This window comes from Falco biarmicus, chromosome 3 (assembly GCF_023638135.1).
Source record: "Falco biarmicus isolate bFalBia1 chromosome 3, bFalBia1.pri, whole genome shotgun sequence".
NCBI classification, from domain to species: domain Eukaryota; kingdom Metazoa; phylum Chordata; class Aves; order Falconiformes; family Falconidae; genus Falco; species Falco biarmicus.
In genome coordinates this window covers 17,405,017-17,526,912 of record NC_079290.1, presented here as the reverse complement: position 1 = coordinate 17,526,912, position 121,896 = coordinate 17,405,017, and the positions used below count along the sequence as shown (strand labels likewise).

The 121,896-nt window shown below is 43.1% G+C and overlaps 3 long non-coding RNA genes across 3 annotated transcripts; 2 read left to right on the top strand and 1 right to left on the bottom strand.

Annotated features, from left to right (window-relative positions):
- Positions 1–5,780: 5,780 nt before the first annotated feature.
- LOC130146920 (uncharacterized) lies at positions 5,781–59,729 on the top strand. The gene is made up of 3 exons (XR_008821046.1): positions 5,781–6,682; positions 18,691–18,809; positions 58,893–59,729. It is a non-coding gene; the product is annotated as an uncharacterized LOC130146920 (long non-coding RNA).
- Positions 16,972–24,295, bottom strand: LOC130146919 (uncharacterized). The gene is made up of 3 exons (XR_008821045.1): positions 24,136–24,295; positions 17,786–17,895; positions 16,972–17,651 (listed from the first exon to the last, which is right to left on the bottom strand). It is a non-coding gene; the product is annotated as an uncharacterized LOC130146919 (long non-coding RNA).
- A 78-nt stretch (positions 59,730–59,807) lies between the features above and the next one.
- On the top strand, positions 59,808–75,318 carry LOC130146878 (uncharacterized). Its single transcript, XR_008821038.1, has 3 exons — positions 59,808–61,997; positions 72,333–72,424; positions 73,351–75,318. It is a non-coding gene; the product is annotated as an uncharacterized LOC130146878 (long non-coding RNA).
- Positions 75,319–121,896: the final 46,578 nt, after the last annotated feature.

Below are 121,896 nucleotides of genomic sequence, written 5' to 3'. Positions count from 1 at the left end.
TTACAGTGGGACATTTATTTTTGTTCTGAATAAAAAAAATAGTTACCCTCTAACAAAAAGTTTTCAGGTCATAGTTGACTCTCAGGCTATGTCCATATTAGTATATTAAGCAGCACGCATTCCTGGGCCCTGATACACAATCATCTGTGCTATTGAATAGTTAAAACGTTCCATTATGCAGTGCTGGCTGGTGTTAACTAGCAGGCTTCCAAACAATTCCCAGGCACTGTTGTTTGGGAGTCAATACAGGGTATTCAGCTGCCAATGAGCAGGTTGGATATGGCTACCCTGTTTTGATGGGTGAGGGAATTTAACTGTACGGTCATGCTGTTCCATGCCAGTTGGCCTCAGGGCCAGAAATAGTCCCAAGCACATTTATTTTACCAGTACAGACATAGCCTTTGGTTGTGACCACTTATTTAAGTGTGTGTAAACAGGTAATTAGGATTGCACAATTGTTGCTTGGATTTTGTATGCCAGATCTTTAAAAGAGGATGGGTGCTCAGCACCCAATGTGCACCTTTTTTTAAAAAAAAAAAAAAACAAAACCAAGAAGCAGTAATTGTGTGTAATAAACACTTGAAAACCTGGCTCCAGGGGTCTGTGTAAGGCTGGCAGAATTCAATAGGAGTAAGGAGTTGAGTTTGCCATTTCCATGGCAGTTTGGGTTGGGGCTTTTTGTTTGTTTGGTTTATCTTTATTGTAGTTTCTGAAATTTGTGGCTTATTGTGGCTGGCCAGATGGATGTGAGAGTAAAGAAAACTGGCTACTCAACATTTTTCAGAGAAAAAATTGCCAAGCTAGAAAGTGGAATCCTTGAGAGTCCAGGAGGGAAAAAGAACAGGAATAGTTAAAAATGGAAGCCTGGGGCTATGGGAGCATCATGAGCTCTGGCTGCTGGAGAGCTGGTCCACAGCACTAGAATCATGGCAGCAAGTGATTTAAACTGATTATTTAAATAGTGTTAATTAGAAACTTAGTTCTTTTCCACTGAGGATCAAAATAGAATGTTTTTCTATTATGAAAATACATATTTTTCATATTTCTACAGCTTTTTACATTACTTACTGCCCTTTAATTCATATTAGTTTAATAGCAAGGAATATTTCAAATGCAACTTGATGTGTTTTAACATGTTGTCTCTTGATCAGCCTGGTTACTTGGGGACTGCATTCCTCAAACTCTTTCCTGCTGTGCTGGTCATTCAGCACAATCCCAGGACTAGGATAAATCCTGGATTACAGTGAGTTTCTGTCAGACTCGTGACCCTGCTTGTAGATGCAGACATTCCAGTTGGGCCTTTGAGCCCTCCTATTGGGAATCACAGCGTTAGAATACAATTTTTAGTTCCAGTTGGCTCTAGTTTAGGTGTGCAGATGAGGTTGAGGGTTTTCTGATCCAGTTTATTTGTTTGCAAAGTGAATATAATGCTAGTTAATTAATCCTGGAAAAGAATTTTATTCTGTACATAGATCCTTTTATTCCCTCCTTGTAGGATTTCAGAACCTCTTGAAAATGTCACAAATAGTTCGCAGAGGTCACTTTATCTCCTGCTGAAGTACAGCCAGCTTTGGAACGATCTGTGGCAAATATTTAACATTCCAGAACAACAATTTAGGCTAGGAAGTGGAAAGGAAAGCCTTGTTCAATTGAAACTAGAGGGAGATTTCAGATAGGCGTGATGTAAGTACCTTATTTGTGCTTTGATTAATTACAGCTACCTCCCTGAGGTAGTCATAAGCTTGGTCACCTTTTATAAACAGTCATAAGAGGAAAGGAACTATAGAAAGGGGATTTCAGAATCATCCTTTGCAAACACTATCAGATAAGAAGGCAGTGTTTTGGGTTTTATTTTCAAAACATCCCATGTGTAAATGAGTAATGCAACGTTCAACCTCTTGAGCAAGTGGCCATGTACATAACAAGCTGTTTACTCAAGATACTTCCATCAAACACAATCAGGTTGCCTAACTAAGTTTGCAAGCAAATGTTACAAGACCTCCATTGCAACAGGTACTGACTGCAAAGGCCTCGCACAAAAGTCTAAGAAAGGATTAAAGCTAAATATGCCATGGATAGATAGTGAACATTGATGTACAGAAATGTTATCTCTGGGAAAACAGGACTGGTGACAGACGGACTGCTGGAAAATAAAGCCTGACAGGGAGCCAGCTAGTGTAATACTGGAGGGAAAACCTGCCAGTCAGGGGAAAGGTGAGAGAGGGAAAAGGTTTAGTGGGACATTTTGCCCTTTTCTGTGACTGATTAGATCCTTCACAGCACAAAGCCTGGAGCAGTTTGATTTGATTTGACTGCTCAAGGCAGTCTGGCCTGGAAGTACACGTTCTGCAAGAGCATGCACAATTTACTTTTAAAACTACATCTGATAAATGAAAGTCATGATATAATATACCAGTTTATCTCAAGAAAGCCATAAAGCAGAGCGGTAATCAGGAAAAGATTCATAACAAAATGCCAGGATGTAGATATATTATACTGAAACCAATTACTCTCCAGTAATGGAAGTCTAAGATACCTGCATATTAAACTTCTTGGTCTTGCCAGGTTTTGGAACAGGAGCTGTCAATTTCTGCTAGTCAGACATAATTTTCCAATTGCTGACACTTTAAGTAGAACATTTTGAAAATGTTAGTCAAATTTGCCTGTGCATTAGTAGGTCTATGTCCCCTGTCTTCTGCCAGACAGGAAAACCAACCCGTGCATCAGAGACTTGGAGCTGCGACGAAAGTCTCACAGGCCTGGCCAGTCCTGAGGTTCCAGTTCGAAGCTCTGACACATCCCCCTGCATCATTTCCCTCTAGACTCTTCCATGAAGTAGGCATCCCTAGGCCAATATTAAGATTGGCTATAAAATGGGGAACAGAGGAGAGGAGAAGGAAGAGGTGGAAGGATGGCAACTCTCCAAATCCTGGAAAACTCTGGAAAAAGTATCAAACAAACTGCTTGCAAGCCCAAGAGATGGGCAGCAGTCAACATGGATTTCTTAAAAGCAAGTAATATAAAACAGATCTTTCCTTTTATAGTAGGGTAAAAGGTTTAGCAGATGGGGACAAGGTAAGAGTCTTCCATCTTGATGTTTATCTTGATGTAGTCCCACATGACAGGCAAACACACTGTAGAATAAATCACTATGTAATGGCTAGAAAAATGGCTTGTGTTTGGAAAGCACAGTTAGTTTAACTACGAGTTAATCACCATCAGTATGGAAAACTGTAGCTGGTGGAGTTCTGTAAGGGTCTTCCCTGGGTCACCCTCTTCTGTAACAACCTGGGTGATGACAAAGCTGTATGTATGCTAGAAACCGTGGTCAGAATTAAAAAATTTAGGGTCAAGTTGCAGAAATGGGCTGAAAAAGGAAAAGTTCAGTGGTGCAGGTGCAAAATGCTACATGAGAGCAGGAATAGAGTAACTAGACCAGTTTGGGACAGGGAGCAATTGTTTAGCTGGCAGTTCTCTTTCGAGAAGACTCTAGGGTTATAGTAGATCACATGCTGAACATGAATCAGCTGTGTCATGGGATTGCAAAAAAGACAGACATTGTATTGGGTTCTGGTAAGAGGAATGCAGCTTGTGAGACAGATGAAGTCATCCTTCTGCTCTACTTATCATTGGGAAGGCCTTGGCTGGGTTATTATGTTGAGTCTGGGGCACTTCAGTAAAGATGTGGGTCAACTGGGGAGAGCCCAGAGGGGGGAAACAGGAATGATCAGAGTTCTGGAAAGAGTTACTTTGTCATGGTGAGACAGAAGAAATTGCGGTCAGCTTAGAGAAAACTGTAGGAGAACACAACAGCATTCTCCAAGTACAAAAGAGTACTTAATCTTTTTTAAATGTATAGTGCACTGTAAGAGTGGCTTAAATTGCATTAGAGAAGATTCAGATTAGCCACTGGAAAAAAAACAAACCCAAAACCAACCACCTTAATAATCAAAGATAATGAAAAACTAGAATCAATAGCAGAGCTTGAAGGACAAGCTAGGCAAACATAACAGGAATTACATAGGTATAGTTCATTGTTATTAAAGGATCTTGTTTGGAAAAAAGAAGGACGATTAGAGATTCTTCCCCTTCAGTTTACTTGAGAAGTTGGACAGCATATTTTAGGTAACGCTGTATCACAGCATCACATCGTAGCTGAGGTTGGAGGGCGCCTCTAGAGATGGCCTAGCTCAGCCCACTGCTCAAAGTGGGAGCAACTAGAGGTGGTGGCTCAGTGCCATGTCCAGTCATGTTTTAAATATCTCCAGGGATTTAGACTTCACAATGTCTCTGTGCAACCTGCTCCAGTGTTTGACCACCCTCATATTCATATTTTTTTAATTTAATGGAATTTGCTGCATTTTAATTTGTGCCCACTGCCTCCTGTTATGTCACTGAGTGCCACTGAGAAAAGTTTGGCTCCATCTTCTTAACTCCCCCATCAGGTGGTTATTCACATGGATGAGGTGCCCCTGAGCCTTCTCTTCTCCAGGCTGAACAATCCCAGTTCTCTCAGCCTCTCCTCATATGACAGATGCTCCAATCCCTTAGTCAACCTCATGACCTGTCTCTGGATTCACTTCAGTATGGCTAGTGCACCCAACACTGGGCATAATGTTCCAGATATGTCTCACTAGGGTTGAACAGTGGGGTAGGATCAACTCTTGATGACAGTCCATCATCCAGGTCATCAGTGAAGTTCTTGGAGTATTGGCCCCATTATCAAGCCCTGGGGTAGACCACTAAATGACTGGCCTCCAGCTGGATTTGTGTCAGTGACCACAACCTTTTAAACTCGGCAATTTAGCCAGTTGTCAGCCCACTTCACTATCTGTTATCTAGCCTGTACTTCATAGGTTCATCTATGAGGATTTTATGGGAGACACTGTCAAGAGCCTTGCTAAAGTCGAGATAAACAACATCCATTACTCTCATCCACCAAGCCAGGTATCTCATTGTAGAGGTCTGTTGGGTTGGTTAAGCACAATTTCCCCTTCACAAATCCACGCTGAATACTGCTAGCCACCTTCTTGCCTTCATATGTTTGGCAACGGTTTCCAGAATTATTTGCACCATCACCTTCCCAGGGACTGAAGTGAGGCTCACTAGGTTGTAGCTCCCCAGTTCCTCTATCTTGTCCTTGTTGAAGACAGCAGTAACATTTGCTTTATTCCAGTCCACAGGAGCCTCCCTGATCACTATGACCTTTCAAAGACAGCTAAAAGAGGCTTCACAGTGACATTGGCCACTTACCTCAGCACTTGTGGGTGCATACCATCAGGTCTCATGGACTTCTGTATGTTCACTTTAAATTCCCTAACTTGGTCCTCACCTACCAATGAGGTAAGTATTCCATGCTCCAGACTTTCCTGCTGATCTCAGGTCCCTGGGATTCCTGAAGGCAGGTCTTACCAGTAAAGAGTGAGGTGAGGAGGACATGAAGTATCTTGGCTCTTTCCATGCTCTTTTCACCAGGTCTCCCACCCCATTCAGCACCACACCTACATTTTCCTTAGTCTTCCTTTTGCTGCTGATATACCTATAGAAACCCTGAAGTCCAGGTTGTGGTCCTTTTCGCCCTGCTCCCTCCTTTCAGGATCCTTTCCTCTACCACCTTATGGTCCCTGCAGTCAAGACTGCCCCTGACCTTCATATCCCAGATCAGTCTTTCCTAGTTTGTAAGCATGAAGTCTGTCACTGAATAAAGGTGTGTCAGTGTGTGGGGAAGAAAAAAATTGCCAGGTGGGAAGTTCAGTAATCAGATTAATTTCCTGACTGTGGTCTGAAAAAAAATAGAGAATTAGGGTATGGATCTCTTTATTTTCAGCCCATCTGTCTATCACACACATCTGCCACTGCATCAGAACAGGAGTTACCTCTGGATTCATTTTTCTGTCTGGCAGAAAAGCAGCTAAGGGTTGGGCAGGCGTCTGTGTTAGGCTTTTGAGTCCAGTCCACTACAGTCAATTTGACTCACCTTTCCCAAAATCCTCTATCCATCTGGACCAGGCAAAGAGAATTATTAGAAACTTCTGTTGGGGCTATGAAGGGAGATAAGGTGTCTGGTGAAGTGGTGAGGATGGGGATTGGAAAAGGCATGAGTAAGGGAGAAAAGGCAAAAAGAAGGTAAAAAGAAAAAAAAAAAAGCTGGACAAGAAAATTTTCCTGTGTGTAGAACATTACCCTGGGATCCCGAAGGCTGATTCAAGTCATCCCTCCAGCACTGACCTAGAATATACCTTCAGTTAAGTCCTGTAATTTCTTTGGGTTGTTCTACCCCCTGTCTCCAGCTGCAGAAGGTTGAAGGCAGGAGAGGAAAGAGGAAGGGTCTGGACGAGGAAGATCTGTCTGTGCCTCCATGCCACTAAGCCTGTGCACAGTAGTCACGCGTCTCCCATCACGTAAGGTTTGCAGTTATGCAGCTGTGTAGCTCTCTTCCCTGTCTGCCTCAACCAGATGTGTAAGCTTGTCTTGCTGTAGGAGCATTTCCTCATTCTTGTAATGAGCTTGTGACCTCAGGCCCCAGCTATCTTCTGGCTGAGCATTAGATTTCCACTGCAGAAGACCAGGTTTGGTCCATCTTCTCCATGCCTGGGAATGGTCTGAGTTCAATGCCGTGGTGGCCCTTCTTTTCCTGGCTTAGCAGAGAGGGAGGATCTTTGGGAGGCTGGAAATGAATGAGGTGAGTTAAAGGATATGGAGGTGACTCTGTCAGGGAAATACAATCGGTTGGTTTGTTTTTCCTGTTTCCAGGGAAATATTTTCTTTTCTCCTAGGGCAGATAGGAGAGGTTATTCCTCTGCACTGATAGCTGCACTTTACGTGAACTTGTCCAGTGTTTGTGATGGCTGCTCTGAGGTGTAGTCACAGGAATGGGAAGAAAAAAAAAAAAAAAAAAGACAGAATTCTCTTGTTCTGCAGATAAAACATGTAAAAGAAACCTGAATGAGATGTAAGGGAGAGGAGGATGGGCAAAATTATCACACTCCATAGTGAAATGGCACAGCCCCAAGAAGGGATATGGCTTACACTTACACAAACAGGCATCACCTTTTGCCCTTGCTTGAAGTGACTCAGCTGCAAATATCATCCGCAATTGATTGTTGCCCTGGAAAAACAAATGATTCAAACTTTGTAGAAGGGCACATGCAAGGCACTGGAGCCTGGCAACAGGACACAAGAGAGATCAGCAGCCTGCTTGCAAAAGATGTCTTTCTAAAGAGCACAACAGCCTTTGAAGCACACTTTAAGACACAGATTAGCACTACAGGCAGGTGGATAAAACCTGGCTCTCCCCAAAGTTAATGAAAGTATTGCCACTGGCTAACTTCCTGAGGAACAGGCTGGGAACTGTACTGCAGCCTCTAAACTGGGATTACATGCACTGCACCAGTGCTTGCTGGCCTTGGCATGTGAATAAACAGCAGGAACAAGCTTCTATGCAATGAGCAATGGAGAAATATTTACCTCCCTGAAAAGTCAATATTTTAGCACAAACACGATTGGGAGAGTTTATGAAGGTATTTTGTTTGTAAGCAAACTTCAAAGCTTTTTATGAGTTAGTTTTTTAGCTACTATTATTTACATTTTTTAATGGTGAAACAGTTCCCAGAAGACTGAATGAGGTGAGTTTATGGCTCCAGTGAACTGAAGGAGTGACACACAGCACTTCAGTGCCAGCTGTGCAGTGGGAGTGAGAGTGCTAGGATGCTGGGCCAAGCTGTTTCCCAAGGAGATGTTCAAAGTGATGTCCTCAGCTTGGGTTTCTGGCTCCTGCTAAGTGATGTGATGTGCAAATACCCTGCAGATTAAAGACAGCTATCCAGTGCTCCCCACTTCTGAAAACTGTGCAGACTGACTCAAAGTTTAGTTGACTGTTTTTTTTAATCCAGTCCGATCCAAGTCCTTCAGGGTATTCCTATAAGAGAATACTTTTTGGTGCCCAGAGAGCTATTTTAAGGTTCCCAATCTTTCTGTCAAACAAATGGAGGGACTCAAGAAGGGTCACCTTGGACACAGAAGAAATGAGGCCAGGCCACCCAACTTTAGTAGAAAGTGTCCCTACAGCTGAGAGAGACATCACCCTAAGCTCTCCATAGCCCCCGAGTTTACACAGTAATTCAGCATTATTACCTCTTTCCATTGACAGTACAGGGAGCTGAGGTAACCGGTTTCCCAGCTTAGCAAAGTACCAAAAGCTGGGTGATGAAGTGGCTAACCCGATGCTACTTGGCAAGCCAAAGGATGGAGTCTTATCCCCCAGCCTTCTTTGTGCCTTGCTGTTCAGACTCCCTGCTTACCTCTGTAAAACTGCTTAGAGACAAACATTAAGTGCTTCTCCCTCTGACTTCCTTACCCAAACCTCTCACTTTAGTCTTGAAATGCTGTAAGAAAATGGATCCAGACATGTGCTTTGAACAAAGCCTTGTGGCTCTAAATAGACAGTTTAAATAAAAGATGAGGTGCAAAACTGAAAGGTCATGGAAAGATCATTAACCATGCAGAACTGTAGAGTCTGCAGTTTTTCTCCTACCTCACAAATTATTTGCTTCCTGCTAGATGACTTTAAGCATAAATGTGATATTAGTATGGCCTTCCTGAGCACCTCTGTCCCATAGATTCCAGAGGAAAAAAAATATGCTGTGATTTGCATTGCTTTACTGCATACAAAAAGAAGATCTATTCCTCACATGTAGTGCTTCAGAGCTGCACCACTTAAAATTGTCCTGATAACTGTCTAAGCAAATCCCAGCTGTACAGCTGTTGCTGCTGCTGTTGCTATACCCTGCCCTGTGGATGGCTAACATGACAAAGAAGCCAGGGTTTCCTGGAGTATCTCAGTGGTTAGGATGCTGGCAGATGACTCAGGCACAGAGGGGTTTAATTTTGCTTCTATTCAGTGACCTTGCATAAATCATTTCCCACCCTCTGAAAGTGCTTTGAAAATGATGGCTGACAAGTGGTATATAAGAGCTTGTGTTTTAGCAGGGCCTGGTAGTCATTTCAACACAGCCATTTTGTAATCAGGGAGACAATGGTTTATACTGGTGCCAATGTATTTCATTAGGGCCCTCCAGTACTATGTGGTTCCCAGTGGTACAGCTCACTGCTGTGCCATGAACACCTCAGCTCTCTTTCCTACTGCCCTGAGCTCCCCATCCCTGTGTTGCTTGGTGAGAGTGATGACTCCAGCTTTAAAGGAAAACTAATATGGTTGGTGGGCAAGCACAGTTTTTGATTTCCCTGATTAAAGGAAAATGTGCAGCATGGGAGGATGGCAGACAGTTAGAGAAAGGGAGTATGAAGATGGATTTCAGGTGAAAGCTTTCTGACAATGAGATTTGAAGCAAGAAGCTCATGCAACAAGGACCCAAACCACATGGAAATTCCAGGCTTGCTTCCGAGTGTTGAATCAGTGGGAACCCTTCTTGGGAGCAGAGTGGGAAGAAGCAGTTGACACTCAGAGGAGTCCCTGTGTGTTGGGCAATGGATGTCTCAGTGAATGTCTACTCCTTACCTGAGCTTTCCTGTGTGCAGAGAAAACCCAGTATCTTGTACTTTCTTCAGCTGCCTCAGGTTTTGATAACTTCTGGACACTTATTGCCATGAACTGGGTGTCCATGATTGTATTCTGGGAAAAAGAGAGCTCTGTCGGGTTATTACATTGAGAATCAGGTGGGGGACAAGAAAGATTTAATCTTTCCTTTCTGTCACTTCATCTCACATGTGGCAGTATTTTCACATTAAACTGTCCAGATGTTTCTTAATCTGAATCCCTCCCTGTCACCCTTCCTGTTCTTCTTGGTCTTCTCTTTTTTCTTCTGCAATCCTGAGGCTATGGTGTTTGGGTTTTTTTGAAGACTTGTTCAGATGAAGGGGCTTGCTTGCAGAAGTCTGGTTGTAGATAGAAAAACATGACCTCTGAATGATTGTGTCTGTACGGCACCGTTGTATTGAGTGCTAGCTGACTACAGAAAACACGGATCATTAATTACCAATTGAATGCTGCTCTCTGTTCTAGAAGAAAGGGCAGTTTTCAAGTAGAAAGCTGTCTATATGCAAATCACCACCTCTGTTGGAATTAGAGACCAGATTGAATGGGTAGAGGGGACATCTCTCTGAAGGACATCTCCCTCTCAGTGTCAGGAGACACAGAGAGCTGAGTAAGAAGAATGTTGACCTGCTACATCTGTTGTCTCTGTTCTGTGAAGAATAAGCAAATAGGCGTTTTGGAGCTAAGTTACACCAATGTCCTTACCTAACACCATGTTGCATCACATTGCTAGAAAGGACAGGAAACACTAGAAAAGAGACTTTTTTCCCATGTCCTACCTACCTCTTTCACACCTGAATGCTCTCTGCTATTGCTCATTGTTTTAGACAGGTTCCTGAGATCCGTGGGCTATGCTTTTTGCACTGCTGCCTAAGCATGCACTCTGAAAGGCTGTGATCTAATCTTGTAAATTGTTCTGAAACACTACTCGTGTGAAAGGTGCCCAGCCTGACATGATGGCCCTAAGAATCTCTTTTCAGTGTTTGCATTTCAGCTCAATGCTCTGCCCTGACTGCATCTCTCTGAGTGCTCCTTTTCATAACACCTAGGGAGGCCTAACAGGTATATCAGGGTTACAGGTGAAGGATCTTCTAATGTGTTGAGTATATGTGCTTGATTGCTATATTCTTGTTTTTCTACAAAACCTGTGTGTCTCTTTGCATCGTCTACCATGTAGCCCTGAAGAAGGAACTATTGGCTCAGTGAGGTACGAGTTGTATTTAACCTACTGGGAAGCCAACACTTCTTTTGCTTGTGCTGAGCACCTTGAGCTTTGACATCCCATTTCTATGCCAGGATGAAGAATTACGACGGATCCCAGGATGAGAAAGCAAAGAAAAGATCCGGCAGCCTCAGCAGGACTGCAGTGAGATTCAAGCAGATGTTAGATCATTGACACCTGCTGTGATAAGGGACCCAAATCTGGCTTATGTACCACATATTATTGTACAAGTTGACCCAGGTACATCCACTTGTTTTTCAATTCTATGTTGTATGCCTGCCTTGCTGCAACTGCGAGCAGTACTCCTTCAGGCTTGACTTCTATAAAGCAGTTTGCCATTTGGGTTTCCTTCACTGTGCATGACAAACTTTATGGCAAGAACTTTCTGAAGGCCTGCATTAGAGCTTCTACACACACAAGTGATATTCCACCCCAGTCCCAGCAAATGGGCATTTTGAGACAGTGCAGTCCAAAAGCCTTGTTTTCTGGTGTGCTAAATGCACAGAGAACTACCAAGTTCAGCTAGACTTCAGATGACCTGGTAAGAAACCAGGAACAACTCCAGCCCAGTATGCAGTGTTGAGACTGAACTTTCACACCAGTGTAACTCCATGGATATGTAACAGCACAGATTTGAGCTAATATGGGAGTGAACAAGAATCCAGAGTTCTTGTGACAAAGGTGCCCCTGTCCTGATGGCCTGGGCCTGTGGGCTACCCTGTGTATTCCTCACGTTAGGGAGCAGCTCTTGCACCAAACAACACCCATGGGTTCAACGGGTCTAGCAGCAGTTGTAGTTTTTTTGCCAATATAGGAAAAGGGCTCATCATTTGGCCCTACAGATTCTACTCTGCAAGTTTTTTAAGGGTAGCTGTGAATACTGAAAAAAGCCCTTGTCCCTTTGCAGACCCCCAGGTCTCTTCTCTGTCTATGTTTGCAGTTGTGGGGTGGAAATGTAGGGCTTGGGTCAGGAAAGCCCCCAAGGCATGGGGAACAAGGGTCCCGTGTGCGGACCGGGGCTCAGTGGATGAGTTCTGGCAGCTTGCTTATGTGTGAAAGGGCTAAACCCCACAAGCTTATGTGTGCTCTGAGCCATCCTTCAAGTCATCCTCATCAGGGTGCTGCTGAGCTGACACGTGCTAGGCTGCAAGCACAGCAAAAAGTACATGGCTGGGCCCAGACACAAACGGAGAAAGAATTGGAGAAATAATTGGACAGCACTGGTAGAAAATGGGTGGAAAATCCTATGTTCCTTCATACCTTCCAGCCATGCCTTAGCTGCTCAGTTTAAAAGTAAAGGAAAATATCAGCTTGGCAAAATAAAAAAAGTCTCTACCGATTTGTCTCCCTTTTTTTGCTGAGTTTGCACATTTCACTTCTACAGGGGGAATAACAGCTGCAATCTTTCCTCATCACAATTGCAAAGAAATGATCATCCCCTTTCGCTGCATTTCCTAACTCCCCCAGTTCCTCTTTCAGGTTTATGCCTTTTCTGTATGAAGTTCTCTTGGCGGCGTGGAAATTAATTGAGATGAGTGTGACTAAGAGGGGAAGACCCAATAATGTCAGGATTTCAGTAGTAGCTCCTGAGTTGCGTAAGTACTATTTTTACAGCGATTGCAGACAATCTCATGAATCATTGCAAGTGTACACAGCTAAACACAGGCTGTTTCTTCCCAAAGGCTGGGCCTGAGTGGTTGAGGCTTGTACATCCACAGTGCAGGGGTGCTAATAATAACCACTGCATTTACACAGCACTGTGATCTGGTGTCACTCACGAACATGATGGGGCCTGATCTACAGAGGTGTAACACAGCGCTCACTGAAACAAATCTCCTGCAAACAAATACCAATTCCTGTAGCCTCCTTGGACTTCCTGCAAATACCTCACTCCCGCAGACCATCAAAAATTTCTCTGCCAGGAGTCCAGAGGCAAAAACATGTCCAAATCCTCACCTACTGTATTACTCCTTTCCTTCCTTTGTCTGTACATTATTTCAGTGTCTTCCCTTTGCCTTTGAGGCCAGCTGTAACCCTCAAAGGCCCCTATTTGAGGCAACTTCTGTACTCCGCATACCGTCTGTCCAATTTTTCTGCAGAGACATTTGAACTTTCTTCCATCTGCATGTCTTGCCATCTGTAACAGGAACTTCTTCCTGAGCTGAGGTCATTGTTCAGTGCCCATCTGTGGAATTATGAGCCTAGGTTGCTTCTTTGGAGAGAATTATAAAAGAAAAAGACAGAGAAAGAGCTACCCTCTTCACTACATGACAGCATTAATCCTTGTTAAATTCCTCTGTAATCTTTATTTCTATTGCTGCTTGCTTGCCTCTGCTCTGCACTCTTTTTTTACTTCTTTCAATCTGAGGAAGAGGAAAGTTTCATCCTGGTGTGCTTTTTCATTGACACTGACCTTCAGATGGCATATATAATTTTGGGAGAGGCAATATTAATCAGAGCGGCTGCATGAGTATCTCTAATGCTTCATGGAGAAGGCTTCCTGTGCTTCCAGTCTCGGCTCCTCTTGGGCCTCTTGTTCCTGTGGCCGCATTACATTACCCTTACTTACCGCACTGTAGTCTCCGTTCTGTCTACACTGACAGGATGCATCATGGCAATTTGATGACTGCAGTGCATTACGGAGACGGACTCCAGCCAGGGAGTCTAGCTCATGCAGCAAGAAGCAGGCGTGAGGCTAGTAAATGATGGAGACTGGGAAGCAGAAATTTCATTAGCTGGGACAGACAAGTACAGAGACAGATGAGAGACTCACTTTCATGCAAAGGCTATGCTTGGTTCCTTTCGTATTACTGTAAGAGCTGTGCAGGCACTAATGGGGTCAGGGAACCATAAAATACAGGGTCAGAAGAGACTGTGTGTCCGGCTGAGAGGTGGGAAACAGTGACTCAGTGGTGAGGGACAGAGGAATGTCATTCTTGTGCCATTTATATGGCTGCTAGACCATAGCTCAGGAGATGAGATTGCTTGGAGTCAGTTTTACAACGTCGCTGACCTCCAGGCATTTGTGAAGCATAAGGGTGTATGCTCAGAACATTGCAGATTGAGAACGTGTTTCCATCGAGATGCATATTTACAGTTTGCTGTTGCTCTTAAACCGGATCGGTTTCCTGTTTTTCATCTGGCAGTTCTGCCTTTGGATGGCCAAGTGTGCTGCTCCTCTTTCACTGCCCATTTGCCTTTGTGCTGAAGAGCAGCAGAAGGACACACTCTGAAGATCCTTAAATCTAAAGGTTAAAGTAGGTTGCAAATTGCTCCTCCTAACCCTGTTATTAGGATTAACAGAGAGAGTTACCCATAAATCATGACATTGTTGGTTCTTTTTTCCTACAGAAGATGTATAGCTGTATTTACAGAGTTTAAGAGGTTGTGAAGTCACTGCAGGCGTGCTTCCCCAGCCAGAAGCAAAAGATGCTTGAATGTAAATTGGAGTAGGATATTTTATTGCTAATAATGCATCTATTTGTAAAAACACTGTACAACAACATTGTAAAATATTCTGCTTTTAAGAAGCACATGCATAGCCACAGGGAACATGAAGTATTTTATATCTAGGTATGAGGTAGAAATACGGTAACAATGCAATAGAGATGTGCATGTATGTTTACTACAATATGTAACTGTACCAGTCTCAAAGCATTGGAAGTGTGATTAAAACATGGGCTTCTGGGTTAAAGGGCTGGGGCTCTGAGACTATCTGGGCATTGATATGTATTGATACAGTGTCTGATATGATATGTACACTCAATAAAATTTCCCCAGCTGTGAGCCTTCCACTCGCCTCTGACCATCTGCACATTTGCTTGAATTGCTCTCATTTCTGTAATTCTGAAGAAACCTCAAGATTTTAAATTCCATGAAAAGGGAGGTTGCAAGCCTCCCCTCCAACTCTTTTTTCTGTGCCTTGCTGTGTCTGAAAGCTGGGCCATACGTTACATAAAGGCTGCTGAGTAATAGGATGGAAAAACTTGGATGTTTTTTAGTGCTTTTTAGAAATAAGTGTCTCAAATGCCCAGTGAATAAATTTCTTGAACTTGCTGCTCTAACGAATCCCCAAAATACTAAAGATGGTGAAGATGTGAGGAAAACTAAACCTTAATTCTAATGTGCATCAACATTCAGGGCATATTCCTTCTTGGATCCCTGATAAATTAGCTAGTTAGCTACCCTTTATCTTAATCTTACCTAATAGGAATTATAGCAGCCTGGGCCCTGTAGGGACTGAGGATTTGTGGTAGGAGCTACACAAGGACAAAACTGTGGAAACCAAAGACACAGCAAAGTAATTAAAAGTAATCTGCTCCCATTCCTTCTCCAAAGCAGCCAACCCATGGCACAGCCTGGGAAGGAGAGGCAAGTGGCCTGTGCCTGAGAGGGGCTGGCTGAAGATGAAGCTGGGCGCTCCTGGGGGGAGATGGCAGCCTGCGGGCCCCAAGGGTTTCTACACTGGAGCTGGGCCAGTTCACCAGGATTAAAACCTTGATACCTTCAAAATGGTGTCAGGGGGTCACTGAGGAGTGGAGGCCACTGGTGCCTGTTCCCGGGGCGAGTGGGGTGCTGCTGCAGAGCGGGGCGGGTGCCGGTGGGGAGGGAGAGCTGTCTGGCATGGCGGGTGAATCACCCACACTCGCCCTTTGTTGTCCCACCTGGCCGCCGGCCAAGGCACTCAGCCATTTTCTCTGAGGTGATCCAACGAGATTGCAGTGCAAGGAGGGCAGGCCACCTGCCAGGAGCCGGAGATTTCTTTTTCTGTAAATGCTGGTCCTGGTTCCACTCCCAAGGGCAGGTGGCCACTTGGCCCCGCGGCTGTGTCACCACCCCACACGTGCCATCAGCACAGAGGGCCTGTCAAGTCTTGTGGGCCTGGTGCTGCCGGCCATCCTGGCCCTTGCCTTGCATCTGTGGCCTGTGCTGGCAGCAGGGTCCGATGGGGGGGGGCCAGCTGGCCCAAGCCTCAGCCCCAAAGCTGAGGAGGGTGCTGGCTGATGATTCCCACTGCCGCCATCCATCTTTTGGCCCAGCAATGCCCACTCCCTCCAAGCCTTAGCCCTCAGTACACCTCTCCTTCATTGCCTGTTGCGTCCTGGGGCTCCAGAAAGTGCCCAGTTATAGAGCTGGGGTTGCAGTCGTGTCCATCTGACCCTGGAAACATTTACCACTGTCCTTTCTCCCTGAAAATATGCAAACAATAACCCATACTGCAATCCAATCTGCTTCTCTCATCAAGATAGCTGCACATCCCAGCTCTTATTAATCACACCGCCCGCAGCCATTCGCCTAGGTGGCTGCTGTGTACACAGAGGGTGAGCTCCCTCCTCCTCCTCCCCATACCACTCGCACTGATGTCACGCTGGGCTGCTCCTGCACGCAGTGAAGTGCCTGCCTTGATGCACGGAAGGACTCTCAGCACCTGATGAAAGCACCCAGGGATTTGCTGGCTTTGTATGGCCCCTGTGTACTGCTCAAGGCAGAGACCCAGGCAGGCTGCCAACCATTCTGTCATGATCGTGCTGTGTTGCCTGCTGAGGAAATTGAAATTCAGCAAGAAAGCAGAGGTACAAGGCTGCAAACACTGGAGGACACACACAACCTCACGAGGTGAAGCCCAGTGCATTGCAATGCAGATTGGGTGGGAGAATTTGCCCTGTATCTTGCTCTAGTTTTTCACCCCAAACTATAAACACTTAAGGTGAATATTTCATTCTTCTGCAGTGAATGTGTTACAGACCAGATGCTCCCAGCGATGCACCATGATGCCTTTGGTGGGACAGGTGGGCACCAGGGGGGTCTGTGCTTCACATTGCACAGGGTGATGTTTTCTCCCTTATATGTCTTGTTGACATAAAAATGCTTTGGGGATGTTGAGAAGAGAAAAAACTCTTTGCTTACATGACCCACAGTTACATTCTGTTTGCTGGGAAAACAATTTTTTCTTACTGGATGAAATCCATCTGCATGCCAAGGTGCAAGGGAGCATCTCACCATTTTGCTGAGCTGGCACCAAGAGGTGAATGACCTACTTGGTGAATATAAAAAAAAGGCTTTCTAAAATGCTGCTTATTGAGCTGTGGGACAGAATTTCTCTGAATTTAAGGTGAGCCTGTGGTACTGAAGATGTCAGGGACAATGATAGATAGATAGAAGTTCACAAAGTGAGAAAAAGCACAAGAGACAGTCATTTAATTTAATGTGTTTAATTTGTGGTGTGACAATGTATTTCATTACCCACAGACATAGTCCACATAGGTTAGAAATGCCCTGAGGACAAGATAAATCAGAACAGTGCTTGCTTAAATGTCATCTGTGGGGACATCCACAAAGTGAGGCAAATGGTAATTCCTGGGGAATGCAGCAAAAAGAAAAGTGTAAATTTCTCAAATACTGAGTGGTTTCTTAGTATCACTTCTCAACTGGTATCACTACTGTTAAGACAGCAAGGCACGAAGGTTAGTGGAGCAAACTTCAGTGGAAGACAACATTGAAATGCCTTGAGTCAGTGCTGAAAAGTTCATTTGTCCTTATTGATGTGCACTGCCAGGACTCTGCTGTGGTGTGCTCTACCATACCTCCTCCTACTTGAATGTGAAATAGTAGGTTTCAACAAGCAGCTTCTTTCTTCATGGGACATTGCTGCATTTCAGCTGCTTTATATCACTATGTACTCTGGAATTTCTGAAATGTGCTGGGGGACAGGTGATGACTGCTTGGAGCTGATTATGGATGGGCAGGAAGAGAGCCGCTCTTTATGTTCAGCTTAGCTTCTGGGACACTTCTGGGTATGGGGAAGTAGCAGGCTTGCCTTTTTCCTGAAGGGCCCTTACAAGCATCAAGCAGCAGGTCGCCTTCCCATGACACATCCTAAGACAGGTTACAACAGGGTTTGTTGGTTATGTCACACATGTGATGTGGTGTGGTAACACAGCGTGACAGCAAGATGAAATGCAAGACCCTGTGTCAAAGAGCTTGCTTTCAAAACGCACCCTGCTCCTTACCATCCCATGGTGCAAAAACCTTTTCACTCAGATGTCACATGCTCGCTTGTTGGTCTGCCCCACTGTTAGGATTGAAACTCTAAAGCTTGTTTGCCATGGCTGAGCAGGAGCTGAGGAGAGATCAAAAAGGCATATGGAGAAGACACTGTGGTTTTGCTATTCCCCTCCTCTCCTACACTTGTGTTACTTTAAGAAGAAAAGAAGTGCATTAGCAGCTCTGAATATGTTGCTGAGCATTTCTGAACACTCTGCTGGTCCCAATGCTGTTGCTCCAAATTCACTGAATTTTTACAGGAAACACAGGTCAAAGTCTAGTGCTTATGAAAAAAATGCTCCTAAGTCCCCCAGGGAGTATAGCACAAGTTATTTTCACCGTGCTGCTCGATGGCCCTCAGCTCTGTCCTGGAGGTATTTACCTGTGTGGGCAGGACTGTGGTGTTAATTATAATGCCCCAGGAAATAAGGTAATTGTATAATATGTTAAGGAATAGTACCCCTCAACCCAATAACCACTTTCCATTTCTTCTTGTTACCTTTTCCAGGCAGGATCCAGCACTTAACATTTGTGTCTAAAGTACAGAATATAATGATACCTTGAACTAATTGTCCTGCCTGACTACATGCATTTATATCCATGCATGTAATGGGTATAATAGTTTATTTACTTGTTTCTAATGACCTCATTTGCAGTCAGCTCCATTGCTTGCAAGGGTGATGTATGGAGACAACAATATCAATATTGCTTCTACATAAACATAGGCAGTGCTGAAAGTTTCTGAGCTGCTGTAAGTAGTACACCTATGGTCCTCATGATCTGGAAGGATGCAGATAGGCTTGAAGAAAGACTTAAATGTCTAATTGCTAACTTAGACCCTCAAAATATCTCTCTCATTTTTCATTTCTAGGCCCTGCCGTTTCTGCCAGGAATGTCTTCATTGCTTCATTACTTCTACATTTGCATCTCTGGATAACTTGATGGAGAAAGCAGGTCATGGTTTGATTCTTCGTTAATGATATTCACAAGGTAGGTGTACTTCTACCTGTCTTGCTGTGATGGTCCAATCTGACTCTGAAAACAGCATATGACACCAAATCCCCTCATTTCTGGAGAGGATGAGAGGCTTGGGGAGCACTTACAGCATGTGGGAGGCCAGGGCTCAGATCTGGTTTTGGCTGGTGATAGAGCACTGGGTTATGCATGCAAGTCCATGTCTGTTGGGACTTTGTGAATCATTATGAATGCCTCTGGATGGTGGGCTTCTGTTTTACATTAAAAAATATTATTTGGAGCAGGGACTGGAACGTGACTTTCCCAGATGTTGGTATTGGGCTCTTAGTATACCAGCCACTTAATTACAGTCATGATGAATTCACAGAACAACTTCAGCATTGGAGTCTCACCCGTAGAGAAGAGCAAGCCCAGACATTAAACAAACTAATCTACTACAAATTAGGAGGTACATCAAGCTAGCACGCAATAGGTTTTCACCAACAAAGCTCTGGCAGTCCCTAACATCTCTGCTTCTAGGCATGTCTGCTTTGTTTCTGCTTCAATTTTGCTTTGAGTAGAGGAGGGCCTACACCCCTACATGATCCACAGTCTCTCCTGCTTGTATTTGTCACCTAGGGCCTGAGCCAAAAGGCATCCCAGAGCACACATATCAGAACTTCCACCTAAAAGCTGCGTTCAGATATTCCTGTGGTTAAGATACTCAGACAGAATGTGGGACACATGGCCTCCATCCCTTTCTCTACCGAGGAGGTCTGAACCCACATCTCCCAGGTGGCTGTCCCAGTCAGCAGGTTATAAGATGTCTCAGGGTTGGACATTCTCCATCCTGTTGCCGTGTATGGTCCCTGAAGAATGGGGTATGTGTCTCTCGTGCCAGGGAGAGAGCCCCACTCCACAAGCAGTGGCCAGGGCACTGCCTGGAAGAAGGCTGAGGTTCCTGTGCCACTGTATTGTATGAGATCTCCCTGTTCTGGGAGGATGTGGACAAATTGCCTGGGCTGGATGTGAGTGTGGAGTAGGGCCTGACACATGGTGGCAGTGCAAAGCTGGCTCTGTGGCAGAGGGAGTCCCAGGCTGGGTGGGCTGCAAGGCTGGCGGTGGTGGGCTCCATGGACAGCTGCCCCTCTGGAGAAGACCTTGGCACACAGCTGCCTCAGGGCTGGAGATCATCTAGGAAGGATGGACTCTCAGGGAAGCCAAAGTAAGAGTGCAGGTGCCCTGGCGATGGCCAGGCTTCCTCAAGCCAACCTTTTAATAAGAGGGACTGGAATAAGAGGGTGGACCAAATTCCTGATGCACAGATTAGACTTGCTGATTTTCTTCTTTGTAAGCATACAGAGGACTTTCAGGTGTCTTGCTCCTGTTTTCCCATCAAACAGAAAAGTATGTGTGACTCCACATGCCTAAAGGCCTCTTGAGAGATCTCAAAGGTGACTAAGGAGGTTAATTTTACTTTCCTAGAGCCAGTTGTGGGTGGGAGGTCACACTGTAGTTTTACTTAATTAGCCACGAGGACCTCCAAGCTAACTGAGAAAAGTCATCAGAAGTCCTAAAGAGAGAATTCATCTGGGAAATGCACTGTGAAAGCACTTGTGTGATGTGGGCAATAAATGACCTTTTTGAGAGCAGGTGACATTGGTCTTTCTGCTACAGGGTCTGGCCTTTTCATGCTAAGGATACTTGGGAGCCACAGTCACCAGAGAGAAGCTGGGACATTTCACTGCTGTGACTTTCTGGGAAGATGCAGTCAGAACTGTCTAGGTGGGCAGTTAAGCTCTCTGTTTTCTGACAAAAGAGATAAGTAGGATGCTATATTTGCTGAAGAAGCAATTTCAGAATGTGTTGATTATAATGTGGGGTAGAGTGGTAGGGTAGTCCAAATCTTCGGTCAGGTTTGGTTACGGATGTCAAAAGCTTGTACAGAAGAAGGCTTATTTGGGAATATCTTAAACTTGGTGGGATGGAGGAATAAGGACTGGTGGTTTTTTTACACAAGACAGGGCTGAAAATAATAAAAATTAAATCTATGTAAAACTTTCTTGTTTGCCTTTTGAGTGGAAAAAGCTTATACTCCAGTATAACCACCAGGTTCTTTAACCACCAGGGAATCTGAGAAAATAACGAATTAGCAGCATGACAGAAGGTGGGTTGCTTTTTTAAAATGGGCTCAGTTTCTGCCTGACATGTAGGAAAATCCAAACCGAAATAGAAAGCTTCTGTGCTAGTGTGCCTGAGATTAGATGTTATGATATCAGTTCTGTAAGATGCGGAAATATGAAGGGAAATCTAGATCTAAACCAGAGTATATTAATCCCAGTGATGTCTGTAGTGGGAGAATCCATCATACTCTGACCTTTTCAAATCCTCTGAGACAATGGTCTCCCAGGAAACTTCCCCAAAATGCTCCCACCAGCACATTTCACAGTGGCCACTGACCAGCTACTAGGTATGTCCTTGGGAAAGTAGGGTTTTACGCTAGATTAAATCTGGCAGACTAAAGCTCCAGTCCTCTAAATTGCCTAATCCTCTCCATTTTACAATCTGAACAGGAAAACCAGAAATCTATGAAAACCAAGAGAAAAGCATCAACTGTATATTTTAAACCATAGCAGTATCTGGTTATCAGTTTTACAGTGGCTTGGATTTGACCTCCATGCAGAGAATTAGCTTCAACAGGCACCATTTGCATGGGTTTATTTTAGTCTGTATAATTTTATTATTCCTCCAACTATTGCAATCAAGGACATTAGCATAGAGGGAACACTTTGAAGAGGTTATTACTGAACATTCATAGTTTGCTTAAATCCTTAAAGCTACATGATCTTTCTCATGTAGCCATAGAGAGAACACTTTCATGAGTTTGGAGGCTTTTTCTTCTGGCTGTTTTTCATTTCCAAGGAAACAAATAAGAATTACTTTGAAGAGCTGATTAGCCTATGAGCTAATTTATGGATTTTTCATAGTCTAGTTCTTTTGAGCCTCTTTGCATGGAACTGATTTTTGTTTGGAGTAAGACTGTAGATTTTAGTCAATACAGACAGGACTTTTAAAGTAGCTTAGCACTGGCTGCAGTGTTCTCCTCAAGTTTAATGGGAAATTTGCTGCTAATTTTAATGAAAACAACAGCAAGAGATCTTGAAAATCTGATTTTTCCTGCTTGCTGAACCCTGTGTGCTCACATAGGAGATTTATTTAAAGATCTTTTTATGTAAGAACAGACCTTGTTTCAGCAACAGTAAGTTGGTACTAGGAGATCTGATGACAAAATCTAGGCAAGGATATTCAGGGAAAATGCTTTGCACCGAGCAGAGGGGAGAGGGAAGGGCGGTGGTGAGGCAATGCAGAAGTGCCCAAGGGCTCTTGTATGCGATGTGTCACAGCCTCTGCTCATGGTGCATTTCACAGGATTCTCAAATTTGCCACTCTGAGATATATTTGACTACACAGCATCTTTGAAAGACAGCTTGGACCAGACTTCCTATAAAATGCATTTGGAGAAAGCTTACTGGTGTTGTCTAGTGAATGTTGTACATACACTGGTGCAGCATTACTCTGGCACATGGGGGCTTTAAATGCAAGGCCATCCCATTCCTCTTGACCCAAAAATCTCAGAAATCTGAATCCAAGAACTATAACTGTATGATTAGGTGGCTTTCTTTAATTCTTTTGTCATCGTTGTTGCTGTTTCTTTTTTTGTTTTAATGAGAAAAGGCTAGCTTTGGAGCTTCACTCCAGGAACAACTCCTGACTAACAATCCTGGGAGCACGCAGGTGTGCCTTTCTGACATGAAATCAGGCATAAATGTCTCATTTTAAACATCTCACATTCAGTTCATTTCTGCTGAACATAGAGTTTCACCCATTAAAATCTCACCTGGGTCCCTGGCTCACTGCCTTGCCTTTGAGAACTTATTGCCTCCATGTTCAGCGTGTGAACATGGGGCTGTCCAAAAATAATTTTTCCCACCCAAATAATTACAAGAATCTGAACCTTAGAGGATATTTTAGACTTCCCCTTCCCTCCCTTTCCCCCCTGTTCCTTTCTTGTGGATACTAGCAAAGAAAACCATCAAGGACCCATTAGAGCAGAAAATCTGCACTGTTCTTTGTTCTTGATGTCTTGAGCCTTGTCATTTTAGTTTGATTGCTGTATGTAGAATATAGTAATCTAGAAAACTGTGTGTATAGCTCAGAGGCTGTGAGAAAAACAGTGACTGACCCACTGAAGGGCCATAAATGTGACTGCCACTGACACACTGGAAGGCCTTAAATAATTTGGTCCCCACTTTCTCATCTGAAAAATAGGGAAACTAATTATTTACTGACCTTGCAGGTCTGATGCAAGATGACCCTCTCCACTGTGCTCTATTCAGATAAAGCACTGTGGTCTGGCTGGCAGCTTGCTGCCTCATTGCAGCCCCAGGGTACTTTTACCCTCTTTTTCTCCTCTTGCATGTGGACAATTCTTTAAGGCTCTGACACAGGAGCTGCTGCTACTCTTTATTCCGGTGGCAGCATTTTGCCCTGCTGGCAATGATATTAGCTTTTTCATTTCGTTTATATTAACAGGCCCGGGAGAGGGAGTTTGTGTTCGCTTGCCTGACTAAAGGTAAGACAAAGGATCTGAAGTCTGTAAATGCTGAGGACCTCAAAAAATAAGAGAAAAGGGGAGAATAAATGCATGATTTTTAAGATGACAAAATGTGGTGCAAAGGAAACATCCTCCATGGTTTTTGATTCCCTTAATTATCCTGGTACATTGGAACCACAAACTATAATACAGAGAGTGAAGCAAAGTCAGCCAAACAGATAAATTGATGTTATGAATCCAGGACAGGATATGTCTGATTTTCCTTTGTAACTTAACTGATAGGGTTTTTTCTATTTATGGCTGAGCCGTTCCGTGATCTTACAGGAAATTGCTTCCTGTACATGCCATTCTTAATAGATTTTTAAATTCATGGCTGCTCTAGGAAAGTGGATTATAATACAACAGATTATGCATTTTTCCCCAGCTTTTAAGGAGCAGCCTTAATGATGGTTATTGTTGATGAGGGCATTACAGAGCATTCGTGTAGCAACCACCTTGAATAGCTTAGTGTTGAAAGCTTTAATTTTCCATTTAATAATAGTGAAACTAGTTAATACTAATTTTATACAATCACTTCCTAAGCTTCTTAGAAAGCATGCAGTCATGGATTTAGTCTGTGCCATGGGGGAATGCCATACATCATGAGGCTCAGAAAAACCCAGAGTTATTAGAGCTATGTGTAATATTTTACATCCCGCCTCAGATCCACTTTGTGAGGCCTCTGATTCATGGGCAATGATGACTTACCCGGAGATGGCTGCAATGATTCCTGCCGCCGGCTGTCTGCCCCACCTCTCTCTCGGAAGTTTTCATTTGCACTGTGAAGGTGGCTCAGCTGTTTGGGAGGCAGCTGTTGAGCCAGCATGGTTTGCAGACCAGTAATATTAACAGAAAAACTGGCACTGGCTTTGGCTCTCCTTAATACACCAAGATGTAATTTGCAGTAGTTCAATTACGTCCACACCAGCAGCTGAGCTGTCTCGAAGCAAGGGCAGGGCTTGGAGGCGAAGATGGGAACCCCTACAGCCATCTTCTGCCATCCCTATTCATCAGCCAGATACCCAGATCTGGGTTGGGGTTTGTAAACATGCATGGCGGTTCCTACATACATTTAAGCAAATCTTTTCTCACACAAACTTTCTACCTCACCTCACGAGACCCTGCAAGGGTCTATGGTGTCTTTGAATCCCATGGGGATTTCCATGGGGAGGAGGCAGTTCTGCCTCTGGGACAAGGACCCCTGTGGAGGGCTGGGGCCTTGGGAGGGATGAAATACGCTTTCTTGCACAGGGCTGGTGCAGGACCAAAGCCCTACATGTGTTTTGCTGAAACCTGCTTTTGAGGTTTCTGTGGTAACTTCTTCAAAAGCAAATGTCAGAGGGTAATATTGGGTTGGGGATTTCACAATTCACTCTTACCTAAGATGCCCAGCCAAGGGGCAGAGTCAATACTGTGTTATTTAACCAGCTTATGCGGGACATACCAGCCTGTTACTGGTTCACAGGAAAGCCTCCCCCTCCTGTGACTGTCTCATTGCGAGTGCCAATAATCAACACCCAAGACTGCCTTGCTGCTGAAAATCACTCACATTTTTTCCCCACAAGTCACTCACGGACTGACGATCTTTTGTGAACAGCTTGTGCTTTCTGCCTGTGTTTGGTCTCAACAGCAGGACAGAGCATTGCATTTGCCATCCAGTCAGACAATAACTCACAGCTGCTTTTAGAAAAAAAGGGGGGGAAAAGAGGAACAAAGCCCAGTTTTGAGGGCTTCAACAGCTCCTGCTTGTTATTGGAGCTTCGACAGCTCCTGTCCTTTTCATCTCTTCAGGTGTCATTGAGGGAGATTTTTTTAGAAGTGTGGTTGATGTCATAATTGTGTCCTTCAGAGCAAGGACTGAAAATTGTTTATGTGGGAGAACAGGACAGGGTCCTGCTTGGTTTTGGCAACAGTCCTGTCAGCCCCAATTACTGCCCTCCCCAGTGCATAGTCTGTTAGAGGGGCAGCAACCTCCTCCCATGGACGTGGAACCCACCTGAGACCCCCAGTGTCTCTGGACAGGGGCAGATCAGAGGAAGGAGGAGAGAGAGGTTCAGGGATAGGATGCCTAAGTCATTGGGTTGGGCTGAGAGAGGATGTGCAAGGAGAGAGGGGTGACTGGCAGAATAATAAAGCAGGGCTTTTCTGGGGCTGGTTGCTGAGAGTGGTGGGGGCTGCTCTAGTGTCAAGGCTGGGACTCAGGGAGATGTGGGGATGGAAAGAATGCAGTGGGAGGTTTAAATCATGGAGACTGTGAGGTGACAGCCATGACACTGAAACATGACAAGCAGGGGGTGCCTAGAGTCTAAGACACCCTATCTCAGGCTGTGTTTAAATTTCCTATGGGGACCCTTGCTTCTTCCCACAGGCTCAACTCTCCTTGGCTTCGAAGCAGGATGCACACAAAGCCTACCAAAAAGTTCCCATCCCTTTTTTTTTTCCTCCCCTGCAGGAAGCAGAGCAGCCCTGGTTGCATATTCAGTAGTAATTTACATGGTTTTGGTTAGTTACACAAGATATGTGGAGTTTCTCTTCCCCTAACTTGAATGTCTTGCACAACTAGCCAGCATAGTGTGAATTGTCAGTGTGAATTGTCAGCCCTACAATCAGGACTACCAACTGCAGTTTGCCCTGACAAAGGACACAGCAGAAACACAGGGGGGGTTGAGAACAGGCAACAAAAATAATTAAGCACGGACAGACTTCCCTCAGGAAGAAACTGAAAAGAATAGGAATACTTTGTTAGAGAGCAGATGACTAAGAGCTATACAAATTAATGAATGGAATAGAGAAAGTCGGGGGGGTGTTGGTGTTTACCCTCTTGAGCTATAAAAGAACAAGGCAACGCTCAATTAAAGGGGAAGCAAAAAGTATCAGGTGACAAAACCCACTTTGCTTAGCATGGGATTGAGTTGCGTTTGAGGAGTCTGTCTCACCACAGAGCATGGATGAAGCCTCGAGGACTGCACAGCTTGTAGGCACTTAGGCTGATGAATCCCACAGTGTTGGTTTTTTTAAGGAAATACTTGTTTACAGGGAAAATGAGGGTAAAAATAGGAGATGGTATGTGTTTGAAAGCATTAAGATTTCTTTTCCTAACTGCTGGTTTCATGAATTCAGAGTAAAAATGTCCTTTGTGGATAAATATATAATTTTTGAGCATCTTTACTACAACAGAGTGCATTTTATTGGTTCTGGCAGTCCTCCTCTGTTACTGTCTGACAGATATATGGTCATTTAAGATGATATTTTACTTTGTGCTAATTTCCTGCTATTAGCCTCTTAGTATGGGATGTCTGATTATTGGTGCCTTTGCTTAATTGATGTGTTATATTGTGCTTAGATCCATAGGCTGAAACTGGAGCTATACTGGATACTTCAGATATATGGGAATGCCCTTTCCCAGTGATCTAAAATGGTACCCAAAACTCATCTGTAATATTGGGTCACAGCAATCTTAGGTGTAGCAGGCAATATTCAGGCTTTCTCCTACCGGAATCATAGAACTTGAATTCTTTTAGGTGTTCTACAGATTCTTGCACAAACATGATCTGATGCCTAAAGGCTCCAATTAGGAAAAGGAATACAAAATGAGCTGCTCACCTTATTGAGATGATGCTCACCTACCAGAGTAAATATGGGTGAGGTAGAAACAAGCTGATTACTAACTACATGGGAAGATAAAGGACTTGGCAGAACTGGACTAGTGCCCAAACCAGCCTCAGTAATGAGAGAGGGTAGGTTTTCATTGCTTGTGTAGTGGTCACATACTGACATATAATCACCACAGAAACTCACTGTGTGCTTGCAGGGCTCCGGGACAGTTCTTCTGGGACTAGAGGTCATGCCCCGAGCAGGTTACAAGTGGCGTCCTGACTCAACAGATACTAAACTGTTTGAATTAATATTTAGAGTCATGAGAATGTCAGAAACAGAGTTTTCCCTGTCAGAAACACAGGGAAGTGTTTGAGAACTGCTGTGTGAAGAGCTTTCCCCTGTAAGATGTTGCATACCTGGCATACCTGTCCTAGCAAAGTCAATGAAGACATACCTGTGCACTGAGTTAAGCGTGCGCTTGAGTGCCTTGCAGGGTCAATGCCAGCACACATAACAGAGTCAAGTCTTGGGCAGTTTCTGGTGCTTCTTCCCCTGTCGTGGTTTAACCCTAGCTGACAACTAAGCCCTACACAGCTGCTCGCTCACTCTCCTCTGCTGGGATGGGGGAGAGAATCAGAAGAGTCAAAGTGAGAAAACTTGTGGGCAGAGTATACAGACAGTTTAACAGGTAAAGCAAAAGCCGTGCCACAGGCAAAGCAAAACAAGGAATTCATTCAATACTTCCCACTGACAGGCAAGTGTTCAGCCACCCTCAGGAAAGCAGGGCTCCGCCATGTGTAATGGTTAGTTGGGAAGACAAACGTCATCGCTCAATGTCACTCCCTTCCTTCTCCTTCCCCCAGCTTTATATGCTGAGCATGATGTCCTATGGTCTGGAATATCCCTTTGGTCAGTTGGGGTCAGCTGTCCTGGCTGTGTCCCCTCCCAGCTTCTTGTGCCCCCCCCCAGCCTGGTCAGTGGTGGAGTGGTGTGAGAAGCAGAAAAGCCCTTGGCACTGTGTAAGCGCTGCTCAGCAGTACCCAAAACATCCCTGTGATCAACACTGTTTCCAGCACAAATCTGAGACATAGTCCCCCATACCAGCTGCTATGAAGAAAATTAACTCTATCCCACCCAAACCCAGCACATCCTACCCATCCCACCCTCTCACCCCTACTCCCTGCCCCATTTAAAACTCATTGGAACTTCAGATTCAGTGAAGGAAAACAATATTGAAAAATGTTCTAAGTGATCTTCCAATAGACATGAATAACCAATAGCAGACTTTGCAGCGGTCTGGACATTTCACACAGTTTAGAAGATTATAAAGCAGGAAACTGTTGTATAACCTGCAATGTTCTGACATTAGTAGAAGGTGAAGAGCGAGGTAGGAATGCCAGGGATAGATTCTCTCACTACACATTCGGTGGTACAATGAAAGTGATATTTGGCCTAAAGAATCTAAGGACACTATTTTCAGAGCAGCTGCCTGAATTTTCAAATGTGCTAAGTGGCTTGACTTTCAGAGACACTGATCCTAATGGTTGTATCTAGAAGGTAGGGAATGTTTTGTAATTTTTAGGGTCAGAAGGGACAGACAGATGATCTCATCTAGTTACCTGAAATGGGCCATACCATTTACCTTAGTAATTCTTTGAGCTGAAGGAATTATTCTCCTTTGTGTAAGCAAACACAGCTGAGCTCACCAATACACACTAGTTTTTCAGTTCGTTAATGTCTACAGTCAACAGGACTGATTTTCTTGATGGTAAAATTAAAAACCAGGAGGTAGTTCTTGTCTGATGTTTCTCTCCGCAGTGCATACAGGCAATGCTCAGTTTCACCATGTTTTATTAATAGGATACTTTTTCGGTTTCAAGGCTAAAAGTCCTTCATGTAAACTCTTCCTGCCTTTTTACTTCCTGTGGCCTCTGTGCCCAGCTGTCCATGTCCTACCCCTATTGTAAAGCTCATGAAAAACCAGTCAACTCAAAAGACTGGTGATCTTTGAACTTTGCCTTAACTGAAACCAGAAGTGAGCATGCTGGGAAACGGTTGTGAGAAGCAAGTGAAAGGGATCTAGAAAGTTCAGTTGTATCAGAAGTCTACAAACAAGATTTCTTCAGTCAATAATTGATGAGAAGGTTACTTTTGGGGGGAAGGACAGAGACTTGGTGAATTATATTATTTTCTACAGTTGTAGGCAAATCATGCCACTTAATTAATCCTTCAAAAACACATGTCCTTTTCTGTGTATTTTCACGCCCATACTCAGCTGAGCACCAACCTTGTTTGTTGATCTACTATTGCTTCTAAGTGCTGCTGCTGTGTGTCTCATATGATAGTTCCAAAATTACTTTCATATTATTAGAATTTTGGGTCCCTGCAATTTTGTAAGACATCTACTTGAATCAGAACCCTTGCCATGAAACTGAAAGAAGAGTCCACTGTGCTGACTAGAGGAAAAAAAATCCTACAGGATTGTGAGATTTATTCCTCCTGGTTGCAAAATTAGTGTCCCTTTGATGATTTTTGTTATCTCATGTAGCATACCCGGCACACATCTCAGAAATCTGACATAACAAAGACTTTAACATGTACCTGGATTTAGATGCCAGTCCAAATTTTGTCAGTACAAACAATGATCACAAACAGATGCATATCCTAGGATTTTCTGGGATATATTTTTTGAATGCTTGAAGTTCACAGCATGTTTCCAATCTTCTGCTGTGTGCTTAAAAATCAGGACTTACCAGTAAAAGAAGAAGTAGGTATTTTATTCGCAAAATGTGTTGCGGGTCTTGTAACAAAAAGAACTCCATCAGTTTTGAAAAACATGTTCAATGCAGAATCTTTAGATTCACCTTGTGTTTGGTTATCTGCCTTGTCACATCCCTGTTCATGGGTCATGAAGATCTAGGTTCTGCCTAAAATTTAGTTCTTTTTCTCCACTTGTGCTCATTGCATTGCGGTGTAGCTACTCCAGGAGTCAAACTGTGTTGGGTTTTTTTTGTGTGGATGCTTCAGGATTACGTTATAATTTAAAATCTTTGTCCATTAGTAATCTGAATATCCCATTCCAATTTAACTCTTGAAAGTATCAGCCACACAGTACAAAGGCAGGTGTGATGATCTGCGCTTCAGTTTATTCAGACTGATAAGCCTGTGTGAAAGCACTTGAGTTGAGCAGCATGAACACAAGCACCGGAATGGGAAAAGAGTTGTGATGGCCTTGATTCTAGCTTCAAGGTTTAGTCTCTAGTGTGTGTGACTAAGCCATCATTGGGTGTGTGACGCAGAGTACGTGAATGTGTGTCACAGGGAAGACATCTAAGGCTGACCTAGTCAATGTTGAATCTTTTGCATTAAGTCAACGGGAAAAAGAAATCGGGGTGAAATTGCTTCTGACTCCCCATATGATGAGCCTGAGGTGATTAGAACAGACTTTGGCATTTAACTTTTGGAGAATGAAGTGAAGGTGGAGGAATCCCACCCACTGGGACTAGCTGCTTGTCATGCAAACCTGACTCACGGATGTAGCAGGGTCAGCACTGTCACATTTGCTGAAAATGAAGATGCTGTATTACATTCTGAGGATTTTGCTTATCTGGAAAATTTCTCAGAGCTGTAGTAACTTATTGCAGCCCACAGTAACAAACTGCTGTTTTCTGAGGAAATCTGAGCTTGTGCAATTCACTTCTAACAGAAAGTGTATTCAAGGTTGAGACAGTGCAGACTTACCATACACCCACAAAGCCTCTCTTGCGGGCTGCTGAGTGTTAAAAGATGCTTGTTAACTTCTTTGTTTTCTGGGCATCTCTTGTAAATGGAATGATGAGGGCTTCACAAAATCATCTGTCTTGACAGTATACAGACCTCCTTGAAATCCAGCTATTGCTGTGGCTGCATTCATATCAGAACTGGAAAATCAAGACACACAAATGAAATGGTAGAAATGATTTCTAGCCTTTTGATATTGCTCCAAAGCTGAAAGATGTTTCAGCCCAAGGATCATGTTTTAGCGTATCATTAGTACCTGACTCCTTTAAATTCTTCTGGGTGGGCAGTTGCATCATGTAAGCATAAAACTCCCCAGTTTATATCAGGCTTCTTTTAGCTAGGTAAGAGTTGATGCTAATGAGAAGAAGTCTTTCTCTAGAAGAATTCAGTCTAACCAAAGCAAGGCATGGCAGAACTGGTGGAGGGAAATGAATTCCCATGCAGATCAAGGTCAGGCAGTAAGTCTGTGTCAGAGCCAGGACCAGAACCAAGTTCTTAGCATACTGGATCAGGCTGTTCTCAGCTTCTCCTGTCAGCTGGTGGGCTGGAAAGGAGTTTGAAAGAGGTTTTCAAATGGAGAAAAGAACACTTACCTGCTTCATTGACTTTACCAATAGAGGTTCTTGAGAGAGTGTTTTCTCTAACAAGCAAAGTACTTTCATCAACAGCAGTGGAAAAGGGAAAAAGAAAGCACTTACAACATTTTCAGCCTAGTGCTGAGGATGTTACGGTTTCAAAGCATGTGTAAGTAGAAAGCACAAGATGCCAATGCTTGTGCTCACCAGCAAGTTTCTCGCAGAATCAGCTGACTCTGCAGTTTCTGATGGCAAGTGTTGCAATGGTCAGAGAATGTTTCATTTCTCTGTGAAATACCTCTGAGGCACTTTGGGCTAACTCCTTATGTGATCACAGACACCATATCACCTAACTTTCAGGCACCCTGCTGTCTCGTGGCCTCGCCAGCCCCGGGTTAGGCACTCAAGACTTCCTTCCTGTGCAAAGCTGGGGCAGCAGCAAACCTCTAGCACAGGATTTAGCTCTTGTTTGCCAGGTAGGAAAACTCAACAGTAGGGCCTCTTAAATGGGGTGCCTTCCTCCAGAACAGTCCCGATACAGATTGCATGTGATAAAAATCTCTTCCGCTGTTAGACCTTGCCAGCACGACCCTTTCCCACTAAGGAGAGGGACAAGTCTTTTCACTGGTACCAGGGTATTCAGAGCTAGGTCTTTCATTTGGGAGAAAAGACAACTGTTTTCTAGTTCTTCCACCTCTTGAGTTGTTGGAAAAGGGAATAAATCTAGATATCCGTCATTCTAAGGGCAGTCACCTAGGTATGAATTAAAATGAGGTGGTGATAGACATAAAATTGACTTCTCACCAGTCGTCTTCTATACAAGGACCAGCCATAAAATTGTGCCCATGTAGAGAGTATACCTAGAATATACATATTGGTTTGGGATCTTGGAGACAAGTGGGAGAATATCTAGGTTCAATCCTGCCCAGACAGGATTTGGGCATTAGTTAAGATGCTATCAAAAAGTTTGATAGTGTCAGAAGCAAGAGGTTGCTTCTGGCATGAACTTGGTTGCCTGCAGCTCTAGATGTCAGCTGAGCAGGCTTTTTGCAGATCTCAGTGATAATAAGATACCTTCTGAAGCCCTGCTGAAAGTAGGCCTTTTTTGAGTCACACCCTCCTTGTCCAGTCTTGCCACTATTTTAGTTCACTTTGCAAATAATAAGTCTGATCTGATACTAGCAAACTCTGAAGGACAGAATGTTAATGTCCCAATCTGAGCATAAATAATTCCCTTCACTAAAGTTTCAAAGGCTGTAGAATTTTTTTCTACAACATTAGCTAAAGGCTAAAACTGTATTTCAAAGCCTGATGGACTAATTATAACATGATGCTCTTTTAATGGAGAAAAGTAGTTCTACACGTGGCAGGACAACTGTCTCCTCTGTACTGAGATCTATTTCTTTTCACAAGACAGAAATATGCTGGAGTGGATAAGTGATAAGCACTCTGAACTTTTTGTTTACTTCAGAAGTATAGTGTATCTATGGGCAAAATCTTCTGACTGCAAAGTTTTTGAGGGATCGGGAAAAAGCCTGAGCCCTGTTTTCTTCCTTTTTGGGTAAGAAAGCTGACTTATGTGTATAGAAGTATACTGTGCACTGTTGTCCTCCAAGGGAACAGACAATTTTCTTCCCATTGTCCTCTACCTTGCACAAGCCTTTATGGCGATGCAGAAAGGACGGACTATCCTTTATTTGTGACAACATGATATCCTATCTCTGTGGTGCACAGCTGTAAACAGTAGCACCTTGTCCATAGCAACAGAAGGCTGGACAGTCCATGTGGAGTGAATTGGAGCTGGAGAAATGAACCTTTACTCCATAAGAAGGTATTAAATGTAGGGTGCAATAGGAAGGAAACTGGTAGAAGAATGCAATCTTTGGAGAAATTAATGGCCCACCTGCCTTACAAGTGAACAGTTCTGAAAAATGGAGTAGTATTTCAGCCAGGGTGTTGCCTCCCATCCCTGCTATTGCAGGATAACATCAGTCTGTGGTCCTCTAGTAGCTGAAAGCTGAGTGTGAATTCAAGAGCTTGAAAACTAGACAGGGTGTCTAATGGGTCAATAAATACAGAAGAAGTGTCAGACCCCTTAGATACATCACAGGTTAGCAAATGTACTGTGGGCTGTCCCTGTGGGATGAAGTACCTGTCCCAGTAGGTGTGATGTTAGTCAAAATGGAAGAAGAAAAACACAGCCTCTGCAACAAAACATACAGGAACTGCTGATCTAGGTATGATTTCGGACTATTCACTAATTGAGATTTACAGTATCAAGTAGTGGTACTCTTGAGAGACAACACTGAAACATCTGCTCTAGCCTGGCCCACTGAGGCTGGGGTCATGGAGGTGCTGGAAACATTTTTCCTGCAAAGAGCTAGTCCAGCCAGTTTTTCAACTGAAAGAGTAAGACCTATCAAACTCATGTTCCATTACCCAAGCCCTTCAGCTGATGGAAGCACTAGGATATTCTGGGGAGATTGCTGGTCACCATTTCATACATAGCTTCTTGTCCAATTAATACACCTTTTCATTAACCACACAAACAAAACTCTATACTTGTGGGAATAAATATGCAAATGCAATCTGTCCACAAGAAAGCTCTCATTCTATTTCCCTCTCCTTTTTTTTTTTGGAAAAACAAAGCAAGAAATCTTCTATTCCTTGCAGTCCTAACTCTAGCATTCAGCTGATTTGATGCAGTTACTCCTGATTTACATCCATTTGAGTGAGTAAGGAGTCAGGCCCTGGTTGAGAAATACGTATTTCTACAGCACCACATTACAAGAGCCCTTAATTCCCTGATCCTCACCCTGGAATGCAAGGAAGACTTGAAGTTTGGCAGAGGTTGTAGCCAGATGCAGTGTGCTTCTAGGTTCACACCCTCTCTAATTATTACTCTTTAAAAAATAATAATAAAATGCAAATAACTTACACCTGGTAAAGCTGGAAAGGCGAAGAAAAGCAGTAAAGAACCCAAAGGTTGTGGGAGTGTTGTTATTATTATTATTTTTAATCAGATGAATACACACCTGCCTAAAAGTTCCTCAAACATTGTCTGCTATTGCTTTGGTATCCCCTGTTAATACATTGAGGTAATGTCCTTTGGTTGTGTTACTTAATTGAACAGATGATGGGGGGTGGAGGAAGCTATGCGGGGAAACATGCTAGAGATAGAAGACAAGAATTCCCACCCACGCAGTAGGCATGTACTGTAATAATGGAATAATTATGTGCAGTTGTTTATAGCTGTCTTCCCCTAGCATCGGTGCCTTGGGCTAGGAGTGAAGCAGGATGGGTCCTGCAATCAGTTTTCACAATCATGTTTTTGCTGCGATTTGTCTTTTATTCCCCATTAGAAAGCAGAGCATGTCTAGAGCAAATGCAGTGGCTTCAGCCCTTCAGCATACTGCAAATTTGCTCAGATTTGGGGAGGGAGGGATGTTCATGAGTGACTGGTTTGGATTTGTCTCATGACCTGTGGATCCGGAACTCTGTAATGATGGTTCTCACTCTATGCTCCCAGTCTGTCCAGAGTCGCTCAGAGCTGGATCAGTCTTGGCCTGAGACATTTGCCAGCTTTTCAGATGACAAATGCTGGGCTGTGGATAGAAACCAAAGCCAGATGGCTTTGTGTGGTGGAGACAGCTAAGTAACTGTTACTGCAATGGGCTGTATGGTGGGGATCCATTCTTGGTGTTTTTGAAGCAGGTTAGAAATTGTTCTTGTGGATTCTTTGTGATGTTTGTTAATAAAATTAATCAAGTCCTGGGTTTTGCATTTCATCATGCACTCTCAAAGTGCTGATGGTAAAATGCTGATGATTTTCCTTCTGCTGCCTCTCTAAATTTATTAGAGGATGCTGTAGGCTTCATGCAGCTGCCATTTTGTGTTCAGTTCAGCTGCAGTCTGCCACAGATGTATACACAGAATTTCATTTCCATGGGCACTTAGGAAAATATTTCCAGACAAGTGGAGTATCCACATGATGAACTTTATCTTTCTCTTGCAAAAGCCTGCATACCATGCCCATGTAGTCAAGAAGAGAAATGGGAAGTTTTCATAGAATGACTGCAGGGAGGTCAATAAACAGATGTTGGACCGGGAAACAACCGGAGAACTCCCAAGGTAATTTTTGTCATGATAGTCATACCTGCTGCATTGGATCTGTCACACAGGTTGTGAGTTTTGGCAGCAAATGGCTTATTTCGTATGCATTTGTGCAGCATGTGACATTATAAGGGTCTTGATTTGAGATGTAGTGAATATAGCTATATCTTGGAAACTCAGAGCAGCCTGCAGATATTAACTAACGAAATATGTCCACCCCATTTACTTGTAGAGTAGACCAGAATGCGTACATTAAGCTGGCTTTGGAAATGCCTTGGAAATTCAATAGAGCTGTTATTTAAGGGGTCAGAGATGTAATAGTCATGAAGTGACAATGGCCAATATACGAGGCAGCTGTTAACATCACCTCACATATGCAGCAGACATATCCCTTTCCTGAGGATGTTACAAGCTGGAGCGCTATTTTAATCAGCTAAAACTGTTGAGAGGAATGTAGAAAAGCATGATTTTGTTATCAAAACTGTTCTAAACAAGCTGGAATGAAAAATCAGCTTTGCCACAGGGGAAAAAAAAAAAAAGTTGTCATAGATCTTATTTAAAAAACAGTTTTGGAATATAAGATATCTAATGGTTTAAACAGTCCTGGTGCCAATGACTTGGCTTTGGAAGGTGGTTTCTGGAGAGATGGGGCAATGGAAACCTTTCAGAACTCCAGGTAGATGCTAGCCACTGTTATGGGCATACCTGTTCCTGGAGTGCTGCTCGAGTCGAGTAGCAGGAATGAACACAGCAATGACTATGTCAGTCACATTGATTCCCACTGGGGATTTTGATGGAATGAGTGCACTTCTGTGCAACACTGATTTCACTTAATCAGCCCTTTCTCATGGGCAGCCCTTATGCTGAAATGCAATTGCTATGCCTCATAGTTCTCTCCCACAGACCCCATCATGGTTAGGGTCATATGGTCATTAGCAGTGGTCTTCTTTGCTTCCTATTCCCACAGCAAATGTAGGAAGTTACCTAAAGCAAATGGGTGAATCAAGAATAAATAGCAAGGTGTGGTGGGCTAACAGAGATTTAGGAACTAGCATTTCTCTGTTTGACTTACTATCAATGATTTACCATGGAGCCTTGGGTAAGTCACTTCATACTTCTATGACTCAAGTTTCTGCCTCTGAAACAACTGTCTGCTGATCTCACTGGAGTAGTTTTAAAGCTTAATTTACTTATATTTTATAGCACTTTGAAGATGTGAACTACACCATATTATGGGAAACATTGGGAGTCATAAAACAAAGAGTCAGTGTTGCAAGAGGAGGTATGATAATGAAGTCTAAAGTCAGAGACTTAATGCCTCAGTTCTTTGCTGAATCAAAGCCTAAGACCGTGAGTTCTTTGAAACAGACTCTCCTCAATTAGAGGCCTGCTCAGAGCTGAACATAATAGGGCTATGACATAGCTGGGGCCTCTGAGCCCTTCTGTAATAAATGATTAGGAACATAAGCTTAAAGATGGCACCAGCTGTAGGACTGCTACAGGTCTCTGTAGGGTCTATCTCTTTTTCTCACGGCTCTTAGGTTTTTTTATTATCTTCAAATCTCTGTACCTTACTGCTTGTTCCATTCTCCAGGTCATTAAAGCATTGTTCGTGCTATAAATAAAGAAGATGAAATTACAGGGTACTTATATGCACGCTAGCTCGGAAGCTGAATGGGCATGAAAGGGCTTCCTGGGTTTCTTCCAATTCAAAATGTTATTGAGTTACTATGTAATCAGATAAATGAGTTGTTAATCAAAGTGATGTCAGCTTGGGACATACTATAGAAAAATGATTCCGTTGTAATCAGAACGGTATAATTAAGCAATGAGGCATGACAGGGCTTGAATTATAGCACGATAATTTTCACCTCAGTGCTACTGATGAGGGCCGTGGCTGTCTGCCATCCAAGTACCCGACTATGTCTTGCTGCACAACAACCCCAGTACCGAAACATCTGAGGCAAACTGGAGTAAAAATTATTCTTTCATCTTAACCGCCTCCCCCCCCCTTCTCCAGGGTGAAACATTTCTGTGATCAGCTGGGTCAGGCTGAGCCCAGTGCATCTGGGAACGAGCTTGACTATGTGTCTGTCTGCTATTAGAATATTTATGGCATGAATGCATTTCGCTTAACATGAGTTTAACGTGACAGCGGAGTATGAGATCCTTCACAGGGCCAATGATTTGATCCATAGTCACTATTAATTTTAAGCAAAATGCTTAACGTTACAGAAGAAGCCTGCAAAAATATTCCCTACCAAACTGTGTTTAGAGTTTCCTAGATTTAAGCCCCCTTCTCTACGTCTGAGAAATTAAAATGAGGAATTAGCTCAGATATTCACAGTTCTCTCCTCCCCTCCACTTGAGATAGAGAGAAAATTGGATAGACTTAAAGAAAGAGCACTGAGGAAGCATCAGAATAACATGGGCTTTGGCAACCTCTTCCATGAACAGGGGAGAGGGCATCTTGTGAATTAAAATGATTTCATATGGAGCGGTGACCAAATCCTGTAGTCATAGCTTGGGCAAAGCTCCTTCTGAAAGCACTGTGCATTTGGTCTGAGTCAGCAGCTGAAAGTTTGTTCCAGAGACTAAGTCTGGAGGTGAAAATGCTGGGGCTGAAAAGTTCCCCTTTCTAATGGAGGGTAAAAATGTCACATAAGAAAAATAAAAACGTGCCACCTCATTTTTCCCCATCAAGTGCTGGCTTTGCTGAAGGGGTGGGAAATATTATGCAATTTACCCTTTCCCTCAACGAACTCTCTCCCATCACGTCACTGTCAACCTTGCTCTGCATGGGCATTGCTCACACTGCTGCTTTAGGAGTGAGATTTACTGGTGAGCTGATGTACTGCGCTGTTGGCCACCTGGGCAGCACTTCCATGGTCTGCTTGTGGTTTGTGATACCTGGGGCTGCAGAAAAAAAGGTTATACCAAAATAAAGCATTTTTTCACCTTCTCCAGACTCTCTTCCAAAGTGTCCCCTGTGATGGTAGTGCATGCAGCTTTGCTGGCACCTTTGTCTTCCTGAAGGTGGAGCTGGGCTCGTCTGCCCCAGTGCTGGCAGGTATGGGCAGCCCAGCACAGATGCCCTCTGTCCCGGGACAGAGAAGGGCAGCACTGGGCTCCTGCAGCTGCTCGGCACACCTGCACCAGACAGTTTGGCTCAGGTCTTCTGTGTGATGGCTGCAAAAGCATTTATGAACGCCAGTCAAGATTAGTGAAGCACATCATTCTCCTAGCGTTGCCTCTGTTGCAAAAATTATGTGCTCTTGGCAATCCTGTCAGGAAACTCTGTTCCTGAGGCTAAATGCATGCAAAGCAAAGCTTCCCTTCTGACAAACAAAATAAAAATATCCTGATCTTGGCTGCAGTAGCAAAAATGCTCCTGGCCTATTAAAATTATGTCATTGAAAGAAGTGTCTCTGTGTCTGCTGGTGTATCTGTAAATCAGTTCAAGTGAATGGTCCTTTGAAACTCATTTCAGCTGATATATATGCTCTTGAGGATGAATGAACTTTTGAGCTGCTAATGCTGCCATCTCTCATAAGTCAAATCTCCAGATACTTGAATCCCATGATGATAGTAAAACCTGGGAGTTTACAAGATACATCAGCATCAATTTTTTCAGAGCTTTCACCTTGGAAGGCAAGCAGCATCCTTGGGCTGAGTGCCTGTCAAGCGAGTGTAGCTGCGATAGAGGAAAAGAGGGAGTATTTTTGTGCTCTCCTTTCAGTGCTGGCAGGAGAAGCTGGCTTGAGAGATCCTCCATTAACAAAAGAAGAGATACAAAGAGGGCAGTCATGATACAAGCTTCTCTCTGGCTTATGGTTATATCCATGTTTCTTTGAATGTAGCCACCAGAGAAGCTTTAATTATGGCACATGCAAGAGTCCTGCCTAACTTCCTTTCTCATAGTAAGGAGAGCTGCATATCTTGGGTGGGGAATCCTGAAGTTTCTTTGAACTGATAGCCTGGAGAGGAAGAAGGTTTTCTGGGTAGGATGTTCCAACAGCTTATGTGTCCTTGCTAGTTACTGTTCCTTGTGTCTGACGACAAAAGGAACGAATGAAACTGAGGGTGACAGATCCATAATTGGTCTGAGAGGAGGATGTTTTCGTAACATAATATCTGACACGTGGGACTTCCTGCCACATGATGTTCTTGAAACAAAAGACTTCTTCAGGACTCTGAAAGCTTACAAATTTACCTACACTGTTTGAATAGAAAAGTATTGACCTTCGCAGGACAGGTTACATATCAGATATTAGGTAGATAGGGTTAGCAAGAAAATATATCGCTGACATTTTAGTACATGGCTGGATTTGCATGGGACTGTCCTTCTACTGTCAGCCCATTGCTAAGCAGCCAGCTGACAACTTGGGTTTGGCTTTTGCATGATGAGATGTTTTGAAGAAAGATTCTTGTATCCTCATTAACTGTAGGCTGTGTGCAGATGCACTGTGTTCTGTTGCTGACGGGTTTGAGATGGGATGCCCAGGGCTGATGTGGTCAACAGACCCCAGAGGGATTTATCCTCTGCCCTCCAGAAGGCTTCTTTTTGTCCACTGCCACTTTGATTTTTCCATCCGTGATTGACTGTTTTAGTTTGCTGCAAATATCAGGATTTGTCAGTAGGGTTGGAAAAGGACAAGTCGTTCTTCTGAAGGAAAAGGAGCACCTTGGCACCTGTGGTGGTCTCTCGGCACCGTTTGTGAGGCACTGAAGTTGCTAGCAGAAGCCAGCAGCAGGCAGCATGTCTGTTTAACCCAGGCCATTAGCTGAAAGAGGAGTGTGTGTTTTATACTAGAGGCAAGGAACGTCTCTGTCACATCCACGTATCACTGTGCAACCCAGAAGGCAGAGAGATCCTAAAACTATAATCTTGAGAGGAAATCAGATCCAGAATTCTCCATCTGGACTGAATTCCCAGCAGGAAAGTATTCAGTTGATGACACGAATACAAGTCTTGACCTTACATTTGTTTTTCCCCTTGACTTTCACTGGATGCAGGCATCGACTCCTTTGTGTCTGTGCGAGGCACGCTGCTGTGACAGGGAACGACTGGAGCGGTTTAGGTTTTCCATTCAGAGATTACTAAATGACTGAGAATTTAAAGAGTTCACAAAAATCGCTTTTGTTAAAAAATTTAGCAGTGCCACCTACAGGGAAGGGCCGGGAAGCTCAGCGGCTGCCCGGGCGCCTGCGGGACGGACTGTCCTTCTCCCGGCTCCGCCGAAGGAGGCTCCGCGCCCGGTGCGGTGCTCCCCCGGTGAGCAGGTTTCCCATCAACATCAAAGGGAGATCTGCACGCACTGATAATGCAGAATACTTGAGAACAGAACTTTGTCCAGAAACCACTGTCTTTGATAGCTATTGCCTTTTGATTTTAAGAGCCTCCTTCCTGCTCCCCACCCCCCCCACCCCCCCCACCCCCTCCCGGCCCCTTCCCCACGAGCTTTCCCAAACACTATGCATTGCATGTATAAGCTCTGGTCCAATTCCCAGTGGAAATGATGGCAGCTTTCCATTGAGTGCAATCCAGTCCTTAATGCCTTTCATGTATGCCAATGAAAACTCTTTACATTGCATACTAGCACTCTTTAAAGGCTAGAGTAGATAGACAGATTAGATTATTTAGCACTATACAATGCAGCAGAAGTGGTGCTGGTGAGTCATTAAATGGCATTCTTCCCTCTGACTCAGTGTAGAGTCAATGCCTGGGCATGTTGCTATGGGGCTCTGTGTTGTTGGAGGTGCTCTTTTTCAGAAGAGAAGTAAACCCCAAGGTTCTGATCCACTATTCTCACTACAAAACCCATTTGCCTGTGAGCCACTTGGTTGAACTTTGCAGAATTTTTCACCCTAGAACAAGTTATCCTTAGCTTCCAATAGTAAACTATTGTTCTCATTGCTAGGAGGGAGGGGGGTTTTGAGCTATCTGGAACAAAACGTTTTAAAAATAAGAATGGGTTATTGCGATACACTGTGGGGTTTAAATCCTTAACATTGAAGGAAAACCTACGCGGTCAATTACTGCACATTAATATTTAGCTTTCTGGTTTTGTTTACCACTTCAATGACTGTTTTCAATTACTGTTCCCTGCATGAAACCACTTTACTCAGGCCTGCTGCATATGAAGGGGAACTGACTTAGAAGATGACTACTCTGTTTTGCAGTAATTTTCAAGGTTTCAGACTGTTTTTCTGTTCCCTATCTTTAAGGCACTGCGTGTCTAGAGTGTGAGAGTCTTGTTTAAACCCTGTCTGTCTTCCTGGTCGAAAGATTTCATTGCAGCTCTTTCTCAACTGTGCAGGGAAAGGAGTTTCACCTGGCTCTTTCATCTCCTGGCCACTGTCCTAACCACCAGGATGTAAATTACATGACTCTCTTGCAAAAAAAACTTTCTCAAAACCTGATGTCTTGACAAGAACACTTCAGCTTTGAAATCTCACTTTGTGGAAAATGTCCTGACCAGCTTCGGTATGCAGCGAAGTTTGCTTAACAAATTACATAAGCAGCCCAGAGATGTCTGCATGGCTCCTTCTGAGAAGAGCTTTTCAGGCAAAATTCCAGCACACCTTGGGGCAGCTCTATTTTCTTGGTAATGCCCCGAATTCCCTTCTCAAGATGATAAGTGGTTCCCTACCTCTCTTCTTGAAAAGAAATCCTCTGCAGGATAGGGTGCACTGAATATTTGTCAGTGAGGAATTTGCTTTGTCTAAGAGGGTGGTGGATGAACCTTAGGTATGATGCCATCCGCTCCCCTGTGTCCCGTTGCCAGGCTTGCTTCCAGCCTCAGAGAAAGTGTTTTAAATCTAATAATTGAGATTACAAGGAGTTATTCTAGGTTTGGGCTATTGCAAGAGAGGCAATCTGTTCCTCTTTGGTAAGGACTAATGAGATGGAGAGGGCTCATCAACACAGATGAGGTAGAGATCAGGGATGTGAGGCCAGGGAGCAGCAGCAGGAGCAGCTCCTTACTTCAAAGTCAGTGTTTCACAGTATGGCATTCCTGACTAGCCCAGTGACTGCCTTTGTCCCTTGTAACATTTGTGCCAGCCCAGTGTGACAAACCCTGTATTAGGTTGTTTTATCTGTGTTCAGTTCTTTGTGTTGCAAACTCTTATGAAATTCTTGTCTGAAAAACAGATATGCCCCCCACCCTCCCCAACATAAAAATTATGCTTTATGTGGGACAGGCATCTTAATCATCTTCCTGTGCCACAGTTATTGTCTGTAGCTCCAGCTAGTATCCGTTAATGATTAGCTATGAAATCCAGAGCATTCAGAAAACCAGACTTTTTATTAGGAATCATTTAATCAAGACACATTAAAGAAATGATGGCAAAATGCTTGGTCCCAAAGCTTAACTTGGAGAAACTATTTTTAAGGAGGAAAAGCTGTATTTGGGACTGTGCTTACTGATAGTTTTACATAAAATTCACAGCAGCTGGAGGAGCTATTTCCTCATTGCTTTGGACTGTAAGCTCAGCTGTGTAGATGCTTTCTCAGAACCTAATTGTTTTCATATGAACTCGGGCTGGGGGGTGTGTTGGGGGGGTGGGATGACACAGAGCTATTGAAATTATTTCGACTGCCTGGGGAAGCATTCAGAAGTTCCAAAGGAAAGTTTTATTGCAAGGTCACATAGCCAGTAACACTTACCTCCTAAAAGTCCTCTTGCTTAAAAACCCTGTAGAGAAGTCTGATTAATGCCGAGCAAAGAAAGGAGATTGACATTTTTTAATGCCACAGTTGTGCCATGCAGGGATTAACTTGCATTTATTGTATAACAGCACGCTTAACACAGTACATTTTTCAACCTAGTCAGAGATTTTTAACACCTACTAAGGGGCTGTCCTTGTAATGAAGAGTTGATAAATGAGAGAAGTTGGGAGGAAAGCAATAACCTATGTTTCCAAGAGGCAGAGCTGCTTTGGGATCGAGGAAATTAGAGAACAGAGCTTGTGACAGAGCCAGGAGCCGGATGCAGATGCCCAGCCTCAAGGTTAACTGCAGAGCCACTCATTGTCCTCAGTGCCTTTTCAGCGCTGTGACATTTGCATTGTGGCTGCTAAATCACAAATACAGCTGGATGAATTTAGTACTGGAGGGACTCGGGTGTGCTGAGCTGAGTTCCTCTGGATTTATACCATGTTAGATGAGAACAGAGTTTCGCCTTGAAGTTTGCGGTTTATGTGATATATGGCACATTCCGGCAATAATGACAAAAAATCCTCTAGTGCCTTCTTCTGAGTTATTTCTGATTTACACCCAAAGACATTAAACTTCCCTGATATTTATATCCTGGTAAATGAAAACACTCTAGGGTATGTGATCAGTAAGGGAAGTCCATCACTTCTGTTCTGCAAGATCAAGCCTAAAATTGTTTGATATTTTGGTGCAAATTTTCTTCCTAAGTTGACTATGAGGTATTTGGGAAGAAGACATAAAGATGCTGCAGAACAGATATGTGGTTTCTAGATTGAAGTTTGCTCACTGTTCAGAAGGGGAGGAAAGTGAGTGAGTGTGAGATGACTCACATAAATATCTCCAACAGATCAGGCTTAACTGCTCTGAAAAGGAAACTGCAAATGATCCTTCCCTATGTGCAAATTCTACCCTCTGTCTGCAAACACCTGCTGGTGACTTCAGTTGAAGCCACATATTGGGAGGCAAGATTTATATCTTCAGACTTTATCATGAAGAGAGGTTGTTGCAGGAGCAGAAAAAAGGACTGCCTTCTGTGTGAAAGCCCACACATCAATTCCTGTAATATCTAGGCTTCATTTTGGCTCAGTGTTCTTAATTTGGACTCTCCCGGATAGATGCAGACACTACTGGGGGACAAAAATACTATCAGATGAATGAGAAAGTCATTAATCTAGGAAAAATGAAAATACAGGAGGGAGAGCATGTGTAGGAAGAACAGGGTCTATACAGTCCGTTGCTGGGAAAGGTGAGGTTACAGGCACATATGTGAGTGCATCCTGAGAATATGCTGGTGACAAAACCGTTGCTGTTGTCCCGTGCCACTGTTCCCCATGCTCTTTCCTTGAGGAATGTCTGTAACCATAAGAACAGTGCAATCAAAGTCTGTGATGGCTCCTCTGCCCTGAAACCTGGGATATCCTAGGGCTGAAAGCCTCCAGTCCTTTCCCCAGGAGCTGAAGAGCTATTCTGTCAAACTAGCTGCTGCAGGCTTGCCTCCATGCATTGGGAATATATCTTCAAACCAGACACGCAGTGCAGTTTCTTGCTGTATTTGTGGTGCAGTTTCTTGCTGTATTAGGGAGCTGGGACTCTGCTCGCCAGTCACTCCGGCTGCGTCTCAGATTTAGCATTAGAAAAAAGGTGCAAATCTGGGAAAGTAGCCTAATTTTCCAGGGCAGAGGGCAAAAGGGTTTTATATGAAGGCAGGTTTGCTGCTTTTTAAAAAAGGCAATTACGTTGCCCTAACAGAAATGAAAAAGAGTTCTCACAGTTTTTTTCCACAATTGCTATGAGTAATGTTTCCAGTCGCTTGGTTTGTGTTGTGCATAATGAAATATAAATACTGCGTGGAATGCTTTGTCATAGAAAAATATTTATTAATAGCAGATTTGCAATCATCATCTTGTCTTTGATTTGAGCAGGTTTTTTCTTCTCATAAGGTTCTTTCAGGCTGCTGAGCTGTGACTGATGTGTGTTTATTTCAGTTGAGTCATCAGTATCATTAATATTATCTTATTTACCAATGTTTGTCATTTTACAGCATTTAACTGGTAGGGTGACTCACCTCAGAGAGAAATGAGAACATGAATATAACAGGCTTTTTTCCTTCTTCCCCTTTGGCTTGGGATAGGAACAGAGAATGACCTTTGAGGCACAGCCTGAGTCATGCAGTTATCGTATTTACCTCTGCTGTTGTGAGATTAATAATTACAAGCATCTCTACACACAAGGGAAAAAAAAGCTTGGGCTTTTGTCCGCACTTCTGCTTGCCTCTCCACGGCTCACGTGGAGAGACATTTTCAGCAGGCCACTGGGAAAATGTGGCTCTCTCCCTTGCACAGGAGCAAAGGAGGCAGCAGAGAAGAGACTGAGGAGGAGCTGAGGAGGAAGGCTCCCCAGAGGAGCCATCCTGCTGGCCCTGCTTGAACTTAGTGAAATTTGCTTAGGGCACTATGAAACATTTGCATTTGCTTTTCAGCTCAAGTGTGGGAACTGACTTAGCAGAACTTCAGCCAAACCTGCTTCTTCACAGCTAGAAACAACCTTTTCCTTTTCGTATCTGCCTGGTATTAATTACTGCAGTGTGCTGCTTGCATCGCAGCAACCCGCGGAGAAAACATGGGGCCTTTTGTAACAGGCATTGCAGACAGAGCCTGAGAGTGCCACGAGTCAATCCCACCACTCTGTAACTCCTCGTGAGAGCAGCACTAAAAGAAGAGACCCAGCAAAAGATTTAAACATGTAAAAGTCAGGCAACAAGAGAGAGCAGAGCAGAACCCAGAGCCCTTGCCATCTGCAGTGTGTAAGCATTGTAAAAGGAGGCTTACTGAAGGACCCCATAGCATCTCCTTCCTGGGGACATTTCCCACTTATACAGTCCCCTCATGGCTTTGCTGTCCCTCTAGATGAGGACTGAGGCAAAGAAAAGCTGATGACCCCAGAAAGCTGGTGCGTTCAACAGGGAATTGCCCAGAGTCAATGTATTCAGCATGCAGCTGCCTACAGCTCATTAGTCAGAGCGGCTGAGAACCAGGGTGGGTGGTAAATCCCAGCCCCAGAAGCTTTAGTTTCAGCACCTCCCTGTAGCCCTGTGCCTACTTAGACTCCTTGCCCCAAAAATGAGGCAGGGTAGCAGGGTCAGGGAAGAATAAGTTTGGAAAACGCACTTCCCCTCTAACTTTAGAGTGTGATTCTCATTTTTCTGTTCAGCAAAGGACTGGGAGGGTACCACCTACCACCCTGTACCAGTCCAGCAGCTACAGAGCTGCTGTTCTCCCCTGAGCCTCAGAGCTTTCAAATACGTAAATAGTAGTTCCTTGAAAAATGCCCTAGATACGGCAATACAGGCTTCTATATGGGCATGCAACCCTTCTTTTCTTTTACAGCCCTGCCACTGGGCAAAAAATAATATTTTACTCACTGGCTGAGAAAGGGCCAAAGAAGCTGCCATAGTTTTGTGCAAAACTTACCCCAAGACTGACACCCAACTTGTTCCTTGCAGGCAAACGCCTGAACTATTGGGGTAGAACTGCATCTATACCTCTGTTTCAGGACAAGTGATTGTGTTTCAGTGTATAACCTTGTAGGAGAGAACCCAGGCTTTTAATTTCTGCTAGCAGAAGAAGTAATTCGGCTTTCAGCTTCCCACTTGTTGGCTGAGGGTGTTCATCATTAGACTGCTGCTCTGAAAGAAAAGCATCAGGTGCCACAGCTTTGCCTGAGGGGCCTGATCCTGTCTGTGAATGAGCTGTGACTGAACACCTGGATTCCAGGCTTAGGTTTGAACAGAGCCTGAAATTGCTCAACCTCACAAAACCCCTGTGTTTTGTCAGAAGGTGATGACCTGAGATGCTTGTGTGGCAGCTGAGCAGGGGTGTTCGTGTTCACAACTTTGAACTGCGCTTACAATTATTTCTAATGTGTGTGCTGGACCCAGAATAAAAGTACTATTTGATGATGTGCCCGAAACCGTGCAGGTTGGCGAGGGATAGACAGCAGCTTTCCTGTGCCTTAGCCGAGTGCTGTGATTCCAGAGACCTTTACCTAAGAGCTCTTTTCTAGGAGTAGGTTATTGCAATTACATTTCATTGCAAACCTTTGTCCTGTAGATTACTGCAACGTGTAAGTTCAGTGATTGGAACTTGGGTCCTGAGTTCATCTTTTCGAACAGCCACACCGTGCTGCTCTGCTTTTCGGAGAAAGCTCTTGGGTAAGAGGGTCTTTTTCAACAGTGCCTACCTGTTTCCTAATAAATCTGTGTATTTATAGGGCTGGCATCTTAAGAGAGTTTCTCTCTAATGTGCTTGCCAAGGGACCGATAACTTGGCATCTTTAAGTAATCGTAATCCCAATGTTGCCAAATGAAACTTTCTAATTCAGGAACAAAACTTCCTTTTTGTCCCAGCAGACAGAGTTGTAGCTTCCCCCATTCTTAATGCTGCCATGCAGGATAGCCCAAGCATTTGATAAGCCAGAGCTTTGATGCACCATAATCATATTTTGCCCAGATACCTGAAAATCTGCAGCTGTCTTGAGGATACAAAGGAAGAAGAAAGGATGGAAGAAATGCTTTGGTTTTATCTACTTATTTCGGGTGTTTTCCAAAACATGGTTGTGTCTGTTGAAAACTTTCCCTGTTACTCAATGTTGCCTCACACAGGGACCGTAATTTTCTTTGAACATTTTATCAGAATTCACTTAAAGCTACATGATAAACTGACTCATCCATAAATGCTCGAAGAACTTTTTATTTTCAGCTGGTATAAATCTGGATGTATTTCAGAGCTGGATTAGGTTATTAAAAAAAGCCTTTGCTATGCTGATGTGATGAGCCCACTAGCTGAGCGTTACTAGTCTTTTATTATCGTGTGGGAAATAAAATCGCACACCTAGATTCAGAGGGTGTGACTCATGGCTCACCTGTATGTGAGCACAGAGCTGGCTCTGTTCTGGGGTGTTTGCCTAAAGACCTTCTGGCTGGGTGGTTGCAAGCAGTTAGTGCAATGGGCCACAGGGGCAGGTATTTCTGGCTGACTCAAAGCCTTGCTGGAAGCTTGTAAGGCAGGGGAAACCGAGGAGGACTTGGGCTTTTCCTCGTTCCTGTGCTGCCTGTGCAACAGGTTGAGTGGACAGAACACTGCCATCACTGCTCCCCACGGGCCACCATCTCAGAAAGGGGAGGCGGGGGAAAGACAAGCACATTTGCTGAAATGCTGAGCCCACACCTTGGAAGTTAAGCTTTTGGCTTTTCCTTTGCAACCAGAGAAGGATGCATCTATGCTAGAGTTTTTTTGCTGTGTGCTGTCTGAGTTTAGCTGAAGATGAATATTTACTAGGGCTAGTCTGGGCTTTTTTTTCCTAACCCTGTCTGCCCTCTGCAAATGCCCACTCTCTTCTATGAAGAAGAGAATATCTTTCACCTGGTGTATTCCACAACAGCTCCAGTAATCAATCATAGGGCCTAATTACCCTAATCTGCCTCCTTTTCTGACTTATTAAAGCCTAATTAGTTTATAATAACATAGAGGCTGGAGGTAATTTGGAAACTTGGAGGTAAAAAAGCCAGCAACAATTGAACTGCAATAATGAGGCTTCAGGAGAGCCCAAGTCCACAGCTGTGTTTACACTGCCAGTTTTCAGGAAACCTGGATGCAACTGCCCAAAGGGTTTAAGGAAAGGACACTGGTGTTGCTCTGGGGCAGGTTAAACAACTTTGTATTAAAGGATGCTATAGGCTTTCCCTGGTGCTTCTGTGTGCTGTCAATATGCCGTGTGGTGTAGCCATGTTTGTTGGTCTGTTAAAAGTGTGTGATAATGCTGCGATGTGGCCAGGGCACTCAGGTCTTGGTTAAGCACCTCTAGAGCCTGCTGAGGTTGCTGAGTAGAAAAAAATGGCGAACGAAGCCTATTAGTTATGCATTAAGGTGTGGTAAGAGAAAACTGCTGGCTGCTGTTTGTCATTGTGCTAGAGGAAGGAACAGGGAGGGAAAGATGCTCTTTGCCTGATGGTAAACCCAAAGGATTTTGATAGCTGTTAACACAGTGATGCTGCTAAATTGATTTGAGAAATACTTGTCGGAGCTGGAGAGATAGTAGCGGTATATAAGAGGGAGGAGCTAAAGTGCAGAAAGAAACAGGGTGGTAGGGATAAACCTCTTCTTCCTATTCCACCAGAATTTTCTCACCTGAACAACGGTGGGGCAAGGAAGTACTCCTCAGGACCTTGTCCTGTCGAGACAGCTCTGTAGGATCAGAGTGACTGCTAGCTACCAGTGACAGTAGTACAGTCTAATCAAACATGCTCTGGAGTGGTACAGCTTTCATTTAGCTTTACAGTGTTAGTAGAGTGTCCCACATAGTGCATGTTGTGTATCTGACTGCTTAAAGAGAAGTGGAAACCTTTGCATCTCTAAATTATTTAGATTTCTGATGGTACACATGATAGTTGGATGAAGTTCTCTGATTCCTTTGGAAGACATGAAGATCTAGCAAAAGTTGCCCATGAATATTGTGATCTGGCAGTTGTTTTGGGCTCTCACAGCTCATTTAAATATGAGGATTGCAGAACAGAGTTCAGCTGCACAGATAGTTTTGCTAAACTCTGCACTCAGCAGGGCATTGACCTTGTTTTTGTAACAGCTCTCAGTTTTTGCAACCCCAATGCTGTAAAATAAATAAAAATGAATAATCGAGAGACTCAAACTGGTATGGGAAACATAAACAAAGCAAGCAGTAGCAATGCGTGGCTGACTCATCCCCTCTGTTATCATCCAGATGCTGTTATGCATTTCAGTTTCTATTGCAGAATATCTCTCTTGCAGTAGACAAAGTTTAGGGGTTGGTGGCTGTTCCCCCCCCCCCCCCCCCCCCCAGTGTCACTAACTTTATTCTCTTCAGAATCTGGTGCTGATATTCCAGGAATGCAGTGGCTGGGGTAGCTGGGGCGAGATCTCAAGAATACTGATGACGCCAAGCTCTTGCTTCAGCAGCCCTCATCGATTTGGATATCTCTGTTTGCTGTTTGTACCTGGCTTCTTTCGAGTCACATATACTTGGGAGCTGGGGAATTCTTCCAAAGAAAACAAGTGCCGTGTGACCTTTCTGCCCATATCACAAAGATGTATCTAATCTACTAAAACTTTCTAGGAATGACAAGGCTCTGCCAGGATGGCTGTATTGGTGTAAATACCTTCTGCATCAATGGTGCAGCAGGATTTATGTGAGGTAACTTCTGATTGCTGCTCTTTAAAATGGAACCCAAATGTAGACAAAATCATACTGAATACCCCTTAAGAGTCATGTATTGCTGTGCTGTGATAGAGGAACAGACTGAATTGTAGAACAGTGCTTTAATTATTTTATTTTATTTTATTTTATTTTATTTTTTACTGCTATAGAGCAAGTATTGAATCTCAAACTGTAAGATGTTTCTCCTTTTATATTCCCACCCAACTCTTCTGACTGTTAAACTAACTTGAAAACAAGCCAGACTTAGCCTGCCCTTTCACATATGTTAGGCAAAACCACAAACAACTATGCCAAAACTTGCCTGGAACAAGTTCATTAATACAGCCTAATGAGACCTGACATACAACTAGAAAAACAGGAAAATACTAACTTTTGGGAATCTTTATTAGAACTCTCCTTAATTTTCTTTTTTTTTTTTTTCTTTTTTCCTCTCCCCTTGGGGTTAACATCAGTAAAAAGTCATTATTTTTCAAAAGCACCTAATGAGGTGGGGAGATCAAGGACTGGTGCTGAAGGCACTGGTGCGTCTCAGCTGGCTCAGGATCTGCCAAGCTCTCCCCGTCTGGGCAGCACAAGGGGCTCTTCCAGAGGGTGATTCAGAGCATCTAATTTAGCCTCCCCTGGAGAGCAGTTCAGAGGTGTCTGCCTCTTTGAGGAGCGAATTAAAAGATTGAGGGCAATGACTGGTTAATCTCAGGGGAATTCATACCACACACCAAGGTGCCAGAGGCATTTTAATAATGGGACTTGAAACCCTTGGCTCATGATAACCGGACTGTGTTCACTTCTGTCAAGGTGAGCATCCCCAAATCGTCGATATCCCTAGTGTAGACCCATGCCCTGTTGACTTAGAGCTGTTCTGGCAGTGGGACTGGGCTTTCTTCCAACAACCTTAGCACAGAGTATTTTCATATATATAAAACATTTCTTTCCATGGGCAGACTCGCTGTTTGCATCAAGGACGTAGTAATTCCAGCGTCACACAGCCTCTGCTCTGGCCCTAGGAGTGTTGCTGGGAATATTGCCTACTATAAAAGGGCTGGATCCACTTCTGGCTACAGATTAGAGGATGGTTTAAGGTCAACACCTTTTTGGGCTTGTATAAAATGTTTTTCTCTTCTGACTCATACATGAAATAGCTGGTTTTTACGTACAGCTGTCTTCTCTCCTTCTGAACATAATACTTTCCATATACAATGGTGGGACTGCAAGAACAGGCTTTGACTGAAATCTAGCTACTTATTTCTTTCCATGCTGCATCCTGAGCCAAAGACTGAATAGCGGGATCCCCAGGGCCTGCCCTTGGCCAGAAAACTCGGTATTAAGATTTAGCTCAGCCATACATCAGGTTTTTTGCAAACAGCAGGGGGAGCTCATATTCTGCCTGAATCCCAAAGAAGCAGAGAAAGTACATTTTGCTGAAATTCTATTTTAACCAGGGGGAAAAAAACCCCCGAAACACCCCACTTGTGGGCTTTCTCTTAAAAAATTGCAATTTTTTTTCCCCAATATGCCATGGGGAGAAAATTAGGGCATGTAAAACAGGTAATACAGTAATTAACGCGAACAGTTCTGTAACAGAAGCATTGCTGGAACAGTTCTTGTGAACTGGTTTAATCTTTCTACTTCCATGGAGGAAAGTCAAAAGCAGTTTTAATATCTGTTTGTGGAAACAGTCCCCAACAGGGTCTGAACTTGAGAATGGCTGAAAACACTATTATTACGTGGAAAGTAATTCTTGGGAATGAAAGACCAAATGCACCCTTGAACCTGGCTGTCCAGAGGTGACTTTGGCTTGGGGAGGCATTTAGGAGTACAAATTTGCTTTGTTCTTTGAATTCTGTGCAAGTACTAATTAATCCACGCTGCATCCCCACACTTCTGTAGGTAAATGAGCACTATCAGGCTTTGTTTGGTGCCGAAGGAATCTTAACGCATGGATGTCAGTGACTGATGCAAGATCACACTGTCAGGACAGGATTGGGAGATTAGGATCTGGTTTCTTGGTGTTTCCCTCAGAAAAGCTAGAGCAGTTGTTGTCAAGCTCTTTCATCCACGATCCAAAATCCATTCGTAATTGCTTCCCCACAACCCCCTGAGATCCCACGGCTCGTCAGATCTCTGCACAGGCAGGTGGGGAAGCTTGGTGGGGGCTGGCAGAGGATGACACGGGGATTGAACAGGTTTTGGATGGGTGCAGTTTTGGGGAAGATAGGGAGCATGTTAATCCTCCTCCCTGGAGCTGCTTCAGCAGAGAACCCTCTGGGAAAGTGATGATTCTGCTGTCCTTAATGCCACTAGATGTAACACAGGTGATAATCCCTTGTATCCCTAGTGCATGCCCTCTGATTTGGAAATTTTCAAGTGAACTGAGTGGTCCCCCAGTTCTGTAGGATTATGGCTGTTTAGGGCTCTGCAGGCAAGGTAGATTTTCTGCCAGGCTCATAGCAGGGAAATAAATAACGCACAGAGTCAAGAAAAGGAGGCAATAGTCCTAGACGTCAAGCCCCAGTCATAGTCTTCTCATTCTTTGTGATATTTCTTTGTCAAATACCTTTGTGATATTTGTTTGGGTGACTATATCCTCATGAAATGTCTTTAGTAACAGGCTGTGTAGGCTAACTGTGGTATCCAATGCAAACAATGCTGATGCAGTCTCCAAGGGGAGAAAAAAACCCCTGACTAAGCAGGAAATGTAACGATAAAGCTAAAATCTTTGCTTTTACTATTAATTTTCATCACATGCTCAACTAATATTATTTTATCAATGAGTAGGAACTGGAATTTCTTAGATAATCTAAATATAGATCCTTTTTTTTTTTTTTTTTTTGGTTAGAGCTGGCCCTGCTTTTAGCTTTTGAAAGCCAGCCTGGCATTTCAAGAAGTCTTGCCTACATTATAGAATTTATAATAAGCTTATGGGTGAACAAAAGAATGGTGGTAGGAGCAGGGAAAAGATACGGGATGTCAGTGACAGATCATCATGATGTCATCAGTACGATGGCAAGTATTCCTTGTAAAAATCAGAGCCATTGATTATGCTGTCAGGGATTTGGGATACAGAAAATATAGCTAAATCAAGGATTTCAGGCTTTCAAGTGGGGAGGAGATGGAAGTTAACAGAAGGAAAAGTTTGCTCTATGTGGCTGGATGGAGAATGCCAAAGCTAGATGACAATCCACACGCCTGCATGTAAACTTCTGACTAGCATTAGGATGCCCCAGAAAGAAGAAAGGCCAAAGAGGGATAAACCCCATGGCTCTCCAGAGCAGGGGACAGTAAGAGCCAGCTAGCCAGATGGTGTGAAAAGTAGCTTGCATGGCATGTGAGCATAAAGCATGCACCTTTCCTGGTGTCTGTAAGAAATGTGTCCTTACATGCATTGCCACATGCAACCTTCCTATCAAATATAATGAAAGTCAGTCTGCTGTCTGTGAATGGGTAATGGTGCTTCCCCACCACTTCAAAGTCTATATTTCACTTTTTTTTTTTTTCCCGTGATGTCGAAAGAGATGATTTTTCTCCTCTAAAAACCACAGCCACTGAGAAGTTAATGAAGGGCGCTGCTTTTGAAACGCCCAGGGGACTGATCCTGCCTCTTCCAGATTTGCTGTGACTTTTGCTTGGGAACCAAGCACTGCACTGGATCCTTACTGCTGATTAAGACTCAGAACTGTGAGCACAAGTGGCTGAGAAAGTGTGATGGAAGTGTTAGCACCTGACATTGTGTTGGCACAAGAAGGCAACACCAGTCTCACCATAGGTTTGTGTGCTTTGCTGCCCAGTGGTGTAGGGCACCACAACCTGAGCAGCCCTGTTCTTGGGTTGCATCTTACTTATTTGCATAATGCTGATGAGAAATACCTGGGTCCTTTCTGTGCCAAAGCAGTGAGACAACAAAGTCTTACTGTCTTAGAGGGGCCATACCAAGACAGCTGAAAAGGATGAGGGGGAGTGGGAACCAACTGAGAAAAGAGCCATGTGAAGTTGTCTTTTTGTTTTTAATTAAATGGTGAGGGAGCTTTAGGCCTGCTGAGTCCTGTAGTAAAGTATATTCAATAAGAGAAACTGAACAAAAGAATGAGGAAAGGAGAAGTGGTCATGGACAAGGTGGCAGGAAAGGAGGCTGAGTTGAAGAAAAGCATCTTGTCCATGGTGGAAAAGGACTGTGAAGGACTGTTGGCCCCAGGGAGGTGAAATCCCCCACTACCACTGCAGAGAGCAGCCTGGTGTCGTCACCCTTGCCTGACTCCACCAAGAGCAGAGGTTGCTGCCACCTCTTGCACCTCATGCTGCTTTCCCTGGGGTGTCGGCTGCCAAGCTGATGTTGCTGGGAGGAGGAGGAGCCCTGGGGCCACAGGGAACTGGTTACCTCCCTTGTGCGTGTGTGGTCTCCCCTACATAAGCCTGGCCCTGAAGGCTTTTGTGGAAAAGGGCAGTCCCTGCTAGGACATGTTTCTGCTTCTTTATCAGTTGCTGTTGCTGGTTGCTTTATTGCAAGCAGATGCCATTTGCTCAGCTTATTGACTGGAAATTGCATGCAGCTGCACTGGGTAAAAGTGGGTCTGAATTATTTTACCTGCAAAGGCTATTTAAATGGAAAGCTTCAAACTCCCCTTCATCCTCCTATAACACTGCTTAATTTATAATTGAGACCCAGATTCAGAAAGCTCTTGAAACCTGTGCTTATAGGTAGTGGGGAATTGAGATCTGGCCAAATCTGATCTCCCTTAGTGTTACTTTGCAGTTACATGCTTCCTATGTGCCAGACAATATGGGATTATAGAGTAACTGATGCTACTGAGCGTGCTGCTGTAAAAGAAGTGATGTATTCCTTTTTCACAAACTTCTTCAAACGTGTCAGGTCTGTTAATGACCCCCCTCAAGTCACATCACTGTTTGAAAATATGTGACTGCAGAGAATGTTTTGCCATTAGTTTAGGAGAAAGCATATAGCTACAGTCACTGCAAATCTGACTCACCAATTCTTTAATAAACTGAACTAATTTGGGGCTGAAGTATTCAAGCACAGGAGAGTTCAACTTTCCAGAAGAACATAGTTTCTTATGATGTGTTGGAAGACTAGGTTTATTGTTTGCTTAGGTTAAAGGTTTTAAAGAAAAAAGTTAAATTGTAGTTACCACTTCAGCACTACAACCACATCTGTGGTTTTTGGTTTTTTGTTTTGTTTTGGTTGGTTGTTTTTTTTAAAGAAAAAACTGGAGCATGATTTTGGGGATGCAATGGAGGAGAGACTGCCTAACTTTCCAGATTTAAATTGAAGGGTCTCTAAGACAGCAGGCCCAGGCAATCAGAGAGCAATTAATTCCTCCAGAGGGAAGTTCACGGAATGTGAATTGGGTCTCTTCTCTGGAAGTGCAAGGGCTGACCCGTGGGATGCACAGGGAAAAAGCAGCCTCCTGCAGTGGGGGGTCTGATATTAGTCTGAAAATCCCCTATTTGCTTTTTCTATAAATAGGGGTTTTGAGAACAATTTTGAACTTACACATTGACATCCTGTTTTTTAACATCTAGTGCTCATACAAAGTGAAGCAATATGCTAGCAGACTTTGGTTTTATTGGATCTGCTTAATGAGGTTCGTGCAGTTTAGCCTGGCACGTTCTGCTTAGCAGAAGCAAGTTACCTTAAGGTCAGGTACCTCACAGGAGCCATTTCACTTAGACAAGACTTTCCTGGCCACTGTAATAATCACTTCTGTAAGACAATGTCTGTGCTGAAGTACCCTCCTCATTCAAAGATGTGTAATCATGCCAAATTCTGCCTGCCGAGTGGAAAAAGCTGGAAACAGAACTTAAAAAGGCTGAACCACTTTTCCAGGAAAATGTTAATCTACTCTGTTGCAAAATCAGTTCTCAGCTTACATTTATATTCCAGACAACAGGTTAACTCATCACTGAAATGTCAAAGGACACAATGTTTCTATTACTTACAAGAAGAGGATTACCAATATTACTGCTAAATGGGAAACCTTTGTGTTTAAGCTGTGATGTGCTTAGACACATATAGAAACAGCCTTAAGGGACCTGACAAATAAAAAATAGCAGGAGAAGATTAACACAAAGGCTTATGCAAAGAGGTTAAAAGAAAGTATTAACTTTTTCTTCTTCCCTAGAGTAGACTCAGATATTTCAAAGAAATTCTGACCTGTAGTTGGTAAACAGATAAATCCTTTTAATCTTACTGTTTATGAGAGGGAGAAGAAGGCTTGTTGGAGTAGCCTGGCAAAATTACAAGGATCCAGTTTCTTGGCCAGTGTCCACTATGGAACTCCCTTTCTCCTTACTGGGCACATCAGACTGATGTACTGCATGCACCGAAACAGCTCCAGTAGGGGCAGTGACAACGCTTTGCTCTGAATAGCTCATGGAAAATACTAGGATGGTTCATTGCTGAATATTTCACAAACATGCTTGTGCAGGGTAGTAAGCAAATATATTTAGTACATTAATCTGTTTCCTTAGAAATTGATGCTGCTTTACAGGATATGCTGGATTGTGGCCTACTGCAAGCATTTCAGAGTAGCACAGACCTTGACAAAATAAGCATAATTATAGCATATGTAGAGTTCTTGGTTTTCCAATGCCACGCATTTGGAAATATATCTATTTCAATACACCAGCACAGAGAAGAGGACTTGCAAAAGGTCACAATATGAAGCTTCAGGAATTTCTAGGATGAGGAAAGCTCAGCCTTTACTTACACCACAGCAACTCTGTTAGCATCACCTAGAGTTTTGTGGCTGCAACAGTAAAAGTAAATAAATAAATAAATAAATAAATAAATAAATGGGTTGTGAATAGCTACATGGGTAGGCTGCAAGGAAAAAGAACATTTAGAGATTACAAACTTCCTTTAAATGTAACTGTGCAGTAAATGTGAGGGAAGAATCGTGAAATTTGGGATTTTTTCCCAATTGACAATAAAATACAGCATCATAAAACTAGACAAATTCAAACTGTTGTTTTGTAGAGGGAAAAGGAAATCAGCTCTAAATGGCTCAGAATTCTAGCAGAAGAAATGAGTACTGGGGTCCCTTCATGGAATTCAGATGCTGTGATTCCTCAGGTAGATGTTAAGGTGAGGTTTGTGATGGGAGAACCAGAAATCATAAAAAGTCCTCCTTGGGGAAGCGGCAATAGCTGTTGCATCGAAGACCTGATGGTCCATCACCAGTATTACATCTCCTGTGGCTCGTGCTGCCTGCTGCCTGCTGCCTCCCCCAGCTCCATCCAGGTCAGTACTGGACCAAGACTGGAGCTGTGAAGTCAGAGCTGCTACAGACTGCTTTTTTGAAGAGGCAGTTGGGGCTTTTGGCATATTCTGAACCATGGGACTCTGCAAAAGCAGGTGTATGTCAGTGCTCCTTTCCAGGACCAAAATAAGCATCTGTTTCATTCATTGCTCTCTTGTTAGTTAGTACAAGTATTTCAAGAACCATCCCTCTAGTTTGTACATGCTGAAATTCTAGGCATTTAGAAAAGCACTTAGAAATATTTACAGCTTATTTCAGCCAGAGGCAAGAACAGAAATTACTGGTAACGTTTTTAGGATATCTGAGAACACTGGATTTCCAGATGGTTTTCTGTTTCAGTGCAATTCTCCCATTACAACAGAAGGCCAGAGCGGGTTGACATGTCACCTGGAAAATTCTGGTTTGTTTGGGCTGTGGGTAAGATGATTTTGTGTGTTTCCATCCTACAGCATCCCAGCTAAAAGCTGCTGGGTCCTTAAGCTGTGTGTGAACTGTGCACCAAAGAACTCTGTTCACCTCTTCCTAAAGTGGAAGTTGCATCATTCAAAGAGCAAAATTAGTAAGTGAGGCCCTTTTCCCTTCAGGCCATATAATATTTTCTCACATCTCTGTATGTAATGAGCCATGAAACTTGAGGCCAAAGTTTTCTAGCACCAGTTAAGGACGGTTATCTCCCCAAACTCATGTGACCTTGAGGCTGTGATTCCACTTCCAGTGGCCAAAACATTCTAGGGAAAAAAAAGCAATGAAAATAAATACTGTATTCTTTAAACAACCCCCAAGCCGTTAGAGAGATTTTAGGAAACTGCTGTAAAGGAAGGCTGAACAACAGTAACATTCAAGAAATGGCAGGGGGACAGGGTGCTGTTCTAACTTCAGCAGAACAAATTAGTGGTGTAGCAGTACATAGGAGCTCAACGTCAATAGCAGAACACACAAGTATTAAATGATTAATGGGGCACTTGTCACAGTTTCTGCACGTTGAGTAAAGAAAGTAAGGCAGAAGTGTTTGTTTTTCAGCTTTGTGATCAGTACATTCATCCTTCCTGAAGCTGCTGCTCAGCTCAAGATCTTGTGATTCATCTTCTTGATCTGATGATTACAATCATTGCGCCACATATAATTTGAAATCCCTTGCCTTTATATTTTTATTTTTAGGCTGACCGTATGAAGAAATGATCATGCTCTAAGTTGGTTTCCATTTAAGGAACTTATCTGCAAGGAATGGATGGGTGTTACAGGAAGATTACATGGCAGATGGAGGAAGACATGGGTTTCTATTTTGATGTAATAGTAGATAAGAGGAATTGCACCTCTAAAGCAGCTCACTTGGGAGTGGGATTGGAGCACAGCAAATGAGGAGAATGGACCAGTGGATCTTCATCCAGTATCAAGAGAGGGGCAACACCACTTGGACAGGAGAGTGCCTGGAGGCTGGTAGGGCCATTTGTCTTCTCCTTTGATTGAGAGGAAGGTACAGTGTATCTTGGTATGTATGCTCGTGTACATGTGCTCACTTCTGATAGAGCACAATCACCCAACAAGAACAGCAGAAGTAAGCAACTGTCCTTCTTTCTATGCAAGGCCCAGGCAGTTTGTAGTCATCTGTGGATCCTTGCCTTCAATTTTCCTAATCTGTGCTGTAAAAAGTTCTTCCCCAAGCCAAGAAACACAGGCTTGAACCAGTTCAGGGTTTCTGTCAGCAGCAGCCGCCTGCACTATCAGCGCTGGGCAGGGAGCTGGCAAGAGGCCAGGGCTGTGGCGCTTTCAGCTCTGCTCCTGACTGCAATGTCTTGAGTGGGTTCAAAGTTGGGAAAAATGCCTTTGCATCTGTGAATATGAGCTTTTTACTTTTTTCTACAGCCAATATGTGTTTCTACATACAAATACTGCAAGTCTGGTGCTAGCAGTGCTATCTGTTACTGTAATAAATTATTCCTATTATGCAAAGACCCAGGTAAGTTTATAAAGAACCAGCCCCAAACTCTAACCTGATCTGTGCTGGACACCTCTGTAGGAGGTCTTAAGGGCGGGGGGGGGGGGGGGGGGGGGCGGGGAGCAGAAGTCATCAGCAGTACGGAAAGCTGCTTGTGAGTGAAGGCCATGCACTGTCTCCTTAATGGGCCCAGCTGAACATCTTTTGTTCCCACTGATGTCATCAAAGCTGAAGACCCTCAGCATCTACTAAAATGTGTCACAGAATGGACTCGAGTTGTTGGTGTGAAATATTTTCATATTTCTCAATAGGGACGATGCTATGGCTTAGATCTGATCTTGTGAAACAGAGGAAGGCATCAAACAGGCTGATCACCTATTCCCCATTCAAATATTAGCGCTGTCAGTGTAGTTAGAGAACTTAAATGCTTTCTCCTTTCTGCTCTATATTGCAAGCAACAAGATCTTTGTTTTTTGCCTAAAACTCCAAGTGACCTTCCTTTCAGGAGACTGTCTGAAAATCTACCAGAAAGGTTTTACAGTCCCATCTGACCTAGGTTTATCACTATCCCTGCATATTCAAAAGGTGCTTTGTTTTACAGCAGCTACAAAATAAGCACCTGGATTTCATAAAGTGACGTCTGTGGAAATCCCCTAATGTAATGTCTATGTATTACAGAACATTCTTGCATGTTGCAGAGTTGTGAATTTCACCTCTTCCATGAATTCTGCTTCTGCATCTTACCTGAGTGGTATTAGGCCTCAAAGGCTGTTGTTCAAGTGGGTTACATCATTTAGAAAGATGCCATTGGGGTATCATTATTGTGACAAGAAGGAATTACCAAGACTCTGATAAACTACTTCCCAGGATCTCCCCTTTGACTTTTCCAGTAAGGGTGATGATTTGAATCTTTTCTTTTACTCCATTATAGTTCAAAATCCAGCCTTATCTGTTCAAGAATGAATTTTCCTTTTTAGCAGTGTTTTTTAAAAGAAGCTGTTAGTTTCTAACTTCACTCTTACATGGTTGCATGCAAACTTGAAAACAGATTAAAAGTAAACAGAAAAATCAAAATAACTGAGAAAGAAATCTTTTAAAATCTATTGATAGAGAAACTGTTTTGAACTATAAGTCTTCGGATTTTTTTTCTCTGCAGGGTCCTTACATCCTTGAATGAAGAAAACCCACCAAGATTTGCTTTTATATTAATGTGTAGTCAAAACTTTCCTTAATGTAAATATCAGAATAAATTAATTCTGCACTATGCTTTGACTCAATGAGTCAGTGTTAATCTGGAGACTGTGATAGTGATCTGCAGATTTGTACAACAGTATGGAAAATAAAGAGCTCTTCTTACACCTATAGGTATATACCTATATACATATATATATATATATTGTTTTTTCTTGGCTTCATCTATTCAGCTGATTTCTTCTTCCTTCCAACTTTAATTTGTTGCTCCAGAGGCTTTTCTTTTCTAATGAATTAATTTTGTGAGACTGTGAGCATGGTGTGGGTGGAGACCTCATGCTGAACTCCAGCAAGTGGCGCAGAAACTGGGAACTCCACACACGGATGGTGAAATCTGAATCCGGCACTACCTGAGGAACCAGGAGCTTGCTTTGTGCTCGATTCTCACTGATGTCCAGAGGATGGTGCTACTTGTCTTGTTAAGAATTTCTTGTCTGAGTAAGAACAGCAAAAAAACTCTGTACTGTCGTGGCATTGTCTCCTCAGTGTTGTCTGTTTGTCAAAAGCACCCTCAATTCCAGAAATGAAAAGTGAATTACAGCAAATATTGACATGTGTCTGTTCTGATTTGTTAAAGATTAGTTTTAGTGGGTTTGCTGGGAAATTTGCATTAGGAATAAAATTCAAATGCCATTGCAGTGGAAATTTTAATTCAATGTATTTTTCTCTTTCTTTCCCACAGGTCAGGATCTTTAGGAGAATGTGTTTCCTATAATACACTGCATTCCTTCTTGTGGCAAGGGACAGTACCATCTCAGGGTAGCCTGGTCCAGATGCATCTTGTCTTGACCACAGTGTGGTCTTGAAAGCTGCTACTTATAGCGTAGAATGGGGTGGTGTGAAATTAGCTAATAACACATTATAGGAGTTTCAGGGAAAATATGTTTTTCAATGGAAATACGTTTCTTTCACAAAACCTGCATTTTAGTAAAAACTGAAATTCTAACGGCTTTGACAACTTGTTTAGATTCTCCTTCACATTTGATGCAATCTGTGGAGCGAAGAAGTAAGCAAGACAGCTTTGTCATCCCTCTGGAGTCTACTGGCAAGTGATGTCAAGGAGAAAACTGGAAAATGTAAGTTTCCTGCCTTTTCCTGAACTCGGGACATAAGCTGTTGCTAAACTTAAACAAAATCCATGACTAAAAGCAGTTTGGACACACGAGGCTCTTAAATCTTTGGTGTTTGCAGGGGACAGCAGGTGTAGCCCGAATCCTTCTGTCTGTTCCACCAGGTTTATGAATGTGCTGCATTTGGAAATGATGTAAAATGAAACGGATATTTCAACACATCCATTGCCAGTGAGAAATGCCTCCTTGCCTTTACCAGAGGGAGCCTGTGGCTCACGGGGGCCGCTGAGCTGCCAGCAGCTTTCCCCTCCCTCCTGCCCAGCTTGAAAGCCTCGTGCTTCAGTCGGGTAACTTTGGACTTGGTAACTGATCATAGGATACTTTTGCGTGAACTACTCTTAGCTGATGATTGCATTTCAGATTCCTTTCTTTCACTGTCATATAATTTTCCTGGAAATCTGTAGGAGCCACCAAGCTCTCCCTGAGCTGCAATGAGATCAGAGACAAACACAGTCACTATGTCCCTTAACTCCTCCATCCCTGCTCGTTCCCTGCATAAAGTTTTCTCTTTTCCTCCAATTTCAGGAACACATGTAAATAATTAACTTACAAATTATACAAGCTTATCACACTGTATCCCAACAGATGGAGAAACACCATTAAGCTGATTTGTTCCAGCAACCACGTGCTAGACGCAGAAAAAAACAAGGAAATGAGAAGTTACCATTCCTAAGGCATGTAACTGATCTCATGGCTCCTATTGCTGCATGTGACATTACAGCTCATTTACTGTAATCTTAACTCTGACCCATCCAGGCCTTTCACCATACTCTGTCTCCTGTCAAACAGCTGTTGTGAAAGTTTATTTCTCCTGCAACAGGGAGATGTGGTTGCAGCATGTATCCAAATCATACGTAATCTAGCTGGTTCACATCACTCTAACAACAGCATCGAGATGTGGGCATCCGTCCAGTCTTGCTCTCAGTAGCTATTTTAGAAGCACTGCTTCAAGCATGGCTAGGGATCGTGGCTGGTTTGCTTGACCTCTTGGCCTGGTGAACTCACATACAAACCTCACCCCCTAATAACAGTGGTAGGCACAAGATGAAAGTGTTTTAATGCTGGGAAATGCTCTAGCACTGCGGTGTGCAGAGAAAGGGTTATGTAAAATGTGGATGTCACTTAGGTTATGAGGAGCTGCCAACCAGAATAGGAAAAAAATGTGTTTAATTTTTTTCAAACCAACTTGCTAAAAGTAGCTCTTGCTACTAGAACAACAGAGATATTGAAGCTGGGACTTTAATGAAAGCAAACCCATTTGCTGTTGCCCATGATACAGGCAATGGCCGGAAGAGAAGTGTGTGCTATACTGCCCACAATTCTTACGGAGCATTAACATTTCATTTCATTTGCCAAGGGAAATAAGTGCATCACTCAGGTAATCTAGTCAATCACATGTAAATTTGAAACTTGTCTCTCTTGCTTGACAGTGAGTAAAAGAGTAATGCAACATTTGGAAACTGAGGAATTCCTGTGTTTTAGCAAAAGGATACTATGTCACTGGGTATCCACTGTTATTCTGTGGGAATTGTGCCAGGACACCACAGCAGCGTCTTGCAGAGATACCCAGAGGCTTTTCACTTGTTGACTTTGGTACCACTTGCAAACTAGCCACAGCAGATTGCAGCTCAGGTGAATTTGCCATGCCTCTTAGTGTGGGCTGCAAAAGCTACTTCGGCTCTGTGTTACTGCAGCTAAGCTGCTCCAGCCTGTTCTTTGGTACCCAGAACACAAGTACGTGCCAAGGGGAGTGGTGCCCTTTGTCTTTGCTGCGGCCCTTGAGCCAAACCTGAGGCTCTTATAAGTGACCAGCACCACTGCTCTGCACTTGCATTGAGTGCTGGGATGCCTATTTTGGGTAACAAGCTTTGCATCTTTGTTTTGGGGGCAAGGCTGGAATGTGAATATCTTACAGGGGAAATTTCTGCTTCTATACTTAGGAATTTTCTTTTTTTTGAGTGTCTGTTATTAGGACTGGCTTTTCTGCTCTCTGCTGGAGTGGTCCATGTAGTTGCACTCCCCCCAGAAGGCAGTGATGTCCTAGCAAGAGAGACAATGGGGCTTTGAAAGCATTTTCTGTGTGCGCATGTGGGCAGTGTGTGCAGTCTGTGGCTGTTATTCTTGACATGGGAAAGCTGCTTATCAAAGTCTTTGCTTGACCCTACACTATTGCTGTGAGCTCAAAGTCAAGCCAGTGAGGGGGTTTCACTGCTTTGGAGATACCTTTTGTATTCATAAACAGTCTTTGGTTGGGATTTTGAAGCTCTCCACAGTTTTAGCCTCTGGGCTACTCTCTTTTGGTCTCTTTCGGGTTGTTCCTAGGGGTTTTCACCCTGAACACCTGTGAGAAATACTTTTGAACTATTTACTCCTTTCTCATTTCACTTTGAGGGCTATATAAATCTTAGGCAAGTATTGCCAGATGACTATCTGACACCTCAATTCTAACTCACCCAAAGACTTGCTGTTTCCAGTACCTGTTGCTACTTCTGTAATTCCACAGCTTTTGTGCTCATGTAACATAGATTTGCTTATATCTCCTCCCTACTATTTTTCTGGTACAAAAGCTTCCCTACAGTAGTTTCTATTCCACTGCTGAAACTCTGCGTTGACATTCAAGGGCTGTCTGGAGGGATATAGAACTGGTCTTTGCTCTGTCCTCCCCTGCTGCCATCTCCCAGCTGCCCCATTTTCACACTCCCATCCCAGCACACAGCACTTTAGGTACATCCCTGAAAGCTTGCAAAATCCTTCCCCCCAGCCCCCTACTCTCTGCTCCACCTTTGGAAATGCAAGTCTGGCTTCTTCTGGCATTCTCTGAGCCCTGTGCAACAGTGCATCTGTGAGGTGGCCGAGCCCAGCCCAGCCCTGCAGCCGCCCGAGCTCTCCATCCTGGCTGGGGCTGTTGCAGCTCCTCGGTGGAGCTGGCCCGGTGGGCAGCCCACAGGGGTGAAACACCCTTAATGCCCAGGTACATGTGTAATGCTAAATCAAGTGTGCATTTGGGCTTGGCCTATTTGGAGTGCAATAGCCTCAATTTAACTTTACGAGCAAGGGCTGTGTTATTTGCTGGTAATTAGTATGCTCGGTGCCGTGCTGAAATGCCACTGAAATGCCAGTTGTTGCTGGGTATTTCTGCTCTGCTTTTGTCTGTTAGGATGGTAATGAGGTGATTTACTGTGTCACCCTGTGCTGGACCCTGCTCAGCCTTCCTTCTCAGAGAGACCTACTTTAGCAGCTCACTTGCGCAATGCCTGTTTTTTGCTGTTACTCTGTGAGTTACTCTGTTGTTACCCTGTACAACTGGGACAGTGACTTTATTGAGATGTATTCCAGGCAATTTTTTCAATGTAAGTATTTATGGGCAGAATTTTCAAATATTATTTAGGAGCACAAATCCTGTTGAATGTCAGTGTGATTCAGATTCCTACAAGAACATTGAGAAATGCAATTTTGCACGTTAATAATGCCAAAAAACTGGCTATTGGTGTGGTTTGAGTAGATGGCAGGCTAATATGAGTTCCCTGTAGAAACATCTTCAGCCTCGGCTAGGCTTGTATGCCCATATGCTGTATTTAGCTGAGAATAAAGTAGATTTTTGAATTCTAAATTATGAAGTTGCAAAGTAACATTTAGAAAAGAAGAAAAAGAAAAGTATTATTATTCCTAGCTTTTATTCAGTATGAAACCCTACTGCTTTTGAGATTTTTCAAAAGCTTTCTTTTTAGTGCAAGATACTACTACTTTTTTAAGCCTTTAAGCTTTCTTTTCAAATTGTCTCATGATTGGCATTCTAACTAGGAAGAGAAGTATTTGCAAATAATAATAAAAAAAAGTATGAGTGATGGTTGCTCACAGTGTCTGCATCCACAGCAGAAGGCCAGAAAAAGAAGGGAGAAGGAAAGGAAAAAGTATTCTTCCTGACTCACTGTTTAAATGATAAAATGCCCATTAATAGGATCATATTATAGAATTATAATTCTAACCTTTTCAAACGGTTTCCATCATTGCAGATCTTGCAGCTGGTGCAATTACAGTGTGGCATAAACATTTTGCTGAAGAGTTTGATTTAATTATAGCAAGACTTTTTGTAAGGTCAGTGCTATGGTACAGAACTGATGCTCTTCAGGCATTCGCTCTAATTATAGTTTTGTTCTTGATGCTGGGCCTGACTGATCTTCATGTGTTATGTGGAGTCACTCCTGTGCTGTGTCAGTGTTAGATCACTTACTGATTAGAAATAATGAATCTAGGATCTGGTTTTATCCCTGGGACAGCTGCTTGCTCACGTTTTGGTGTGTTTTCTTTCCTCCAGTGGATGAGACTTACCGTACCTGGTCATGAAATGGGGATGCTGGGCTGGAGGTGGTAGTATATTGTTGGAGAGGTGTCACATGGATAGTAAGACTCAACCAGATGGTGTATCCCAGGTGCTGCCTCCCTCCTGCACTGTGACCCTGTGTACCCAGTGAGTTGCTTGGTGGATCTGGGTCACCAGCTGAGTTTCATTTGAAGGGGTCATGATGCCGAAGAGAAGCCATGTCACTGTCCTGTTCATGCCTGAGGCGCAGGCCAGGTATCTGCCAGGAGTGAGCTCTGCGAATCCTCATGCCTGGTGGGTGAGATTTTGGCAGAAGTCTGCAGTCCCACAGGCACAATTTTGTGTTTTGAGTCTTGCCCTCTGTCCTGTAACTCCTTTGCAAAAGCACCCACTCCCCTGCTAGTGTTGGTTTTGATAAGCCCCTTCTAGATGCTAATGAAAGCATTACATCAAACTGACCTCACAGCACTACCTGCACATTTTTACCCCTTTTTGGTTGCCTTTCTCGCTGTGACAGATCCTGTTATTTGGCCCAATCCAGAATAGCTCAAGAGCATGTAATACACCAAAAATACGGGAAGCAGAATGGGTTTGTAAGGAACAAGTTGTGCTAGACAAGCTCCATTTTCCTTTCCCCCTTTTTTTCTATATAATTACAAAACTTGATGGTGTTGGGAGCAGAACAGGCAGGATTGCTGATATGTCAACATAGTATATGTGTTCTAGAGACAAATGAAAGAAAGCAGGGGGGAAAGAAAGGGATCTGAAGGGCATGGACATTGCAAAGGGGAGGGAAGGAACATACTCTGGTGCATCTGCTTTGTGTCATGCCTCCTTAATCATGTGCACTCTGCTTGGCAGTGCTAATGGGGGTATACAGACACCTCCTTTTGCATCTTGTCTCCTCTGCTTTTCCCCAGTAGAGAATCCCTGTGAAAGCCATCTAGTCCCACCATCATCAAATATTTTGTAACTAGATCTTAACAGTTCCTTCTTGCCAGTTAAGGACTGTTCTCCACGTCATATTTCCTTTTTGTTCCTGCACAACATGACATCTTGTTTCAAATGTTTCCATCAACTGGACTTCTGGTACTCTTCCCTCAGGAGACTATCCCAGTCTTGTTCTAAAGGAAGCACCATTAGAATTTCTTCTCCAATACTCAGCAATTTTTTTCCTTTGCTAAGCCAGAGAATGCTGCTATAGGAGGGAGCCTGCAAGGGAAGGGGAGGAAAGGGTGGAGTGAGGTGGGAAAAAGTAAAGAGGTGAGAAATAAAGAGTGTGAAGGCAGAAATACTGATAACTGGCTGGACATCTGAGAGCCTAGTGAAAATAAACATTTAATCTTCATTTCTTGCATCCTCTACTTTGCATAGCAGCAGGAAGGAAGAAAATGTTCTTACATTAAGAAAAGGAAATTAAAACTCTACTGATGTTTTTTTCTGGTGCTGAAGAACTCTGAAGTGTGAGGGTAGAAAAGGGAAATGGGTTGATATCCAGGACTGGCATTTTTGAAGGCACCTAAAGAACTTTGGTGCTGAGCTCTCCCTAAAGCCCTAGAAGAGTGGAGTGACAAGCAACATAAGCTCTTTTTCAGAATCCTCTCCTTAGCGTGTTAAAGCAGACAGGGAAAGCAGAAGACAGACAGAGCGGTACAGCTATCCATGTAGTGATTAGTCCTGAGGTTGGCAGAAGTAATAATCAATTATTTGTTCTGCAGCTTTGTCTGTGACCTGCATGTGTATTCCAGGGCCCCACTGGGCAAACACACAGGGAAAAGATAGTCTCAAGGAGCTTGCTTAAATGTCTTATTCATTACATTAATTTTTGCCTGAAGAGTGTTTTTTTCCCTTGGGGATGGAGGCCTTAAGATATGGTTCAAAGGAGTGTGTGGAACTTAGCTAAGAAGCTGTCCCTGAAATTAATGATAGAGTTGAACTAAACCCTTTGTCCCCTTTGGAAATCAGCCACTGACACTCAGATAGGTTTGCCCCATGGTAAAACCCTTTTACTTCCTAATGATTGAATTGGCCTTTTGGGTTTACCCTAAAGGGTAAACATACCCCACGGTGCCATTCAGTACTGCATATGTATGGCAGGCAGGAGAGAGAACCAAGCAGCTTCAAGAAATATGAAGCAGTATGGCCTTTTATATAAAATGAAGCTGTGAGCAGAGTTTGGGTCACAGATGCTGGTCCAGTCCTTCAAGTTCAAGACACATTGGCGCAAAAGCTTAGATTTCAGAGCAGTGCTGGCAATTGAATTGCAGCTCAGTACTGGGAGCTGCTGCTGTTTCTATTCAGGGAGTGCAGAAAAATTCAGAAATCTTGAACAGATCAACAGGAAAATGGCTGTTTGAAAACAATATCAGGTGGATTTAAAGTCCAGGTAATGCTGGATATTGTCCCAGTTTAGAGTCGCTTAAACAAGGAGATCCTGAGATACAACCCTCTTCTTCTCATCCTTGTCCTTTCTTCTCCATATCCTTATTTCTTGCCCCAAAAGACTAATAAAGGGAACTGGCACCACTGATTTGATACTTTCCTCCATGTGCTTGAAGAACCAGACCTTTGGCTTAAATGCCCAGGGCTATGACTCTGCGTGTCCTGGAGGAAAATGCTAAAGGACTTCTAGCCTGACTGCTCTTGCATGAGCTGAGAGGACTCCTGCAGACTCTGTCTATGCCAGCATTGCTGGTGTCAACTCAAAGCCAGCCGGGGCAGAAGTCTGGGAGGGGGAAATAGGAATTCTGCTGTGCTCCTCCCTCACCAAGACTGTTTTTAATGTTTGCTTGTTTAGATTGCATTCTGTGGGAAGTCCAGGAAGACTGAAAGCTGTTTTCACAAAGAAAGAGGCTAAGGTCTTCTGACCGAGGAAGGATGAAAATTTGAATGGAGTAATAAAGCCAGATAGTGGGGACTATTACCGTGAGTGGGCTCTGGTTAGTCTCTCAAGCTCCTCTCTTTAGGTGTAAACTACAGGGGTGGAGATGGGAAGAGGAGGAATGACAAAGAAGGACCCTGGAGGCATTTGAACCCGTTTCCTGCCCTCTTCTTGGGATGAAATCAGATATGGAGCTTTCAGAGACTGCCTCCACCACCCTCCCTGCTTGTTTTATGAACAGGGATCCCAGAGTCTGGTTAGAGCTGTGCGAGGCAGGGTTCACCTCTATGTGGTACTTGAGGTAGAGGAGGGAGATGGTGGGTGAGGCCTCCCCTTTCCTCCATCATGTGCTGGGAATCGGGTGATGCTGGAGCCTTCCTGCCCCTTTGTCCTTGAGAGGGGCTGCTCTTCTGCAGGGGCAGCTGATGGCAGCAAGCATGCCAGGTACCTACAGGGCTCCCAGCCTGGCATGAGAGGTGGAGCGATGTAACCTTAGACGGATCTTCTCTGGCTTCTCTGGCCTCTTGTGGGGATTCTTCAATAGGCCACTTCTCATTCCTCACTGCAACTAAACTGTTAGCTAAAGAAGCTGTTAACTGAAGGACAAAAACATTCTTCCCTAAATGGTGGGGTCACCTGTTCCCATCTCACACCTTTTAACAAAACCAGTGCCACAAAAACTCCAACTTGATCATCAGAAAACAAAACCCAAAGGGAAACACCCTGGAGATCTTAATATTCCTGGTTTCATGTGGCATCTCCATATATCCTGATGCCACTTTGCCCTTTACTAAGCAGCATATGTTGCCACCTCCTACAGAAATGGTGGACTCCTGCTTTTTCTCCAGAGAACTGGCTTTTACCACAGGAGGAAATCACTTTATGAAGATTTACAGTCTCATTGTCTGGAGAAATATGATGCCACAGGATGATCTTTCCCTTTTTTATTATTGTTAGACCACTGCTCAGTACCTCTCTCCTATTAAACTGCCACACTTGCTGGGATCCCTTAAGAGCTCCCTCACTGTACATGGTGATCAGGCGAACAGACATGACCAACTCAGATCTTTCTGGCTCTGACAACCTGAACCAGGCTGATGTACAACGAGTTGGAAGACTGGCAGACTAAATCCATTAGCAGCTCTTGAGTCACGGTACTAGTCTTGCAATTTCCTTTGCTACTAACATTGCCTTTTTTGCTTGTCTGGTTTGTACCCTAATTTTCACCAGTTTCACCCTTTGCATGGGCAGGTGGGACCATCCATTGAGCAAGTCTTTTCTAATCCAGTACATTTCCCACAGTATCCTGGTGAGTCAGACTTTTTTCAGGATAGAGCTGTGCTTGCAAAATGTCACGTGTTGTTCCGTGCAGTGGGACAGACCCTCCCTCTGGATATCAAGCTTCATGTTTTACAGTGATATATCGTTCTGCAGCGAGCACAGGTGGGCTGAGTCACAGTATTAACAATGTCTGATTGTTTTTAATCAGGCAGACCAAGTGCCACCTTCAGAACCAGCTCCACATCAAAAGGCTGCAAAGCATAGGGCTGAATGTTTATTTTCTTTAGTGATTAGCTCCATTCTCTTTGCATTCCAGACAAACAGCATCCCCACTGTTTTCTGACTCAAAGCAATATATCCCCTTAGCATGTGGCATGCCAAAATTAACCCCTAGGCAACAAAGTGACAGGAAACAAAGGATTGTTTGTTAAACAAAAATCTATTTATGCAGGATCAGACATCCAGACATGACAAAATAAGTTCCTGTATTTATCAGTGATTGTGTAATCCTGCTTTGAAGCTACAACAATGAACCTATAAAGATGAATGCATTTTTTGGTTAAAAAAAAAAAAAAAAATCTGTCTTTGAAACAGATGATTTTGCAATCAGGACAGCAGGTGAAAGCAGAGCTAGATGTTCAGCTGATGAAAGTCAGTATAATTCCCTTCAAAAGTTCTGGTTATATCTGTACCTACTGCAAATCTAGCTCAGAGTATTTTGAACTTTAAGCATTGTCCCAATTTGAAGAAAGTGATTCTTTAAGATAAAGTCTGACTTCCTTCATTTTCTCTGTGTTGGATATAATGGGGTAAGCTTTAATATATTTAGATGTTTTCTCATGTATAGACTCTTGAGCTGCAAGCTGAAGGGAGATTATTTTCATGTTTTTTCCCTGTTAAAATGCTGGCACAGCATCAGTGAGCAGTAGGACCAGCAGAACTGGCCCTCCCTGCCTTCCTTGTTGCCTCAAGCTGTAAAGTCCTGTCGTGTTACATTTTATACAGTGCTCAGTAAGCTGTTGAAATGCAGTTGCTGAACACACTGTTAAGAAAGTTTCCCTCTCCCCTTGTTTTTTATTTCCCTGTGCCTTGTTCTGCTCATGAGGTCTGCTTTTTTAAACCCAACTGCTATTCTGGCTTGAAGGAATTCCTTTTTTTTCTGGGAATGAATCCATCTTTCTGAATCTGCCTGGTTGGCAGGTGATGTCTCCTGCCCATTGCATTAGCCTAGGTGTATTCTGAGTGTTCAGAGCTCCTTGAGGATTACCTGGATATCGTCGTAAGTATGACAAGAAGTCTCGTCTTGCAAAAGAAACAGTAAATTGCATGTTACTATTTTGTGCTCTAAAATGGAAAGAAAGGGATGACTTAACTATATGTGACCTTGCCTTGATGGAACTAAGTGACTTCTTAAAGCTCTTTTCATCTCTATTTTCACTTAGTCTGTGATAAACACATGTTGTGACACATGTGCATTGTGTGTATATTTTACCTTTATGCCCTCCTGCAAGACCTTTCCTCTAATGTCTTCTCTTGCCTGCTTTTTCTGGAGCACACATTCTGTGAGGGGCAAAAAGGGAGGAAAGCCTGTTCAAGTCTGTCCTGTGTGTCAGTACTGTCCCCTCTCCTTTCTCACTAATTGAGCTTGAAATGGCTGGTGAGAAAGGGCTAAGGTAATAGATTAAGGTGTCTCACAATTCAGTGAGCTGCCTTGATCTGAAAGGGAGTGAAAAGGCAGAGGGACTTGCATTCAGAGATGATGAGCCTGATATGGAAGTATCATTTTTGTGTTTTGCAGGTCATACTACAGAGAAGTCTAAAAGATGAGTTGATCAAATGGATGAACTTTCTTCATTGTGAAGGAACCTCTAAAGCAAGTGTTTTTGAGAGGTGTGTTGAGGGCCCCAGGGAAATGCTCATTAAATTAAATATTGACAGCTCTATTCATTACTTGACTTGACTTACACTGTGCAGTGCTTAGTGATGTGCAAAGTTAGGACCTCCTGTGCTTGGTGCTGTTTACAGGAAGGAAAAATTAAAATTGCCCTTGTACAGACCTTGAAATTGTAATACGTAGGGAGCAAATGCGCCTGTAGTCTTTGGGGCAAGGAGCTTTGCCGTGAGAATAAAGGAGAAGGAAGAACAGCTTTAACTTGTTAAAATGAATTGATGAGATGTGCTGGTGAGGTGAATGGTGAGGTTTCATTTCAAGAGACAGAAGGTATGGTGGGACACAGCTTTTGAAGGTTGTAAAAACTCAGCAGGAAGGAGTCTCTGCTGCTAATTTGACACTTGTGCCAAGCAGCTTTTGGCTCTAGGAGTTAAACATCTTCTCCTGCCCCAGGGGTGGGGGGATTATTTAAGAGGTGGAGACTGGAGAGCAATGTGCAGATAACATTGCATACAGTGGCATATCTGGCATTTCACACTGGAGGAAGCAGTTTCTTCAGTGATGTTCGGTGAGATTTTCAGCTCTTGGGGTTGCTGCAGAGCTTGAAGCAGCTTGTGAAAGATAATTGCACAGTGTGAAGGAAGAAGTTCTGAGCACGCAGAGAGACCAAAGTACACATGTCCTGCACAATGGGGGGGAAAGATATTTCACCAGAAAAAGACAGGCGATGTGAGAAATCTTTGTAGTTAGCTTGTGAGAACTGGAATAGGAAGAAGTTATGTGACCAGGGAGAGAAATCAGTCCATGACAGGGCTCCTGAATGTGCCATAGCAAGAAAAGGCTACAAAGATGAAGAGACAATAGTCACTAACCATATTAGAGTGACCAGGGTGCTTGAGAACTCACAGCATCAATATCTTTACAGATGTTTCTGCCTGAAGAGGAGCAATGAAGATCTTTGGAAGAGGACAGGCTGATCGCTCAGGAGGATGTGAACTGAAAAGGCAGATAAATTTTGAGTTTCATAGCTGGTGCTGCTATGCCCATGATGTGAACCTCTGGAGATTTTGGAACACAGGTTATCTGTGGCTTGAGTGAATTATAAAAGGGTGACATTTGAAGTAGTTATCAATATTGATACATGACCTCACAGCCTCCTTACTGTGATTAAGGAGAGGCTAATGAGTTCATGTATCCGTTTGACAAGTTGCTATTGTTTCTTCCAGTGTAAATCATCCTGTTCTTTTATTACCTCTGTTGGTTTTGTTTGGTCACTTAGCATTGTTTTGTTCCCCAAGGCTTCAGTACTGGTATATGCATTATTTTCTGTCAGCAGCTGATTTTGCCACTAAGATGATCACAAAACTGAAAGCCATAACCCTTTGGGGAAGGGTCAGGAGTGGCAAGTCAGATACAATATGTGCATTTAAAAGCTACAGTAGGATGTGACAAAACTTTCTGGGTTACATCAGAAGAAACAAAGGTGGGAGGCTAGAAACTGGCATTCCTCCCATGCCAAGAGGCTAGCTAACAAGTCACAGGTGGTCATAGCAGGAGCATGGGAAGAACATGATTGTAATGGATTGTGGTGATAGCTTGTGTGCACTTGCGTGTTTCGCCTGCTTGTTTTTCCCAGCAGTTCTTAAAATATTTTACATAGCTTGCTTTTTTGTTCAGGTAGAGTGCAAATTGGGAATTACCAGAGTGCAATGTCCATTTTGACTGCTTGACTGGGTTTTACCCTCCTGCTGTCCTTTTACTTTCAGCTTGGTCTAATACCCTTAGGGGATGTTGGCCTTGCTGCAGTAATCCTTCCTCACTGCACAGACCTACTGAGGTGACTCAGGTGGGTATTTGGTGAAGATCATTGACTCGAGAGTGCTCCCATCATATTGCAAACACTCCAAACTACTGTCTTACTGCTGCTCAGGAGAGAAAAAAGTGTTTTTCATGTGAGAAATTACCTGGCAACTAAACCTCTTACTAGAGGGTGCTTGTTGCCCACTGGAGCTGGTCACCTGAGAAACAGGGCTGTGACTGTTGGGCAGAAGCTCTTCTAGTTGCTCTGTTGGGCAAGAGAGGAGGGAGAAATCTTCAAATCCACATATGGATATTCAGAAGCATGAAATGGAGGAAAGAAATTTTTTCTTGAATGCAAATGGATCCTCAAGGGCTTAACAGAGCAAAAGCCTCAAAATACCTGTTCTGCCAAGGAAAGTACAATAGCATGTTCAAAATCCCTGCACAAAGTCTCCTGGTTTGCTTACATGGGATGAGAAGTAACCTGTATCCTGTAATCTCGCTCATAACACAGACCCAATTTTGTCTTAAAATGACTTGTTTGGTGTTTTTGGGTGTGGGGAAGGAGAACATTGTCACTGTTACTCCTATCAGTTCAGTGCTTCTGTAGAGATTGCATCCCCAGACTGGTGAGAAGGTGGAAGTGTGTTAAACTGCAGAGGAGCCTGAGGGGGAGAGGCAGTTGGCCCACAGGTCCCAGTGTGGAGGGAAGGTTTTTCATCCAGATGTGGTGAATGATGGGAGGAGGGAGAAGACTGTATCCATGGCACCAGCTCTCTGCATCGGCTCTCAGTTTCCCACGCTCTGTACCCAAACCATGGATTGTCTATGCCACAGAGGAAGAATTTGCTTGGATCTGGCAGGGCTACTTAACTGAGGTGCAGTGCTTCACCAATCCAGAAATGCTGTTTGTTTGTCTAACTCACCTTCCAACTTATTACCATGACTAATAAATCCTTCTGAACCTGATTCAGGTCTCTGCATCACATTTCTGGAACAGGAATGCAGCCAGGGCCATTCTGCATTTAATGCTGATTTTATCTTCGTTTTATCATCGTTAGCTGTGCAGGATCTGAGGTGATTTCTCCTAGAAGCTGTGCATCTGCACGTGCTCCCAAGTGGTTGGCTTGGAAAGCCTCTTGGTTGCCATGGGCTACTGCCGAAGGCAAGGAGTAGGCTTTTGGGTTGGCCTGCACCAGACCCCACACAGCTGAGCACTGGGGGCGTGTTGAGGCGAGGCTCCAACACTCAGCTGCAAGCAGCAGGACCAAATGAAGTGATGAAGCCTGGCAAAACTGACTCTTTGTGGGGACCTTACTAGACTTCCTAACTTATTGTAAAATACCCAACAGATTTCCCACTATTTAGGATGCTCCAGCCCACTCCATGCCACAAATTACAAAATTATATTCTGCAATATTGAATTGGAACACTGGCTTAGTCAGGGTACCTACCCAGACCGAACCTGAGCCCTGTAAAAGCGACTGAGATACGAGGCACCCACAGTTTCCGCTGCTCAGGTTTGTGGCTGACCAGCGCTTCTGAAAATGAGACCAGTTTGACCTAAAAAACGAAACTGACCAAACCTTCGGCAACTTTTAAAATAACTTCACATTAATCTCTTTGCCCTCAATTTCTTTAGAAGCTAATGAGTTAGTATCCTGAAGGAGTGTATTGTGATAATTCACAGTGGCAATGCTCTAAGATCCTTGAATGGAAATATTAGAGAAATGGCCAGTTGTGTAATTTTTCAAGAAAAGGAAAAGAGGAAGGGAAATTGCAGTGTAATGGTGCCTGGACAAGGGTGGGAAATAGTAATTCAATATGTAATGATTGAGCCGTCTGCAAGATACTGTGGAAAAATGCTTATTAGCAACACATTTCAAAAGACCTCTCATCTGAATTGCTTTGCAATATAAAGTACTTGATAAGTTGTTAAAGAAAATAAGAATATTCTGCACAGGCTTCTCTAATTATGCCTAACTGTAAGTTTTAACTGAGCAAGGAGCTCCATCTGCTTCAACAATACGATTTATGATATAGTAGCTTGGCATCCTCAGAGTGCCTCAGAACAGTGAAATGCAGTAGCATATGTAAATACTTCCTAATTATGCACAGCAATGGGAATTCACAGATGGGTAACACTGCCATCTACCAAAGGCCTGCTACCTATAAATCCTCCTTGAAACAGTCTTGTATTACAATGGATTCTGGTAGTTTTGGGGATGGATTGTTAAGATTCCATTATCTAAATTGTGTTTCAGGCATGGGTGGGCTTGAGCTTGCTTTTATAGGAGGATGTATTGCAGACAATGGCATGAAGTACTTAACTGCACTGCAGAATACGGCTGCTACCCTATTGCTGCAAAAGCAATGTTTGTTTTGTGGTGATGGAAATAGGAATTTACGCAGATGCGATAGCGCTGTGCTTAGACAAAGAAGCCAGTTCAATGGGCCCATTTCTTTCTCCTGTAACAGGATGAAATACCAACGAGTTTTGCACTCAGCTGGCTGTCAGATATTCCGGAGATAATTAGGGGTGAGTTCATAAGCTGGGTTAATATCAGTGAGTCTGGGCAGCTAGTTCATCCTGTAGTGAATAGGAAATAGTGGAACTGGAATTCAGAAGGTAAACCCTTCTGAATTAAAGACTCCACAGCAACCTCAGCTTCAGAGGCTGCTGTCATTTAGTCTGACTAAATCTATAATTTGAATAATTTCTCTGTAAAAATATAGCTGAACACAAAGTATTTAAATTGTTAAAAATCTAAAAATCTGAAAGGGTTTGGAAAATCCTGTGCCTTAGAAGAGTTCATGAAAGGTGAGTGTTATTTTCTACCAACACCACAGCAGTGACTTTGTGTACAGATTAGCTTGTTACTTCTTGCTTTTAAAAGAGATGACTCTGTTGATTAAGTAGAGGAGACAAACTCCATTCCCCTGCCCTCCCCCCCACCATTTATCTTTTTAAGAATAGTAGGGGGATGAGTTGAAGACTTCAGTCATCTAGGAATATGGAAGAAAATCTTTAACATAGCAAAAATAACCACCAATGGAGGATTTTTTTGTTTTATTCTTAAGTGCAATAAGCAAGCTTTGGCATGGTGATATGGAGTAACAGCGTTTGCAGTGGACTTATCAGAGGGTGTGTGGTTATCTGGGAGTATTTTAGGCACAGGTTTGCATGCACAGGGCCTTGATCCACTGGCTGAGGGGAAGGCATCTTCACAACTGCCTTGCAGTCCCCCTGGTAACAGTAGTAAGCACAACCAGCTCTCACTCTTAAGCCCTGAGCATGTGACCAAGACAAACGAAGAGGACCATAAGCACAATGACACAGGTACAAATCCTACCTCATGTGTCGTTCATTGGCTGGTAACAAATGCTTAAAGCAAGTATATAAGTGATCCAACTGTATTCAAGGAGATCCTGCCTCTGGGTCATTTGTGTTTGGTGGATTCTCTCTGAATTTGTCTCATCCCTATTTGAACTTGATTATAAACCACCGTATCCTGTGGCAATGAGTTCTATAATTTAATTTTGCTTTGTATGTGTTTCTTGGGGGTAGACAACCGCTTTTCATTTATTCTCAGCTTATCACCTGGTAACTTCATTAGCTGATTCTAAATTTTCTATAGTAAGAAACAGTGGGTAGTCATTCTTTGTTTTTCTTCCTTACACCAACTGTGATGGTATAGACATGTATTCTACTTTCTTCCCAGTTGTTTCTTTCTTCAGTTGAGGAATTTCAGTCTAATTGATTTTTGCATGGAGCTACATACTGAGTGTAAATCAGATTCTGTGGCTGCTGAGTGGAAACCATCAGGACATTCACTTCATTTGGCCCCTCAAAATGGGGAGGAAAATCAGTGTTGTCAACTACTGCTACCCCATGTGGAACTCAGATTATTTAAAAATGTGTTGTCTTTGCAGCTTTTTAATTAAAGCAGCTTGTATTTTCAGGAACTAATTAGCCCATCCACATGCCAGTGCAGTGCCCTGACTCTCACCAAGGACAAATAATCCCCGGCCCAGCCTGGAACATGGACTGAGCTAGCTTGTCTACAAAACTTCCACTAGCAATAGGGACTATTACAATATAAATAATAATGTCTGTGCAGTCCTAATATATCTTCCCCAAAGGTTGCATTACAGTGCCTACACTTTAGTATCTTGGAAGTTACTATTAAATGTAAGTAAACCAAGGATAAATACTGCATTGCAATGCCAGTCAGCAAATCAATAACATTAGAAGGAAAATGCCTATATTTTAGCTAGTGTCTTCAGTTCAGGGGGATCTACTTCTGCTTCTCAAATTTGTTATTTTCCTGAAATGAGAAGTGATCAGTTTGGAACTTTGCTGTTAGATAAAAATGACCTTTGATTTACAATGTTGTCAGAACAAGCCCAGGCAGAAAAAACAGCCGTGCCTGAAGTCCCTTCACTGAAACAGGGCAAGATAAAATGTGCAACCCTTTCTGTATTACCTTGGGTTTTTTTTCCTTTTCAATTGTCAGTCTCAGGTATTTCTTACTTCTTGAATTTCATGAGTGTTATTAAACACAGCGAAGCAAACCCTCTATGGAGATCAGATTTTGTTAAAACTGTTTTGCCTGTGGCCATTTAACAGAAGACTTTTGCCTGGCTTTTATTTGTTAAAGATACTATTTTTTCCCCTTTCTTATGTACTAGAGGTGACATTCTAAATGAGCAATTTCTTCTTGAGTTTGATTATGAAATGCAAAGTGTTTGATTTAGGTTAATGAATGATCAAATATTAACTCTATCTTAAAATGTTCTGAGGAATTAAAGAGTGGTGGGAGGCACCTGAAGTTAGCCTGTGTTAGGAGGCTTGCTTTGCCCTGGGTCTTTTCATATAGAGGGTCCCAAATTGCCCTCTACCGCAGCTGACTTTCAACAATTCATTCGAATCATCTCCTGGAGGGATCTGTGTCTCTGCATTGACTAGATAAGAAGCCTAGGACAAACGAGTGTGAGCATCCCCTGCCCCTAGTTGACTCCAGGAATGGGTATTTTTTTTTCCCTGAGCAGGCTGGTAATGAACACTAAATTGGTCAGAGTCAGAGACCACACAGTCCTGGAGGATGAAATAGCCTTCTCAGGCTCCTGTGAAGTCCCTTCAGGTCAGGTTTTAGCAATATCAATCTGACAAAGTTTTGTGAAAGATGGAGAGCAGCAGTCAGACGTTGTGGAAAGCTGAACCTGTTGCTCTGCGTGATCAAGCACATGTGGGCTTCAGATTAAACTTTCTGCCTCAGAGCCCACTTTCACACCAATAAATCATGCTTGTGTCTCTTTTTTTTTCTTTTTTTTTTTTTTTTTTTTGGTACTAATGGCCTGTGTCCATGATATTCAAAGCCTTTGGTCTCCAAAATAGAGTAGCCACCTCCAAACTGTGCATTAGTAAAGGTCCTGGATCTGTGTGAGCTCCTGAGCTGTGTCTGGGAATTGTTTGGAAGACAGCTGATTGTGGCCAGAACCATCCTGAGGACATGCCTCACAATTTAACATTGCCATGGTTGAGTCCTGCTGCCTGGTGTTAGTCCCAGAGACTGCTCAGCTTACTTGTGTACTCATACCCAGAAACTCTGGTCCAAGCCTTGCTCACTGTCATACACCTGGGGGTTTTTGCACTAGAGTTACCTTTCCATACCCAGCTGTTGGTAGGAGGGAAAAAAAGGATGATAACTGGAAGGTTTTTGGTCCAAAAGCCTTAGCCTTTCACTGTTTTGGTGCTTCCACATCACATTTTGACTATGGCAGACGCCTATTCAGCTGAGGAAAAAAAAGTGCAAAGTGATCGAATGTGTCTCTGATCATTTAGTGGACTAATTGTGAACATGCAGGTTCATGATTCTGCAGGCATTGGTCATGGAATTTGATAAAACAGTGCAAACATGTTTGGGGATTTGGTGGTTCACTAAACCAAAAGATCAGTTACGAGTCTTGGGAAGGCAGTTTTACTAGGAGGTTTAGTTCAGCTTTTCCTCTGGCATATAGCTGCAGGGGTTATGGGACAGCAACAGGAGGAATGATTAAAGGCATGAAGTTCATTCCTCCTTGTTTCCTTTCCTGCGTATTCCTGTTTCCATGAGCCATCACTGTGGTTCTCCACAGAGATGTTGATCTTTCGTAGTGTCAGTGGCAGAACTTCACTTCTTTCTCACTTGTTTTTGGGAATAGCACCTCTTTAACATGAAATGTAACCCCTCACATTCAATTACAGCAGTAGTAGGAAGTGTGTGATCAAACATTTACATGACTGTACCTCTTGGTTACATAAAAGAAAATGAATGTAATTTTCACCTACATACTTTTATCTTTTTATGAGTGAACTGATTATAAGCCAAATAAGCCAGAAGGCAAACTGCAACATATTAAGGTGAGAGAGAAAAAGAAAAACAACCTCAATATTTTCAGAGAAATGTGTTAAATTTGAATACATTTAAAACTTAGTGATACATATAATTAGTGCTGGTTTCCGTGGTTACGGAGTCAAAGATACAGAAGTTGAAGCTCCATTTCTTGTCACTGAAAGCTCAAAATCAGAAATGGAGTGGATCCAGGTGGCAAATATCCATATGCTGGAATTGGCATCACCCATCTTGTGCCCAATCTGTTAGTCACGTAAATTAAAATGAGTCAAGATTTGTGGTTTATAATTAATGTATTTGGTAAGCAAGAACGTAATCACCACTGAAGAGGAAAAAGGAACCATTTTATGTCCTAAAATGGCCCCCAAGAGAGAGATCCTCTAATCCTCAGATTTAGCCCCAATGGGATGCACCCGTGAGTGCTGAGGGAGCTGGCAGATGTTATTGCCAAGCCACTCTCCATCATCTTTGAAAGGTCATGGAGAATAGCAGAAGAGCCTGAGGGCTGGAAAAGCAAAGGTCACTTAGTCTTCAAAAAGGGCTGGAAGGAGGACCCAGCAAGCTACAGGCTGGTCAGCACCACCTCCACCCCTGGCAAGGTGATAGAACAGCTCATCCTGGAGGATGTCTCAAAGCATGTAGAGGAAAAGGATGAAGCATATTCAACATGGCTTCACCAAAGGGAAAACTTGCCTGATTAACCTGATAGACTTCTGTGATGGAATGACTGGCTGGGTAGAGGAAGGGAGAGCAGTGGATGTTGTCTGCCTTGACTTCAGCAAGGTTTGTAATACGGTCACCCATAAATTCCTGGGATGTAAACTCGGGAAGCGTGGACTGGAGGAGCAGACAGTGAGGTGGATTAAGAACTGGCTGAATGGCAGAGGAGTTGTGATCAGCAGCACAGAGCCTGGCTGGAGGCCTGTAGCTCGTGGTGTTCCCCAGGGATCCGTGCTGGGTCCAGTCCTGTTCAACTTATTCATCAACGACCTGGAAGAAGGGACAGAGCGTACCCTCAGCAAGTTTGGTGACGATACAAAACTGGGAGGAGTGGGTGACACACCAGAGGCTGCGCTGCCATTCAGCCAGACCTGGACAGGCTGGAGGGCTGGGAGGGAGGAACCTCATGAAGTTCAGCAAAGGCAAACGTAGGGTCCTGCACCTGGGGAGGGACAACCCCCCCCACCAGCACAGGCTGGGGCTGGCCTGCTGGAAGGCAGTTCTGCAGAGAAGGACCTGGGAGTGCTGGAGGACAGCAGGTTGCCCATGAGCCAGCAGTGTGCGCTGGTGGCCAAGAAGGCCAATGGCACCCTGGGGTGCATTAGGAGGAATGTGGCCAGCAGGTTGAGGGAGGTGATCCTCCCCCTCTTCTCTGCCATGGTGGGGCTGCACCTGGAGTGCTGTGCCCAGTTCTGGGCGCCCCAGCTCAAGAGGAACAGGGAACTACTGGGGAGGGTCCAGTGGAAGGCTGTGATGATGATGAGGGGGCTGGAGCACCTCCCTGATGAGGAAAGGCTGAGAGAGCTGGGCCTGTTTAGCCTGGAAGAAGAGAAGACTGAGTAGAGATATTACCAATGCCTACAAATATCTTAAAGGCGAGGTTCATATTCAGGAGGATGGGACCAGGCTCTTTTCAGTGGTACCCAGCGACAGGACAAGGGGCAACGGGCACAAAGTGAAACACAAGAAGTTCCTCCTGAGCATAAGGAAGACCTTCTTTATCTTGAGGGTGACAGAGCACTGGCACAGGCTGCCCAGAGAGGCTGTGGGGTTTCCTTCTCTGGAGACATTCAAAACCTGCCTGGATGCGACTCTGTGCAACCTGCTGAAGGTGAACTTGCTTAGCAGGGTTTGGGCTAGATGTTCTCAGAAGGTCCCTTCCAACCTGACCATTCTGTGATATAAGTTTGTATCTTCATCTTTGGCTGTATTATTGTCAAATGATTTGAAATGACAAGCTACAGAAAGATTCCTAGAGATATGACCCCTCAGGCCTATGGCTCATTTAGGGTAGGGCCATATGTCATCTGGGCATCCCTTTTCCAGTTGTTACTTGTCTGTTTCTAATCTGTTGGGATCTGCTTCAGGAGTAAATATTGTCTCATTGCCTGTGACTGTCCTAGAAAATATAACAGCACCGTGACATAGGGTTGGGTACTAGTCTACCAGTACCCATGATGTTCAATTGTTTATGTGCTCCTGGGTGTCTTGGGTGGCATCAGCCAGCACTTCCCCAGCCAGATCTCAGGCACAGTTCAGGGAACAGCAGGTTTGGGAGAATATACGGGATATACTCACACATGCTGACTTTGGGCAGCTCGTATAGATGGGAAGGGAAGCCCTCCTGGACAGGCACACAGGACAGGTGCTAGTTAAATGCTCACTGTTGGATAGCTTTCCTGCTGTGAATTTCTCCCAACACACACACACAATTCTGTTCTGGTGTTAAAGGAGGGCTGTGAGATCAGCTGGATGTTTTGCAGTCTGTGCAAGTACCCTGCTGTTTCCTGGTCACTACCTTGCTTCCTTTGCTCTGATTCACTTCAACATATTTTTCCCTGTTTTCCACTTGCCAGTGCCCCACCCCAGCTTCTTTGCCTCCACACTTAATATTTAAAAAATGTTTAAATTTTTAAATGTTTAAATGTTCAGATTCTCCTGGCACAAATGGGAAGAGTAATTTTTCATATTCAAGACTCCTCCTTTTCATAGCGTGCAAATTTTTTGTTAACCTATAGTCTGATTTTCCTTTTTACCCTTCTCTCAGTCTGTGTGTTTGGAGCAATGAAGCTACTCAGTTGCATACTTTTATGTTGGGCCCATAGTCCCTTTCTGCTGGTTTTACTTTGCTGATGTGTCTTTTCTTAAACTGGCAGATGGCTCCTCAGGGACAGGGATGTTTGCTTCCCCTGTGTTTGTAACACACCTAACGCAGTGGAGATTTGTTGAAGCCTGGAGTTTTGAACACAGTGATAGCATCTATAAAACAAATGTATTCATTTTGATCTTCCAGCCATGTTCATTAGAAAGGTATGTTTGTGTGTGTTGTTATTTATTTCAAGGAAGAGATTGTAGATCTGAGCAAGAATGGAAATTCCTATATTGTGGGAAAGGGTACAGTTTCAAAGCTTGTTACAAATTGCTATAAAACTAGCAAATTCTGAAATTTCAATTCAAGTGGAAATTTTGTGTGTATTTCATGCTAGATAGCTTGAGAGATTCTATTTCAACAAAATAAAGACCTTTTAATTTGTACTTGGATGTTGCTAGTGGATTTATTTTTTAATACAAAGATCTCAAGAAGAAAAGTGAGTTAAATGTAAATATTTCAATCTGAGGTTTCACTGTGTTATTTTACTTTGTCAAAATGATTTTTTTGTTGAAATCAACATTTCTCCATAGAAAGCTCAGGATTATAGAAAATTATGTATTCCAGTACAAGAGTGTTCTGTGGGGAAATCTTGGACCTGCTGTGTTAGGTTGTAACTCCTACTCTTTCTCTCCAGCACATCTCACGTACCCTTACTGTTCTGTTTGTGGGATAGGACAGCCAGCACATTATAACTTCCAAAAGCAAGGATGGCAGCAATGAACTGTCTCAGCAAGGTATTGTTCCAACCCCTGCTATTACCTACCAGCCAAGAATACAATTATCACCTTCATCAATGCATTTTTTATTTTACACTTGACTTGAGGATGATTTGCACCAACTCCCAAAAATGCATATCTGTCTGATTGGAAACTTTCCTGAGCTACACTTATACAGTGAGCTTGAGGACCTCTGACCACCTAGAGGACCTCAGAGGTCCCTGGTTGCTCTGCAGACCTGGTAGATGAATCTGCTGTTGTCTAAAGCATCCTTAATCCTGGCAAGTCATAACAAAACTGAGGAGATGAAGGGAGAGCTTGTTCAGCAGGAAATACTTCAAACAAAAATGAATTTTCAATACAGCTTAAAAAAGCAGAAAGATTTCTGCCACATCATGATCTGCTCCAGTGTGGTACAGACACCTGTCACTCAGGATTTAGTTCTTCAGCTTATAATGGAAAGCAGATCCTCAGTGTAGTCACATTAAAAAAAAAAAGAAAAAAAGAAAAAAAACCCCAAGCAATGGCCACTGGCACTAAGAAAAAGCAAGTACCCGACTTATTACATGAGTGTGGATTGTTTTTTTGTAACATCTGATCATGTTTTGTACTTTAATTTTAGCATGAGAAAAAGAACCTACAGTCTTCAGGGAATATGACAAAATACACAAAGACTAGAATTTTTCTTACTTTACATAATGGACCAAGGTTAGAAAAAAATAGGTTTGAACTTGCATGATTTCAGGGCTTTTTGCATAATTATTAAATAATTTAATGCATAAATAACACCCATAATCGTATACTGGGATGGTGTTGCAATTAAAAGTAAACCCTGATTTTCAGAATATTTAATTTTGTGATGAATTAGCTGTTAGTCCAGCCCCTTATTTCTGTCCTATTTTCTCTTCATGGAGTTATTTAAATAAAATAAGCATCATGTTGTACCGTAAAAACTGATAGCAGTAGATTCGTTGAGCTATACAGAATAAAATCATTCATGTCTTACCACTTCTGATAAATGTACAGATAGCACCTTAAAATCAAAAGTATGTTCATATTCAGATTAATCCCTAGTACTTAAACCACTATTTTACCCTATAGAGGCTTTTAGTAATATTTTTTAACAATGTTACTTTCTTTACAAGGAACACCAGCTTATTTGGTGGAGGCTGCTAGAGGAATGCTTTGCGATTAACGGGTATTTGAATTTCAGGGACAGGCTGATTGATAGTGCAAAAGAGTATTCTTTGGAACAATCACTTTGAGTTTTTCCACAGAGAATGAACAATTTAGTGTAAAGTACAACAAAAGATCAGCGAGTGAAATACCTCTATTTACTGTTTGTATTTTTAGGGCAGCCAGAAGTTGTGGACTAGTGAACTGTCACTTTACACTTCAGTGCCTTCAAAGATACAAACTTACTAAAAAGTTATCCTGTGTTGTTTTCTTGAATTCCTGGTCAGAAATATGTTAAGAGCCTGATGCCTTGCAGAAATTATTACAAGTATTGATTTAGTGCCCATCACCACGATAACTGAATTTCAGCTCAAGACGGAACATACAAGGGATCAGTAAGAAATAAGCCTAAATATGTTGCCTGTGTGCTCATGGCACAGGGAAAAGGGGCTAAATCCAGTAAGGAAGCACTGGGTAGAAAATACCTTTTTGCAAGCAATGGGTTTGTGCCTCACTGTATTCCTCTGATCTTGGGCCTTGCTGCGCAGAAGGCTCTGCCATCAGTTTATATTTTATCTAAATATAGTGTTTTTGGCTAGTGTTTTTTGACTTCAGAAAAATATACCAATATTGGAAGGCACAGCCAGATAGGGTTATTTATCGTATTTGTGCTACATTGCCTCGTGAAAAATACTTGTAAATATGCTGGGAATAACACTTAGGGAGATATTTTCAAATGGTTCAAATGAAAATCTGAAAAATAATAATGAATGTTTTTAGAGGTCCATTGTGTAAGCTTAAACATTTTTTTTCCAAGTATGATCTCTTTATTTCTACTGGAATGAATTGTGTTGTTTGGTTTCCCCCCTCTAGCTATTATGTTCAAACCTTTTGAAATATATTTGGTCCCCTTTATTGAACTATGCATGTTTAAGTTGTATAGCAAAATATATGATAAAAATATTAGATACAAATCCAATGCAGGAGACATTTTGTAACTAATTATTATTTTTTAAATAGTGAAATCAAAATGATTAGCTACATTTTTACTTTCCCTATCATAAAATAAGCTTTCTATATCTACAAAATCATGCACTTTTAAGAAACTTCTAAGTTTTAGCTAAAAGCAGGGCTTTTTTCACTGATAGGCTGTAAAAATTAGATTTATAATGGAAACCCTGTCACTTGCTTAATTACAGAGGTTCAGAAACCACTCTAATTAGCCCAATGACAGCAGCAGATGAGATGAGTCTGACATTTCAGCATCTATCTAGGTATTTTGCATCAGTTCTTTCATACCAATGAACTGAAAGACATCTTTTGCGACCTGATGCTAGTCTTCTATTTGAATATATTTTTTATTCTTTTTTAAACTTTTTTCTGGTTCTTCATTATGGAAGCCTAAGCTAAGTAGTTCAGATTCCTCCAGGCATTCAGGATTAACCTATTAAATACAGTGGTGATAAAGTGGTAGGATAATGACCTGTGGAGAGTGGCTGGCCCCATGCTCTCTCTAATGCCACAGGAGTCTTCCTTTTTGTTTTTGTCTTGGAGCAGATGCTTTGAGGATGGCTTATACCTTCCTGCTCCAACTCCTGTTTCCCTCGGTCCAGTCTTCTTTCACTCATAGTAGTGGAAAACTTTAAAGGTCATTTATGTTGTTCCTATATGGAGGTTCCTTAAAAATAAATACATTGAAACATGGTTTTTTTTCCCAGTGGAAATGCCTCAGAACCAGCAGAAATGAAAAACACATCTGAACTGCTGAAGTCTTTGGTGGGGTAGCTAAAGGCGTATTTCACAGCTAGTCCCAGATATAAGTGTGGCTTTGCCTTTCTGCAGTAATCCTTATAGCATGAGCAGAAGGAGATCCTCGAGCCTGAATGGCAGTGTTGAAACAAAAGTGTATGTGGACTGATGCAGGGTCTGTAGGCAACAAGAGGCAGGAACTGTGGGCCTTGGTCTCTAGTTGTTAACAATCAACACTTATTAAAAGGCAAAGATGATTTTTTATTTCTGCTCTGAGTTCTACCTGTGAAACATTATGGTTTTTGTTGAAATTGGCCCTGTTAAGCATCAGTTTGGGAGAAAGTTGGTCTTACCTCTACTGGACTTTATAGCATCTGGGTGAGCAAGAAAGAAGTGCTGTTCACTAGTGTGAATGTCTGTTACCAGCACCAATACCCTGAGTTTTACTGGTAGCCCAGCTAACCCTTTTGGTGGTGGTTTTTGATTTCTTAATGGCTGCAAAGAAAGAACTTTGCACCTTGCATCTTTTAGAGATAAACTACATGGGAAGCAATCATGGAAAATTTGAAAAATGGAAAAATAACAACAGAGGGCCCAAAATTCTCTTGCATGCCTTAACATTTTAAATATGCATTTGTAGTGGGTTTGCATGGCAAGATTTAGGTAGCAGGGGGGCTACAGAGGTGGCTTCTGTGAGAAGATCCCAGGCTTGTGACCCTGGGGGGACCCACGCTGGAGCCGGCTGTGCCTGAGGGACGGCATCCTGTGGGAGGGACCCATGCTGGAGCAGCCCGTGAAGAGCTGCAGCATGTGGGAAGGACTCATGCTGGAGAAGTTCATGGAGGACTATCTCCCATGGGAGGGACCCCAGGCTGGAGCATGGGAAGAGTGTGAGGAGGAAGGAGAAGCAGGAACGTGTGATGAACTGACCACAACCCCCACTCCCTGTCCCCCTGTGCCACTCAGGGGGAGGTGGTAGAGAAATGGGGAATTAAGTTAAGCCTGGGAAGAAGGGAGGGGTGGGAGGGAAGGTGCTTTTGAGTCTGTTTTGCCCATGACAATATTTGCTGAGTGATGTCTCCCTGTTCTTACCTCAACTCACAAGCCTTTTGTTAAATTTTCTCTCCCCTGTCTGGTTGAGGATGGGAGTGATGGAGCAGCTTTGGTGGGCACCTGGCATTCAGCCAGGGTCAAACCACCCCAGCATCTCCAAGAACAGCCACAGACTGGATGATGTTTTCAGAGGATTATGTGGTCTCTTTCAAGATGTATTGGGGCTGAGCTGAAAAGATAAATGAACCTTTCTAGCATCATCTTCTAAAAGTTCTGGCAAGGCTGTCACTGGTAATATGTTCCCAAAACATATGCCCATGCAGTACTGCATGGGTTCTCCCACAGGCCAAACCTTCCTTTCAGTTTTGCACAAACTTTGAGAAAATGGGACTGATGCCAGTTTCTGCCTTAAAGACAAGTTGCACTAAATTCATATGATCTGGGATTTGTGCAAGCCAAGTGGAAAGAGAAACAGGCTCCCCCAGCATGGAGTTTGGCCTTTGGTGAAATTATCTGTAGATAAGTCAGAACTTTCAAACTGAATGTGGAGGCTAGAACTGTGTTTTTCTTATTTGTAATTTGAAGATTTTCAGCAACACAAAGATGCTTTAAAAAAAATAATGAACTGACTCAAGTCTTATGCAAAGGTCTGTAGTAATTAGTCCAGTACCTGTTGAGGTGGGACCACAATGAGATGTAGGCTGCCAATTAAGGCTCCTTTAACAGTGGGAACTCAATTTTACATGAACTGCTAAGGGCCGCCGGGAAAGAAATTAACCAGCCATTGTTCTTAAACTCAACTAGTCCCTTGTAGCTTGAGGTTAGAAACAAGGGGAACAGAAAGGGATCTGGAAGTTTTCTCTATAGAGATGGGCAAGGTGACTTTGAAGAAAAACACCACTGCTATCAGCAGTGATAATGCCCTAATGGGAAGATGTAGCCCCTACTTTGTTTTAAGAAGAAATGGAGGCTGTTTTGGTTTTAAGGAACAAGGTGAGATGCATTGCCTCCTCAACTCACTCCCTTTTTCTGCACAGGTACAGAAGGCAGAGGAGATGCCTCCTATGTTGCTACAGAATAATAAAAAAGAGGAGATAAAATAAAGAATTAGAACAGCAAATCATTGTCTCTAGAACCAGGACAGCTGGGTTTTTTGCTGCTTATCCCAAAGACAGACCATGGACTGCAGCATTTGTTATTGTCTTCTGATGACAGAATGAACCGGGGCAAAATAAATGCTTTTTTTTTTTTTTTTTTTTTTTTTAAAGTGGATTTAAGACTCTACCAGATTTGTCACAGTAACGGTTCCAAGAATGCCTGGGGATCTGCAGTTTGTCAGCAGAGTAGCCAGTGAGTTATTTATTGCCAGGAATATAGTAAAGCCAAAAAAAAAAAAAAATCCATGCCACTTCAGGTTGTTTCCTCTCTCCAGCATCTTCTATTTGTGCATGGAAACCACAGAACTATAGTTCAGGCTATAGTTCAGTGACCCAGAAGATTATGGATTTGGATCTGCCCCAGAGGAGGAAGGCTGGTCTGGTCATCAGCCAGCCTGTCTGGAGTGTGATGGGTTTTAGCTTTTTTTCCTCTCCTAAACTCCTGGTGTCATACTAGACAACTGAGTCACCCCAATGCCATACAGTTGGATAGGGCTGGAAGGACTTCATCTGAAAAGGTCATCCTCAAAACTTCAGCTGCTGCCTAACTTGATAGGCTCCAACTTTAGGACTGATTGATCAGTTGATGTATCTATCCGTCTGTCTACCTATCCATCTGTCTGTCCATCCATCCATGCATCTGTCCAACTGTCCATGTAAAAGTTAGATGAATCTTGTCCAGGAATGTCTTGATCTTATCAGAGCTGAAGAGTTCACTGCTCATCTCCCATCTTAGTGCCATGGGAAGCCACTAATGATTTTCTTATTTCTCAGTGTTAGCTGGAGGACTTCTTCCAGAAAGTACATTCTAAGAAATTGCCCCTCACAGAACATGGAGGGTTATATAGTGTCATTAACACCACTCCTTGCTTTTGTTTTCTAGCAGAGAAGTCAGAGCACTATATTATCTGGCAGGGTAACTCCTTGAGGGAATTCAAATCCACATTTCCCACAAGTAAGGACAGTGCCTAAGCAATGCAGTTACAGGGAACAAATTGAGATTCCCAGATGATGAATTTGGCCAAGGCCAAGATACAAGAACTAGGACAACATGAATTTTAATAATTGGAGGTGCTTAACAGGAATGGGGATTTCTTGATTCACTGCTACAGAGGCTGGTCTCATATTTTATCCAGTGACTTTTTAATGTACTGTCCTTAGAGCAAGGATCTGAAGCCAGGTTCCCTCCAGAAAGAAACAGCTCTGGCTGTGCTAAGCACATGTTTTCTCTTGCTGTCTTGAGTGGCTTAATGAATCACTTGTGTATGTGCCATGCAAAGAAGAAGGGCTTCTTCAAAGGAGGCAGAGTAACAGGGAAATAAATCCTCATCTTTTGCTAGTTGGGCAAATGATCCTACATGATGGTTGGTAGCAAAATAGTGACCACCTGCACCACCATTGATGGTAGGGTCTTAGGAAAAATAATGACATCCATGAGAAAATGTTAAGCACCTACTACCAGCTTTGGCGGGGACTGAAGCACAGGAATGCTTGAGAACCAGAACTGATGCACCCTGTAGCTAGTGTTGTCTCTTAGGTGCTCTGAGTTGGCTCTCTGCTGAACATATAAGGATTGTGCTTGCTTGTGGTAGTGCCTAACTCCCTCCATAACCTACGCTAAAAGTCAGAGCGTCTCAGAGTGGTGCTTGGGGCAGTATGTAAAGAGCAGGTAATTTCTAGCAGGGCAGTAGGCCTAAGTTCTGACACTTCCTCAGGTCTTCCTTTGGAGGAAGACCTTAGTCTCTGTTGCCTGCTGCATCCTAATTTGCTACATAGAACTCAGACCCTCCATGAAGGGCAGATGGACAACTTAGAGGAATGAAGCTGGGTTAATTGATATTGATAACATACAGCTGTGGGCTGGCTTCAGGGGCGGTGGGTTGGATGATGTAGATAAGGTGCAGCTGTGGCTGGTTCTTTTAAGTGGTTGGGCAGCCAATGAATGGAGAATAGCCAATGAAGAGAGATCTGGGTGAGGAGAGACAAGGAGAAGGCAGTAGAGGGACCTTTGAGACCTTGTGGGGGATTGGTGGCCATGCCGGGGCAAAGCGTGCTGACTACTTATTGAAGTTAACTCGGTACATGATGGGAAAAAGACCTTGTTGCAGCTGGCTAGTTTTGGTAGTGCTGTGACAGACAGCTGTTGTAGGCATGAACCATACCCAGCTACAGTCCCAGTGCAGTGTGTGGTTGTAGCCTGGGGGTACTTAGAGGCCTGTTGACCCCAAAGGGCTCATGCCTATGGCTATGATTTGGACTCCCTCTCAGGCCTTGATGAATTGTGGTTTAAATGTGTCTACAGCGAACTTGAAGGATTTCTGCTCTGAAGATCTGCTTAAAGCAGTTTTACTGTTCATGTTTGCTTTAGAGAGAAACAGGAGCATTGTCAGCCAATTAATTAGACCCACATGTTGCCCTTCCTTTTGGAGGCTGGAGTGTAGGCAAGGAGGCATCAGGGTATGCAGCTGATATAACTTCTTCCCAAAATGGGAGGAGTAGGGATACAGCATTTTAGAAGATTTTTTCTCCATGGGGGTGGAAGCAGAAGCCACTGTGCAGTTATGCTGCTAATCCCATACCCGTGGGAGGAAGAAAGAGAGGGAGGGAGAGTAGAGACTCTTCGGCAGCTTTGCACAGAGTTTTACTAATCTCTGGATAAGCTTCTGCTTGTGTAGAGAAGCAGAGCTTGGATGTTCTGATACGCAGAGCCATGTCCCCATCTGTTGTGCTAAGGGTTAGCCACTGACTTACTTTAGGCTGTTTCTTGCCTCTGTTGAATTGGTAGCTGAACTGTTGGGGAAGAGATCAACTCATCTAGTCCAGTGATTAAAAACATTCTTTAACTGCTACAAAAATTCTGTTTCTAAATGAGTGCTGTCATGATTTTCATCAGCATTTAAGAATCAAATGAGGTCTAGGTACAGTCCAATAAGTCATCTGAATAAGTATATTCTGAATTCAGAAAATGGTTTCCATTTGAAATGGGCCTGCAGTGTCAGAACTTTGGTCTGTTTGTTCTAACGGGTCACTTCTTGGCTGGGGACTAGAGGAAAAAGGTGTGGGAGGTGCAGGAGCTATAGGATCTTAGGAGAAATTTATTCAGGTTAGAATCGTAAATGGGGTTAGAAGCTTAAAAGCCACTTTGAGTAACTAAATGGAGTGTTATGACATTGTTGAAAGCTTCAAAGCTCCTGCAGTTTCAAATTTGTCTTTAAAATCCCAAGACATCCATAGTTCCATTGAGGGTATCCAGAACCACCCAGTTATGATCCCTTCGGGGTTTCTGATCAACCATATCCTATGTTTCTCTCTTCTATGATTTTCTGTAGCCTGATTTAGTAGTTGTTATTTGATTAATCTTTACATCTTATAGGATGCTATTGGGAACAAACAACCCAAGATCTCTGGAGGGTAGATGGGCAAGTGTTTGACTTTACAGGCCTGATGGGTTTTAAGAGACTCAGGTTTGAAATTGCTCAGAAACTCAACCCTGGGTCTTGCTGCTGGTGATGGAGGAATGCTACTGAGGCTGACTTACTAAAGCTATTTCTTATAAAGAATTAATTATCCTTTGGAACATGGTCTTGAATCATCCTTTCCAGGAAACTGGGAGACTGGGCCTGTAGGAAAGTGAGGCATGGCTGTTTTCTGGAGTTTAGACTTGAGTTACATCTCTGAAAATACCATGACACCAGAACTCAGGTGGTTTAGTCCATGCGTTCATGAGGGGCCTGAGTCTGAAGATCTGAGGGCCTTCTCTCTGTCAGAGTGAAGGGCAGATCTACAACAGGGTGTTTCAGGTTCCTGAGCTGCTCAGGGTGTTGTGTTTAGGAGCTGAAGGAATAAGGATGCTTTTCTAAATGTGATACCCCTCAAATCATGAAGACAAAAGTACCCTGCTACTTTGGATTACTTGCTGCTCTTCTAAATAACTCTTGTGCTTTCTGATGCCAAAATGACAGAGGAAAATATAATAAATAAAATAAAAAGTCCTGAAGGAAACCTGGTCACAACAGACTGATGCTAAATTAGGGTGTGATTCCCATTCTTTCCTGTGTCCGTTGGCACTCCTGTGCTGTTACTCCTGATTTATGACTGTATAAAATAACAAGTGAACCAGACCTGCTGCAGGTCTCTTGACATTCCCTGCAGAAAATCTCAGCAGCGGTTTTTTTTAAATGTGTATAGAAGGTAGAAATATAAGTTGGGATTTAGGTGACAGGTCACCTGCCCGCTTGGTTCTGCAGTTGGATAGAATAACCTCTTGTGCATGGCAGTGTCAAAGTTCTGAAGGGAGAGAGTGAGATTTGAAGTGGAAAACTCCCCAAATGCCTGGCATCAGATTCTGCTCATGCGAGACAATGGTGGTATTTAATAAAAAAAAAAAATAAATCATTTTTACATTAATTTTTGCAGAAGTCAGCCCTTGGGATATGAACCCTCTGAGGCAAGAATTCCTTCCTGCTTTGGCTCCTTGTTGTTATTGTCTGGTGACAGTGTAATAAAAGTGACTACTGAGATGGCATCCTTTGGACTCTTCACCTGACACTTGTGGTTTATTGTCTTTTGGAAAAGGTGGGGAGATCAGACAGACTCATCACTATGAGTTCATTAGCTTGTTGATTATTATGGTAGAAAGAGTATAACTCATCAGCAAGGCAAAACTTCCAAAAGTGTGTAGCAAGAGCACTGCAGATGGCAGCTGCACATGTGCACATATCGTTTAGTCAAGTCTCAATGTTGATGGTATCCATACTCTGCTTGCTTATAGCTGCTTGTCCTTTCCCTTATTCTGCTCAGACTTTTTGCTGCTGCTGGATTCTTTGTGCATGCTGAGATACTGGCAAACTCACAGGGTCTTTTGCAGCTTTTCATTATATTTTCTTTCATGCATGCAAAGTCAAGATTTTTTTTTTTTGTTAGGTTTTGCAATTGGTATAAAATAAATTGTCTAAGAAAGCCATTACCACTGGCTTCTTATCAAAGTATACCAAACATTTTGCACAACATGACTACAGTTTTGTATACTAAATTCTTAATACAAAATAGCTTTGCTAGACAGCAATAAAGCTTTCATTTTATTGCTTCTTTTTGATTTACTTCTCTACTCAGCAGGAAAAGCATCTATTTCCATTCTAACTCAGCATACCACCAAGCATTCTGGGGATATGGTTATGGAGTTCGGCATAAATATGAATCTTTGACTAACAGTGCAAAGCTCTGGCTATTAAAGAGCTGGCTGAGCCCTGCTCCTGACATTGAGAGCAGCCACACTATGTGCAGATACTATGGAATTAGGCTTCATTTTTTCTTTCAAAAATCAGATCTTCATCTTGGAAAGCTACCACTGAAATACAGGGATAATGGTGAGAACTCAGAATTTCTGAAACAGTGTTGATTTTTAGTCAGATGGTTTAGGTGTCAAGGAATAAAAGACAAGCACTAAAAATTAAGTTTTCCTCAGACTACCTACCTGCAGGACATGTCTAACACCCCTGCTTTTCTGCATCCTTTTTCAAGCGTAAGGGATGCCTGTTTGGATTTTCTATGAAAATCAGGAAATAAGCACAAAAAGATTTCTCCTTAATCAGACATAAAAACATGGCCTGTAATATTTCAGGAAGATGCCTGCAAGTCCGAATGTTTTACAGTTTCCTTCAGTCACTGCTATTTGCAGCTTCAGAGAACACCCTCGGGGAAGAAAAGGTAATTATTAAATTTTTTAGAATGGTTCCATAAGATACATGGATCGTCCTTCAAGTTAGCTTTCCACTGATCTAGGACACATGATTTGAAATACAGGGTATTGCAAGTTACAGATGGATGGAGTAACTCATAATCTCATACTCTTCAATTAATTTAGAGAAGAAGGATGTCTGTGTGATGTGACCCTGGACAGTTGATTGGATTTCACTTCTCCTTTCCAGTATAGCATTAACATGTTCCCTTGGGAAATTTCTTCACAGCAGTGGGGATCATGCAGCCTTGGCATTCACCAGGATGCTCTGTTTGAGCCTTATATGCTGCGTTCACAGACTTTAAACTTCAGTTAACATATATCATCCAGAGCACAGGATTTGAATTTCCCCTTGTCACCTTCTTGCTCATGTGTTGTTTCATCTCCTCTGCTTATTCCTTCTATTTTTGTTTTTAAGCCTGAATCTGCCAGCCGAGACCATCGCTCTGAGCCTGGACAAACAACGCTTTATTGAGTCTGATACTGCAACAATTCTGCTAAGTCTCAGATTGGCCTGTAAAACTGAGTGTTGTGCTCAAACTTATTAAAAAAAAAAAAAAGAGAACTACAAGAAAGAGCCATTATCTGAGGCAGATGCAGCATCGATCTTTTTTCACCCCCACCCCACCCCCCGCTTTTATGTAGTTTGTCTTGTTTTATCTGCGAGGAAGCTGGATCAGATTTTAACAAGAGCAACAACTTTTCTTTCCAAAAAGGACACTGGTTACCATTAGTATTATTTAAAAACTTCCAGGAGTGTTCTTACTTTACAGGGCTTCTCTTCAGCCAAAGAAAACTGTGAGTTATCTGTGAATACTTTACATTCCAAATGTTTTTAACAAACTCTTTAAGAAATGTTGGGAAAAGATCTCTAGTAATGGCTGTTGCTTTAAAGTCCCTGCACTCAAAATACTGGACAATGTTGAATTTTTTAGTTCACATAGGGTCACATCAATATTTTTCAGTCCCTTAGAATTTATCTTCCATTAAATTAACACAATATTGTTCAAGCTTGGGATACAATGTGAGCATCTCATTGGAGGCTGGACTTTACTTTGTACTTGCACTATATCAATGGGGCTATTCATGTCAGTGAAACAAGCAACCTTTGGCCCCTGGTAATGAAATGAACATCAATTACATATATGAGACTTGGCTCAATAGAATTATCTTATTGCTTTACTTTTTATTATTAATTCCTCATCATATTTAATAGCTTGAAGCATTTGAAAAATAAACTGTAATATACTGGTCATAAAGGATAAATGAATAATGCTTTAATTATCTGGTGTCATAAAGCCAAGTCTTCAATTACTGCGCATGAACATCTTTGGTTCATTTCTAACAACTGTGACTCTTATCCAATAATCATATATTCTGATTACTTGTCTAGTTTATCCGGCATATCCTGTGACCTGATGGGGCTTGTGGCTAATCTGGGAGCAATGTTGTAATAAATTAATGCATTTTCATGCTAGAGGGTCCTTTCTGATTATCTAACATGACCCCTTCCATTTCACGGGTCATGGCTTGTCAACCACTCATACCTGTTTCAAGCCCATCTTTTGTGGCAGCCACTGAGCCTCCATTTGCTTGGTCTTCTGGTGAGGAACACAGGATGAGTTAGTTACCTAAACCTCATGGAAGCGATGTAGCTTTATTGCAGTCACTTTCATTCACGCTTGGATATGATTCAATCATGAAATAGAGCTTGCTTAATGTTAGACACCCTTCACTGAACACACTGGTAAGTAACATTTCTTTCATACTCCATGAGGCTTTCAATCTGCTCATGATCTGGTGCAAAGCAGCTGTTGGTGTTTCACAGAACTGAATGGCTTCACTTCTAGACAAAAAAAAAACAAAACCCAAAAAAACCTTCATCCAACAGAATTTAGTCCTAAGAGAGATTTTTCTCCTGATGGTTTCCTTTTCTTTTTTTCCCATGCCCCAATTGTACATAACACATAAAACCTAACTCAGAACAAGTGCTAGGTGGAATCTGAGAAGAGGATGGAGGCTAGCTCTTGTCTTGAATATTTATTTGTGCTGCTCCTGAAGGACTATCATGGATAAGAAAAGCATTTACTTGGAGATTTCAGGGTTCTGCCAGAGCATCTGCTCAAACTGATGTGTTAGTTTGCAGGTGAGCAGCTGTTTTGCAATCATGCAAGAGCAAGTGTGAGCCAGAGCTGGCTGTAGTTGGGTTTACTGGCTCAGGCTACTGCCGTAGTGTGGGTGCTGGCATGGCCACCCTTGGCAAAATGGCCTGGAAAACAGGATGCACTGAGATGACCCGGTTGCCTTATGAAGCCCAGTTTAAAGCAAATGGCAGCTTCAACAGCTGTGGTGTTGGTAAAACTTGCTGGTGCATGAAGGACAAGTGGTTTGTTTTTTTTGTGTGGGTGGGTAGGTTGGGAAGAGGAACTGCCCTAGGAAACAGTAAGGAAGAGCCATTTTCTCTTTGGCTCAGTGATTTATTTTACAACTTCCCATCTGACACTGGGAGTTCTGATTAGGTTGCATCTCACACCCAGTTTTAAAGGAATCCCCAGGTGACCCATGGGAAGGGCTTCAAATGGCTACAGTCAGCATGAGGACAGACTGGTTTTACCCTCTGCTGTTTGTATCACTTGCTTACTGATGTGAGCTGGCGCTCCCTGAGCTCCAAATAAGCAAAAACCTCTGGTAGGGTCATCTCCCCTCCTTGGAGGCCCAGCATCCTGTGAGCTTTATTCATTGCCAGAGAGTGGTTTTGCCCAGGAAGGTGGATCCAACCAAGCTCTACGACTCTGAAAGTTGTAAGAGTTAAGGCAATGCTGAGCTGAATAGTCGTAGATTGGCTGCTAGTAAATTGCCGGAGGAATTATTTTGTACACATGGTATTGCTGTATGTCTTTTTGCAGTTCAGGCAAACATCAGCAGAAGGAGGCACAGGGTGTGAAACAGGGAATCGCTCAGACTACAGAGAAAAGCCGCCGTTTAGCGTTTGGGATGAAATTCCAGGGTAAGTTTGCCACCAGCAGAATGGTATGGGGTAACACACAGTATGTTGTCTTTGTCACTCAAGTGACAGTGCATGCTGGAGAAACTATGACAAGGAGCATTTTATATGTGGTGGAGCTTGCTTCAAGGAAATCCAGTCTGGTCCTCACGGTAAGCCATTGTGAAAGCTCCCAGCTCTTTTCTTGCTCTGCCCTCATTCAAACTGCAATGCCAGCTTTGGTGCAGGAGAGAGCTCAAGTGGGGCAGCTGCATCTGTAAAAAACCAAGTCTCTGGAAGTTGTTAGGGGAAAAAAAGAAAATTGCTATATTTTTTGTGGGTGCGTGTGTAGTTTGTGTTTTTTTTTTTTGTTATCAGGCAGCTGAGCAGTGATAGAGGGAGGTGCCTCTGTCTTCTTGCAAAGTGTTCAGGGCTCCTTGCTCCTGGTGTTCATCCCTCTTTCCAGGCGGAGGACAGGACTTGCAGAATGTCTCTTGTCACTACAACTACAACAGGCTGTTCATTTTTTTCCAGGACCTCTAAGTAGGTTGTTAATCTCTGCATCCCCCATCCCTGTTCTTCTCTGGTGAAAAATGTAGTCATTCCTCAATTCTTTGGCTGAATCCCTTCCTTCCCACCCAACCCAGGCAACAGCAACGTTAGTGAAAGCTACAGAGAAAAAACAATTAAAATTTCTCCCTTGAAAGGCAGCAGATTGCAGCAAGTGTCAAGCACTTCACAAACTTGTTTCAGGAAGAGAGATGCTGACTCCAGACACCGCGTGTGTCTGTGTGACCTTCAGCAGACTCTGCAGAAAAGATGTGGGTCTGTCCTTTATTACTCCAACAGCTGATTCTGTGTGGCAGCGCACACACCTAGCCTTTTTCCTTCCCTTCTCTCCCTATCAGGAATAAAAAATAAATTCTCTCAGTCAGTATACGCATTATTCAGATCTTTTGCCAAGTCCTGCTCTGTCCAGTACTTTTTCCAGAAAAATAGGGGTTTTTTATTGTTGCTATTTGTCTCCCATCGTTGTGGAAAAACTGAAAATGGATTCTTGCTCTCTTATTTAAGCTTTTTCTTGGTTCATTGATCTCATCAGTTCGGTTTTTGACTTGGGAGTGTTCAGTACTTCTAACCACGTATCTAATTCCTCTTGGACTAACCAGGACTAACCAGTAAATGCAGGCTGGCAGTGGTTTTTTGTGGGAGCCCATTGTTGCTATGAGCACAGCATGTTTTTGAGGTTGGGACTATGTTTTTCTTGTGTTTCTGCTTTCATGCAGCTTGCAGAATGATACTCTCAGGGCTACCAGTTCTCCTGGAAGAAGCTGTAATGGTGAGAAATCTTTTCTCTGATTTAGTTCACACTTCATGCCACTTCTAGGAGGAAAAAAGAAAAGATATGCACCACCTCCTTTGGGAGTATTCACCTGCTCTCGCTTCTGCATTTCCAGTTTGCGAGGGATGGTTTTGTGCTGGCAGATGCTAAGTGCAGCTTTGCCTTCTCCTTCACCTGTGTCACTTCCCATCTGCTGGATCACTGATGAAGACAGTGTGGCTTTTATGGGGTAGAGGAAGGAGAGATCTGCAGAGCCTTCGTAGTTAAATAACACAACATGAAAGACACTATTGTCTTGCAATTTGTCCCAAAGCCTGGAAGGTGGGGTTTTTTTTCATTGCTAGTAAGAGATTTGATTTTAGACTTTGTTTTAGCAGCTGTGCTTGCAAGGTGGGTTCTTTGTTTTGTTATCTGAGTTTTCACCTCTGAGGTCTCATAAAAGATTCTCAACACAGTCAGATACCACACTTGTACTGTAGACTACTGAGGACCATAAATGAAGCAGAAGAGTATTGCACTGTTAGTGAGAGCTTTATCTAATGGAATGGTAAATATTTGAACACATGGTTTTTAAAGTTACTGTTCTCTTGCTTGCAGTGTTCATTTGATTACAGCTCAACTATGCAGTAAACAAGTTTTTTAAGCAACAGTTTATATTAAAAAACCAAGAAATATCTTCAGGCCAAGTGTCGCTTGAACACAGCAAGACCAATACTGTTACAAGTCAGCTTTGATTCTTTCTCAAGGATTTGGTCCTCCTGTGTCAAAGGAGGTGCTTGATCATGCTTATGAGACCCGTATGCAGAGTCTCTCCTTTTCTGCAGCAGTAGAGATCTCAGCCTTCTTTTCAGAATTCCTTGGATGGCTTTGCACAATTTGAGGGATTTATGGACATGTTGTAAAAGCAAAGACTGGAGCTGAGAGCTTCCTAACTTCCTCCCCATCTCTGTGAGGAAACCTGCTTCTTGACATTACAGTCCAAGGAAATGCAGCTTGCTGGGTTCTTACCTTCTACCTGCCTGTCTCTCCCAGGTGCTTGCATGCTTATTCCTAGGTGACCGGAACACTTCAAGTTGTTTATGTGTGTATTCTCACAGGCTTCCCCTCTGTGTAAGGCAAGTATAATTGCATAACGCTCAGATGTGGGTCCCCAGGGACAGGAGAAGCTGAGGTGATCCACTGGAAAGGCAGAGGAAAAGGTCATGGCTGAGCCTGGGGCTCCATTCACTCCTCTGTGTCCGTGTGACATGACTGGTTTAAGCTACTGCAGCTATGGAGAGGAGAACAGAAACCAAAGTAACTTAGAGGCTGGCGGGGGGTGGAGAATGATGGATGGAGTTACACCTAGTTTTCTGAACTTTTGCATTGATATACTGGTCTGTGGGATTTTTGTGTGTGGTTGGTTTGTGGGTTTTTTGGGTGGTGTTTTGTGTGGGGTTTTTTTTGTTTGTTTGTTTTTTGTTCCCCACCCCCACCCCCCCGAACCCCACTGAAGCGAGTAATATTTCAGTTATCTTGATATTTCCTATGACTAAATTCATACATCACCATGTCTTTCCCAGTACAGACTATGCTCCTGTAGCTCTAGAGCCTCCAGTCTGACTGTAGCACCCTCTGTTACATACCTGTATTGTCCCACATTTTTTTCTTTTATCCTGTCTGAAAGCATAGTTCATACTAAATATCTGCATGCAGAACATGACTTACTTGAGATCACTGGTGCTTTAATCCTGATAATCAATTCTATTCCTTCAAATACAATGCCATGCCAAGACAATTTGTGATTTCTAATGACTCTAGCATTCTGTAAGTTAATTTCACCTTTTATGCTTTGAAGGAGACTCACAAGAACAAAAACTAGCATAAACAGAAAGGTTTGTTTTCACTCTCTGGCTTTCATCTGTTCTTATAATCTGAAGTGGGTTCAGATGTCAGGAATGTTTGGAAAGCACAAAATTTTGCTGCTACAGGGTGATTTGAGTTATGTGACTTTTCCTTGTCTCCCGAGTCTGATGTTTTAGAAAACTCAAAAAACAACCAGTGAAAGTGACTGTGTTGAACTTCAGGATGGAAAAGCCATCCTGTGGATCATATTACATATTGGCTAAATATTTTGGCTTTTTTATGCCTTTTTAAAAATCTTTCTATTGCAAACCACTGCTAATAAGGATTCTTAGCACAAACACTTCCGAGACTTCAGTCTTTAGAAGCAAGGGTAGTGCTGAAGTAATACTGGTCTGTAATTCAGAATTAGTGAGGCATCATCATCAGTAATATCCTACAAGTATTTGCATGATGGGATGGGTGCAAGTGAACTGACTTATTTAGCTAAGAAACAGATTTGTTTCTAGTTAATTGTAACAGTGAACAGACGTATATTAGAGAAGGAGGTAGTGGATAGATGGCTGTATAACGCTGGGAATGTGCTTGGCTAATTGTGCAGCCACCTGTGGTTGTGCAGATGGCAGTATCTGCACTGCAGCTGTAATGTTCACCAAAGCCCTGCTATCCCCAGCAGAAGCAGCTGGAGCCGTCAGAGACGGAAGAACGGGAACAGCTTGAGCTGGTCTCACTTCTGGATTCCAAGTTACCAGCCACCGTACCTGTAAACTAGCCCTAACTTTTCACACTGTGCTTCAAGGCTTGCAGTGTTTTTGTAGTTGTAACAGGCAACAGCAAAGGAACAGCTGAAATATTTAAACCAGAAGAAGGTACTGAACCCAAACGAACAGAACTGTGTCAGTATAGAGTAGTCAGCATCTGCTGTGACATGGTATGTTTTGAGTCCTTTGTGTCATCTCCCATCTTATGTATTTAAGTGAATGCAGAGGTTTATCAGGTCTTATTTCAGAACTAGGGAAGATCTGCATGGTTTTAGTTCACAGGTTCCCTACTATACACTTTTAAAGCCTTGGTGGTTTGTGTCTTCTGTCAAAAGACAGTGGCTTTTCTCGCCATGTGATTGCTGAAGTCAGCTGACTCCGAATAAAAAGGCATTTTGGAATGCTTGATTTGATCTAGAAATGTGATTTTAGTTTCTCTTGATTTAGGGTTTTTTTTTTATGTTCATGGGAAACAAAATTGGGTGATTAGAGCCTTAACTGAGGAATGTTTAAAATGTGCATCTCTTCCAAGTCCCACATTTGCCTCCTGAGTTTTGTTCTCTGCTGTAAGCCTTCAATTGCAATTCTGTGCTTGCTGCTTGTTCTGCAGGAAAACACAGGTGAACAGAGCTGTGCAACCACAATGTTAGCTTTTCTTCTAATGCAAGGTAATGTTGAAGTGTTGGATTTTAGAGGAAGGCTGCTTGGATACTGGGAATATGAGTTATAGGGCAATCCTTGGAAGGACAGGACATGCAGCAGGTCCTTCCCTCTTTTGCACATGAGATGTATTTGGCTGGTGTAAAAGTGTTTAGAGCTTTTCTTCTTGGCCTTCTGCATAAGGGTTATTTCTAGGAAGTTGTTGTCATGTCCACGTTGTTCTTGAGACCTTATAATTAGAAAGTGGTAGAAAAAGGGGCATTAAGATGGTTGGGAGTTGGAGCACATGCCATATGAAGACAAGCTGAGGTTGCTAGTCTTGTTCACCCTGAAGAAGCAAAGCTCTGGGGGAGCTAACAGAAGTCCTTTGGTACTTCTGGGGATGTTATTGAGAAGATGGAGCCAGGCTCTTCACAGCTGCGTGTTGGGAAGATGAGAGACAACAGATGTAAGCTGAAAGAGAAGAGGTTCACACTGCTTATAAGGGAGAAACTTTTTGCCCATGAAGACAGTCAAGCAGTGGAGCAACTTGTCCAGAGATGTTGTGCAGCCTCGCTGCTTGAAGGTTTTCAAGATGTGACTGGATAAAGCCCTGACAGCCTGGTATTATCTCAAAGCTAACCCTGGTCTGAGCTAAAAGTTGGATTAGGGATGCCCTCAGATCCCTTTCACCCTGAATTATCTTATGATCATGTGATTCTATGAATTTTTCCCTGGCACATTTTTTGTATGAAGTATGAATTTTGAGGCAGCACCATTTTGGGGTCTTAACACCAGCATCAGGGAAATGGGAAGTCACAGAAAAGCCACGATGGCTTCCTATTTTTCATCAGCAGTTTACGCAGCCTAGAGAACATCGGCTTTTGATGGGTCCCCAGCCACAGTACAAATTACATAGATATTACCGCTGAGGATTCATGAGAACACAGGACAGGAAAGCAGTGCAGGAGTTTCTGACCATTGACCTCTGTTATTGCAGGCAGCCATGACATATCTTCCCTTGTTACAAAAATATCCTCCTATTTTAAAATCAGTTAATATTTTACTGCTGTTACTCCTGTGACAAGGCTATTCCAGAATCTCTACTTTCTATTTGTTAGAGAACTTCTAATTTATAGCTTAAATTTATTCATGACCTGTTTATACCCTTTTGTTCTGCTGCCATCTTTTCCCTATGGTTTAAATAGCTCTTCTGGCACTTGTTTTCTGGATATGTTGGTAGAAAGCAATTCTATCTATCTCAGCTTTCATCTGAGAAGTTAAACAAACCAGACTCTCCCAGGCTCCTTTCATAAGGCAGCCTTCACATTCTCCTTGTTATCCTGCACTGCTTCAGTCTGAATTAACTGACCTGGGACTAGATTACCAGTATAGTACATATCACTCCAAATGAGATCTTTCTGATGCCCCATAGAAAGTTGTTAATATTTGCCCATGTCCATTGGAAATACTTCAGCTAATGCATCCTATGACTGCTTTTGCTTTTTTTGTGGCCGCCATGACTTTTTTGGCAGCACTTGCTTTCACCACAGCTTATAACTCATTGCTAATGCATCTTCCTGTGCATGCATTTTCTACCTTGTATGAAAATTTAACCTTTTAACTGGTTCTTAAGGTTGTCCAGTTGTCTTGCTGACAGTGTCCTCCATCTTTGTGTTGTCATTGTACCCCCCTTTTCATCCTTTATAACTGCTAGCATGGATCCATCCCTGAAGAACTCTGCTTTTGTGGGATGCCTTCCTCCAGCCTTGTAGCTCTCCTTTTCACTACAACTGTTTCTACTTTTGGGTTCCTGTGCTAATCTCTATCTTCACAAATTTAATTTGTAGAGCTTCGCAGAAGTTGAGATAGGTGAAATTGACTGCATTTTCTTGAAGAAATCAGTTACTGGAAATCTTATGTTTCACTGGCACAGCATGCCTTTCCTTATTCTTCCCTGAATCCCTGATGCTGTTGGAGTCAAGCCCAGCTGACGCTGAATTGTACGCAGCACAACAGAGAGCAGAAAGGCAAGAACAGATCGCCCTGTGACCAATAAAAACCACAGGAGAGAATTCACCAGGTACCTTGCACTTACCTAACCCAGGCTATGTCCAAGTTGCACTATTAACACCCCCTGTCTTCTTCTTGTCATTAACAACAAGTCAAGGCCTCTCAATTTTGCATCCACTCATTTCACAGTCAACCTGAAGGTGCCAGGCAATGCATTGACTGATGGACATTGATTTGACATTGACTGATGGATAACTTCTAGCTCTTTCTGCTAATCAAGCTTGTTAAATGGCACTCCTGCTTAATAATAAGAATAGCAGCTCACAGGCAGGTGATGTGTGTGCAGAGGAAACCTTGATTGCTAAGCTTTCCTCTTGAGATGCCTTTTCTGGTGCCACATAAAGCACCAAAGGTGTGATTTATGTGCTGCCAATATTTTTTTTTGATTGCAAGTAATCCCTGCATAGCACTTCCTGTGAAGGGACAGAACTAGGTACCGTTGAAACATCATGGGTTGCAAGAAAATAATGATCCAGGTCTTGGAAGTACTAGAACTTTGTGCTCTATCAATTTTTCTACAGAATAACAAAAGAAATCAGCCTTCCAACAAAATAAATGATTTCTCCCAAAGGCAATGGTGTCTGTCCTGTGTGATACTTGCTCCTGCTGTAGCTTCACATTAGTCTCTGTCAAGTGATCCTGAAGTTTGCTTTAGTGGTTGGAGCTGGTGGAGAAGCTAGTCGGCTGTACGAAGCAACAGTTCCAGGGGCTGAACAAGAAAAGCTTCCACAGAACTTGAGACCTCACTTAATTCTTAACTAATGTACAAATTGACATGATAATATTGAGCTTATCTGGCTCCTGTGGTTAAGATCCTGTTAGGTAGAAGATCAGTGATTCCTGAGAAGTGTTAGTGAAGTGAAGCATAAGGGATGTCTTTAGCTTAGTGACTCCCTTGATGTTTGATTTGCTTTTTGACTGTATATCTCCCTCATCTGCTGCAAATGCCTGCAGGTAGGCTGGATTCTCCTTTTAATGGAAAAATCCCACTGGACTTAGCCAGAAACTGTGCCATTTTGAGACTATGGGCATATACTTGGTGCTGCTTTCAAAATTGCTGCAGGTTTTATCCAGCAAAATCCAATGCCACTGGGACAAAAAGTACACTTTTCTCTGCTTTTGTTGTTGCTGAGAACAGTGAACTTTGGGCGTTTTGGCTTTCAGCAAAAAAAGTGGGGTTTTCTGATACAAATCTGGACAATACTACTGAAAACATTCTCCTAAAAAAGCTGCATTTTCATTTAAAATCCACCAAAAATTCAACAAAAAGTGCAATGGCAATTCTGCACCTCCTTTATTTTCTGAAACAGTTATCTGTTATGAGTTTATGGAGGGCATGAGGGAAGGAAGAGGAGGGCTGGCTGAAGGCTTGTCACTTTGGTGCTTTCCATGTACTCTGCATGTGCTGGTTGTGTGATGTGGTGTGTCTGTATGTCTCAGGGACCAATGCCACCATGCCCAGGATCTTTCATAGCTCCTACCATGATGTGGAGAGGGTGGAGGTGCTGCGCTGCCTGTCTCTTGGTACACATTCCAGTGATGAGGCTGTACTGGGTAGTAGGGAGAGTGGTGGTGTGGGGCTGCAACCCCCTGCAAGTCCCCAAGATCTCACCAATTAAGATGTGGTTGAGTCGGGACTTTACACCGGTGATTTTAGGAGAGCTACAATGATATGACAACCATGATATAACAATTGTGTGTGATGTACATAGTGTTTCCAACAAGAATAGTTCTGAAAACCACGATCCTTTAAAATATTGCTTGTTTTTTTTCCCACCAGGAGCCACCTTTAACTAGAGTGTAATGAACTCCCAGCAGTAGGCACAAGTAGAAGTAACTCACACAGCCCATTATGCCAATTAGTTTGAACAAAGTAACAATGAGGGCACACTTTATCAAGGTTTTCATGAAAACATTTTACATACCTTTCCTTCCAGGTTCTGAGATGAGATAATCAAATTGTGCAAGGGAAAAATATTCTGACATTATAGAATCCATGCAGGGTTTGGTGTCCTCTTAGTTTCCTAGCCAGATAGTGAATTTTGGGCTTGTTAATGTCAAAACAGTGGTTGTGGTGGATTGGTAACAAAATGATTCTGTGCTTGAAGGGACAGAAGAAGTCTTCATTAAGAAGAATTTTCTGTTGCACGTAGCTAAATTGTGTTACAGAATGGTGATGCTGCGGAAAAAAAAAAAAGTTTTATTTGCTCATTTTTGAAGGAGAAAAGAAACCAATCGTATTATTAGAAAAGCAATTACATAAACATCGTGCATGTGGTGTAGGGAGCTATTTAAGTACTGAAGTAGAAGACCTAGCCAACAACGACTCTTTAAATGTCATTATATATAAATATTTGAATGTGTTTATGTGAACATGCATTTGTTGTGGGTGTGTGTGACAAAGAGAGAGCACTTTCCAAAATCAAAACTTTTGAATTATGAGGAATCTCTAGGAGTTGACTGTTCTAATGTGTAATGAACAAGTCTAAAACTTGTTTCTAGAGAGAAGGCCAGAATACTTGCTGTATGCACAACTCAAGTCCCATTTATACAGTCTCTGATGGCACATACGTGGTAAATATTATTTTTCAGGCGTTATTTGCAGAGCTAAGCCTCATTTTAGGTCCCAGTGTTGGCAGTCACAGAAGTTATACTTACATTATCAAGCAATGTGGTGCGATAGGAGCAGATCTGTAGAATGGAACACTGGATGCCAAAGACCTGCAGTTCACCCTGTATCTTCTTCAGGGTGCAGAGGCTATTTTGGACTAGCTCCAGCCTGTTTCCGTGGACTGAATGAATGCCCATAGGAGGCTGGAATGCATCAGGTGCACTCTTAAAGCATAATTTCCACTTCAGTTTCATCAGGAACCCCATTTATATGCCTGTAACAACTCTACATTGGAGTGAAAACAAAGAAATGGGATTGATCTGGAGATTCAATGCATGAAGTAGTTTGTGATTGAAATTAAAATGCTCACACAGACTCACACTTTGATATGTCTGTTCATGTTCATGCAACCCCATGGAAATTAGCACCTAGGTCCTTGCAGGACTCAGTATCCAGAAAAGCAAGAGCAGTCCTTTCTAATGCCAGGCTTCTACTAATGGTCATTTAATTGTTTCTCACCCGGTATATATGATGGTTCCATATTGCATTACTAAAAGTTACAGTAATAAAATGCTTTATGATTAGTAAAAGGGCCCATTTCAATTACTCAGATAAAACACGAATGTAAATATCCCATCCAATTAAGCTCATGATCTTGTTTACAAGAAGACAAAAACAAAAATCTGTAAACAAGTAATTTGTGAGCAGTAGACTAATGAAGCCTGATTTTGGAACAGATTTGCATCACTCAGATGAGCGACTTGGTAACTGACTCACGCTAGCATTTGTTTGTAATCTTTGCATCTGTCTTTGCATTTTTTTAATCTCATCCCTCATGACCATTGTTTCTAGGACTGTTGTGTGGTGGATGAACAGCTGATTGCATATGATCATAGAAATTAGCTGAGGGGCTTAAGAGTTGCTGGGGTGAATCTGTGAATATTCTACCTGTTTCTCATGAGCTGCCTTGTTTTTTAAATCTTGTAGGAACCTAGTTACCAGTGAGGAGTCCGCTATTTACCCAGGCGTGGCTAAATTTGATTAGCAGGTTTCTAAAGCCTCCATGCTATAGCAAAACTGGCTAAAAAGATTGTACCTGCTTCTCCTCCTGTCTTTGCTTTGTGATTAAAGCATGGTGTTCACCTTCATTCATCTGCTTTTAACTTGTACTGCTGTGACTTTGACATCAAGCCTGTTGATGAACTTGACTTATATGAAGGGTCATGTCTGAAGTGGATGGTAGTCTTGCCACTGATTGTAATGTCAGCAGGAGCAGAATAGGAGTGTTTGCTAAATGGAAGCTGAATAGGTCTGAAGGATTTCTTCTTTGGATTACAGTGAAACCATTTAATTAAATACTTTTTGTTATTCATCAAAGAGAAATAACTCTCTCCAAATAATATTTTGTACTCGAACACCGAAAATAGTACACAGAGCTTTCAAAACTCTGATTATATTATGACTGAAAATCGCAGAATGGTTGAGGTTGGAAGGGGCCTCTGGAGGTCATCTGATCTAATCCCTCTCCTGCTCCAGTAAGACCACACAGAGATGGTTGTTCATGACTATGTCCAGGTGGCTTTTGAATATCCCCAAGGAGGCAGACTCTACTGTCTCCCTGGGCAACCTGTTCCAGTTCTTGGTCACCCTCATGGTATAGAAGTGTTTGCTGACATGCAGAGGGAAACTCCTTTTCTCCCTGAAAGGCTCTGAGTTTTTTCCCATAATCGTGCCTTGCAGGCATGTCCTTGTTTACGTGCATATGTTTGAGGTGACACCATTTAAGCTCCATTTTGTTGATTTTTGTCTTCACTTTTGTTTGCATCACACCAGGACCTTTATCTGTCTACCCTGTCCATCACTCCCTCACAGGGCTGCTGGAAACTCTCCCTTTTCCCAATTATTCCTAGTTTAGAGCTGTTCTTACCAAGTCAGCCACCCTGCTGGCAAAGAGATCTATGCTCCACTTAATGAGGTAGAGCCTGTCTCTCCCAGGCAGATGATGGTCCTCAAACAGGGTCATGTGGCAGCAGAAACCAAATCCCTTTTGCCAACATCATCTCTGCAAACAGTTGTTAACATGCAGCATTAGTCCCTCATCCTCACACCCTTTCCTCTCACTAGCAGCATTGAGGAGAACACTGCCAGGACCCCCATACCCCTGCCTATCATCCCCACAGCTCTTTAGTAATTATCATCGGTGCCTTCATGGAAGAACAGCAGGGAGTAGTAGTCAGAGGGTTGGACAAACTTTGGCAGTCTCTCCACAATATCTCAGATCCAGGCCTTGGCAAGCAGCAAATTTCTCTAGATGACAGGTTGGGTCAGCAAATGGGTCCTGTGTCTCCGACAGCCGAGATCCACCCACAATATTGCTTACCGCTTTGTCCTGGTGCTCCTGCACAAGTCTGTGTCAGCTGGCCCAGATACTTCACTTGAAAGCATACCTGGCTTCTCCTCAGCTTTGAGGGGCATGTACTTATTCCATAGTTTTAAGTCTTCAGGTGGTGGAGCAGAAGCCTTCCTCTCAGTGCCTGAAGTCACCAGCTTTCAGCCTTCACCAGCCTTAGAGTTTGCAGTTACGATCCTGCTAGGGACAGGTTCTACCTGTGTCTCCACTGCAGTTGGTGTCCAGGGCTCTTGAAGCCACGAAGTCTCTGAGAAGATCCTGTCTACCTCTCTCATAATCTCTGATGTTGACTCCTTTCCAGAACTCCTCCACATGGTGGCACAGCGCTGCAAGAAGAACATACCAGGAAAGAAAATAATCTCTCCCAGACTCAGGGAGAGGCATCAGCTCTGCCCTGCATCTGGGGACTTACAGAGCTGAGTCCACCACCCAAAGCTCTGTATGAATTGGTACCTCCACCATGGCAGGGACAGCTGCTCCTACACTGCTGGGGAACGTGTTCTGTGGCATGTCAGCACCATACCTGAGAACATTTATAGTGTTCTGAACTGTGAGGACATGCCTTATTCCAAAACACAAAACCTGATTTTGATGAATCAAAGATTCTTTGCTATAAACCAACAAAAGTCTGTAGGCTTTAATACATCTTGGGGTGTTTTTGAAATAAAATACCTTGTATTCACTCACGTTACCTGATATATTCTTCATGCATGTGTGCAGAGTACACATAATTCTAAAAAATAATCTTCTCAGCTGTATGCAGGCAAGGGTTCCAGAAGACAATACAAGTGAAACAAAATATGGGCAAAATATGTTAGAAATATAGTTGTTTAACTCCATCTAGCTGGTAAGCTGAAAACTCAAGCAAAGGCGGAGAGGAGAGAAAATGCAGGTGGGTTTAGAGGGTTAGTTCAGGATCTGTGCACCATAAGAGAGTATTCAGCTGCACAAATGAGATTTGCTTAGCTCTTTCTGATTGCCTGTGGAAATCCAGTGTATTGAGTGGTTGGAAACCCTTTCACATAGAAATGCTGCTTGTTCTTTGCTTGAACAACATCAGTAAGACTCAAGGAGTATGTAGACTTCAGCAGTCCTTTGCACTTTCTTACACTTTGCCACTGAGCTAGTAAGTCCAGTGAACAAGCCATCTCATTTTTAGAGTGGGCGTACTTCTGTTGTGTGTCATGCTTACTGCATAAAAGGGAAATTTCAGAACTCATGCTGACTAAAGCCTTTGGTCAAAGTTCATCTTCCCTTGACCTCACTATTTCAGAAAAAAAAAAAAAAAAAAAAAAAAAAAAAAAAAAAAAAAGTAGTCCTGTCTGTGGTACTGTGGTACAACCTCACTGACAAACTGAAGCCACTGTTGAAACGTCAAATTTGTATTCAGATGTGCAGGTAGGGACAACTGTTGACGGCTGTTCTACCATCCGTTCCTCTCACTGTACCCTATGCTATATCAGCTGTAGCCTGAGACCTAGAAAATACCAAACTGAGGATGACATTTCTATCATCTTGCTTGTGTTAGACCAGATAAAAGGCCTAAAAGTTTAAATCTAGCTGGGACTGCTTTGAGAGTGCCTTTACAATCCTGGGTTGGGAATAGACGAATCTTAGAAAGGCAAACATTCTCCAGAAGGCAATTCTGGCAGGTTGCTACAGCTGAAGACAAGTATTGAGGGATGTTGCTAGTACGTTAGAAGACTTTCAAGTATCTGGAGTAATCCCTGGTCTGCAGAGTGCAGAGGTGGCCTAATGCTATTTATAGTATTCTCTAGGGCTATAAAATTATGCATTGCTCTGGAGTGGTCTTTAGCAAGAGCTAAAGGGAAGTGCCACAGGTGACCTTGCTTTTATTTCTCCTGGCGTGCACCTTCGTTCACCATTCTAAAGGACATGCAAGCTTGATTGCAGAGCCACAGCACATCCAAGTGCACGTGGAGGGAAGGGGTTTTGCAGAAAGATGTGGGACTGTAAAAGATTCCTTTAGAGGACAAGTATAGAAGATTAAGAACTGCAAGAACAAGCCTGACTCTGGGTTTCTGTACGTAGGGAATTATGTGTTCATACTACATTCAGGATAATGGTGCCATGATCCTTGCTGGAAACTGTTAGGGCTACTAAGATGTAAGCAATTACTCTTCCATGTACTTATACACCTGTTATCTGGCAACAGATTCCAGCTTTTCATTTCAGTGACAGCTGTACCCACGGCTTCAGTTCAGGATGACCTTTCAATGAATATCGTGTTCTTTCTCTGACTGGGGAAGGTCCCTGATCCAGGACATCTTTGGCAGAACTGTTTATTTTTCCCAGTTAGCAGTAACTACAGTGAAAGTACAATAACTAAAACGAAATCAGGAATAATGGCAACAAAATCAATAGACAACTCCGGAGTCTCCTATCTCTTTTCTACAGCTGCATTGTACCTCAGCCATGGCTACAGTTAAATGAGCAAAGGAGTATGGTAAAGAAGTGTTTCCTAACTGCTTTTCTTTCTTCTCTTAGGAATTCCAGGCAAGATGATTGTTCTATCACAGATGCCCAAACTTTGGACTGAAGCCAAAGGCTTGGCAATCAGGAAATGGACTTCCAGTTATGCTATGGTAATTGTCATTTGTATTTTAAATGTAAAGGTGATTTGGTTTTGCTATTCTTTTTACTTTGGTGGATTTCCCTTTCACCTTTCGCAGTTGTAATGTACCTGACGGCTTGTTCCCTAACTTCACAACTCACTGAACTGGATTAATTGATGTGGTGTAATGAATGCCAAGTCATGTTAAGAAGTTTGCTTTGAGGGTGGAACTCTAGGAATTGTTGGGAAAAATGCTGCATCAGAAAAAGATGAAGAGGAAAGTGATTTTAATGCAGAGAATGACTGTGAGTTCTCCTCTCTGAGATCCTTTTGGCTTAAAGCTATGGTACTACAAGCAGCTGCATTCCTGCAGTTAAGCACTTCCTTTACCATTTTATGGCACTTTCTGATTGTATACCTTTGGACATTGTTTACAGATATTGCATGGTTTCAAAGCTATGACTCTCTGGGGGGAGAAACCATAATCACCTGCCTTGGGTGCATTTTCTGTAGAAAACTAGGGTCAGTGAGAATGTTTTTGTTCTTTTCCAGCAGTATCTTCAATAACGTTAGCCAGCTTTGGCCAGTGAGAAATGAGGAGGGAGAATCTGCTTTAGAAACAATGTTTAAAAGGTGAGAAGAGAAGATTTGTTGGGTGAAAAATGAAGCTGGAGCAACAGACAAGTGAACAGCCAAGACTTTGGACACTGTTGGTAATGTTTGGATTGTGGGTGAAGCTTGTTTGAGAAAAGAGTTAACTGATGAATCTCTGACCAAGGTACGATCATTCACGTGCAGCTTGGTGAAAAAGAACAGGAGAGTTTCAGATTAGGCGGTAGTAGTGTAGTCTGCAAACAGACTGTAGAGAGGCTAGGAAGTCTCCACTGTCTGCCCGTGGCTGCAGCTTCCTGCAGCTTTCCCAGGCCAAGTCCATCACTGGTAGCATCGCTATGCCAAAGGATGCAGGAAAGAGAGGAGGGGGTTTTAATGCATAGTTTTAACCCAGGCCACCCTGGGCAACAGTTGGATTTTTTTTTAAAGTATCATTTAATAAGACCAAAAGATTTTCAGGGAGGTAATTTACTAAACTAATAATAGATATGACAACATATCTGTTATTTTCTAGTTCATATTTTCATATGTTCATTTTCTAGTCTCACTGTTCCATGGAGTGGGACTGGTCCAATATTTCTTGCTCTTGACACAGTGTCTTTCACCTGGTCTCCCTCACAAATCACTGTGGGTCCCCCTTTTGCCTCCTGGAAAGCTCATTGACGCTCCTTGCTCTATGCTTCTAAGGTTTGCAACCATCTGGAGGTAGGAAAGGGGGTTCTTGATACAAAGAGCTTGTCCATTCCCTTTCGAATGTCTACAAAAAGCAAAACACAGTTTCACTAGATTTCTTTCGTAGTTTTCTTATTTTGCTTTTACTCATTAAGGTGGGCCAGGGGATATTTTAAAATTCCAATAAGTACACAGTAGTTATGCCATGGTACAGATCCCTTATAATTTTTCTATTATTAGGTGTCACTGTTAATGACCTATAGGTTCTATTCCAATGTGCTTTTCCTGTACCTGCTATTGCAGGTAGAGTTGTAAGCAAACAAAAAAATGCAAATTTTCTTGGATATGGTTATTGTTATTGATTTTTTCATGGAGGCTGTCCATCCACTACTTGACCTTAGAAAGAAAAACCACCAATATATTGGCTGAACAAATAATGTCTGGAGATACTTAGTAGAGAGTTATGATCGATCTTCCCCATAGATAAAATAATTTCCATACAAGGCAGAATCAGAAGCCTTGGATAAAGGCATCTTCGAGGTAGCTATCTATCCACTGCTAAATATTTGCATGTGCACTTGCATGCGAGTACACACATGCTGCAAAAGCAGCTCATTGCATTAAGAAATGAATTACTATTTCTAATTACCCCTAGTAGTTAATTACTTCTAATTATTACACTGAGTAATAAATTGCTACTTCTAATTATGCTGTGGGTACAGTCAAAGTAGTTGGAAATGCAATTTGCATGGTTGTTTACATCACAAGCATGTTTAAGTAATTGTGCTCCCTTAATTATGTGGAATGGTCGATGTTAAATAACATAACAAGTTTTGTAGCTTCATCTGCAGTGTCATTTGTTTACCATTTATGGTGGCTGGGTTTCAGAGAACTGGGGAACAGCTACTGTGTGTCACTGGGGAGTAAATATTTTTATTTGAAGCCTACAAACACTCCTGATTATCTATGACTTGACAGGCGTTTCTGGGAATGTTCACTGTGTTGTTAAACTTGCATTACACCTCTAACTTCTCAGCCTAAGTAAAACCACTTGGAGACACTGACCAAATCCTGTTGTCCTTAATCAAAGTCTCATTGTGCACTCCCCAGGCTCTCTGACATCATGCGCCAGCATGAGGGTCTTCTCTTGCCCTGAATGCTGGGACCGTGTACTCTCACCTCAGCTAAATTTTTTCCTCAAGTTCACATGAGCACCTGTAATGACCTATATAATTTCTGTTCAGAAAGATGCCCGTTAGTTGCATGTAAGACTGTCAGGAATTCCCAGCAAAAGCTGTATTAGCTTTCCAGATAATCTCTGTGCATTTTCATGTGTGCCTCAGCTCTCCAAATCCTTCTAGACTTGGGTGTTACACATCACAGTTTGGGGATGATCTTAACTCCTCCTCCAGAGAGGTCGTACAGCAGTGGAGACTGACTGTCCTTTTGGAGGAAGCAAAGGTACGCTTTCTTTACAAGGCCTTGAAAGCATAACCAGGACTTGAGCTCTTCCTCGGGCCTTCCTCCTCTGTGTAAGTTCACAGGAGTTTGCTGGGACTTAGGAGTTGCAGGACTTTGCCTCTTCCTGCGTCGTTCATATTTATTTTTCCTGTTCCCCATTTTATATCTCAATTTATAATACTACTTGATAATATTAGAATTGATTGTAGTGGGAAATAAGTGTGTCCCACCAGAGGTGGACAGCCTGCTATGCTATCTAGCAAGAGCAAAAGAGGCAGGAAAAAATAAACTGCAGAGAATAAAAAAATATTGCTTGTCATTCGCATGTCCTCAGAGAGGGAAACAATACAGGAAATTTTGAACACAAGCACATTGTTAAACATCATTTTTCATAGTTTTATGAGGGACACCAGTGGGATGTACAGTTAAAGAACTGGAAAGTTCTCTCACTGTCTGCACACAATAGATTTGGAAGAGTGGGTTTTGCTAGCTGAAGAATATCCTTGGTGCCCGTAACAGTGGTCCCCAGTTGACACAAGGGGTTTGTCATTCTGTGTAGATTCTGTTTCAGTGTAATAATGTGAAACAGTTTTGCAGATAAAGCATTGTGGCTGCTTTGGTGGGAAGGGACTTTAAAACGGAAAGCAGCATTGGAAGTGGGGATTGCTAGAAAATGGACTACAGACCCATGACTTTATGTGAGGGAGCTGGCAGATGTTATTGCCAAGCCACTCTCCATCATCTTTGAAAGGTCATGGAGAAAGGCAGAAGGGCCTGAGGGCTGGAGGAAAGCAAAGGTCATTCCAGTCTTCAAAAAGGGCTGGAAGGAGGACCCAGCAAACTATAGGTTGGTTAGCTTCACCTCCATCCCTGGCAAGGTGATGGAACAGCTTATCCTGGAGGTCATCTCAAAGCATGTGGAATAAAAGGATGTTATTAAGAGTATTCAGCATGTCTTCACCAAGGGGAAAATTTGCCTGATTAACCTGATAGACTTCTGTGATGGAATGACTGGCTGGGTAGAGGAAGGGAGAGCAGTGGATGTTGTCTGCCTTGACTTCAGCAAGGCTGTTGACACTTTCACCCATAAATTCCTGGGATGTAAACTCGGGAAGTGTGGACTGGAGGAGCAGACAGTGAGGTGGATTAAGAACTGGCTGAATGGCAGAGCTCAGGGAGTTGTGATCAGCAGCACAGAGCCTGGCTGGAGGCCTGTAGCTCGTGGTGTTCCCCAGGGATCCGTGCTGGGTCCAGTCCAGTTCAACTTATTCATCAACGACCTGGAAGAAGGGACAGAGCGTACCCTCAGCAAGTTTGGTGACGATACAAAACTGGGAGGAGTGGGTGACACACCAGAGGCTGCGCTGCCATTCAGCCAGACCTGGACAGGCTGGAGGGCTGGGAGGGAGGAACCTCATGAAGTTCAGCAAAGGCAAACGTAGGGTCCTGCACCTGGGGAGGGACAACCCCACACACCAGCACAGGCTGGGGCTGGCCTGCTGGAAGGCAGCTCTGCAGAGAAGGACCTGGGAGTGCTGGAGGACAGCAGGTTGCCCATGAGCCAGCAGTGTGCGCTGGTGGCCAAGAAGGCCAATGGCACCCTGGGGTGCATTAGGAGGAATGTGGCCAGCAGGTTGAGGGAGGTGATCCTCCCCCTCTTCTCTGCCATGGTGGGGCTGCACCTGGAGTGCTGTGCCCAGTTCTGGGTGCCCCAGCTCAAGAGGAACAGGGAACTACTGGGGAGGGTCCAGTGGAAGGCTGTGATGATGATGAGGGGGCTGGAGCACCTCCCTGATGAGGAAAGGCTGAGAGAGATGGGCCTGTTTAGCCTGGAAGAAGAGAAGACTGAGTAGAGATATTACCAATGCCTACAAATATCTTAAAGGCGAGGTTCATATTCAGGAGGATGGGACCAGGCTCTTTTCAGTGGTACCCAACGACAGGACAAGGGGCAATGGGCACAAAGTGAAACACAAGAAGTTCCTCCTGAATATGAGGAAGACCTTCTTTATCTTGAGGGTGACAGAGCACTGGCACAGGCTGCCCAGAGAGGCTGTGGGGTTTCCTTCTCTGGAGACATTCAAAACCTGCCTGGATGCGACTCTGTGCAACCTGCTGAAGGTGAACTTGCTTTAGCAAAGGGTTGGACTAGATGTTCTTGGGAGATACCTTCCAACCCCGACCATTCTGTGACCTTGTGATACGAAAGCTGGAATGTGGCAAGGACTGTGAGAGGGCTGGCACTGTCAAACATAGTGTTTAATAACTTTGGGGAGTGAAATTAAACCGTTCATCTTAGAGGACACACCTCAGCAGTCAAAAAACATCAAAATCAAATTTTAAGATACTTTTCTCTCCTTTCTTGCCTCTGAAAGCAGCTGGTTCTGGGTCACCAAGGGTTGGCAAGGATTCCGAACTAGATTTTCACTAAAATTTGTTATCGCATTAGAGCCAGACCCTGCAAATGCTGCCACAGAGCCTGCAGGACTGGGCTCTGCACGGGCCCTGTGCTTGGTATGTAGCCCTGGAACAGAGCTGTAATGGAGAAAGAACTGAAATTATATTAACAACCTGCCTTGCAAAATTACTGTTTTGTTCTGCCTTTTATGCCCTGTGGGACTGAAATTCTAATCAAGGTGTTTGACTGTTTCTGAAGGAAGCTGGGATGGAGACTAAAGTAGGTGGTTATAAGATTGTGACTGTTGTACTCCCAAGTGGGGAATGGAGAGGTGTAATTCTGCTCATTATCATAACTAATTAGCTGCATTCAGAAGTGAAAATCAGAAGGGCTAGATCACCGCCTCCAACTGTTAATAATGGGTTATTGAATTGCAGTACATGAGACCAGAGGGACTGTAATTACCACCAGTGATGAGCCCGGGCTGTGTTCCCAACACCATAAAATAATTCAGCCCTGGATTTTCGGAGTGCTTTCACAGGGTGCAAGAAAATGCCATTTCTGGAGTGCTAAAAGATGAAGTTCAACTCCATGAACTCAGTCATCAAGCTTGGTCCCTAAAACAGAGTACAGGCACTCATGTGCATAGAGAGGTTTCACTGGAATCCCCTTGGACATGAGCTTTCTTAGCTCCAGGGGATTTAGACATGCTGTGCACCTGGCCAGGTCTCCAGCCTGGCATCCTCGTGGAAGTGGGGACATGTTTTTGCAGGTCAGAGCTGGGCTGGGCTGTGAGCTAGCAATGGACAAACTGGAAGTGATCTTGGTGTAAAGGTGAGTCTGAGTTAATTAGCCCAGTTGATTAGCCTGGTTGGATCGCTATGCTGCACTGGCTGTTATCACATCTGGTGTATGAACTGTGTGTAGCACTGTACAACACCGTGCAGGCATGCCCTTTAGGCCAAATTCTTAGAGTCATTTTAAGTACCTCATGCTGTTGACTGGCACGACATGGATGGCTAAAAGGGGGAATTCAGCAGGTACAGCTGTCAGAGGGGCACAACCCTGTGTGCTCCCAGAAAACTGTAGCAGTAGAAAGGCATGCAGGCTGTGTTTTGATAGAATAACCAAACCACCTGGAATCAAGAGGCAATCTGAACTATGACAATCCCATTTTGGCTTGAATAATTTCAGTATGGCTCCCCTTGAGATAAACTAAGATCTTATTAGCCCAGCTGTGAACATTAATGGGGCCAATTCAGGAAATTCAGGAGAAATTACAGCACAAGAGGAAAAGTCTTTTAATGAGATCCATACAGCACAGCTGGAATTGATGGTGTAAGGGATCTGGGAATAGGAACTGCTGACTGGTACACCAAATTTTTTGTCTGGGTTATTAGCAGGACCTCTAGAATTATATTGTTATTATATATGGGATTCAGAAGGGTTCTGGAAGACTTTTAAGGTATCACAAATTTCAGGATTCAGATGTAGCTTAGCAAACTACCTACTCCCCTCCCTGTTTAACTGTACTAGGGCAAGAGTCTTCCACCATCACAGGGATACACTTTAATGGGAGCTCACAGATACTGACAACAGATCAGAGCTCTCTGAAAACCCTTTTAGCTGAGCTTGGCCATAAGACTGATTTCACATTAATCATTTGGTATCAGGTAGAACTGAGTTTTATGCAGTAGTTATTTTAAAAATCCAAATATATGCTTTTTCAGTATTTTTCTATCTTGATAAGCTGATGATGAATCACTCATTAATCAAAACAACATGGGTATGAAAATAAACCCTGGACACATATTTGATCTCTGAAATGTTAGCAAAAATGAATAGTCACTGTAATTAAGTAAATAGAGTTTCATAAAAATTACCTGACATCACAATGAGGCACATTTAGATCCCTCACAGCTCTCTTAAAATTTCTCACTGGTTGGTGTGACTGCACTCTCTGATGTTAAGATCTTTCCCGATTTCTCTTTCTGCCATGCTGGTCCTTACTCTACTGTTGCCTGGAACTGAACTATGGTGATGCGGAATTCCCAGCCCCATGAAGCGCTGCAATAGGGGACATATGTGCAGTTATACCTTTACGTAAGAGGACTGGGTTAGAAGTGCCAGCCAGGCCTTTAATGTTATTTTCCTAATCTTTAGCAGCTGTTGTTGGAGATATGGGGCTAGAGAACCAAAACAGTGATCTTCAAACACAGCCCAGGCCTCTGTGCCAGGAGAGCCCATGGCTGTCACTCCAGAGTGATCAGATCTACAGCTCAGGACTCATTCAGGCTCCACATTGGTAATCACTGCATATCCCATGGCTTCTTGGTGGAGCACAGCAGGTTCTCCAAATCATGTAATTGAGCAGGAAGATGCTCCAGAGTTGCACAGCTGAATTTTGTGGATTCAGTGTGAGGTTTGAGTGCCTTCAGTCATGCAATGGATTTATTGATGACCCAAGGCCTGGTCCAGGACACCGGGTTGTACTTGGAAAATGATGTTAGGGAATAAAAGCAAGAAAGGGAAGGATTTTGAAGTTGTGCTTGGATCTGTGTGGGGGTTTCCTCTGCTACAGGCCTGCTGCCACCACTGAAGCAGGGATCTCTTTCTTGTTGGGTTGAGCTTTGTTTGTTGCAATACCGTGTTAATGCAGCACCTGTCAGCAGTGGCTTTCCAAAAAACGATGCACAGATATTGCTCCTCTTATTTTGGACACAGAAGAAAAAAAAACAAAACAAAACACAGAAAAAGGTCAAGTTCAGCAATTACCATTAGCACAAGCATAATCTATATTCAGTGTCAAATATTTGAAATTATTGAGATCTATTAGTTTGTTGAAGTTTGCAAAAAAATACCACATAAGTCATGTTTGTCTGGGCTCTCTTGGCCAAACAGGAACTGCTTTTCTGCCCTGGAAGCCCTTTCACCAGCCATTTTGCAATGAAAAGAGAGAAATAAAAAATGAATTTAAACCTGACAACTGACATGATCTACCCAGGGATGGATCTGGATAGGAAACCTTCCTTCCTGCACACAACTTGATAGAAAACGTCCCAGTCTACCACACTATATTGTGCTCTTATAGGTCTTTTATGTAGAGGTGTAAGGCTGTGTAGAGGGTGAAGCTGTGGTTGTAGAGAGTACTGGGCATACAATCTCCTCTAAGTTCAAAAGAACAATAAAGTTCACACTCTTGCTCCTTAGAGATGCCAGGCTATAAGTCCCTACAGCATGAGAGAAGAGAAATTGCAATGCTTCAGTAAGCTACCTCTGCTAGGTTGTATGAAGATGGCTCCCCCTTCCTTCCATTGCCCGCACCATTTACTGGACCTTGACAACATCCTGATCTTCAGAAGCCAAAGCAGTCAGGACAGATATATTGGTGCTCTGCATAAGGATAGTAGTGCCCAACACAGCTCATTTGTGTGGGTCTTTTAGGACATGTTTATTCCCACCTGCAAAGTAAAACACAAGCTGAGACTGATGAAGGTTCCTTTGTTCCTGCACTTCAGCCTTTGCTGGCTGAAGAAGTATGTGGCTTGTCCTTGCAAAAATCCACATTGTAAGCCTTCAAAACTGGTCTGTGGAAGCTGCTGAAGATGAGAAAGATTTCCAAGATGGACATATAAGATGTAGCAAAATTTCTGAGGAGTGACTGTAGGGGTGAAATCCCCCCCCTTCAGATCCAGAGGCAGAGTGGGAGTGCTCTGACACTACTCATGGTGCCTACAGGTTGCCTGCAAATAGGAACCCTTCTGATGACCTCACGTCCGTTTCACCTTGAACCCAAAACCATGCCAGACTGGGTCCTGCTGAGGCACTTCCTCAGCTGATGCCGTGCTCTGCCGTCTTGCTGCCTTGCAGTGACCCTACAAGCTCAACAGGGTTGGTCAGGATTCTCCATCAGGACAGGTGACTGTGAGGAAACAACTCTGAGGATCTGGCTGAGTGAGTGTCCCACTGAGGGGATTGCCTGTCCTTCCTCAGAACAGTCCTTTGCTGCAGTCCACAGTGCAGCTGCAGAGCTGGCTGGGGTGTTTCTCCCACAGCACACAGGAAGGGTCACATTACCCCGATCTTTCTCCATCCTACCCAGCTGCATATCGAATTGCAGTATGTGTTGAACGGTGTTGTTGTGACCTTCGTTGGTCTTTCTAAACAAGTATCCCTGCACGAAATGCAAGCATGTGCTAGGAAGCGAGAAATCAATGTAGTGGCTCTGACAAGGAGGGGGAGAATTATCAGCAAAGTATCAAAGATTTGAGGATACCACTGCTAAAACACAGAAGAAGCTACTGCCTGCATAGGAAAGCACAATCAGCTGGAGACTGGGAGGGAGTTGGCAAAGTCATGCTTCGGCTGGTGGTGTTTGTGCTAGTCCTAGGTAACCATCTGCTGAGCTGTCAGACCCGACTGGGCTTTTTTTTTTTT